Here is a 111,481-nt window from a genome sequence, read left to right as displayed (position 1 = left end):
CTATATTATTAAAAGAGGGGCTGTCGAACCTAAAATAGTAAGGCGGTGGTAGCGCACACCTCTAGCCCAAGCACTTGAGACTGATTTGAGCAAACTCTCATGTGCTTTCTGGGCCAAGTTCAGTTAATACAGACTGTGCTTTATCTGTGGCTGTGATCCCCTTTTGATAGGGGGTGCTTCTGAAGACAGCCAGTGAGGCTTTCTTCCACCCTCTCTTCCTATTCCTGTGAATTACCATAGATCACCTTTCCTGATGAGCCATCTTCTCTGGCCTGAGCTTGTTCTTGTGTGTGTGTGTGTGTGTTAGATTTATTTATTTATTATATCTAAGTACACTGTAGCTGTCTTCAGACACACAGAAGAGGGCATCAGATCCCATTACAGATGGTTGTGAGCCACCATGTGGTTGCTGGAATTTGAACTCAGGACCTCTGGAAGAGCAGTCAGTGCTCTTAACCGCTGAGTCATCTCTCCAGCCCCTGAGCTTCCGTTTTTTAGGGAAACAAGAGAATGACCCCTAGAGGTAGGGTTCTCCTTGGTTTTTATTATTATGTTTTTTTTTATTATGTTGTTTACTACTTTTAAAAGCTGAAGCCCAACTGAACAGTCAGTCCCTCACCTTTAACCCCAGCACTGGGGAAGCAGATGCAGGCATATCTCTGAGTTCGAGGACTGCCAGGGCTACACAGAGAAATCCCACCTTAAAAAACAAAACAAAACAAAAAGATGTAGCCAGGGCTTCCAGAGTGCTGGAGTTGTAGGTTTGCACTACATGTGAGCACACCCATAAGTTTCCCCAGAGATCTTAGGTGCCTCGCCTATCTAACCCTCATAGGAACTGCACACGGTGGTGCAGCCTTTAACCTGTGAATTCAACAGCATCCTGGTCTACATTATAAATTCCAGGACAGCCAAGGCTACACAATGAAGACCTGTCTCAATTCAACAGCCAGGGGATTTTATGTCAAGCAATGCAAACCAGAGTAAAGACTTCAGCCAGGAGCGACAGGTCCCTGAGTAGAGCATTCTTGGAATCATAGCCACAGATTAAGCACAATCTGTATTAATTGAACCAGGCCCAGAAGGTGCATGAGAGCCTGCTCAAATCAGTGTGCCTTCAGCAAGAAGCACTAGCCCGTGCACCGGATCACTGAAAGATTTAACAGTGCAGACAAGCTTAGAAAGTCCAGGAAATGTCGAAATTTCCTAAAAGGGCGCCTTGAGTTTTGTGATGCTGGCACTTCCCAGACTTTGGTGGCTCTGTAGCAAAGGAGAGCACTTTCTCATCCTAAAGATGAGGAAGCTGAGGCAAGGGTATATGGCCGGATCACGCCTAGATCAGAGCCTGCCCGACAAGGGTAACAGTGGGGTGTAGGCTGCCATGGAGGGGCAGAGTGGAATGCACCGGCGGGAGGCGGGAAAGCAGGAGAGCACGCCGAAGCGGCTGCGCTGCGGGAGATGCTGCTGAGTCACTGAGTCGTGAAAGCGGAGGAGCGCGCCCTCCTGCGGGGGCGGAGCTCCAGGCACGCGCACGTACATCCTGCGGCGGCGGGGCGAGAGCACGCGCATAGAGGCCGCGAGCACGCGCAGCACCTGGGCTAGCTGCGTGAAGGATGGCACGTTCGGGGGGGGGGGGCCAGGGCCGAGCGCATGTGCGCATGTGCAGACGCAGGGTCGGAGCAGGGCGAATTAGAAAACGCTTGCTTTTGCACGTCTGGGATGGTTGAAATACTCTGCAGTGCGCATGCCCCGAGTTGTGGGGCGGCGGTGCCCTCGCGCTCTCCAGAACTGACGAGTGTGGCAGGAGGGCGGGGCCTTTTTCAGCTGTGGTCTCAGGACTGGGAGGCTGAAGCAGGCGGGTTAGATGCCAGCCTGGGCTCCATAGTGAGTACTTAGTGCAGCCTGGGCAACAGTATGAGCCCACTCATTAAAAACAAATATAAAACGGTACGTAATTCCGATATGAAGATCCCAACAGTAATTCCTTAGCAGTCCCGTTAGAATTATGAACGACGCTTTAGTTCTGCGTGAGAGCCTTATCAGGTCTGATTTTTAACTCTATATTAGAATTAGCAAATCCTGGCCTCGGAGCCCCAGCTACAAGATGCCTGACAATGGTATAGGAACTGTGGCTCTAACAAGATTCAGTCTTCGCTCTCCCTGTGCCTTCTTTTGGGAGGAATAAATTGCAAACACAGGATTCCCGGGCAGGGCTGTGTAATGACAAGCAAAGGCAGAAAGAGAATTTGTTGAGACTTAAAGCACTTTTTAGAGCAGTGGTTCTCAACCTTCACGATGCTGTGACCCCCTTTTAACCACATTCCTCATGTTGTGGTGACCCATCAACAATAAATGAAATTATTTTCATTGTTATTTAATTTTGCTACTGTTATGAAATGTAACCTAAATATGTTTTCCAATGGTCTTAAGCCACCCTTGTGAAAGGGTAATTCCACCCTAAAGGGGTCACAACCCAGTTTGAGAACCACTGCCTCAGAGCAATAGGGCAAGGAGTTGGAGGGGGCAGGGTAGGGCAGTGTGGGCAAGTTTTCACGTGAGGTGGGTTGGGTGGGTAGGGAAGCCTAATGGCAGTGACTTACAGTGATATGGTGTACTTAAGGACACTCTTACTAAAGTAGCCACTTTCTAAGATGGTTGCCTGTACTCTTACCAGGGATGGGGAAAATGGGGTTGTTTCCCCTGTAGGACAAGAAAAAGAAACGCACAAGTCTTTACATGCAATTTGGCTTTAAGGCAAGAGCCTGACCCCAGGGGAAATGAGCTCAAGACAAGACCTTGTCACCTAAGCCCGCATTCCCAGCTCACTCAGTAACCAACAGAAGAACACAGACCCGCCCTTGGAGCTGGGGCTGAATTGTAAGGTCAGCTGCACGACTGAAGCCAGGACCACATCAGAGGCTTGTTCCCTGGACTCCTCAGGCATGCTGCCCATCCATGTGGCCTCTTGACAGCCCAGGTCATACTTTGTTCTAGGGCAGGCCAACTCCACGGCCTCTGAAGGACCTGAACGGATGATGTTCTCCTCCATTGCCCAAGCTGGCTGAGGCCTCCCTTCCAAGCTCTCCAGCTCAGGAAAGCTCTCTGCCACCATCCAGCCCATCCAGGACACAGCAAGGCTACCATGCACATCACCACTGATATGAACAGAAGCACTCAGTGTCTGTCTTCATGCCAGTTCTTTATTTATTGGCACTGGGGTCTTAACTCTGGGCCTTGGGCTTGCAGCCCACGTGTTCTACCACTTAACTACAACCCAGTCACCTGTAGTTTTGTTTGAGCCAGGTCCTTATGTGGTCCAGGCTGGCCTTGAATTATGTAGCCACAAGAACCTTGAACTTGTCCTCTAGTATCTATTTCCAAATTGCCAGGATTACAGGCATGTACCATTATGCCTGACTTCTTGCCTTAGCTTCCTGAGTGCTGGGATTACTGATAAGTTTGCTGGGGGGAAATGGGCAGAAAACCCCCATTCCTGGGTTTATTCCTTAGAAAGGCTGTTGGGGCAGCATCCTGATTAATAGAATGAGGGTACTAGCAGGACCAATTCCAGAAACAGCCCCCATTCTTTGGGGGGCGGGGGAGACAGTCTTCACCTGACCATGCAGAGATCTCAAGACCTTAGGCCAATAAGTTCAGGGGCTGTGCGGGCAGTGCTGCCCCTGCCTGTCTGATCAGTCCCATCCCTTGAGTGGTCCTCCCTACTGACAGACAGATCTGAGACTCAGGATAAGGTGACCTAGAAATCAGTTCCTTCCATCTCTGCTGACAGCCACTGCTTTTTTTTGGGGGGGGGGGGGTTTGGTTTTTTGAGACAGGGTTTCTCTGTATGGCCCTGACTGTCCTGGAACTTACTCTGTAGACCAGGCTGGCCTTGAACTCAGAAATCCGCCTGCCTCTGCCTCCCAGAGTGCTGGGATTACAGGCATGCGCCACCACTGCCTGGCCAGCCACTGCTTCTGACATATTCACTGTACTTAATTTTTAAAAAAGATGCAGAGTATTATTAAATGTATATTTTAATAAAGCCAAGTTATTTTACTTATAGGAGCTTTAAAAGATACAAAATGTGGAGTTCCAGTTTGGAAGGTCACAACTATTCACAGGATGTCCTGCTGATGCCAAGCAAGGCAGCCATGCTTGGCCGTGCTGAGGACACACTCACACGCATACATGCGCTTTGGCGAGACACCTCTGCCAAGCGCAGCACCTGGAATCACCAGTGTTTAGAGCAAGGTGGTGCTTCGAACAGCACCCATGTGGAGACTACACAAGCTGATTCACACGGTCACACAGCCGTGGAGACAACTATCTTCCTTAATAGAGAGACAGACCAGAGATGACAATTAGCAGTGTCGCCTGTGCTGGGGCACCGAGGAGTGACCTTGGCCCAGGGTGAGGTCTTCAGGGAGGCACTATGAGAATGAGTACTGCAGTAGACTAGAACTCGAAACACGGCACTGTGGACACATTACTGAGGGAAGTAGAAAGTTTTTACAAGTAAAACAGCCACAAGGAACTTTAACAGATTAGTGTGCACACTGTGACAGCTAACACAGACAACAGCCACGCAGGGCTGGTGCAAAGTACGTGCCTGGAAAACTCTATGTACAAAACGGTTCTCTGTAAACATGGTGAGGTGAATATTCCAAACCCACTGAGAAGGATCTCCATGACAGGCAGAAATGTCACCCCACACAGCACGAATGACAACAGCCGAGGCCTCAGGCAGCCTGGAGACACAGTACTAAAAACGCAGGTGGCTGGGCTCACCCTACAGGTCCTCTAAATGTTCTTATATGTGAATGTGTGTGTGTGTGTGTGTGTGCATGTGTGTGGTGTGTATACATAGGGATTTTTTTGGTATTTTTAAATATAAATTTATCTGTAGAAAAATGAGAACATAAATGTGTTATTACAATCTTTGTTGGAAAAGCTTACATGGAGTTAGAAAGAATAAACCATTTATTAGTAGTTAACATATATTAAAATGGTTTAATGATTTAAGAAAATATAAAAAAAATTAATACTGTCAAACTTTCATACCAGAAAATATCATGGATTTTTCTCAATTAGACATTTTCAAAGATGAAATATGAAAATTTTAAATAAGTTTTATATAAAGAACCTTCTGCAACCTCAATTAATATATAGTGGGAAATGTCTACTCTATATAGATATATTTACTATTTCTCAATTTAAGCACCATTCAATTCTGGATCCATTCTAGCTGGAAAATATCCCCAAATCTATGGAGTGTCATCTGTTTAATGGCACACATTAACTAAAAGTGAGGTGTTTTTTTGTTGGTGACTAAACAAAGATTTTGAATTCCTGTCTACATCATAATTCCTTTGTCTTTGAGCCAGCTCGAAATGTCACTGTGGTTCTGAGTGTAGGGGTCTCGGTGCAACCCCTCCCCTCCCCTCCCCTCCCACAGTTCCTCCCCTAGAGGAGCGTGGTGCTGGTGCTGTGGTGCTGACGCTGCCCTGGTCACGGTGGAGGGAAATGAGGTCAGCAGGTGTAGCTCTACTTTGCACTCAGCATGCACCAGCTGCACCCTGGGTGGCCAGAGTTTGCCTGACAGCAGTTCCCCAATCCTGCTCTTGTGATTACATGAGCCTGCACCCCTGGGTGCTTCAGAGGAGCTACTGACCCATGGGAAGTCAGGTGGTTGCTTCTCATCACTAGTATCTTACAGAAGCTTAAATGAAGACAGTGCTGAGCTAACTAACCTTCAGCCAGTGTACCTGGGATCTTAAGATAGCCACTGCATTTTACGCAGGAGACGTTTTAACCGAAAGCTTACATGAAAAATATCTATAAAATTAGTGATGGGTGTGGGTCCCACTCAGTGTGTTAAAGAGAAGAGGGTTTCAAAGAATGGTCAGTTTTGTTCTCAGCCTGCAGGCCTCGTGCCTTTCCCACATGCAGGACTGACAACCTTCAGACTGTGTTTTCCCAAGTGTGGCCTCTGGCCACCTGCACCAGGATTACCTGAGGTGCTTATTAAGCATGCAGATTGCCAGCATCCCCTGAGTGTCAGAAATCTCCATCTTCAGCTGGCTCCCAGGGGTCTGCTACCTTCAAAGTTTGAGAAACCAGGCTTTAAAGACTTGGAGCTGCCAATCACCTTTGACCCAAGGAACATTTCTGTCCCTGAGGCAAGGTGCACTGGTCCTTCTGGGGGCTAGTATCAGCTAGTTAGCCCTGGGGACAGTTGTCCCAACAGCTTTAATGGGCAGCAGGCTAGCTGTGGTCAGTACTGGGGCAAATAGGCTGGCCTACGCTCAGCCTTCCCAGGGAAGGCCTTGAAGCCCTTGGGTGCTGCCTTATGTGCTGGTGGGGGTGGGGGCTGTGGTGGTGTCTGAACATAGGTGAAGGAGGTGGTATTGCAGTCACTGGCTGCAGCCCACACAGGGGACTGCAGCATCTGCATGGTGTCGTTCCACTGGCTGCCAGGACTGGCGACTGCATAGAGTGGTGCAGCTGGGCTGGGCAGCGTGCTGGGTAGCGTGGAAGGGTGTTGCCATGGTGCTTTGGGTGGCCACGTTTTGGTTTTGTTATCCTGGGAAACAGAAGAGAGGTTTTAGTTCCATTTTGGATTGAGTTGTCATTGTGTCCCACCTCACCCAACTTCCCAAACTCCCACTCTTCTTTCTATCTAGTGGACAGGGTGAGGGCAGTAGCTGCCCACAGCTTTGTACAGTGACATTAATGTTCAATGCCTGCACAAACCACACAACGTTCTTGTAGCCCAACTGTGGAGCTGAATTTGTGTGTCTGCATGTATACACTTAGATATGTGTACAACTTTCATAGTTCAATATTTACAGGGCCTCCCACCACTCGTACATCCACAGGCCTTTAACTGATCTGAACAACAAGTGGGCTGTGTGGCTCATATTAGCATAGTCTCAGAGCTTTCTCTACAACATGGCTATATCAGCTGAGGTGATCATATCTCCCCACTTAGAGAAAAGTCATGAGAAAATAATTCACCACAGAGACAACCGTTCTGACTTTGAGACCCAAGGTCTTTCTCGTGAGCTAGGTCACAATACCTGGTTCATGTCCTCCACTGTGGTCAGGAGAGGTGGTGAGGGCAGTGTGCTGGTCTCCTGCTCTCCACTGCTATGTTTCCTGAAAGAATCAAGAGCTCAGAGCAGTGACCACTTGGCTTTATTGTATGGGTCAGAGATGAAGCGCCTGGCTCTGGTCTCTGGGTCTCCAGTATAGGCGCTGAGCCCTTGGGTCCACCAGGGTCAGTGTGACCAGGGAGGCAGCATGCCTGTGTGCGGGAGCTGCAGCAAGCCTGGAGATGGCACTGGATGTTTTCACAGCTCAGTTAACCCCCTTTAGCTTTTTATTAATGTATTCAATAGTTACTCAAAGTGTTTAACATGCACTGGGTGTGTTTGGGACTTAAAAAAAAATACTTTGTGATGGGTATGTTCAATATACATTGTATACATGTATGAAACTGTCAAAAAAATATTCTAAAAAAAGAAAAACAGCATGCTTGCTTTACACTGATGAGTAAAAGGGACAAGATACAGCAGACCTGAGCCAGAGCTCTTGTGTGCAGACACAGATCCGACAGAGGTGACTTCCTGTTCCCACTAGCCCAGCACAGATTTCGTGGTGGAAAACACCTTTTGAAGATGCCTCCAGAACAGCCTTTGTTCTGTCACAGGGCGAACAACAGGGCTTGTGGCTTCCCCATAGGCAGAGCAGTGGCTCTCCGATCGATCGATTCTTGGTTTAGCATTTTCTTACCTTCTCTGCTTGACAGCAGCAACTAGGTCAGGCCCTGAAAACATGGAGAACAGGCTGTCCCCATTGGCTGAAGAGGTCTCATCACTGGAACTGGCTGAGTCTCCCTGAGCAGCTGACCAGCCGCTGTGCAGGCTGTCCCTGAGAATACAGAGAAATCGGTCAGACCTCTCACAGCCTCTGCTGCCTCTCTCTGCCACAACTTGACATTTTCCTCCTTTCTCCTCAAAGAAAGAGTCACTACTTCCTTTTATCTCTCAGAAGCCTGTGACTGATATGAGGCTGATTTTAGAGAAAAAGTGGGGATGCTCTTTCACTATGCATACTTACTAACCAGGAGGCAATCTGAGATACAAATTCATAATTCTCTCCAAGACTTAAGTTTTTATGAATATGTGTGCTCCTGTGTGCAGGTGCCCTCAGAGACCAAAAGGGGGGGGGGGTCAACTCCCTGATGAATTAGACTGTTGTTTTGTTTTCTTTTGAGACAGGGTTACTCTGTGTAACCCTGGCTGTCCTGGAACTGGTTCTGTAGGCCAGGCTAGCCTCAAAACTCAAGAGATCTGCTTGCCTCAGTTTCCCAAGTGCTGAGATTCAAAGGAAACGCCATCACTGCCTAGCCTGAACTGGAGCTAAAGACAGTTGTGAGCTACCATGTGGGTGCTGGGAATCATTTGGGAGTAATAGTAAGGGGTCTTAGATCATTCAGTCATCTCTCCAGCCTGTGGGTTTTGGTTGGTTGGTTTGTTTTTCTGAAAGTAGGTTTCTCTACGTAGCTCAGGCTAGCCTCCAACTGTAGCCCTTACTAACCTGAACACACGACAACTATTGTGTGCCTGCCCCCCCACATGTGGAGAGTACATATGTACTGCCATGCCCTGCCCAGTTTTTCTGATACACTAGAGGTAAAGTATATGCCTTAGACTCTGCTGTACTGCGGTTTGAGCTCAGAGCCTTAAACACGCTAGGTAAATATGCTACTGCTAAGCCATGCCCCAAGCCTACTCTGCTTCTGTGGGACATAACAGTAGCATTCCGATATTTACTTGGTTTTATACCTGGGCTCTTTTTATCAGAAAGACCACACGAAACACTGTCAAATAAGATCCCTGCTCCAAGAGAAAAAGGCTCTTTTGTTTTCTCTCGTTTACTCATCAGTTAGTATTTATATTTTTAATATAAGTTAGTATACATATATGTACATAATTTTATATTATTTTAGCCTCCATATTTATAATTTTAGAGATAAAATTTTTTAAAAATCTCATTTATGTGTATTGCTTTTACAAGAGCCTGTCTTAAGTCACTCATTCATAGCAGGGGTGTGTTTATGTGAACCCACCAAGATTTAGCCACAATACACTTTCACTGCCCAGGAAACATGAATGAAGGCCAGTGAGCCTCCCTCAAACCAAGGCTATAAGATGCATCCAGATCCCAAATCTGGCTTCCTTGCTCTAGGCAGAACTCACCCTTCTGTGAAGAACTCTGGCAAAGGCCAAGTCCGATGAGCGTCTTCCATGGGCGGCCAGTGGCCCCGGGGGTTGCCTGGCCGGCGGCCATGTTGGGCTTGCCGCTTCTGCTGCATTGCCTGGCTCACTCCTGCCACGTAGCGTGCAAACTCTGGGTCTGAGCCCACTGTGTTGAGACAAAGGAAAAGAGGATTTAAGGCCAAATCGACCTCTTCCTTTCCTCCCCTCTGAAGATGAACTGGTCATGCACACAGTAAGTGGTGAGAACCTAGCAAGTAACTGTCCCATAGTTGGCTGCAGGCTATGGCTACTTCTTGAAGTGAGATTGGGTTTATAGCATACAGGTCTGAGGTGGGGCTGGCATAGGAAGGGGCTGGATGTGAAGAGAAGACAAAGAACGAAGGTCTGAACTATTCACAAGTACTTTTGCTTTTTGAGAAAAAGTCTTGCTATGTGCCTATAAACCAACTAGCATAGTAGCATAGACTGCCCTGCAACACTCAGTGAACCCCTGACTCAGTCTCCCAAAGCTCATCTGTTTTATATGTGCATTGGTGTTTTGCCTGCATGTATATCTGTGTGAGGGTATCAAATACTGGATTTATAGACAGTTGTGAGCTGCCATGTGAGTACTGGGAATTGAACCCAGGTCCTTTGGAAGAGCAGTCAGTGCTCTTAACCACTGAACCATCTCTCTAGTGCCCCAAAACTAAAATTTTAACACAAACAGGGTTCAGAGTACTTGTTGCTCTTGCATTAGGCCTCGGTTCAATTTCCAGCACCCACATGATGGCCCACAACCATCCATAACTCCTAGGCACTCATGTGGTACACATTCATATACATTAAAATCTAGGCCACACATGGTAGTGCACACCTTTAAATGCCAGCAATTAGAAGGCAGAGGCAGGTGGATTTGTGAATTCAAGGCCAGGCTAGTCCACAGTAAGTTCCAAACTAGCCACAGCTATATAGTAAAAGCCTCCTCAAAACAAAACATGAAAAATAAACAAAAATTATTTTTCACAAATTTGTATATGGGACTGAAGAAGAATTTGTGGTTAAGAGTATTTGTTGGTTTTGTAAAGGACTCAGGTTTGCTTCATAATTCCAGTTCCAGGGAATCTGAAGCCCTATTCTGACCTTCAAAGATACCAGGCATGTACATGGTACAGACAAAACATTCATACATATTAAAAAAATTGAAAAATTAAATGTGAGTTTATACACATGCCCTTGTGTATGTCTGGAAGCTAGCCAATAGCACTGGATCCTCAGGAGCTGGAGTCACACGGGTGTGTGAACTGCCAGGTTTGAGTGTTGGGAACTAAACATAGTAGATGCTCATAACCATCCAGCCATGTCTACAAACTATGTAATGTCTTGCTACTATGAATTAGCTGTATTTAAAACTTTAGAGAATCATATGATGATTTTTAGCCAATTACATCATGGAATTTACTAAAGCCAGATAGAGGTTACATATCACTGCCACTTAAGCCAAACTTGAGCAGGTAAGCCATATTTTCAGCTCACAATCCCAGACTGTGGCTACAGAATAAGTTTGAGATCAACTTGGCAAATTAATGACACTTTTTAATTAAAAAGAATGGAAGAAAGGAAAGGAAGAGAGGGAGGGAGGGAATAAGGCAGGCTGGGTATATGGCTCATTGGTGGAGTGCTTGCTTACCATGTGTGAGGAGGCCCTGGGTTCAATACTCAGTACCACAAAAAGTGAAAAAAATAAAATAAAAATAGGGGAAAAAAAGGGCACTCTAGGTGGATTAAGGTGCTCTCTTCTCAGACACTTTCCTAATCTGCTTCCCATTCTTGCTACATCTCCCTGCTGCAGACAATGAAAGAGTCCTTGTAAGGCTGTGGTAGCTAGGCCTCTAAGAATTCCTCAGTGACTGTATTGAACTTTTCAATGGGGTGAGCAGTGGGAAGGCCTCACTTACCTGCAGGATCAAAAGGCAAAATCTCTCCCAGCATTCCAAAGACTCCATCACTTTGGTCACGGTTTGGCCAGGTGTTATTCCTAGGTCCCTGGGGCTTCTGTCCCAAAACTTCTGACATCATATTGTCCATATAGCTGCTCACAAGACCCAAACTGTACAAATCAGAGCTGAGATCAGATATGCCAGGCCACTGACCAAGAGGAGACAGACCCGCTGCCATGGGCTGTGATGGGTGCTGAGATGAGCCATGTACCCATTTACCAGGTGCCCGAGGCTGTGGTGGAGTCTGCTGTGATCCAATGGGTTGCAGCAGGTGCTGGTAGTACTGAACTTGAGGCTGCTGCTGCTGCTGCTGCTGCTTTGGAGACTGCTGCTGAGGAGCCAGACCTTGCTGGGCTGCCAGAGGCGTGTGTGCTCCAGCCTGGGGTGGCCGTAGTGGAGGAGCCAATGGCAGTGATGGCTGCTGTGGTTGCATGGTTCCTGTCTTCTGTTCAGTCACCATGGCAGTGGCAGTAGAGTTACGCCTTGTCACCAGTGGGGACCCCTGGTGGGATTGGCCCATGTTAAAGCCTGAGAGAAAATCTATCACTTCCTGCATTTCCTGATCAGTGGGTAAGTTCATGCCCTTCTCATCCTTGCCATCATCCCCATGCAGGAAGTTCTCACGTCTCTCCAGGAGGAAGCCATTGACCATCGGATTACTGGAATTCTGAGATGACTGTGAAGGGTCTGTAGTCCTAGGGAAGTTACCAATGTTCAAGATGCTCTGTAACCGTGTGTCAATATTATTGCCCAGCATTTTGGCTTTCTCCTCTGAACACCCAGTCGTGAAGATGTTTTTGGAATAGTGTGTGCTGCCAGAGCTGGTGCATGATACTTTCTTTGTGAACCGGGATGTCAGTTTGGAGAAAGTCTTTTGTAGTCCGGAGGATTTGCTTCCATTTCCAGAAGGCAGGTCAGCCTGATTCCCAAAATCACAGATATCCCTTTGCAGCTGGATCTGTATACAGGGTAAAGCTTGTTCCCTATTTGAACAGCAGAGAGAGAGAGAGAGAGAGAGAGAGAGAGAGAGAGAGAGAGAGAGATACACAAATTGGAGAACAAGGACTTTTTTGTATTGATTGCTAGCTGAGGATGGATACTACTGATTACTAGACATTGATTACTGGCATGATGGTATTTTAAGTCCCAGCATTGCAGTGAGCAAGTAAGTTACAGGGAGATAGGGAGGAAAGAGTGGAGAAGGGGCAAGAACTTGCATGAGTTTGACAAAAGACCTCTCTGGGGATGCCCTGTTGGTGGTGGAAAGGTGGTTACGACCATTTCTCACTGCTGCTGTGGCATGCGTAGCTGTTCCTTCCATGGATTTCTGAGTACTCTTCTCCACCCCCCTCTTTTCTCTCTCTCCCTCCCCCCCTTCCGCCCCTCCTCTCCTCTCCCCTCCCCTCCCCTCCCCTCCCCTCCCCTCCCCTCCCCTCCCCTCCCCTCCCCTCCCCTCCCCTCTCTCTCTCTCTCTCTCTCTCTCTCTCTCTCTCTCTCTCTCTCTCTCTCTCTCCAGTTTTCTGGAACTAACCACATAAACCAGGCCTGCTGACCTTGGATTTAGAGATCAGCCCGCCTCTGAATGCTGGAATTAAGGTATTTGCCACCACACTGGGCCCTGAGTAAAGCAGGAAACCAGTCAGCTGGCTGCTGTAAACCCTGACAAGATACTGCACTGGACTCATATTAGGAGGAGAAAGCTGGGTTGTGGTGGCTTCTTGTCCCTAGGAGTTGAGACAAAATGCTTTCAAAAGTTCAAGACATTTTGGACTACACAGTAAGTTTGAGGCCAGCCTGAGGTATAAACGGACAGTCTGTCAGGAGAGGAAGGGAAAAGAAATGAGAGTATGGGTAGATGTTTAAGGTCTCTACCAGTGCTAAAACGACCAACTCACAGAGAACATTTGTAACTCAGTTATTTCTATGTACAAATAAACTTCATGAACAATACAAGAAAATGTTGTAAACACTTCTCTGTTTTTGTGTACTGGAAAGAGAACTGGGTTAAGAATTCTCTCCATGACCATATTCCATGATTAAAACAACGAAGGTCAAATGTTAAGAGGTTAAGAAATGTGGGTAATGGAGAACTTCTTGCATCTTATCTGCATGTCTGACCCATCTTGAAATAAACTTTTGCTTGCTTTGCTTACCCACATACTCTCAGAGGCACGAGCTTACATGGACTGGATTGTATGTGGCTACGCTGCTCCTGGCTATAGATCTAAAATGCAAACCATATGTATAGCTCCTTCATGTAAGTGCAGGAGACACCAACCTCCCTGTTCTCCAGCGGTTTAGGTCCAGCACAGCTGTGTAAAGCACATCCACCAGACCTAGGGTCTTCTCAGGATCCAGGCTTCTCTGCAGCAGGGACATGGTGGCAGGGTCTTCCTTCAGGCACCTAGACAGAAACCCAGTCATGTTAGTCTTGAGCAATACTTCTTTGAAAAGGTGTTCAGAAAGCACTATCAAAGACACTACAACTTAAGTACTTTTAGCACCCAAGAAGAGCTCGGGAGTGCTGGGTGTGGTGGTGCTTGTGTCTCTCAGTCCCAGGAGGCAGCTCTCTGTGAGTTTAAGGCCATCCTAGTGTACACAGGTGTACAGGACAGCCAAGGCAACAAAGAAGAAAAAAACTAGGGAGTCCAACACCAAGCAACCTAGTGAGTACACTAACAAGTCTGACACCAGCATTCCTGTGCAAAAGGAAAGGAAACAGGTACCACGGGCCTGTCAATAGGACCAAGCTCTAATAAAGAGCATACTTAGACAACATATGATGCATACAAGACAGCATGGCTGTATAAGAACATATCTAAAGTAAGCTAAACTTTCCATTGTAAAAGGAAAACACTGTATGTCAAAAACACACATGCACGCACCAACGTGTGTGTATGTGAGTGAACAAAGAGGACCCGAGCTGGAATGCCCAGAAGCCCTGAAAAAAGTCGGGCGTGGGTATAACTGCAGCTTTAGTTACGGTGGCTGAGGATGGAGGCAGCAGGGTCCCTGAAGCTCATTAGATAGTCAGTCAGTCTAGCCGATGGATAACCTGCAGCTTCAGTGAGACCCTGTCTCAAAAAGTAAGGGTAACGTGGGAAGCAGAGGCAGGTAGATCTCTGTGAGTTCAAGGTCAGCCTGGTCTACATAGTAGGATAGCCAGGGCTATTAGAGACCCTCTCAACGAACAAAATAAGGGTAAAATGCAATTTAAAAATAAAACACTGTTTCCCAGAATCCTCTCTCTTCCCCCCCAGTGTCCCACCTCCTATTTCTTGCCTCAGATCATTGGCAATTGGCTTTTTTTATTGACGGGTGATGCTTGTAAGACATTCTCTTTACAATGTGGACCCTACAATCTTATGGACCATCACATGTGCATACACATGTACCTCTCCATGGAAATCTTTTAAAACAATCATGCAGGGCAGGGAGGCTCATGCCTATATAATCCCAACGTTTCAGAGGCTGAGGTAGGTTTGCATCAAGTTCCAGGCCATTCTGAGCTTCACAGTGAGATCCTGTCAATTTTTTTTTTCCAAGGCATCTAGTACATATCTAACTAAAGAAATCCTTAGCTGAATCTGGTTTACTTTATTTTTTTGAGTGTGTACATTAGCCTAAAACTAGGAATCATGGAACAAACCTCTTATGTGGTGGTTTGAATATGCTTGGCCCAGGGAGTGGCACTATTAGGAGGTAAGGCCTTGGTGGAATAGGTGTGTCACTGCAGGTAATGGGCTTTAATAGCTAGCTGCCTGAGAGTCAGTCCTCTCCTGTATGCCTTTAGATGAAGATGTGGAACTCTCAGCTCCTCCTGCATCATGCCTGCCTGGACACTCCCATGCCCCTGGGACTGAACCTCAGGACCTATAACCCAGTGCCAATTAAATGTTGTCTTTATAAGAACTGCCTTGGCAGGCAGTGGTGGTGCATGCCTTTAATCCCAGCACTTGGGAGGCAGAGGCAGGCGGATTTCTGAGTTCAAGGCCAGCCTAGTCTACAGAGTGAGTTCCAGGACAGCCAGGGCTACACAGAGAAACCCTGTCTCAGAAACAAACAAACAAACAAACAAACAAACAAACAAACAAAACCCAAGAACTGCCTTGGTCATGGTGTCTGTTCACAGCATTAAAACCCTAAGACATCAAACAAAACCCATTTCCTGTTTCATGTAATTTCTCCCCCCAGACAGGGTTTCTCTTTGTAGGCTCTGCCTTCTGAATTCTAGGATTAGTTATCTGCCACCCATCTGTAGTTTCTTGAATGACAGTGGAAGTAGGTGTGCTCTCACAGCAGCTGAGACCATCTGCATACATCTTTGCTGCCTCCAGTTCCCAACACTCACCTTCTAAACTCTCATAGTTTCCAGAGTGACAGGGATGCTAGAGGCAGCATCCTTTTTGTTCTCCTATTAGGTCCTGGACACAGAACTTTTAAATCATTTGGGATTTCCCAGGTAACACGGGTGTTTTGGTAGAGCTGGGGATGAGGGACACAGAGAAGTACATTGGGGCTGGAGAAATGGCTTAGCAGTTAAGAACACTGACTGCTCTTCCAGAGATCCTGAGTTCAATTCCCAGCAACAACACGGTGGCTTACAAACATCTGTAATGAGATCCAATGCCCTCTTCTGGAGTGTCTGAGGACAGCTACAGTGTACTCACATATATAAATAAATCTTTAAAAAAAAAAAAAAGAGCAGGCTAGACAAACCATAATAAGCAGCACCCCCCTATGGCCTGCGCATCACCTCCTACCTCCAGGTTCCTGCCCTATTTGAGTTCTTGTCCTGATTTCCTTCCATAATAAACAGCAACATAGAAGTATAAGATGCATAAACAAACCCTTTCCTCTACAACTTGCCTTTTGGTCATGGTGTTTCACTGCAGTTATAGAAACCCTGACTAAGTCATACACCTACATGATAAAAATCACTGAGACTGGAGTACTCCAGGTTGGTAGAGGTGCTAGTAGGGGATATGCTCGGAGAGGATGTGGGCTTCATGCCCTTCCCATATAGCTTTCCCATGTAATGTATCCCCCTCCATTGACTGTCTCTATTGGGGTATCCTTTAAAATTAACCCATATTTGCATGTTTCTGAGCTCTAAGAGCCATTACAATACATTATCAGACTTGAGGAAGAAATTATTCAAACTGCAATTTACAGCTGGGCATGGTAAAAAGTGGGAAGCAATTTATAGGATTGAGTCATTAACCTACTGCATTTTGTATTAAAGTTGAATGGTTTGCATCAAATTCAAGTGTAGGGTACCAAGAGAGTTGCTTGGTGTGGGAAGCCCAACGTTTGCTAAGTGTTCTGTGAATATGGGACTCCAAAGGCCTCCATGGATTTCTCTGTCCAGTCTAACAGGAAGAAGCTAATAAGCTAATGTGGTGGTTAGTTTTTGTGGGTTTTTTTTTTCAGATTTATTTATTTTATGTGTATGATTGTTTTGTCTTCATTTCTTTGTATCATGTACCTGCCTGGTGCCATGGAGGTCAAGAGGTGTTGAAACCCTTGGAACTAGTGTTACAGACAATTGTGAAGCACTATAAGGGTGATGGGAACTGAATCCAGGGCCTCTGCAAGAGCAGCCAGTGCTTACCTGCTGAGCCATTCCTCCAGTTTCTCCCTGCCCTAACCTCCATTGTAAACTTTTGAGAAATGAGTCTTTTTAGATACCACAGGTTGTCCTCAAATCATAGTCTGTCTAGTCAGACTTCTAAGAGCTGGGATAAAAGGTGTGGCTTAGATAGCTTTTTACTAAACTCATGACAAAGCCCAAGAAAAGAAAAAGGTCTTTATCTTTTCCCATATAATTCTCCCCTCAGTATGGCCCTCAAGGGCCTCTGTCACTCGCCCCAAAGGTCTTCTCCTTTCCAGTATAGGTTTACACACCTGAGGGGCTTTGCTCTGCTCTTACCTTTGTCTGCACAGCTCTCAGAATAGCCAACTACCTCTTGCCATCTCCACTGTCCAGTATGGTATCTCCACAACAGGCCCCTTCTGGATTGGAGAACTAACTGTCTGAGAAACAGGGTTCCTGCCAGTTCCTGGGCGTTTTGCAACCACTAAAAGTGGGCGCAACTTATAGTGCTTCCCACATGACTTGGCTAGGGAAGAAGTTTAAGTATGGAGATGAGAATACCAACAAAGACAGACAGACCTCGGGGTCCTAAGAGAGCCTGCTTACACAAAGAGTCCAAAGTTTGGACACCCAATTTCCTTAGCTTTAACAACTGACCACCAGGTCACACTGCTCCGTGTCCCTTGGCCACTGCTGGTTGGGCTTGGGCTGCCACTGTGGTTTCACTAAGAGTTCATTTGTTGATCAGACAAAAGGAATTTCTATCATTCCTGGTAATTTACTTTTTTCATTTTCTGCGAAATTGACAAATTAAATTTTAGTTTATGCATTAGTCTTGAAAGATGACCAATAAAAACACTTTAAGACTGACCAGGTGTCTAGATGGCAAACTCTGAGACTTGCTTAAAACCAGTATTTCAATCAAAATCCCAGCTTCCTCAAGCCCTGGAAGTCTTGGCTGCTCCAATTCTTCACCACTATCTGTAACCATGTCAGTTTCCTCCCCAGACCTTTACAGTAGTTGTTCCTTCTTATCTGGCTTTCCAAAATGCTCTCAGCATGGCCTCTTAGATCTAATTGAGTATCACAACCCAAAGGGATGCTTTCTGACTGACCACTTCCTTCTCAGTGATACAAACCACCCTCTTGTCCTTCCCAAGTCACTTTTTGTATGTGCTTTCTTCTTTCTCCTGCACAAAGACATTAAACTGTACACAGGAAGGCTCATCTGTCTTATGATCAACTTGAAGAGGAATATTTGTTACATAGCAAATAATCTGTAAGTATATGTTCAAAGACAGAACAAAGGCTTAAATATATAAAAAGTGACAGTATGGCTTCCCCTTCACTCACTCTCTAGACAGGGTTTCTTTCTGTATTCCAGGCTGGCTTGGAACTTGCTGTGAAGACTAGACAGTCTATCACCAAATTAATAATGATCCTCCTTCAGCCTTCTTTTTTTTTTTTATTGTTGTTGTTTTGTTTTGTTGGTTTTTGGATTTGGTTTTTTCGAGACAGGGTTTCTCTGTATAGCCCTAGCTGTCCTGGAGCTCCCTTTGTATACCAGGCTGGCTTCGAACTCAGAAATCCGTCTGCCTCTGCCTCCCAGAGTGCTGGGATTACAGGCGTGCGCCACCACCACCCAGCCTCCTTCAGCCTTCTTGGTACTTGGATAACAAATGTAAACCATCATGCCTGGCTACAAGTGGCTCTTTTCTTTTTTCTTTTCTTTTCTTTCTTTCTTTTATACATCTATTTATTTTTATGCATATGAGTACACTGTAGCTGTCTTCAGATGCACTAGAAGAGGGCATCAGATCTTATTACAGATGGTTGTGAGCCACCATGTGGTTGCTGGGAATTGAACTCAGGACCTTCAGAAGAGCAGTCTGTGCTCTTAACCACTGAGCCGTCTCTCTAGCCCGGCTATATCTTTAGAAATAAAAAAATTAGCTGGCAATTAGACACTAAAAAAGCATTTGTATGTGTGTGTGTGTGTGTGTGTGTGTATAATACATAATGGATTATGTATTTTTAATAGATTTTTCTTTCTGTTTAATGTGTATTTTTTGCATAAATGAATGTACATGCACCAATGGGTATGACTGGTGTTCACAAGTGCCAAAGCGGGTGTAGCAGAAGAGGGTGTGGGCCTGCCTGGAGCCGGGCTTATGGATAGCTGTGAGCTGCCACAGAGGTCCTAGGAAACAAACCCATGTCCTCTGCAAGAGCAGCAAAAGCTCTTCATAGCTGAGGGTCTCTCAAGCTCCTGCTTTGTAGACAGGGTTTCCTTCTGTTAACATCAAACTCATGATCCTCCTCCGTCTGCTTCCTGAGTAATAGGGTAACAACCACGAGCCTAGCTCCTGGCCTATACAGAATAACACCTCACACCCACCTCCCAAGACAGGAGGGTTTCTCTGTGTAGCCATGGTTGTCCTGGAACTAACTTCAAATTCAAGAGATTTGCCAGGGGCTGGAGAGATGGCTCAGCAGGTAAGAGCACTGACTGTTCTTCCAAAGGTTATGAGTTCAAATCCCAGCATCCACATGGTGGCTCACAACCATCCATAAAGAGATCTGATGCCCTCTTCTGGTGTCTGAAGACAGCTACAGTGTACTTACATATAATAAATAAATCTTAAAAAAAAAAAAAAAAGAGAGATTTGCCTGCTTCTGCCTCCCCTCCTGAGTGCTGGGATTAAAGCTGTGCTCACTATCCCTGGCTTTATAAATTTACATCACTTACTGTGTGTATGTGAGTGTCGATGTATGGGCCCAAACAGAGGTTAGAAGGCTACTTTCAGGAGCTGGCTCTTTCCTTCTACCAGTGGGTTCCAGGAATTGAGCTGAAGCTGTCAGGATTAGAGGCCTTTATATAATGAGCTATCTTACTTGCTCTAAGTTCTTTGATCTTTTTTGTTTGTTTGTTTTTTAACATTGTATGTGTGTATGTGTGCATTCTGTATGTGTGTGTATGTGTGTGTACAGATGTATACATGAGTGCAAAAGGGCATGTGAGGATAATGTGTAGGAACTAGTTCTCTCCTTCCACAATATGGGTCCCAAGAATTATATTCAAGTTATCAGGCCCAGTGTCAAGTGTCTGTTTAGTCATCTCACAGGGCTTTTTTTTGTTCTGTTAGAAGCTCATGTAGCCCAGGCTGGCCTTAAACTTGCTATACAGGTGGTCCTCCTACGTTTAATTCCTGAGTACTGGGATTAACTTTTTTTTTTTTTTTTTTTTTTTTTTTTGGTTTTTTGGATTTGTTTTTTTCGAGACAGGGTTTCTCTGTATAGCCCTGGTTGTCCTGGAACTCAGTCTGTAGACCAGGCTGGCCTCGAACTCAGAAATCCACCTGCCTCTGCCTCCCAGAGTGCTGGGATTACAGGCGTGCGCCACCAACGCCCGGCGGGGATTAACTTTTTTTTTTTTTTTTTGGATTTGGTTTTTTTCGAGACAGGGTTTCTCTGTATAGCCCTGGCTGTCCCAGAACTCACTCTGTAGACCAGGCTGGCCTCGAACTCAGAAATCCACCTGCCTCTGCCTCCCAGAGTGCTGGGATTACAGGCGCGCGCCACCAACGCCTGGCTGGGGATTAACTTTTTAAAACCAACTTTCATATAAAACAACATAATTCTTAAGATTATTTTATTTAAATAATAAATTATTTTATTTAATAATAAAAAATTTATAATTTATTACTATTATTTGAGATAAGATCTCATTACATAGTCTTGGCTGACCTCAAACTCACAAGGTCTCCTATCACTTCTTTTGAGTCCTAAGATTAAAGACCGCACCACTACACCTGGATTTAATATTTTTAGTTATGAATGTGAGTCTAAGTCTGTACAGGTGACTGTCAGTATCTAAGAAGACCATTAGATCCCCTGGAATGGAAGAGCAGCGCACTGAGCCATCTTTCCAGCCCTACAGCCATGTTCCTTAAACAAACAAACAAAAAACAAAAGGTGTGTTCCCTGTGCTCCACATGTGTGTGTTCTCGGCCACTCTTACATGGGTTCAGGGGATGAAGCATGTCTTCACCCTCCCTTCACTGATTTCCCTTGCTGGCCCATGCTGTGCCATGACACATCACACACTCCTCCGCTGTGCTTTGCTCTCTCTATTTGCCTCTGTAACTCCCCACTCATTGTCCGAGCAGTCGGCCTCCTGCTGTTATGTCATATACTAGCATGTGTGGAGAACGTAATAAAATATCTATGTGTGTGAGACTGACAGACACAGGCGGAAAGGTGTCTTGTTGTTGTAGCCCATAATGGCATAAAGTTAGGGATCCTCTGTCAGCCTCCTACAGGACAGCAAGACAGACGTGTACCACTATAGTTAGCTGAATAAACACTTGATAAGTTTGCTGACAATTATTTTCCTAAAGATGAAGTAACAGCTCCCACTTCAGCCATCTCAGTGAGCACATACTTGTACAGGCTCCACATCTCTAACCGGAAAACACCAAATGTTCAAAATACAAACTTTCTGATGCTACAGTAACGACACAAGGAGAATTCCACAATTGATCTCAAGTGCAAGGTCACAGTGAAAATTTAGAGTACTACAAATACTATGTAATACTATGCAAAACCAGCACTGGCCTAGGGCACAGCAGTTCAAGACACAAGTGATTCTGTATTTACACTTCAGTCTCACAATACCTCATCATATTCATTGTGCAAACACTTTCAAAACAAAATCAAAACAGCTGGAATCTGAAATACTTGTGGTCTCCAGCATTTCGTGTCAGACACTTGATCTTGCTTCCAAGAGGGGGAAAAAAAAATAACATAAACCCTCAAACTAAAAACCAATTTTTATCATTACAAAAAGCAGACAGCAGAGGGAGCCTTTGCAAGCAGTAACAGTATACAAGGCCATTTCAGGAAGGTATAGTAAATTACAAAGGAAAAGAACCACACAGGCATTGAGTGCTCTGTCAGTTTTGTTCTCAGCCTGCAGGCCTCGTGCCTTTCCCACATGCAGGACTGACAACCTTCAGACTGTGTTTTCCCAAGTGTGGCCTCTGGCCACCTGCACCAGGATTACCTGAGGTGCGTATTAAGCATGCAGATTGCCAGCATCCCCTGAGTGTCAGAAATCTCCATCTTCAGCTGGCTCCCAGGGGTTTTAAAGGTACCTTCCCAGGGTACCTTCAAAAAGTTTGAGAAACCAGGCTTTAAAGACTTAGAGCTGCCAATCACCTCTGACCCAAGGTAGAAAACAAACTAGTTTAGTAGAAGATGTTTACAATCACCCAATTCTATAAAAGCTATGTCTGTTTTTCTCAAAATGAGAATCCGTGTAAAGTTTAATGTTTTCCAAAGAGCTAGGTATGATAACATACATAGGTAATCCCAGTTCAAGAGGTGGAGGCAAGAGAATCGGGAGTCCGAGGTCATTCTTATATACACAGTGAACTTTTAGGCCACCCTGTGTTATGTAAGAATCTGTCTCAACAGCAATAAAAACTTTTGAATGAGAATTTGAATTAGAAATTCAAATTGTAGAATGCTGGCCCAGAATACATGGCCCTGGGTTTGGTCCCCAGCATCCTGTAATCTGAGCTTGGTAGTGCATACCTATAATCCCAACACTTAGGAGCTGGAAGCAGGAGGATCAGAAGTTCAAAGCTGTCCTTAGCTACAAGATTGTCCTTCACTACAAAGCAAGTTCAGACAAGCCTGGAATATATGAGACACCATCCCAAGATAGATAGATACATACATACAGACAGGCAGGCAGGCAGGACAGACAAACACAGAGAGATATTAGAGGGTTAAAGAGACGGCTCAGCCAGTAAAGGCACCTGCCAGCAAATCTAATGATCCGAGTTCAATCCCCAGAACCAGAGGGAGAGAATGGACTCCTCCTGCAAGGTGTCCACTCCCCTCCACATAAATGTAAGGAAAATAAGCTCCAGTTTCAGAAGCTGTATAAACTTTTCTCCAAAAACCTTGTGTGGGTGCTTTTCAGTCCAAAATTCTCTTGGCCTGTTTCTGTAGTCTAGCTCAAACCAGTACTTACCTATATCTCTTATAAGTTATTCTAAGTGAACCTAATATTTTTGGTCAAAGTGAATCTTTTGATCTTCTCCTTCACTTGCTATGATCACTGTATGAGGTTGCACATTTTCTCATCTCCTTGTGCAATGTCTTCTTTTCTGATGTCTGGAGTCATATCCCTGGCCTGCTTCCTTGTATATAGGAGCTTTTGTCTTAGAAAACATAAACTATGAATAACTCTTTATCTTTTGAAGTGTTACAAATATAACTAAAAACAGCTTTGTTTGCCTCCAAATTTACAATGAGAATGAATATATAATGAAATAAGCTCAAGTTTATCAGGGTTGTAACTGGAACAGACTTGAAAGAGAATGTTACAGTCTCTACTCAGCTTTAGAAAAATAAAGAGTGACTGAGTGGGAACAAAAGACACTAAACCCTGTGGCTTCACTAACAAGATAACACTGTTCATTATGGTCTGTTACTTATATTCCAGTTGCCTATGGTCAAAGGAGCTCTTTCTCAGAGGTGTTAGATTCACCATCATAGACCAATAACCAAGCCAAACAGAGTCCAGCACAGCCCTGCTGCCTGAGAGGTGCAGAGGTAGCAAGCACTACTATGTCAGGTTGCAAAGTGAACGATACACAGCCTTCAGAGTTTAGGCTTCTGTTAAAAAGAGTCATGTACCATGTGGATGGGACTTGAACCACAATTCTGGAGCCTTCAAGACTGATCTGGGGTGCATAGGCTTCTTTATTTTCAATCTGTGCTGTGTCAACAACCACCTAGAAAAGAAACAAAGGCAACCACCAAGTTAAGAGAGAGCTTTCAGTATCAAACATCCAAACACGTAAGCATGTCAGACACTCAGCAACAGAACTGTCTACAGCACATCTGTACCAAGACTAGTGAGGCCCCCAGAGATAACAGCAAGCAATGATACGCAAACACACAGAAACCAAATTCTAATTGTAGGATCCACTTGACTTTGCAGGCATTTTCTACGCTGCAGTTGTTACAAATTACTCAAGATGAATGTGGTTGCATACTCCTGTTATCCCAACACACCTGTGAGGCCAGGGCAGAGAGATGCATTATGAGTTTGCAGTCAGCTTGTACAATATGCAACTCTATCTCAAAATGAAGAAATAAATTGAGTCTGGAGAGCTAGTTCACATGTTGAGAGTGCTTCCTGCTCTTTCAGAGGACTTGAGTCACAACACACATATCAGGCTGCACGCTGCCACCTGCAACTCCAGTTCCAGGAGATCCAATACTCTCTTTTGGCCTCCAAAGGTACACATGTGCATGCACACAACTTAATTTAAAAATAAAGCCCTAAGATAAATTTACACACACAATTTAAAACTAAAGCCCTCCTAAGATAAAATTTTAAATAGGAAAGGACCGAAGAAAGGAGAAAAATAAAATAAAGGATAAAAAAAGAGAGAAAGAAAAGGGAAGTAGAGATTATGCATCTTTTATTTTAGGGGTTTTTTGTGGGTTTTTTTTTTTTTTTTTTTTTTGTCTTTTTAAGACAGTGTTTCTCTGTGTAACTCTGGCTGTCCTAGACCTTGCTCAATAGACCGGGCTGGCCTCAAATTCAGGGATCTTCCTGCCTCTGCCTCTGCCTCTGCCTCCTGAATGCTGAGTTTAAAGGTATGTACCACCACACAACTATTTTAGTGTTTTTTTTTTTTTTATGTTATATATGTGAAAGAAAAAAAAATGTCAGAAGCTGAACCAAGCTAGGCCTGGTGATGCAGACCTGTCATCTAAGCTCCTTACAAGGATGAGGCAGAAAGACTACAAATTCAAGGGCCGAGGGTATGGCTCACTAGTAGAAAAACCCGTCTCCATTTTAGAAGAGGTTAAGCTGCTCATAGGTACTTCTCATAATTCCAAATACAGCTTCCAGTGCGCTCATTTCCACTGTTATAAATAAACAGGGTTCTCACAGCTGGGCCTTTGAGAAATACTTCCTGTCCAAGGAACAGCCTTTGTTGGACCTGACAGGTGTTTCCTCTCTCCTCCTACTATGACTATGGTCCTAAATGTCTTTGTCAGCTACAACAAAGGCCCTACCTTCAGTGGTAGGGAAGTGAAAAGTTCCTGGATTCTGGGTATGATTACACTTCCTCCCCCTTAGCTTAAACTGTTTTCTCACAACAGCCTTCTCCTGATGTGCTCTGCGCTCTGGAGTACACACCTCCATAGTCCCAGCTTCAGCTGACACCGTCCTGGTCACCAGGAAACTGGCTCAGTCTCTCTATTATAGGTCAGCAGAGTGACCCTTGTTTCTTGCTTTTCTTTCTATACGAATCTTCAAGGAAATGGAACCCAGCTCTGTACAAGTAGGCTGTCCCTGAAGTATTCTGCATCAAACAGGGACAAACATAATTCTAATCTGTCCTTTCATGAATAAAGTAGAAATCAGATTACATAGAGTACTTGAAACAGGGTCTCACTCTCTAAGCATGACTATGAGGCAGAATCAAGTACATACAAGCTACCTGGGTTGACATGGCAGACAATAAAAGCTAACAGTGATCACAGATGCTGAGCTATGGATCTGGCCCAACTCCACCTGAAGTTTCTTTAGTTTTTTTATTTTCCTTCCCTTCTCTCTGACAGGTAAAAGGTAGATTTTTACCCAAATCAGAAACTGCCATTTTCTCGTACAAAAGGTAATGGGACAGAGAGCTAGGAAAGGAAGTGACTGTTTTGGGGCCCTGCCTCATAAGTGGACTCTTAGGGTAAGTAAAAAGGAGGATCGATCTGGAAAGGTGAGAAGAACGAGCCACATTCAGAGAGGTCAGAGAACAGCAGAGTGCAGAGAACTGAGACAGGAGGCCACCAGCCCGGCTCACTTGAGCAACAGGAAACTCCAGTGTTGCTGCAGAGCGGTCAGGCCAGTCAAGGCCCATGCAGGCAATACTAATGTGTTTGTTTCCTTAAGATGAGGAAAGCCTACAACATCACCATTTTGCAAGTAGATTCCCAGCAAATACAGGTTATAATGGTATTAAAACAACCAACCAACCAAACGTTCAGTTCTGAGGGGAGGGCAGGGTCTTCCTATGTATCTCAAGCTAGCCTCCAACTATTCGTTTGCCTCAGCCCACAGGTGAGTGCTCTGCATATGTGCCACCCCACAAGCTCTCATCCTCTCGCACACACTCACCAGCCCTGCCTGGCCGAACAGCAGCTGCACGGCAGTCTTACAGGCGCCCCGCCACGTGGACGGGCACACCTGATTCAGGACTTCAGTCACAGGCAGATCATCCCTAGGTGTGATTCCATTGTAGCAGCCCGCTTCCTTGATGAGCTGTAACATGGTATGCTACAGATTGACAAGAGAGAGGACAGTTCACATCTCAACACTGGCAAAGCTCCAAAACTTACAGGGATGCATTTATGCAACCATCCTCAAGACAGGCGCTCTGACAGCACCCAAATCATGCCATTTGAAAAAAAAAGTTTTTGGAGGTAGGATCTCACTGTGTGTCCTTGGCTGGTTTAGAACTCTCTTTTTTTGAATTTGAGGCTGGCTTCAAATTCAGAGATTCGCCTGACTGGGCCTCCAGAGTGCTGGAATTAAAGGTCTGTGTAGTCATGCCTGGCTCAACATCAACCTTTTTTTAGATGAACATAGGCTCTGCAACATACTGAATAAGCCAGTCTCCTGGCTTATTCCAGGTCTCCTAATTTCTAGGCATATTATTTTGGGCTTCAGTTCCTTTGTCAAATTGGAATGGGGGAATACCCATATCTCAATGACACTTAGTTAAATAAAACACCTGACTATTATTACTGCACTAAGACTTCTATTACTTAATTCTCAAAATTCCACCAGTAACCATTAAGCATCAACAATAGCTCTGAACAAAATTATTAATAAAACTTTCTTAGTAAATGTCTTATTATGTTACCCCAGATGAGGTTTGACTTAGTGTTTGCTTGCATGTATGAAGCAGAGTTTAACTCCCAGCACCATACACAAAAAAAGAGACATCACAAGCCTGCATTCGGCCATCACTGTATTCAGAAAAGTTAGAGCCTCCTTCCATTATTTCTGTTTTGTTTTTTAATGTACATTCTTCAAAAGCCCTTGAGTTTCCTGTAACAGCTCTATTTCCAAGTTCATACTCAGTTAGTGGAACCCAGGGAATCCACAGAAAGATACCGTCTTCAGCTTCAGATTGTCAGCAGCCGATTCATTAAAGGAGACCCCCTTCAGGAAGTGTGATCCTATCTGCACAGGGACCGTGGGGAGCTCACACTGCATGGGCTGTGGGGGTGTCTGCCTTCGCCCCGTCTGCTGAGCTTCCGCCTCACTGCAGCAGCCCTGGAAAAGGTTTGGATAGGGGAGAAGAGATGACCCACAGCTCATGTGATAAAGCATCTGGTTCCCATAGGACTGAGTGTGTCCTCAACACACTCCCGTAAACTCCCAGAGCCGCTGCAGAGAAAAGTGTACCTGCAAACTTGCTTCAATGGCCTTCGGATTTAGGTGGAAGCCAGCTTTCATTGCATATTCACAGTGGCCTAAGCTTTCCAAAGCTATTTTATATGCCTGTAAGAATCAAGATCATGCAACAGATTAGAATATGACAAAGTCCAACAAAAATAGGAACTTAAAATTCCTACAGCTGTGGGGAATGGCTCTGGAAGGAGTTAGGTAAGGAGAATGGAGTAAATACACTGCATGCATACACGAAATTGCCAAAAAAGAAAGAAATATATTAGGTTAAAATTTTCCTACAGGTATTGAGACTTAAGACATTATTACCTTGTTGGCCTTTTTTTTTTTTTTTTTTTTTTTTGGTTTTTGGAGACAGGGTTTCTCTGTGTAGCCCTGGCTGTCCTGGAACTCACTCTGTAGACCAGGCTGGCCTTGAACTCAGAAATCCGACTGCCTCTGCCTCCCAAGTGCTGGGATTAAAGGTGTGTGCCACCACTGCCCGGCTCCTTGTTAATTTTTTGAGTGGTCCAACTTCATGACTCTAATCTTCCCCCTTGGTAGACTTGCATCTAACAGTATTGACACACTTACCTGCAAAGCACTGTCGATTTTTATGTTTAGCTCTTTTAGCTGGTGCTCAGGAATTGCTGCACTTTGAGAACAAAAGAGTTGTTGGACTTCGATTCCTGCCAGGCGTCCATCACAGCCTCTCTCTCTTAATCTAGATGTCGCCTATGACACAAATAGTAACTAGTAGGTAAAGAAGGGCAATTATAGTAAAATTCAAACAGTACCAGCAACAACAAATCCCATACCTAAAATGAACTACATAAGCTGCATATACACCAGGGTTTTGGACCAGTCACACTACAAAGTCAGAGACTGAAACTTTACAGACTTAACTTTTGGAGATGGTCTTACCATGTAACCCAGGCTGGCCTCAAACTTACCACTGGCATGTCTCAGTCTCCTACACACTAGGATTACAAGCCTGTACTGCCACCCCTGGCCAAATAACATTTTTAGGAGTTAACTCTCTGTTCTTTCAGGTCAGGATAGAAATGTTACTATTTACAAAATACACAGAGCTGCAGGAAAGAAAACTAGCAGCTTCAATGCTGTCAAGCTTAAGGTTTTCAGTTTCACAAGCCATGTGTACACACCAGCCTGTCTAACCAAGCCCTGAAACCTAATACATAGACTTAAGATTAAAACTAACTGACTTCTAAGAATCTTCCAGTGAAATGTTTAGCCCACAGGAGTTGGCTAGCTACTACCCCAACCCTAGAGCATAAAGTCTGGTCTCTGCCTTCCTGAAGATGATACCTCACCAGCCAAAGGTAAACTTAATAACTAAAACTGTAGTAGGGAGTATAGCAGGCAATGAAAGTGGCATCTAGGGACAATCTTTAGGGGTCACACCTGGACTCACCATACTCTAAAATAAAGGATTATGAGTTCTAGACCAAACTGGGCTACAAATCTCAAACCTATCTCATAAAGAGAAAATTTAGGTTGAAAGTGGAAGGTGCTCAGGGTAGATGAGTGTCAAGACACTGACAAGCTCTAACATCCACAGCACTCCCAGGAGAAGGAGCAGAACACTCTAAGGACCAAGCAACAAAGTGGCCATAGCCAAGGCAGGAGTCTGACATGGCAGGACTCAATATGTCATAGTGAGGCATCCATATTTGACCTGAACAAAATGAGAAGCAATGATATCTCACTTTAAAATCAGAATGGTGAAGCAGAGATGGGAGAATGAAGTTCAGAAAGAAGTATGACCCACCTCCAAAGCCAGGAGTGACAGTAGATGGGGACAGGTGGGGTGGGTGAGCTGGTGGAATGGGGGACAGACATGATGGGAGGACTGAAAGGTCAGTCTTGGGTCTTGAATGAATGGCCTAGTGTCAGATGGCACCACTGACTCCCATGGGGATGCCATGGAAAGAAACATACGTGAGAAGCCAAAACTGAGCCACCTGGGGAACCTAAGAGAGGAGCCACTTAATTCAGGGCCCTTGGAGCTCATGGGAAGTGGGTTGGCATATACATTTGAAGCAACCCTCCACATAGGAGTGGTCTAAGTCCCACACTGGGCCAAGATCCCCTAGGGAGAAGGGAACCCAGCACTGAACCACAAGAAACTCAACTTAGAAGCTGCTTTGAGGAGAGTCTAGCAAAGCAGATGAAGAAAGGACAGCTCAGAGAAAAGAAGGCAACTTTTTTCTTAACTTTAATTGTAAATGCTTTTATGCGTTTATTTAGTGTAGTCTGAGACTGAGCACACATGTGCCACATTCTACATGTAAAGTTTGGAAGGCAACTTTTGGGGAATCAGTTCTTTCCTTTGACCCTATTACACAGAACAAAACTCACACCATCAGGTGTCTGTGTCAACTGCTTTAGCTGCTGCAAAATCCTGCTAATACATATTTTATATGCCTACAGTACTTTGTGATTTTTTTAATAAAAGGTGAAAGATTTATTTGGCTGAGGAGAAATCAGAAATACATGGTTTTCAGAATGAATAAAAAAGATGAAGAAAAGACAGCTCCAAGAAGTTGACTGTCCAAAGAGCAGAGAAACAGGTAGACTTTTAGGTTGGAACCATATAAGTATTGAGAAAGAAAATTCTGGGTGCAATGGCAGAAGCAAGTTCTTGGAAATGGAAATAAGATAATGCCAAGGTGAGCCCTGGACCTGAGAAAAGGGCACCTCCTCTGTTGTCATAAAGGGGAAGGGACAGATGGGGTGGAGGTGAGCTAGAGAAGTGGTACTGTTCTGGCCATGCAAGAAGAGAGACTGTACCAGGAGACTCCATTTTCACAGGTAGTGTGCAGAATGGGCACCCACCGGAAGCAGTGGGCAGAAGGGCACTAGACACATGGAAGTGGGCAGGGGAGAAGATCAATGAGGTGGCACTAAAGTTTCAGAGTGTAAAGGGAATATTCTGAATGACAGAGATGTGAAGTCAAATTACAGGCAAAGGCCTGAACCCACACCAGTAGTAGAAAAGGACAGTAATAAGTCCTACCTCCAATTCAACCTCTAATTGCCATTGAGGGTCTTCCTGAGGAAAGCATTTTACATGAAAGAGAAAGCCAAACAAACAGTAACTGGAAAAAGGACAGACAGCAGGACAACAGAGTTTTTCAACATCAGAAATGGCATAGTGTGAAAACCTAAACAACTCTCTGGGAAAAGGAAAGAGATGGAAGATCAGAATTTCATTTATTTTTGTTTTGAAGCAGGGTCATATATCCTAAGATGGTCTTTTAACACACTATGTAAGCAAGGATGACCTTGACTGAGCTCCTGGTTCTCCTGCTTCACCTCCCAGGTGCTGTGATACAGGTATTTGCCTGGCTACAGGTCCATAACAAAAGGCAAAACACTGCAATTTAACTGTGGGGTAATTCCAATCATTGAATACATCAACATACATTCTGTAACCATACATGAAGACCTTGTACTCTCTATATAAAGTAAAATAGCATGTCTTAGTGAGGTCATCTTGGAAGATTTCACTTTCTCTTTTTCTCACTGGGAAAGAGGTGTTAGCAGCGGAAAGGAGTACACAGCTTTATAGAGTCTTGTCTGGGCTCCTCTGCTGGACTTCTGGCTTGTGCGGTGGTACTGAGTGCCACAGTCCAGCTTACCCTGGGTCAGACCACAACCCAGGGACCACTACCACTGTGCTGCTTCCTACAGCAATCTCTGCAGTACATGTGCTAGTCAGTGTGTCCTTCGTGGGCTGCCACGAGCCTGTGAGAAAACTTCTGCCTTATGACTTCAACTGCTATCTTCCTGTCTCTCTCACTTATCAAGGATTGTGCCCATGGTTTAAAATATTTAGAGATAAGGCACTATTGCTTTAATAAAAACTTTGAGAAGTGGATACAGAATTACTCTTTAAAAAAATAAAAACAAACAAACAAACACCCCTACCAAATGGCCCCAACCCTGGAGGTAATGTCAGATAGTTCTAAGTGCAGCAGAGTTAAGGAGCATATCTAGCATGGTCAAGGGCTGAGTCCCAACTCTTGCTATGTTAGCAATCACTGTGAGCTGTGGGTCTCATTTCAAAGCTGGCAACTGCAGCAGCTCTGAGCACCGTTCTTACTGAGGCCTGGAAACTGCCTTTGCCTCCTGCCTCAGGCAGAACACTGACAAGACTATGTAGTTGAGTCTTCTCAGCCTCTTCACCTAAGGCAACCCTCCAGGTTTCTCAACATAATACTTTCCTACCAAAAGTCCATATACATTTGTATGCATGTGTTAAATACTTACAAGACACACTCTGCAATTGATGAAGACCCTGACTAAAAAACAAACAAGGGCTGAAGAGAGGGCTTAGTGGTTAAGAGTACTTCCAGAGGACTCAAGTTCAATTCTCAGCAGCTATATGGTGGCTCATAGCTACCTGTAACGTCACTTCTAGGGGAATTGATGACCTCTTCTGGTTGTTCTTCTTCTTCTTCTTCTTTTTTTTTATTTATTTATTCTATGTAAGTACACTGTAGCTGTCTTCAGACACCATAATAGGGTGTCAGATCTCTTTACGGCTGGTTGTGAGCCACCAATGTGGATGCTGGGATTTGAACTCATGACCTTTGGAAGAGCAGTCAGTGCTCTTACCTGCTGAGCCATCTCTCCAGCCCCCTGGTTGTTCTTCTTAAAGACTGTACACATGTGGAACACTAACATATATGAAGGCAAAATATCTGCACACATTAAAAATAAATAAGTGAGGCCGGGCGGTGGTGGCGCACACCTTTAATCCCAGCACTTGGAAGGCAGAGGCAGGAGGATTTCTGAGTTCGAGGCCAGCCTGGTCTACAGAGTGAGCTCCAGAACAGCCAGGGCTATATAGAGAAACCCTGTCTCAAAAAAACCAAAATAAATTAAAAAAAAATGAACGAATGAATGAATGAATGAATGAATGGCTAGAGATGGCTCAGCAGTTAAGAACACTAACTGTTCTTCCAAAAGTCCTGAGTTCAAATCCCAGCAACCACATGGTGGCTTACAACCATCCTTAATGAGATCTAATACAATGTATTTACATATAATAAATAAATCTTTAAAAAAAAGGGAGGGGGTGCCAAGAGAGATGGCTCAGCAGTTAAGAGCACTGACTGCTCTTCCAGAGGTCCTGAGTCCAATTCCCAGCAACCACATGGTGGCTCACAACCATCTGTAATGGGATCCGATGACCTCCTCCAATGTGTCTGAAGACAGCTACAGTGTACCCATATACATAAATAAATAATTCTTTTTTAAAAAGTGACAGATATAAACAAACAAACAAATAAATAAATAAATAAGTGGGGACATAGTGATAGACACCTATAACCCTAGCACTTGGGAGGCTGAGGCAGAACCATTATGAGTTTGAGGCCTGCCTGGGCTATTCAGTGAGATCCTATCTCAAAAAATGAAAGGGGGAGGAGTTGGAAAGGAAGAGACAGACTGACTTTATAAAGAGTAATTTCTTTTTTTAACTTTTTCTGTGTGTGCCTGCATGCCTATGTGTACACTCACTGAAGTCAGAACAATCAGGTTCGACAGCAAACACCTTCACCAACTGAGCTACCTTGCCAGTTAAAAAATTATTTCTGATTTGCTTACATCCAAGTTTAAGTTCTGGGTGTAGAGAAGGACTAGTTCTCAACCTTCCCAATGCTACAGCCCTAGTCTCTCATGTTGTGGTGACCCCCCACAACAACCATAAAATTATTTTGTTGCTACTTCATAACTGTAATTTTGCAACTGTAATAAATTATAATGTAAATATCTGTGGGCTTGGATAGTCTTAGGCACCCTGTAAACATGTTGAGATCACAGTCTGAGAGCCACTGGACTCGAGGATACCGTGCTACCATGGCCAGAGGAGGACTTGTGTGTGAGGCAGGGTGCTGCATGAGAAGAGCTGGGCCCGCAGCCCACTTCCACAGCAGGGTCCTCAGCCAGGAGCTTGTATGGGAACCGGAAGTGTCCAGGGGAGAATGCTCACTGTGCGCTGGCAGCTCCCTCCCCAAGTCTGATCACTATGCCATTCTATCCCAATCAAGCTTCTCTACCCACTATAAAGCTGTGCTGGGTAGCTCCTGATCTTTTAAAAAAAAAAAAAAAAAGGCTTCATGTGTCAAATTAATAGGAAAATGGCTAAGATTACATGCAATCTTGACCTAGGATTAGGTCAAGAGGACCTAGGATTAGGCCAGCTAAGCATCTTTTTCTATTCATTGTTTTCTGAAGTTTTGGAGCTGGCATATATAGTAATGGGCTTTGTCATCGCACTTTTACAGTTTGTTCTAATCCCCTCCACTGGCCTCTCCTGCTCCCCACCCCTGCCTCCATGCCCTTGCTGCCTGCCCTTGCTTTCATGTCACATGTATTATTTGACTTTCTTCCTTCCTCCTACCCAAGATCTCTTTCTTCCTTATCACGGCCCCCTTTCTTCACAAACACACAGAGACTATATACACAACCTATAGAAATTTAAGTCTAGGCTCTGTATTCCAGAGAAAATATCCTGTGTTCATCTTTCTGAGTCTAGCTTACTTAAGACTCTTTACAAATTTTTAATTTATTTGTGTGTTTGAAATGGTGCGTGTGCATACAGCAGGCAGAGGCAGCCCCAGGTGTCACCCACTCTCACTCACTCACTGTCACTCTACAGCAGTCTCCCTGAACCTTAAGATCATCTTGCTTTTTAAGGATTTTGTTGTAGTTGTTGTTAGCTATGCTGATGAACTCCAGTTCAACCTGGGGATGCAAACTCCAGTCCTCATGGTTGCAGAGCAAAATTACAAAGATCCTGAACACTTCTAAAAGAAGACGGCTACAGAAGCAGCACAAGCTTGTGACCTAGCAGCTGGAGGACCAAAACAGAACTGCCATGAGTCAGAGGCCAGTCTGGGAGTGAGAATTTACCTCAAAAAAAAAAAAAAAAAAAAAAAAAAAAAAAAAAAAGCAATGGGATGGAGAGATGGCTCAGAGGTTAAAACTGTGTACTGCCCTGGCAGAAGACCTGAATTTAGTTTCTAGCATCCACACAAGCAGCTCACAAACACCTGTAACTCCAGCTTCAAGGGATGAGATGCTTCCTTCCCTCTGACCTCTACAGACACCTGCACTCACATGCAAAAACCACTCCCCGAATACACAACTTAAAATAAATCTTTAAAATAAAAACAACAACAGCTGGAAGATGGTGGCAAACACCTTTAATCCCAGTACTTGAGAGACTGAGGAAGGCAGCTCTCTGAGCTCAAGGGCAGTCTGAAATACAAAGTGAGCGCCAAGACATCCAGGGTTACACTACACAGAGACTGCCTTGAAAAACAAAATTAATTAAAAAAACAAAACACCCCCAAACAGGGCTGAGAATGTAGCTCAGTAGGTGGGGTGTCTACCCAGCATGCATGAAGTCCCAGGTTCCAATCCCAGCACCATAAAGACCAACCATGGTGGCAAATCCTGAAACCCGGGTATTTGTGAGGTTCATCTTGCCAAACCTTCCTTGTTACCTAGCTTTCCTGGCTACCCACTGAGCACGCACCCTCCCGGCCATCTCCACTTGTTGTGTCAGGAAATGTTTGTGGCCCTCAAAAAGGCTACCAAGGAGCCGAATGATGCAATCGCATTAGGGTCTCTTTATTTAAGCTCGAGCTTGGGCTCCCTGCCAACACTGACACAGCAGGAAGGTGGAGCCCTGAGCCTAGTTTTAGGTAAGCACTTATAGAGGCAAGAAAGGAGTTATCTTGCCTGGTGCACATCTGATGGGGTGTGTGTATAATAATTACAGCCTTTAACATAATTGGCTGGTGCTAGGCCATAAACCTCTGTGTTTTTCCTGATGATGGTTGTAACCTGGTGGTGAAGATTTGTTGGGGAATGACCTGGAAACTGGTGCTAGACACAGGTCTTATTGTAGGCAGAAAGCAGCCTGGAAACTGGTGCTAGGTACTGGCCTGTCAGTTACCTTGAGTTTAACCTTAGGTTAGGTTCTCTAAGATAAGAGTCTGAACCCAAAAGATCTGGTCTCTTGCACTGTGTCATTCCTGACTTAGGTGCCAGCCTTCTCCCTGGCTCACCTCTTTAGACTTTCCTGTACCACTCCCATTCAGAAGCAGGCCCCTTCTTCTGGGTCTGGACAACTCCTGCACCCTCTGTCCCAGTTTTTGTAAGCCTTTCTTTATAGGTAACAGTTTAATGACTGGCACAGGCCTCACATAAAATAGGTGTTCTTAAAGACATTTGCTGTCACAAGAATAAGCAAACAAGCTAGTGGTAAGTTTACAACTTAAAGTCTAAAGCAAGTGGCTCTTCTGGGAGCCAAAAGACAAAGAATCCCAGCAGCCTCTCCCAGTCAGTTACCTCAGCCGCCCCTCGCCAGGATCGCACAGCTTCCTCCAGCTCAGGTGTGTGGCCCACGCCAGACAGACTACTGCTGTTCTTTTTTTCTGGCACAACTACCTCCGCAAAGCAAGAGTGAGCCACCGGCTGGACTTTCTGCAAGGCGTGAGTCAAAAACTGGAAATGGACTTGCACCACTGTCAAGAAACACCGCCCCAACACCTGTGAAAACAAGAGAGGCAGGGGATTTTGGGTTTGGGTTGCTCATGGATTAGTGCAGTAACTCCTTAACTGTCAACAGATTGGCAATCATAAAAGCATGCAATGCTAGAAAGTGCCCTGCTTTACAGGTGCCTGCCTCTTGGGCCTTGGTACTAAAAATTTTAAAGTCAAACATTTCAAAGCAAGCAGTAAGCCTCAGGTACAAGAGGGTCTTCCGACTTCCCACCACCTGTCCTCACTTCTGTGTCTACACTCTGAGTGCCTGTGGGCCAGAGCCATTCATAATCTCAATTGTGGCACAGAGTATTCAGAACACAAAGGAAAAGTCATGGCATGTGAGTAAAACTCTGAAAGGTTGGCTTGACCTAGAAGAAAACATTCCATTGGGAATGACACCCAAAGATACTGGTTGTTTCAGTGCTGTGTTAATCTAGTTATGAATACAGTTGCCTGTTGTATTCCTACTCATTATGAAACAAAGCTGACAGACCAGTCTTCCAGGAGTCAATGAAGCACAGAAGACAATTCTATCAACAGGGCAGAAACTCACTAATCTGACACATATCAGTGGTTGGTTGGCTGGTTAATAATTCAAATAGGGTCTCACTACAAAGCCCTGGCTGTCCTGGAACTCACTCTGTAGGCCAGGCTAGTCTCAAACTCACAGCAATCTGCTAACTTCTGACTACCAAGTACTGGGATTAAATGTATGTGCCACCACTGCCTGGACAGAAAAAAAAATTTTTTTTCAAACAATAAATCTGACAGATGTGGTGATACATTCAGGTAATTTTAGCACCTGGAAGACTTAAATAGGTCATCATGAGTTCAAGACCAGCGTGGTCTACAAAGAGAGTTAGAAGCCATCCTTCCTTTGCTTCAAAAACAACAATAATAATAGACGCCAAAATCCCACTGTTAACAGACAAGTGTTCTAAATTGTTAGCCCAATGAACATTTTAAGCCATGAAAGAATATTTGCCTGGAGACCAGGACAGCTGTTCCCTTTCTTGCTTCCTAGTGACTTTATTTCCTTTTCTCCGCCTTTAGGAGACAGGGTCTCTCTGGATAGCCCTGGCTGTTCTGCAACTCAAGCTGTAAACCAGGTTGGCCTCAAATTCAGAGATCCACCTGTCTCTGCCCACCCCCACCCCCACCCCCAGTGCTAGTACTAAAGGTGTGCACCACCTCCCCCCCCACACACCTCCTCTTTGTTTTTAATGGTACTGAAGCTATCCCAGGGTCTGGAGCTGAATGAGGAAGAGCTAATGTCCTCAGTCCTTTTTATCTTTGTACTTTGTACAGGAGAGGCTCACTAAGTAGCGCAGGCTGGCTTTGGACTTGTAATCCCCCTGCCTCAGCCTCCTGAATTTCTTAGATTTCAGAAGTGTACAACTCCCAGTCTAGTTTTCTAACTTAGGCACAGCTGTAATGTTTGTTATGAGTTCCTATGTTTTTCTCTATAATGCAGAAAGAGAAATTACCAGTTAAAAAGATACTGAACTTAGCCGGGTGGTGGTGGCGCACGCCTGTAATCCCAGCACTCTGGGAGGCAGAGGCAGGCGGATTTCTGAGTTCGAGGCCAGCCTGGTCTACAGAGTGAGTTCCAGGACAGCCAGAGCTATACAGAAAAACCCTGTCTGAAACACCCCCCCCCCCAAAAAAAAAAGATACTGAACTTGGAGAATTTAGTTCAAAGCCAGCCTGGGTAATCTGGTGAGACCTCCATCTACTCCAACTGTCTGCACTGTTTTCCACATAGATCTAGCATCCAAGAGAGTCCCCATGCTCTTACCCCTTCTTGTACCTTGGAGCAGCCTAAAGACTCAGTCACATCCAAGACAGATGCTGCCCTTAACCACAAACAACTGTTTTGCTAAAGAAACTGGGACAGGCCAGTTCCTGAAGTAATACCTATTTCCTCTACATGATTTTTCCCCAGTGGAAAGCACTAGAGCAAACAAGTCAATTTAAAGTTCCATCTAAAACTAAAGCAAAAAAATCAAACAAAAAGCTAACATTAAAGTTTTCACCCTCTAAGTGAATAGCTAAATCGAAGCTGAACTCTACCTTCTGGGTTTCCACTGCCCCTTTCCTCAGAACTCCTCCCCACTAAGGTTATGGCTGTGAAGGGTAGGGTGAGGGACACGGAGGCAGCAGACCTCTGAACCCAGCTAGAGGCTCCCGACACGAATACGCACCACTGTGCAGTACCGTACACACTAGCAGTCAGCTTTAACTAAGCATTCACTCAGCATGTGCTTGCTCTACACTACAGATTTTATATGGGCTGTGTCACGATCCCAGAACACCTCTAGGAAGTCATCTCTATGTTACTGAGAAAAAGACTGAAGCTAGACAAGTTATGAAACCAGATACAAAAGTCATGTTACAAAACTAACAGGCAGAGCAGTCTCTTCATTCAGCAATCAGCTTCTACGATTTTAGCAACTATGCCCCACTGCCTTCAACACTTTCAATACCCAGGCAGAGGGTGGCAGCACTGGACCAGGCACACAACAGAAATTCAGTCTTAACTGGCACTGGCTGAGGGCACCAGGAAGCTCCCGACAGTGCTGTCAGAGGAGCCCGGCTGGCTCCTCCAGGTCACACTCTCTCCCTCTTTCTTGGCCTCTTAGCAAGCTATGGGAGAAAGGAAAGGAGAGGAAGTAAAGATGCCATGCTGCTCTGGGGTCACAGTCTCACAGCTTCTGACCAATGAAAATTACTTGCTCCTTCTAATAATAAATATATAATGCATGAATGCCTAATATGTACAAAGCTCAAAAACCCTGAGGGTACAAAGAAAAGAGGATGAGAAAGTCCCCGTGCGCATAGGGTTATATCCTAATGGGGCTAGAAGACAACAAAGCCATAAATAGACACAAGGTCAGATGTAGCTGGAGAACAAGCTGCCTGGCAGGTGGTGAGGAAAAGGCTCTCTGAGGATAAGCCACAGAAGAAAGCCTCACTTCCTACTCTGAAAGGAATAGTCTGAGAAACGGCAGTGAAGCCTGGTGTCTGGATCACAGAAGCATGGGGCTGCGGTGGGTCCTCCTGATGCACTGCTAGTGGCAGAAGTGGAACCCTGCTGCAGGACGCAGTGGGAGAAAGGGATGCTAGAGAGCTTTATGAAGGACTGTCAGACTGCTCTCCCTGCTCATTATTAGGTACCTGACCTTAGATGAGTCATTTAAGCTGCAGTTCGTCTCTGTAAGAACTGCCCTCTTCTTTCCCACGATGTGTAAAGCATCAACCCAATTAAGATTGTGACAAAATACACGTTGTAAATAATTAAAGGCCAACCCAACCAGTAGTTACCCTGGCTCTTGGAAATTGGTTTCAGTGACTATTTATAAAATGTCACCTCACGTAACAGACACATAAACATCACCTTCCGAGAGGACAGAACTCCTGTCTCTGCTCACCCTTTATCTCATCTCCCTTTCTGGCTCAGCCCTCAACTCCCATGATAGACCTTACCCTCCTTGACTCAAGAATGGGCCAGTTCTTGGGAACTGTCTTCACACAGGTTTGGAAGAGTGTGTCCCAGGGCCACAGACAGCTCTCTCAGCTCACAGACTCAGGGCATGTGAGGCTGCAGAACAGATTGAATAAGCTGGAGAATGGGTGAATAGAACAGTCAAGACCAGGCACTTAAGTGTAGCACTGATACTCTACCAACAGCCACCATCTTAACCCATGCCAGGAGCCCCACACATGGTAAAGTAACCCATTTTACAAATAACAAAACAGGCTTAAAAAGATAAATTTGCTTAATGTCAAGTAGGTTTAAGTGAGGAATGTCTGTCTCACTGCAAGACAGTTCTAACCACCAGGTTGCCCTGTCTGCCTGTGACAAGACCCAGGATGTAAGAACAACAGTGGGTAGGTACTAAAGAGAAGACATCCTGGAAAGCAGATAATCATCAGCGAGCTACTGAAACAGAACCCTGCTTACTGGGAATTCCTGATGGCCAAGAATGGTATATCATAAACCTGGTACCAGAGCATATGCCTGTAATCCTAGCACTCAGTAGACTGAGACATGAGATCCACAAATTCAAAATCCACATGGGTCCAAGTGAGACAGAGTCTCAAAGCAAAACAGTAGAGTACATGAACTGTCCTATTCTTTTATACTGTATGCACAGTATCTACCATGCTACAGACATAGGTGTATAACCAGAGTCCCTTTCTTCTTGGTGTACATGTTTGGTTGTTTAATGTTGCTGTTAATATTTAATTTTTATGTGTGTGTTTTCCTACATATGTATCTATACCCCATGTGAATGCCTATGCCTGAAAAGCCAGAAGAGGGTTTGGATCCCTGGAACTGGTATTACAAACAGTAATACCACTGCCATGTATGTGCTAGGAACCAAACTCAGATCTTCTCCAAAAGCAGCGATCTCTCCACCCCATTTGTATGTTTCTTGAGGCAACAACTCTTCTAGACTGGCCTCACTAGTACAAGAGTGACCTTGTATTGAGATTATTGGGCTACCACGTCCTCTTTCTTCTCAGTAAGTTTTATATCTTAAGCAGATTACAAAGGGTTCTAATTTAAGACCATCCTGTTTGAGAACTAAGACATCCTTTCTATACCATCATAGTTGTTGAGGGTCAACCTATACGTTCTGAAATTTTGGGGTTTTTTTCTTTGTTTTTTCAAGACAGGGTTTCTCTGTATAATCCTGGCTGTCCTGGAACTCACTCTGTAGACCAGACTAGCCTCAAACTCAGAAATCCACCAGCCTCTGCCTCCCAAGTGCTGGGATTAAAGGTGTGCACCACCACCACCACCACCACCACCACCACCACCACCACCACCACCACCATCACCATCACCATCACCATCACCACCACCACCACCACCACCACCACCACCACCACCACCATCACTACCACCACCACTACCACCACCATCACTACCACCACCACCACCACCACCACCACCACCACCACCACCACCACCACCACCACCACCATCACTCATTCTGAAATTTTGTTACAGTTATTCCTTCCTAGGATCCAGCACTACCAATTCAGCATTTTCTACCTGCTCGTGAATGGAACTGTGGATACCTAAGTCAACTTCATCTCCCAAAACAGCTTCCTTTTTTTCCATATTAACACAGATGGAAAAATCCAAAAGTTCACTGCTCTGCTTAACTCCACCCAACAATTCATCTTTCTCAGATCCCTAGCAAGGCAAGAACTAAGCCATTCTGTACCTTATATCTGATCAGATGAAAAGTCTCTAGAGTGAAAGCAAGTTGCCAGATTGGCTGCTTCCATTCGAAATTCCAAATCTATTCCATCATTTCCTTCTCTCTAGTACTCATATACCTTACACATTCCATTTGATTTTCAGTATCCACAACCTTGTTTTGGATACAGCTGATTGTCTACATGGTACACAATGACCAAACCCACAGACCAGACCTTGATATTGCTATCTAAATATGTTTTGGGAGAACACAGAATGAAGACTACTTGTAGACTATGGAAAGTATTTATGAAAACTGAAAACTGCCGGGCGGTGGTGGTACACACCTGCAATCCCAGTACTCTGGGAGGCAGAGGCAGGCGGATTTCTGAGTTTGAGGCCAGCCTGGTCTACAGGGTGAGTTCCAGGACAGCCAGGGCTACACAGAGAAACCCTGTCTCAAAAAACCAAATCCAAAAACAAAAACCAAACAAAACAACAAAACAAACAAACAAACAAAAGAAAACTGAGAACTGCACTACAGGTTAAAAATGGAAAAAAGCCAAGCTTACTGAAAATAGCATGCAAGCATTGACAAGAGGCTGCTGGTGCTGTACTGTGGCAGGATGCTTGCTGATCATGCAAAGACACATTTGCATCCCATGGGTATGGTTCCTTTTTTTTTTTATTTTGTTTTGTTTTTTTGTTTTTTGTTTTTTTTTTGTTTTTTTGGATTTGGTTTTGTTCTAGACAGGTTTTCTCTGTATAGCCCTGGCTGTCCTGGAACTCACTCTGTAGACCAGGCTGGCCTCGAACTCAGAAATCCGCCTGCCTCTGCCTCCCAGAGTGCTGGGATTACAGGCGTGTGCCATCACCGTCTGGCTTGGTTCCTTTTGATTAACAACAACAACAAAAAATCTATGAATCTTTTCGCAGCCAGAAATTTCAATCTCAGAGAAAAATCAAGCTGTATATAAGGTGGAGCAATCAGAGAATGTAATAAAGTCAGCATAAGCCTACAACACATGCTCAGTCAAAAAGTACATTCTGACCTGGACAAGCTGCTATAGTGCCAGTAAAAACAGCAGAGGTGGTTTCTGAGCTCCTGTCTGTCACATGGGCTAAGCACCATGACATGTAAGGCTTTTGATGGTGATATATCTTCACTTTTAACTGGACAGGGCTTGGGGGAGTGGGGGTTCTGTTAAAAGATAAACAGTACTAACTATTCCCAAATAAATATAACTAGCAATTGTACCATTCATTTCCTGTATATCCCAGACTTGTACTTTGGGTATTTTAGTAAAATCTAGATATTATTATATGTTGTTTTGTTGTTCATTTCTCAAAATAAATTATACCAAAAATATATTGCCAGGCTGGGATTATGGATCAATAGTAGAGCACCTGTGTTAGCATGTATAGGGTCCTGAATCCAATTTACTACCATGTTATATGTGCTAAATATATAAGAAATCTGTCTTGTTCTTATTTTTGACACAAAGTCTCACAATGTAGCCCTGGCTAGCCTAGAAATTATTATGTAGACCAGGCTGGCCTCATATTCAGACATAAGAGATCAGTTTGCCTCTGCTTTCCTAAAAGCTGAGATTAAAGGTTTGTTCCAGTACACCTAGCCACTTTTTCAAGATTTTTAAAAACTATATGCATACGTTATGTGTCCATATAAGTATAGGTACCCATAGAGTCCAAACAATCCCCTAGGGCTAGAGTTACAGGTGGCTGTAAGCCATCCAACATGGATGCAGGGAAGCCAAACTTCAGGTCCTCTGCAAGAACAATACTTGTTCTTAACCTCAGAGCCATCTCTCCAACCTCACAAAAGTCATGTTTCAGCTACACTGCTATAAGTCTTAATTTTTTTTAAAAAAAAAGATTATCCAGGGAAAGACTACAGAAGGTATGTAAATCCTCATTAATTATGGTAAATCAAAGGTAACATCTGTCCTTAAACTCTTTCCACACTTCAGATGCAAATTTTCTCCATTACCCATTTATATTGTATGTTTTTACGGGACAGAAATTAAAAATATATCCAAGTCACCATACATCATATGGCCTACAAGCCCATAAAAGTTGAGAAATTTTTGTTGTTGTTGTTGTTGTTGTTGTTGTTGAACTGAGTATATTTTTGTTAAAAAGTTGTCATTGCCCTTAAGAATGCTTCAAAACTAGGCATGGTAGTAAACACCTATAGTCTCAGCTTTTCAGGAGGCTGAGGAAATAGATCATTCAAATACATGAGTTTGAAGCCAGGCTGGGTTCAACAACATAAAAAAACCAAACCATAACCTGAACCAATGTTTCAGGAGCTGCCTCACTGACACTAGGAGCTCCTACCTCCATCTGTCAGAAACACTCGCAGCTAATTTATGGCCCCCCAGTGTTCTAAGTGGTGATTCTCTGGTGGGTCTCGGATGGTTCAGAGAAGCCCAGTCTATCTCAGCAATGTGGAGAGAGTGAGCCTCCTCCCTCCTTGGCCTTGACTGATTTCCTTTGCCTGACATCCAACATCCAAGACACTATACTGGCTTCAATCTCTCCTGGCTTTTCAGCTGATCTGGTTTCAGACTCCCTGGCTGTTTCCCAGTCATCTTGTGACCTCTACATGCTGGAGTACTCTAAGGCTTGCTGCTGTTTCAGCACCACTCACTTGATAGCTGCATCCAGTTTTCTGGCTTTAATACCATCTACTGCCAGACAGTTCCCATGCTCTGTAGCTGTGGACCTCAGCTTTCCTCTCTCACCTATCAACTGGAAACTACACCTTTAACAGGTATCCCAGACCTATTATTCTAGGTGTCTCCTCCTTCCCTACCACCTTTTTCTGTTTTTTGAGACAGGGTTTCTCTGTGTAGCCCTGGGTGTCCTGGAACTCACTCTGTAGACCAGGCTGGCCTTGAACTCAGAAATCCACCTGCTTCTGCCTCTCAAGTGCTGGGATTACAGGCGTGAGCCACCGCTGCCTGGCTTCCCTATTGCTCTTATCTCAATCAACAGCAGTATTAGGAAGAGGCCCAGGTACAGAAAGAAACTCTAGAGTCATCTTTGATTCTCTCCTTCCTCCCTCTCTCTTTCTCTCTGCCTCTGTATGTCTATCTATCTCTCTTTATCTCTGTCTGTCTGTCTCTTCCCCCCTGCCCCCAACACACACACACACACACATACACACACACACACCAGCATTACATACAATTCTAGCACTTGAAAGGCAGAAGCAGGCAAATCTTTCCAAGGCCAGCCTGATCTACTCACCCAGGAGCTACACTGAGACCCTATCTCAAAACAGACCGAAAAAGCCCATACAACTAGCTGGGTAATGGTGTTGGACACTTTTAATCCCCATACTCGGGAGGAAGAAGCAGGCAGATCTCTTTGAGTCTGGGACCAGTCTGCTCTACAGATCAAATTCTAGATCAGCCAGGACTACACAGAGAAACTTTGTCTTGAAAAAAACCAAACCAAACCAAAGTAAATCAACCAACCAAACAAAACCCTACACAACTGCTGCCCAAGTATAAAAGCCTAATCCACAGAACCCAGGAGAAAACCAGATGTGGTAACATCCCTTTGTAACCCCAGCACTCCTATGGTGAGATGAGAGGGGGAGACAGAAGTTCCAAGTCAGCTAGCCTAGAGTGTATGGGTAGTAGCAAAAACAAAAGTGGCCTTGCCTCAATACAGAAGGTGAGAGCCAACACCCAGATGATCTCCGATCCCTACATGTGTACAGCGGCATGTGCTTGCCTGCAGTCACACTCACCAACAAAACAAATAAGTACATGCAAACCACTCAACTCTAGTTTGCAGAGTTTCACAAGTAAAGTTCAAGAGTGGTGGTGGTGGCTATACACCGTGTAAATGTTTGTTACTGAACACTTGTAAACAGTTAAAACAGCAAACTCGACATTACATGTATTTTACGTTATAAAAAAATCTAGCCCTAAACTAAACATGGTGGTACACTCCTGTAATCCATACCCTGGGAAGTGGAAGCAGGATAGATTCAAAGTGATCCTCAGCTATTCTGTGAGTTTAAGGCCACCCTGGGCTATACAAGACCCTGTGTCAAAAAACAGACAACACCTTCCCAACTCCTCCCATACTGCCCCCCAAAAATAATCAAATGAAGGAAAACTAGTAACAACAATACCCACTTGTCTCCTATGTGACAGCTCCATTCCGAGCCACTACAGTCTCTGGCCTGCTTACTGTCGCGGCCTCTACCTACCTTCACTCACTAACACCAGATTCCTGTCTAGTAACAACTCCCTGAATTGTATGGGGCTTGGCCTTCATCTGTTCTGCCTGCATCCTGAACAACTTGTACAACATGGAGGAGAGGAGCTCTCTTCTTTCCCTGTAAGTAGGCCTAGTTGTCTCATCTAGTACTTCCTGTCACAAGTCCGTGGGCCAGACCTCATCAAGGACCACTGTCAGCTGTCAGGAGAGTATGAAGAGTAATCCTGAAACAACATGGCTGAGAAACAAAGAGTTTTTTAGTAAGAAAAAAGGAGACTGGACGCTAGCGAGCGAAGAGCAGCCTCTCCTGAGGGGTGGAATGTGAACGAGAGAGTATATGATGAGTGTGTGTGTCTGGGGTGGGAAAGGGATACAAGACGCCTGAGAGCCGGCCTGAAACAGCCAGGCCTGGGCCATTCTCCATTTGCATTACAGCACTTTTCACATCTAGTGCCACAGACTCTTCATCTGTCTGGTCTACCAGGCTCAGAGCACTTTCTGCCCTTACCCATCTCTGTAAGCTGGAAGCTACTTCCTGTTATTTATCAGGAGGGTGGCTGGTACAGAGAGCAAAAAACAAAGCAGGACAGCTGGCTGGGGCCTGCTCAGAACTTCTACAGTCAGGAAGTGCTCAGTTCACAGGGGTTCCTCCACATCCAGCTAACTGCACTTTCCTAAGTCTGAACATTTTACCATTAATTAGCCTGGGTGGCAGGAAGCCTAGTTCCCATACACGGATGTGCTCTGTGTATACACAGCAACGGCCTGAGGCGCTGGGGAGGAACCAGCTGCATAGGACACTTAACCCTGTGTGTTAAATCTGGTTGATTTTTGTGGTGCTAAATATAGAGCCCAGGACCCCAAGCCCCTGCCCAGAGGATTTTAGGCAACTATTATACAGATTTTAAAGAAAAGACAGGCTGCAAGAATATGTCATTAGTCAATCACATGAAATATAAACTGACCAGCAGCCATAAGCATTTATTCAGAAAAGTTAGCCCTACCTAAATTACATTCTCTGAACTCTTTTTACTTCTGATTACTTATTATTTTCCCATGAAATCTAATTTTCCCTTAGATTATTCTTTCTTCCTTCTTTCTCTTCCTCCCTCCCTCTTTCTTTCAACAGGGTCTCCCTGTGTAACCCTGGCTGGCCTGCAACTCACCTTCCTCAATTCTTAGCCTCCTGCTGGGAATGTAGGTGTTGAGCACCAGGCTTGAATTCCCTGGATTTCCTAAACTACCTACTGTGAGAAGACTAGTTCACAGATATGCTAATGTGATGGCGGCAGGGGGCACCCAAGGCCTCAAGTGAAGAACACAGTAAAACCTTATCCAATTCCAAATGATCACATGATCAGCCCTAAAAACATACATATAGGTAACATCAGATACAATAAGCAAGTTGTATGTATACTTAGGGAGAAAACATATGCATATATACACGTTTAAGAAAAACAAGCCACAGCTGGGCAGTGGTGACTCATGCCTTTAATCCCAGCACTTGAGAGGCAGAGGGAAGCAGTATTTCTGAGTTTGAAGCCAACCTGATCTATAGAGTGAGTTCCAGGTCAGCCAGGGTTATACAGAGAAACCCTGTCTCAAAAAACAAAACAAAACAAAACAAAACCAGGCTACAAATTTGAAAGAGAGCAAAGAAGATGTAAGTACAGTGTACAGGAGAGGGTTTCTCTGGGTAACCCTCCCTGGCTGTCCTGGAAGTCCCTCTGTAAACTAGACTGGCCTCCAACTCACAAGAGATCCACCTGACTCTGCCTCACAAGTGCTGGGATTAAAGGCATGTGCCATCACATCCAGCCCCATATAAGCCATAGAAGAACATTTTGTTTGGTTTGGTTTGGTTTATTTTGTTTGAGACAAGGTTTCTCTGTATAGCCCAGACTGTCCTGGGATTCACTCTATAGACCAAGTTGGCCTCAATTCAGAAACACTTGCTCTGTCTCTCAAGTGCTGGGTTAAAGGTATACGCCATCACTGCCCAGCAGAACTGCCTTTTCTCATTAACAGTAACAATCTGGATCTTCGTTTGGCGTATACAGTTAGGAAATAGTTCAGTATAATTTGCTATAAAGACCTACTAGTTAATACTAGGCATGGTGGCACACACTTTTAATCTCAGCACTCAGGGGGCAGAGTCAAGCAGATGTGTGAATTTGAAGCCAGTCTTGTCTACATAGTGAATTCTAGGCCGACCAAGGTTAGAGAAACCTTTCCTCGAAAACTTAAAAAATTAAAGATCTACTAGGCAAAACAAAGGCATACAATGGATTTTTAACTTTAGAGAGGGAAAAGCCATGCCCTGTGCACACTTAATTCCATAAGGTTAATGAAAATCACATTTTTAAACAAGGTCTAATATTTTCACTACTATTGCTGTACAGTATTTTTGGCATATATCTGACAAATGGTTACATACCCAAACTAAGGCCCTGAAGAGTGAGTGAGTACAGAAGTTTCTTCAGACACACTCGTGGGCAATCGCAGGAGTCCAAGGACCCTGTCAACGTGTCAAACTACGAGGCAAGCTTCAGGGAGGTAAAGATTGAGACTTGAGAATCCAGTAAAAAAAAATGTACAGCCCCCTCAAAACCTATGAATTCTGAGAGCCTGCAGCTATGCTGGGTTTCTGGGCTGTCTTCATAGCACCTGCCCAGGGACCTGGTGCTCAAGACATCGAGGAACCAAAGTGAAAACAGACCCCTGCAGCTGCCAGCTGGGTGATGACCAGTGGGTAAGCAGCATCAGTTCACCCCATGAAGATGCTGAGCCCATCATCCTGCTGCCCGCCCTCCCAATCCCTTTGGACACTCTCCTCACCCTGCCCCTTCTCTGGCCTCTCTAAACCAAGGCAGCATTTTCTATAACTCTCCTTAGGATTGTGGGTTGGCTGAAAAAGTAAACGTGATTGCTACCAAGCCTGACAATAAGGGTTGAGTCTCTAGATTTTGTACGGAAGAAGAGAAACAACTCTTGCAAGTTGTCTTCTGAGCTCCAAAGTGTGTACAGTGGCCTACACATGTGTAAACACACACATACACACACAATTTAAATAAATAAATAAATAAATAAATAAATACAATACAATACAATACAATACAATAGGGGCTAGAGAGATGGTTCACTGGTTAAGGGCACCAGCTGCTCTTCCAAAGAACCTAGGTTCAATTCTCAGCACCCACATGGTAACTCACAATTGTCTGTGACTCCTCTTCCAGGAGATCCAACTCCTTCACACAAACATACATGCAAACAAAACACCAATGCATGTATAATAAAAATAAATTATATATATAAAAAATAACAGTCAATTCTCCCTTCTGTCCACTCCCTGTAAGTACAGGAGGGCCTGCCCTTCAAACACTCTAGGTTGACTGTTTCAGAGGCTCTGCACCAGCTGCTCCCTCTGCCTCATTCTCTTGGGTCTGTTTCCTCATCACCTTCTACTCTTTACTCACATGTCACCTTCCCAGTGACTCTCCTTCCAACCCCCTTCCTAAGGGCACACCATCCTCTAGTACAGGAAGAAATTCCTGACTTCATTACCACATCCCCTGTGACTATGACAGCACTGGACACCAACAAAGTATGCAATTAATACATGCAGAATTGCTACATAAATCACAAGCAAATGTGATGTAATATTACATGACTTTCTAATAAATACAAACCTAAGACACAGGACTGTCTATTATGAGCTACAGGTTTAACTGTAGTTTTAAACTCAATTCAGCTAGCTGGGCATTTTTAAGAACACCTAAACTAATACATACATACATACATACATGCATATATGCATACATACATACATAGCAGACTTTCCTAAGACTCAAGAGGTCCAGTGTAGTCCCCAAGACTGAGCTGAGCCTAGGCTCCCTTGGAATCTGAACAGACACAGGAACATGGGATTGCCAGTTGAATACTGTGCCTATCTAGTTATGAACCTCAGAGAGATCAGCCATGGCCTAAAGCCATTTCAAGTACAAAAATGAATTGGACTATAGCAATATAAATTTGAATGCAGTAACTAGTCCTCTCTTGTCTGAGGGTATCTGTAAACTCAGCAGAAATGACCTGACCTCATGTCTCCTGCAGAGCTCAGTGTCATACCCTCCTCATCCTTTGCTTCCTGTCCCTTGCCTAGTCAGGAGTTCACAACTTAGTGTTCTTTCTGCTTCAGAAATGTGAAAGAAGATCTTCATGGCAGGAATCTTTTTCTTCCACAAGGACACCTGTTTCTCCCCTTGTTTAAATGTAAATGTTCCCTTATGCTTTTGAAATAAATTTCCTTTTGTAATTTTTAAAAAAGAAAATGTCCAAGTGGGATGTCAAAGCTTTTGGACAATAAGTTCAATATGGAAAAACATATTTTTCCTAAATTCACATTTTAATTTTACTATAACTTTGAGATTCTATGGGGAAGGGTCCTGCCAAATCTGTCAGTGGGCTTATCCAATGCCTCCTGGCTACTTACAGGTGTGTTCAAGGAACAAGCTGGCCCTCCACTTCTTTTTCCATGCCCCATTCTAAGTACAAGGCAAACAGAACAGTGATTACTAATACAAGAGATTTTCCTGAGATTTTATACTAAAAAAGTCCTGTTCAGGAGCCTAACCTGGTAGCACTCACCTATAATCCCAGCACTGGGGAGGCTAAGACAAAGGATCACCTGTGCCATAAAGAGACCCTGCATTTGACTGGAGAGATGGCTCGTGGTTAAGAGCACTGACTATACTCTTCCAGACATCCTGAGTTCAATTCCCTTGGTGGCTAGCAACCATCTATAAAGAGATCTGTTACCCTCTTCTGGTAAGTCTGAAAACAACTACAGTGTACTCATATACATAAAATAAATAGTTATTTGAGAGAGAGAGAGAGAGAGACAGACAGACAGACAGACAGACAGACAGACACTCTACCTCAAAAAATAAATGTCAAAGTCCCAGCAGTCCCACACCAGGCAGACATCTTTTAGACAAGTGGAAAAGCAGCACAAGACACAAAAGGGAAAGAAGGATGCTGCCTTGGGAGCCAGGTAAACAGAGGGCAGTGTTCTGGGGCAGCAACTGTTTCTGCTGCCCAGTCTTCCCATTAGAGGACATCTTGTTGGCATGTCTCTCACACAGAATGGTATTCCACACTTCAGAGGCCTCCCAGTACCTGCTATGCCATGTCAGAAACAGTAGTACTAATAAGACTATTCACAATGTAGAGTTTTTTACAAGTACTAACTGCTTCTGATCTTTAGGAGAACACTAGAAGGTGGGTGGTAATTCTATTGTATAGACAGGCAAACTGAGTCATATGGGCACTGAAAAGCAGAGCCATTTTCTAAACTCAGATCTTCTGACCTCATGTTCACAGTTTATCTGGGGTGGCATGAGTGTCATAGGGGGCTAGTCAATTAGGAACCATCACAGCCATAACTCATACCTTAACAGCAGCATTCAGAAGGGGTAAGTCACTGGAAGCCATACAAAGGACAGCCTTATGGAAATGTCAGAGTGACCACACACGTGCACACGCAGGCAGCAACTGCAGCTCCTGGAGCCAGGCATCACTGTCTTTTCAGAACATACATGGGAGAGTGGGTGCACAACACATCATACTTTGTGATAGCATTTACATACTTCTACAGGGCTTTCTTTATACAAAATCCTGCTGCTGTCATAGAGGTATCATAGCCTGCTTTCGGCTGCTGTGACTAGGAAAGGTAAGTCTAGCTGGCAAGTTTAAAGGCTAGAGGCCAACAGCAAAGTACCATCAAAGGCAATGTACCGCTGCATCTCCTGGCAGAAAGCTGGGGCAAGCAGAGAGGAACACGAGAAGCATCCCCTCTGTAACAACCCACTCTCAAGCTAACTAACCCCACCCTTCTAGAGCTACAACTCATGTAAGAAGAGCAGGGGTTGCACTGATCAGCCTAATGACCCTAAAAGCCCTATGTTCTTTTCCACTGTTCACATGTGAGAAATACATTTTGCTGGGGGCCAAGCATACCAAACTATACCAAGTTGTGACATGCAATGCCAGCCTTAGATTCCTTTCCCCAGATGAACATTAAAGCCTCTCAGGCTTTGATTATAAAACAGGGGAAGGAGGTAGGAAGCAACAAAACACCAACAGGAGAAAAAATCCAACTGCTTAGCTTTTCCATCTGAGTTTGGTTAATGTAGAGGAGAACCCTTACTGACCTAACTACCCTGGTAGTATGGTGTGATGGTTTATATATGCTTGTCCCAGGGAGTGGCACTATTAGAAGATGTGGCCTTGTTGGAGGAAGTGCGTCACTGTGGGGTTGGGCGTGGAGATCTTCCTCCTAGATGCCTGAGCATGCCCAGTCTGTTCCTCGCTTCCTTTGGATAAAGATGTAGAACCCTCAGCTCCTCCTGCACCATTCCTGCCTGGATACTACCCTGTGTCTGCCTTGATGACAATGGACTGTAAGCCAGCCCCAATTAAATGTCTTTTAGCCAAGCGGTGGTGATGCACGCCTGTAATCCCAGCACTCTGGGAGGTGGAGGCAGGCGGATTTCTGAGTTCGAGGCCAGCCTGGTCTACAGAGTGAGTTCCAGGACAGCCAGGGCTACACAGAGAAACCCTGTCTCAAAACAAAAAAACAAAAAAACAAAAAAACAAACAAACAAAAAAACGTCTTTTATAAAACTGTCATTGGTCATAGTGTCTGTTCACAGCAGTAAAACCCTGACTAAAACATATAGGAATTCTAGAAACAGCAAATACTGCTCTAGGGGAAAAGGATAATGCTGGGCTGGCAAGATGTTCAGTGGGTAAAGGCATCTGCCAAACCTAACAACCTAAGTTCAGGGAGAGCATTCTCCTCTCACCTCTACAGGTGGGAGTCATAATGAGCCAGTATGTATACACATACACACACAAATAAATGCAATAAAATCCAAGTATAAAGTTACTTCTGTGGGTTTGCTTGAGACACATTATAAAACTAATTTATAAGTCAGTTGTTCCACATAGAAGAGGTCAACGGATTCCAATTCCATCAACAGCAAGTAGTTTCTAGACTAAGACTGGAACCAGAAAGCCTGTTTAGTCTATTGCGTATAAAACCCATGGTAATAGTCCAACAACCTTAATCAGAATTTCAATGAGGAAAGCCAAGTCAAAACTGTAAACTGCAACAATCAGAAGCATTTCCAGGCCCAGTACAATAGTGCATACTAGCAATCTCAACACTTGGGAGGATTAGGCAAGTAGACTGAGTTTAAGGACAGCCTGTGTTAGTTATATTCCCTGTTATCTCACCAACCAAATCAACAACAGAACACATACCTGTCTACAGCACTCATGAGGTAGAGTCTGTCTCAAAACAAAACCAAAAATCAACACACACAGACACACAAAACAAAAAACCAAACAAATAAACAACAGCCCAGTGATTGGCTAAGCTCCTGTATATCACAGAGCTAACTGTCCCGACTAGGAAGCAAGAGCACTTGTTGCCCTCCATCATTAGAGACCAAGGCACACAGGTCTAGCTGACTTCTCAAACCCCAGGGTAAGATTTGAAGAGAACAGAAGGCAAAGGCACCTGTGAGTCAAAGACAAACCTGGTTTACATATGGAGTTACATGTCAGCCATGGCTACATAACTAAAAATCAAACAAGAGCCTACCAGCCCTTCCAGAGGACCCAGGTTTGATTCCCAGCACCCACACGGCAGTGATAACCATAACCATAGTCCCTATAACTCTCTAGGGACTGAATATACATGCAGGCAACACACACACACACACCCACACACACACACACACACTAAATGTACAAAAAACTAATGCAACAGAATCAAAGTCTAAAAACAAAAACAAAACTCATTGTAGCTGAGTGGCACAGCATTTGTGGTGAGAACATAAAGTTCTGGGTTCCATCCCTATGACTGAACAAAAAAATAACAGTAAAAAAGTATTTCCTCAATGAAGTCAAGGAGGAAAAAGCCATCTTTATTCTGAATAAAACTTGATTCTAATCTAAAGACCTGAAGAAGAGTGCTTCATTTTTACTTTAATACCCCCAAAGAAATACACTAAGATTCAAATGCATTTGAATGAAAAAAAGTTTTGAATTTAGAAATGAAAAAATAACTTATTCTATAAACACATGGGACTTTCTTATAAACCAGTGGTTCTATAGATTGAAAATTGAAAAATACAACTCATGATCATACTTAGAATTCTAAGCACCTCTGTTTGTGCAGTATTAGGGATTGAGGTTAGGACTTGTTAGACATGGGCACTGTAATGTGTCTCCAGTCCTGAACTACATACTTTTCATAGTATATTATTTGGATATTAGTTTCCAATTTGAGAAAATTAAGGGCAAACCTCAAATACAATCAGTTTAACTTGTTCTTCAGTGCGTGCTGGGATTGGACCTGAGACGGAGCACCCTGAACACTGGCTGAGCACTGAGCCCAAGTTTTCTTATCCTTCTCAGTGATGGTTTAACTTAAGTAAAATGAAAGAATCAGAACTTAGCAGGCACCAAACTTTTTATGAGAAGACTATATCAACAGAAAGAGGACAAAGGCTATTATTGCTGCAGTTTGGAGCAACTGAGGGTCCTCACTGACACTTGCTAAGGTGACGATACTTTACCTCAATGTCCTGGAGACTGAACTCCTTGTGATCTGTGAAGCTTGCAGCCCCAGCACTGAGCTCCATGAGCATCTTGGCAATCTCGGGCTTTATGGCTGAGGTCAGTCTGCTGGCGGCTTCCGTTACATGCTCCTGTACATCTCTGAGCTGCATGGCGGCCTTTGAGTAGTGTGAGTTCCTGAACACGGTGCTGAAGAGATCGGTGAGGAACGTACTAGCACGGCAAAAGACATTGAGGGCATCCAGGTACTTAGAGATGCCCTGCTGGATGTCAGCAATGGGAGTAGAGTGGGACATGGCATGGTGGCAGCTGCCTGCAGTGGTCAGACTGCCCAGTGGGGCAGAGGGAGCCGTGGATGCCAGGGGAGCGCTCAGTGCTCGGCCCAGCTCAGGCATCGGGTACTGCTGGTGCTGCTGCACCTTCTGCTTGGACCCGCCAAGCAGGAAGCGCCGCTTGTAGTCCATCTTATTGTCCTGGGCACTGCAGCAATACATGCGGGTGGGGAACTGTCCCGGGGACCACTGGCAGGTCAGGGTTCTGAGTCCTTTTTTCCCCAAAAACTGTAGCTAGGTATAAAAATAGTGGAGTTCTGCAAATCTAAGTTTTAAAAAAGGCATTTCCATGAGGCAGGTGACCGTGTGATCCAACATAAAGGTGAAAAAAATAACAGATTTATATAATTAATATTTTCAGTGTAGGTAGGAACTCTAACAGAAAAATAACAGTGTCCGAAATGCTCTGTAACTGTTCAGCATCCTACCCTCAATGAAGATATGCTTGCTGAGGAAAATGTTTATTTATAATTGCTTTGCAAGAATATTTTGATACTTACATTTACAATGGCAGAAAAATAACTTAACTTTTAAAATGTAATATAATGTATCTTTTATATACCAAAAAGGACCCTAGCTGGTCAACAGCATTTAGGCGGAAGGGGTTACTTCACAAGAAGTCCTTAAGGAAGAACACACCTCTGCAGAATTCTGACAGAGCCTGCCTGTCAAATCCATTTACCTGGAAAGCTGTTTCTCAGTGCTAAAAACTTCCAAATCTCCTGTAATGTTTCTGGGAACAAGTCTTCTTCAAACATGGCATTTGTTATTGTGTGTCTTCTCCTTTCCTTTGTTTGCTGAGGTAGCGGTTTCCTTGTAACATTAATAAAAAGTGCTTCCAGACTGGGTTGGCCTGCAGTTGCAAAGTCTGAAGCAAGAAAGCACGGATGTATTCATAAGGCCTCTAAGTCATTTCCTGTAAAAGGGAAGAAAGAAGATGAAGTCAGGGAGGCTGTAGGACAAAGCAATTCTGAACACTTCGACAATGCTGTATCCTCCACTTCGGTGAGCTTCACGTCAAGACACCATAATAAGCTTCATAAAAGCAGAACAGGGTGAAACCCAGCTTTGAGAAGAATGTTAGAAAACTCATTGGGGGCCAGGCAGTGGTGGTACACACCTTTAATCCTAGCACATGGCAGAGGCAGAGGGATCTCTGAGTTCAAGGCCAGCCAGAGCTATAAAGTGAGCTTTTGGAGAGCCAGGGTTACACAGATAGGGCACTCGGATATGGGATAGTATTCTGCATGCCATCTGTGTATACCCCCCTCCCTGTACAACTTAAATAAGCTCTATAAAACACAAGTAAAGTGCTGCACGCCTGTAATCCCAGGTCTTAGATATCTGTTTGAGTTTGAGGTCAGTTTAAAAAGTCAAGTATCAGAACAGATCAGATCAGATCAGATCAGGGCTATATGATCAAAGGAGCGAAATCACCTCTACATGATTTGGAGTATCTAGAGCAATGTGAGCACCATGTGATCAGCTGTTAATCTGTTTAATGGTAATAACAAGAAAAAAATCTGTATGTGTTTTATACAAAGACAGTTCTAAAATTTCACATTTATTTGCCTATTTATGTAGAATTCGGAAGACAACCTGTGGGAGTCTGTTCTCTCCTTGTATCATGTCAATCCTAATCAGGCTTGGCAGCAAGCACTCTTACCCACTGTACATGGGACACCATACCAGCCAGAATTAATTCTGCTAAAAAGAAGATTATGTATTTTATTTTATGTGTATGGGTGTTTTGTCTGCACACATGTCTGGGCATTGAGTGTGCCTGATGTCTGCAAAGGCCAGAAGAGGGCATCAGAGCCCCCTGGAACTGGAGTTACCAATGGTTATAAGCTGCCATGGAAGTGCTAAGATTCAAACTCAGGTCCTCTGGAAGAGCAGCCAATGCCCCTTAACTTTTGAACCATCTCTCCAGCCCCCGAAACTACTTTTTGTTTTTGGGTTTTTTTTTTCCCCCGAGACAGGGTTTCTCTGTGTAGCCCTGGCCGTCCTGGAGCTCACTCTGTAGACCAGGCTGGCCTCAAACTCAGAAATCCGCCTGCCTCTGCCTCCCAAGTGCTGGGATCAAAGGCGTGAACCACCGCCACCACGCCTGAAACTACTTAAAAAAAAAAAAAAAAACTTTACATATTAAGTGAGGTAACCCAGTCTCAAAAGATCAATCATGGTATGCACTCACTAATAAGAGGATATTAGCCTGGAAAACTGGAATACCCAAAACATAATCCACACATCAAATGAGGTACAAGAAGAACGGAGGAGTGGCCCCTGGTTCTGGAAAGACTCAGTGTAGCAGTATAAGGTAAAACCAGAACAGGGAAGTGGGAAGGGGTGGGTGAAAGAACAGGGGGGGAAGGGGGCTTCTTATGCGACTTTCGGGGAGTGGGGGGCCAGAAAAGGGGAAATCATTTGAAATGTAAATAAAAAATATATCGAATTAAAAAAAACAAAAAAAAAAAAAAAAAAAAAACAAAAAAAGTTAATGGCTCCACATTTTATTTTATTTTTATTTTTTTTAAAGAAAGCAGGTTTTTTTGGTTGGTTGGTTGATTGGTTGTTTGGTTGTTTGGTTGGTTGTTTGGTTGGTTTTTTGAGACAGGGTTTCTCTGTGTAGTCCTTGCTGTCCTGGAACTCACTTTATAGACCAGACTGGCCTTGAACTCAGAAATCCGCCTGCCTCTGCCTCCCAAGTGCTGGGATTACAGGCATGCGCCACCACACCTGGGTCTGAAACTACTTTTAAGAAAACTAAATATAGGGGGAGAGTAAACGATATAAGGACCAAAAGTATGGAAAAATTTTAATTTATTTTTAAAGCAACAACAACAAAAGTAAGAAAAAAAGAAAAAGAAAACCAAATGCAGCACTCTGGAGGTCAAGGCAGGAGGAGTTCCATGAGTCTGAGACCAGCCCAGGCTAAGTTTCAGAATAGACTGGGCTAAAAGAAAGTCCTGACTCAACAATCAAACAATCAAAAATAAATAGATACAGATTCTGGACCTAAGACATGAAGATCTCTGTAAATCCCAGCACTTGGAAAGCTGGGGCAAAATACATGCAGAGGTTTGAGGTTAGCCTATGGATAAGTACATAGTGAGTGTCAATCCAGCTTGAACCTTAGAATAAGACCCTGTCAAAGGGGACACAGCAGGACTCTGGTGTTGAAAAACAGGGACACTAACACAAGAAAGCTCTGAGAGCTCTATGGGACACTACCAAGCATACAAGTGTGACTATGCTGGGCAGTGGTGGCGCAAGTCTTTAATCCCAGCACTTGGGAGGCAGAGGCAGGCAGATTTCTGAGTTTGAGGCCAGCCTGGTCTACAAAGTGAGTTCCAGGACAGCCAGTGCTACACAGAGAAACCCTGTCTTGAAAAACCAAAAAGAGAAAAAAGGAAAACAAGTGTGACTATAACAAGGTATATTTGAAGGACTGACTGATGACTAAGAAGTCCACAAATCTGATGAAAATGAAACTATACATCCAAGTGAAATAGACTAAGAGAGCCACATTAGGATCAAAGCATCGTAAGACAACTTCAAGCTGTAAAGAATCGAGTCAGCACAGAGATGGCTCTCACTCCTCGTGGTCATTAGATAATGGCACCAGTCTCTGAACCCTGAGCCCTGTTCCTACAATAAGAAGTAGGGCTTCTTAAAGCATTAAGTCAAAACACTTCTAGAAAACAAAAACAATATGTAATCTTGTCTCATATTTCAGTTTAAAGACACCTGACCTGTGCTGGGGTATAATTTAGTGGAAGACTATGTGTTGCACAAAGCCCTGGAGTCAATTACTAGCACTAAAAAAAAAAAAAAAAAAAAAAAAAAACTCAAACTTTTATTAATATACAACTGATTTATATAAAATGCAGTAATCCTACTCAAAAGGACTTTACCTTCATGACTAATTAGTTACCTGTGTTTGCCTCTAAATGGCACTATATTGGAAATTAGTTTCAACATATAAATTTTGTGTAAAAACTAATATTCAGTTCATGACTTTTGTACTCTCGCTTTTGGACAGTTCCAACCTCATACTTATAACCTGAAGACAATGCCAACGTGGACTATTGAGCAAGAGCCCCTACCTCAACTCTTGCCTAACAGGCCCAAGGCCTTAGGCTTAATCCCCAGAACTGAAAAAAAAAAAACTTCATAAACTTCACTTTATAAATACTATGTTTCTAAATTAGCAGACAGATTTAAAAACCATAATGAGGGCTGGAGAGAAGGCTCAGCGGTTAAGAGCACTGCCTGCTCTTCTGAAGGTCCTAAGTTCAAAATCCCAGCAACCACATAGTGGCTCACAACCATCTGTAATGACATCTGATGCCCTTTTCTGGGATATCTGAAGACAGCTACAGCAAGCGGGGCTGGAGTGAGCAGGGCAGGAGGGAGAGCTGGAGATCACTAATTGCTCTTCCAGAGGTTCTGAGTTCAATTCCCAGCAACCACACGGTGGCTCACAACCATCTGTAAAGAGATCAGATTCCCTCTTCTGATGTCTGAAAAACAGCTACAGTGTACTTATATATAACAAACAAATAAATCTTTAAAAAAAAATGAAATTCTAAGTTTGTAGGTGACAAGATGTGTGAATATTATGCTAAATGTAGTCAGATTTCATGACTAACACAGTGGTGCACACACATAAAACAATAAAGTAAAAGATGCTCATTTAAAAAAATAAATGTACACATATGCACACAAACATCAGCTGTGGGTATATTACTTGAACAATTTTTAAATGTTTTAAAGATGTATTTATTTTAATTTTGTGTGTATAGGTGTTTTGCCTCATTTATGGGTGTGCACTGTGGAGATCACAAGAGGGCCCCAGATCCCCTGGAACTGGAGTTGCAGGTGTGGATGCTGGGAACTGAACCTATGTTTTCTGCAAGAGCAGCCTCTCCAACCCCTATACTTCCTTTCCTTTTTTCTTTTTCTGTTTTTCAAGACAGCATTTCTCTATGGAGCCCTGGAACTCACTCTGTAGACCAGGCTGGCCTCAAACCAGGAGATCCACCTGCCTGTTTCCCAAGTGCTGAGAGTAAAGATGTACAACACCGCTGCCTGGCTCCTCTCTTCTCCTCTCTCCCCTCTCCTACCCTCTCCCCTCTCCCTCTCTTTCTTTCTTTTTCTTTTTTCTTTCTTTTTTTTTTTTTGTTTTGTTTTGTTTTGTTTTTTCAAGACAGGGTTTCTCTGTGTAGCCCTGGCTGTCCTGGAACTCATTCTGTAGACCAGGCTGGCCTCAAACTCAGAAATCTTCCTGCCTCAGCCTCAAGTGCTGGGATTAAAGGCATGCACCACCACCGCCCGGCTCTCCCTCTCTTTCTTTTTCTTTTTTTTTTAAAGAAAGAATTTAGAAATTTAAAGAAAAATTTAAAGAATTTTAAAGAAAATTCTCCCTGATGCTGTCTTTCAAATGCATTTGATCCACATTTATCTTCCTAAGGACTAAACTATTAAAAAAATATTTCTCTTTCATATCCTCTTAATAAAATCAGCAGCAGGAAAACATTCAAAATATAGGAAGCTGTACACAGTAGATAAATACTCACTGTGAAAGGCTGCACAAGTTAGTGCAACCATCCAGTAATGTCTTCATAAATTCTAATGCTACTAACAATTCTCAAGCACATCAGAAAATTACACTTCAGTAGGTTAAATGGTACCTTTCAACACCACATAACTTGCAAAGGTTCTCAATAGATTTAAATACAGACCAATTACATTCATTCCTTCTAACTATTTCAAACAACAGAAAACATTCTTGAAACTAGATGGAGAACCAGTGTAAGAGCAACCTTGGGCCCCCAGCAAGAAAATGCAAAGTGCTTGCTATTCACTAAGGAAAGTGATGGGAAGCACACCTCCCTCTAAGACAGGCTGGGTGAGGTCCTGGTTCTGCACTGACCAGTAATGTGACCTTGAGTAAGTTCTTTAGCCTCTCAGCAAAGGTGTCATCATCTATATATAAACAGACATAATAAAAGTACTATGAGACAAATGAGCCCATACATATTAAAAAACAGAATAAAGTCACACAGGACAAGAGACAGTAAGCAGGTCTCATTATCTTTGTTTGTCTGGAAAAACACTACTGATAAACAAAAAAGGTTTTGTTGAGTTACCTAATCCCTAAACCAAACAGAAACCTACCTACTTACCCTCGGATGGGAGGTAGCACATGCCTCATGAACCCTAATGTCTACTTCAATACACTAAGGAAAGAGAAATGGATTCCTGAATGAATTCATTAGAAGTTCCTGTTTGACTAAAATCTGATTGCTATGATTTATAAATATAGAGCGTGTGTGTGTGTGTGTGTGTGTGTGTGTGTGTGTGTGTGTGCGCGCGCGCCCGGGGCCAAATCTAAGACCTCACCTTGGTAGGGAAGTGCTCTTCCTGATCTAGCCATTACAGCCTTAGCTTCTGCCAGAAAACAACTGTCAGTCCATTTCATTCATTCAGGCAAGAGAGAACACAGAGCAGCAAGCAGCTCTGCTGTCAGCAATTAAAGGGCACAAGGAGAGTCACTGAAGGACGGCAAGAGCTTACCTTGGCATTCTCCCCAATCCAGGTAGCCTAATGATAAAGCTCTACAAGAGAATCACAGCCTAACAGGAAGGTTTGAGCCACTGCTGAGAAGGCAGAGCACTCGGAAAATGTGTTGTATTCTAAGATAGAGCACAGCAGAGCTGACCACTTCCTAGATCCCACAGAGCCAAAGGAGCACAATGAGGTAAGCAGTGCTTCCTGGAGAAGCTGGGTAAGTGCCCAGCTCTAAATAGGCAGCTACAAAAATCAGGAGTGGGAAACAATCTAATCAGCTTCATCTCTCCCATACTTCCCATCTGATCACCAAGTTAGCCAGCTCCCACAAAGGAGATGGGATTGCCAGAAAGAGGAACCCCTGCCAATTCCCTGCTCAGGTTTGGTTCTTTGGTTAGTTGATTTAGGAGATGGCACTAAGGGCTAAGCTTATGATAGAACTAAGTAAATGTTCTACCACTGAGCTACATTTTTTTTTTTTTTTTTTTTTTTTTTTTTTTTTTGGTTTTGGGTTTTCGAGACAGGGTTTCTCTGTGTAGCCCTGGCTGCCCTGGAACTCGCTCTGTAGAGCAGGTTGGCCTCGAACTCAGAAATCCGCCTGTCTCTGCCTCCCAAGTACTGGGATTAAAGGAGTGAGCCACCACTGCCTGGTATAAACAAGTTCATTTTTTTAAATTACATTACATTTCTTGTGTGTGTGTGTGTGTGTGTGTGTGAGACATGTGTGGAGGTCAGCTGACTTGGAGGAGTTGTTTCTCTTCTTCCACCATGTGGTGAATGACTCTTTTGCCTGCTAAGTCATTTTGCCAGCCCTGAGTTCTTCATTAACAATCACTCACTAATGAAGACAAACTGGAATGTCTTCAAAGGACACTAAACTAGGTGTGGCGCATGGACTCAGGAAGGCAGAGGCCAGAGGATCTATGTGAATTCGAGGCCTGACTAGGCTTCATAGTGAGACTCTATTAAAAAAGAGAGAGAGAGAGAGAGAGAGAGAGAGAGAAAGAGATTAACCAAGATGAAAAGATCAGTTCCCCCAAAATAAACTTATTTTACAGACAAGGTCTTATTATGTACCCCAGGCTGACTTTAAACTCAAACAGCTGAGGATTATCTTAAACTTACCTCTCTAATGCTGAGATCAGAGGCTGCATTATAACCCTGTGATACTAGGCCTGGTTTTAAGTGGTCTTGAGGCTCAAACCCAGAACTTCAAGCAAACACTCCTCCCTAGCCAAGAAATAGGCATTTTAGACCCTACAAAAAGACCTGTAAAAGCCATGCTTGTGGCTTTTACACACACTTGTAACCTAGGTGACTGAGGCAGAAGGATCCTGAGTACAATTAAGACCTCAGCTACATAGTGAGTTTGAGGCTAGTGTGAGCTGCACAGAAAGACACTAACTCAAACGATACAGAAATAAATAAATACAGAAATGCATAAATAAATGAAAAAGGCAAGAGAAGAGGAAAAACACCTGAAAACTGTCTGAATGGTATCTTGTGACACTTGAGAACGAGGGAAAAAGAACTATGATTACATGATGAAAGACACCGGAAGAACTGAAACAGAAATAAGGTACAAAGACATATACACGTGTGCTGAGTGTAGTGTCAGTGTTGTATGCTTGTCCTGCTCCATCACTCTCTGCCTTATTCCTCTGGCACAAAGTCTCCCTAAACCTGGAGCTAGGCTGGCAGCCAACAAGCCTCAAATCTTCCTGTCTCCACCCTCAAAACGCTGGGGTTATGGGCACACATGCATCCACATTCAGCTTTTCACATATATTCTGGGATCTGAACTCAGGTCCCTATGCTTGCACAGGAAGTGATCCTGCCCACTGAGCCATCTCTGTACATGTAACATACACACACTTTTAAAAAGTGTTGAGGCTGGGCATGAGAAAAGAAAAAAAAAATCCAAAACCAATAAAAATGTTTTGTGTAAGGTACACAGAAAAGCAAAGGCAAAAATACAAGCCACATTTCTTTCACCCCATAATGTGTTTTAGTCTTGCCAGTATAGAAAGATGTAACTCCTCACTGAACCTGGAGCCCACTGACAGCCAGACTAGCAAGCCCTCGAGGTTTCCTACCTCTGCCCTCAGCAGTCAGATTCCAGGTGCACAGTGCCTTGCCTGGCTTTTGGGGTTTTTTTTTTGTTTTGTTTTGTTTTTCTTTTTGGTTTTTTTTTTTTTTTTTTTTTTTTTTTTTTGAGATAGGGTTTCTCTGTATAGCCCTGGCTGTCCTGAACTCACTCTGTAGACCAGGCTGGCCTCAAACTCAGAAATCCACCTGCCTCTGCCTCCCAGAGTGCTGGGATTACAGGCGTGTGCCACCACCACCCAGTCTTGCCTGGCTTTTATGTGGGTGCTGGAGATCCAAATTCAAGTCCTCACATTTACACAGCAAGTACTTTATCCACTAAGCTTTCTCCCCAGCTCTGTAATTTAAAAAATATTCAATGTTTTTAATCCCTAAAATTTAAGCAGACAAATGACTCAATTAATTATGCCATGTTTTCTTTGTTTGTTTCTTTTTTTCCCCAAGCCAGGGTCTCTCTCTCTCTCTAGTGACTCCAGGCTGACTTCATATTTATAGTGACCCTCTAGCCTTGGCCTCCTAAATGCTGGGATTAAAAGAGTGAGCCATCATGCCCAGCTGTTTGTTTTTGAGATAGCTTCTCACTATGTAGACCAGACTAGCCTAGAACTCACTATGTGTAGCCCAGGCTCATCTCAAACTCCCGTCAATCTCATCCTCATCCTCCCAAGGGCTAGGACTGTGACAGCTTTAGTTACCTCATGTTTGACCTTTCTACTGTTATATTTTGACAATAAAAAAAAAAATCCTTTCATCCACCTGAATTGAAAATATCAGTCTTAAGCTAGGCATGATGGCGCTTGCTTTTAATCTAAGCACTCAAGAGGCAGAGAAGCAGGCGGATATCTGAGTTCAAGGCCAGCCTGGTCTCTGAAGCGAAGTAGACCTGTCTCCAAAAACCAAAAAGGAAAAATGAAAGGGGGTCAGGAAAGAGAAAATCAGTCTGATTTATCTTTTCCTTTGCCAAAAATCTTTCCTAGCTCTCCTTAAAAGAAAGAATTCCCAATCCAGTTGCAATGTATGCTCCTAATACCATTTACCAAAATGAATCAGAGCTTATAAGAATGGCTGGTTCTAGGGCTAGGGTTGGCTCAGGTGGCAGAAGTATTTGCCTTGCAAGTATGAGGACCTGAGTTCATTTCATAGAGCCCTTGTAAAAGTCCTGGGCATAGCAGCTCAAGCACGTAACAGAAAAATCCTTAGCTATGGCTTGCTGGTCCAGAAATTCTAGACTAACTGGTGAGCCAGCCCAGAGACATGCACACCCACCTATATCCATAGAGGCACACACATATTTAAAAAAAGAAGAGGGCCAAGCACATGGCTTTTATCATTCTGTCAGATAGAAAGAGGCAGGAGGATCTCCCTGGATCCCATAGTGGAAGAGAACTAACACCCAAAGACTGTTCCCTAACCTCTACACGAGCTGAGGCATTTGTGCACACACTCACCATATATACATACGATATTTTTCTTTTTTTTCCTTTCCTTTTTCCTTTCCTGACTGTCCTGGACTTTATAGACCAGGCTGGCCTTGAATTTACAGAGATCCACCTGCCTCTGTCTTCCAAGTGCTGACCAATAATAAAAATTTTAAAGTTTATAAATAACAAATCTAGCCAGTATGTATAAAATACTAAGAAAGCTAACATTTTGCAACTGTAATGAAACAATGGTTCTATCCAATGATTATTAGTCACTGTCTACATGACAAAATGATAATTTAAGGAGGAAGTTTATGATGGACTTAAGCCTGATTATATCTGAACCCAATAATTAATTCTAGCCTCATAAAAAAATGGGAAGGACTGGAGAGATAGCTCACCTTAAAGAGCACTGGCTCTCTTTCAGAAGACCTGGGTTTGGTTCCCAGCAACCACATGGCAGATTACAACTACCCACAACTCCAGTTTTAGGGAACACCCTCTTCTGGCCTCTGCAGCCACCAGGCATGCATATGGTGCAAAGACATACATGTAGGGAAAACATTCATATACAAAAAAAAAAAAAACTAAAAAATTTTTAAGTGGAAAGTGTTTCTATCAAAACCTAATTAAACCTATCTATATGGCAAGGATTCGTGAAAGAAAAACTGCAAACTAAGTATTTTCTGTGGCCAACCAACTTTCTTTTCTTTCCTTCCTTCCTCTCCTCCCAGCCCCCCTCCCCCCCCAGACAGGGTATCTCTGTGCAGCCCTGGCTATCCTAGAACTCACTCCATAGACCAGGTTGGCCTTGAACTCAAGAGATCTGCCTGCCTCTGCCTCCCAGGTTAAAGGCTAGAGCCAACACTGCCAGGTTCAACCTTATTTTTCATTAAGGACCACTAACCTTACAGCTTGGCTAAGTTATTCTAACAGTGTGTGTGATGTTATTCTAATAGATGTGTGATGCACTCCAGGAATACAGCTCAGTGGAAACACTTCCCTAGTTGTTAGAACAATTATACCAGCTCAGTCCTTAGTCTCCTTTCTTTATTCTTTTCTACCAACTTTTTAAAAAATCTCTTTCCTGTATGTAATTTTCTTAGAATTTACATACACTCATGTCCACTCACACATACCATACAGTAAAAGCACACTCCACACATGACCCAATCACAGCTGGCCACTCTGCAGCCTCATTAGCCTGCACCTTCACTCAGCATCAGCATTCTCTAGCCACGTGCCCAGTTCTTTCAGAGCACCTAGCGCTCTGTACAGTTGGAGTCTCTTCTAGGAAGCTGGTACCCCTTCCAGCCTCCTATTCTCATCCTGTTTCCCTGCTCTAGTAATTCCTGAAATGAGTGTCATTCCTTCTCTGATCAACTGCAGAAACAAGGGTCACTCGACCACAATGAGGTCTTTTCTTACTGACACCAATTATCTGGCCATCTCATTCGCTTCATACACCTCAGGACAGTACTGCTTTGTGACTGCCAGGTCCCTACAGTCAACAAGTTTGCTGGCAAACTATCTGGAAACCTGACATCAGTGAGTTACTGATTATTTACATTGTGTTAGTTTTGTAAATCCAAGAAACCGACCCTTATGTCAAGTTACTTCTACCTGAAATGTGTCAGGTCTGAAGACTTGGCATTGGCACAGGATGTGTACCTGTGACTTTAAGATGTGTGATGCACTCCAAGGATACAGATCACTGGAAACACTTCCCTAGTTGTCCAAGGCCCTAGGATCTGTCACCACCGTCACCACCACCACCACCACCACCACCACCACCACCACCACCACACGAATGTGGAGAAGGCAGACATTATGGTTTCCATTTCTAAAGCCAGATTTCAGGATCATTAGGGACCTCCACAACCAAGCCCAGGCTTAATGTGGCTAGAAAACTCTGGTGTTTCTCTGGGAGGCCTGTTCTCTACCATCTACAAATCTGCTTATGGCATCTTTCTTTTTATAAACAAAAATATGCATGCACACTTATAATTTCCTCCATTATTTCTGTAGTCAGATATATATTCCTGTTTCTTTACCATTCCCAAACTGATGCTCAAACAAAAATGAACTTTCCAGAGATGTGCATAAAGCATATGAAAGGATGCTTAGAATCATTCACTATGAGAAAAACACAAATCAAAACCACAAGACACCACTTCATAATCACTAGCCTGGCAATAATGAAGAGCAAATGTTGTGAAGGACATAAAGAGACTGTAATCTTCATACATTGCTCACAGGTAAGGAAAATGGTGCAGATGCTTTAGAAAACCAGCTGTCACGTCCCTAAATGGTTAAATATAGAACTGCCACATGAGCCAGGCAGTGGTGGTGCACGCCTGTAATCCTAGCCCTTGGGAGGCAGAGGCAGGCGGATTTCTGAGTTCGAGACTAGCCTGGTCTACAGAGTGAGGACAGCCAGGGCTATACAGAGAAACCCTGTCTCAAAAACAAAAACAAAAAAAACAAAACAAAACAAAACAAAAACATAGAATTGCCAAATGGCCAAGCCACTTTACTCCTATGTACATACCAAAAGAAATGAAAAGCAAGTTTACACCAAGAACAGCACATAAATGTTCCAAGTATTATTTCTAACAACCAAAAATTGCAACGTGAACCATCTTATCAACTGACAAATGGCATAATCAAACAGTAGAAAATTATTCAGCCTTTTAAAAAAGTGGAAAGAGAACAGAGGAAATGACTTAGTAGTTAATGCTCACTGTACTTGCAAAGGAGCCAGGATTGAATCCTCGCACCCACACAGTGGCTCACAAGCCTCAGTAACTCCAGGCCTGATACGTGACACCCTCTTCTGACCTCTTTGGACACAGGTCACATAATTGGCACATAATTCACGTATATACATGCAGGCAAAATATCAACAAAAAAAAACCTTTTTAAAAAGACAGATATGGTAGAGTATGCTTTTTAATCCCAGTACTCAGGAGACAGAGGTAAGCAGATCTCTCAGAGTTCAAGACCAGTCAGGTCCACATAAGTTCCAAGACACCCAGGGCTATGTACATAGACTTTGTCTCAAAGAAAAAACAATAAAATAAAATAAAATAAGATAAAATAAAACAAAAATAAAATAAAATAAAACAAAACAAAAATAAAACAGATACAACAGAAGATATAATAACAGCAGAGATGGGGAGAAGAGACAAGAGGATTCTTGGGATTTACTGGCCAAATACTCTGGCTGAATCAGTAGGCTCCAGGTTCAAGTGAAAGATTCTGCTTTAAAAATATGAATAATCAGTTGAGAAAGATATTCAACATTACACACACACTTACACACACACACACAGTTTGTGATCACAAACTGCTCAAGTTAGTTAATTTACTGAACAATAGGTTGGTAAGTGTGTAATGCTCAAGGGAAGGATGAGAGGATAAAATCTTTTCAGAGATAGTGTCTTGTGTAGTCCAGACTGGCTACAGATTCATGATCTTCCTCTCTCAGTCTCCCAGGTACTGGGAATACAGGTATACTCTGTCACACCTGGCTTCAAAAATACTCGAAAATTAGTATAGTTAATGACTACATGACCTGTAAATAGCCTTGAATCCACTGAATTATAGATGACGAGTGAACTATATAGCATGAGAGTTATATTTCAATAAAGTTATAAATAGTAAAATAATGAGGCCATACAGCAGTGGTTACTAACCTTCCTAATGCAATTTCTCTTTAATAGTCCCTTTAATACAGTTCCTCATGTGTGGTGACCCCAACAAAAAAACTATTTTGTTGCTACTTCATAACTGTTACTTTGCTATCACTGTGAATGGTAATGAAAACATCTGATATGCAGAATATCTGATATGCAACCCCCCAAGGGGTCACCACCCACAGGTTGAGAACTGCTGTCGCAGACAACTCCTTCTTCTAAAAGAGGGAAAATAACTTTGTAAGCACACCACAGTGTTCTCTACTGTCCAACCCCGCAGGAGCAAAACCCAAACATCTCCCCTGGCTAATACAGAGACACTTCAGGAAATTCCTTAGGCAGATTAGTTAAGTCATTGTCTATGAAGTTCAAAGCCCAACCACTTCCATGTTTTTAGTTCAGACTGACATAAACCATATTTAGAAATGAGCTCCAGAAAAATGCTTTGAAAAATTTCACTCTGAACAATCATAAATTTAAAATATCCATCTAGGCAAGAGGAGAAACCTTAAAAGACCCAGTACTTAGTCTGTCCCTCTTTAATCCCAGCTTTCTTTTGGTTCCTCTTATCTGTGACCAATCTAAAAGTGAAGCTCTCTGGCAGACATGTCCTCCTAGCTCTCCGACTCCCAGCCATCTGCAAGTGCTATGGCTCCCCAGAGCCTGTGGGGCACCCTGCTGTTTCTGACATCTCCAACCATATCCTCCCTGGGAAGACTGCACCACTTCCCAGGCATCCATGCCTCCTTCCTCATCCTAATACCACCTACTTCTCTCACGACACATCTTCCCTGTCACAACCAGTCTACATGCTTCCTCCTAGCATCTGGCAGGCTCTCTGGGCCTCTTGGGACGTCTCAGAAATAGTTTTGATAAAGACTGAGTTAAGGTTCACATTGTATTCTGTCAGACTCTGTTTCTACATTAGCATTACTGTCCTAAAACACAATTTACCATCTCCCCTGTACATTCCTGCTATCTCCAAGGCACAAGATCACTGACTTCATTCAAAACATTCAAGAATCAAGGGCTGAGGCCATACCTCAGTAGCTAAAGTGCTTGCCATGAAAGCAAAGACCAGAGTTTGATTTCCCAATACCCATGTGAAAAGGCTGGGTACAGGGTAAATATATGCTTACAATGTACTGGATACAGTGCAATGTAAGAATGAGAGGATAAAATCTTTTCAGAGATGGTATCTTGTGTAGTCCAGACTGGCTACGGATTTCATGATCTTCCTCTCTCAGCCTCCCAGGTACTGGGAATACAGGTATGTTCTGCCACACCTGGCTTCAAAAATACTCAAAAATTAGTATAGTTAATGGCTACATGACCTGTAAATAGCCTTGAATCTACTGAATTATAAATGATGAGTGAACAATCATTGCTGGGAAAGAGAGACAACCGAGTTCCTGGGGCTTACTGGCTATGAGAACCAAGTCCCAGAGAAAGACTCTGGCTCAAAAACCAAAACAGGTCCAGGGTAAATAACTCAAAAAGAAATATCCAAGGTTGACCGCTGGTCCCCACACACATATACACAATGCACACGAGCACCTGCACATGCCATGGCCAATGTATACTCATAGTCACCCATTCATGTATACACATATACAGAAGATATGCAAGAATCACTTGGGAGGTAGTAGCAGAAGGATGGTGAGTTCAAGGGCAACCTGGGCTGTACAGCAAGATCAAAGAGGAAATGGGAGAGAGAAAACGAGGAGGGAAGTCAGAGAGGAGGGAGGACCTCATCATGCGATCTCTGAGCTGTGTCCCAACCCAAGGCACATCCACCACAAGAAAACCTTCTGTGAACATCAGAAACAGGATGTTAGTGCTCAGGCTCCTTTGCACCCATGAAAGCATACAGAAAAGGCTGTGTGGCATGCCTTCAATGCCACTAGTCCAGAGGCAGAGGCAGGATGACCACTTTGAATTTAAAGCTAGCCTAGTCTATATAGAGAGTTAAAGGCCATCCAAAGCTACAATGTGAGGTTCAGTCTCAAAAAATAAACAAGAGTAGAAAGCCACAGAGTTAAGCATTGTACTTTACTCCATCTTACAAGATTAGTAACTCAGAATTCAATCCTTTAACATAGTAGTTCTCACCATGGCTGGCCTGCCTATAAGGCATTAGGGAAAGTGATTTTCTTTTCTGGCCCCTCAAACTCATTTGGGTTGTCATAACTAAGGAAATGCCAGTAGCATCTGGTGGGCAGAAACCAGAGACCCTGCTAAACATCCTCTAAAATACACAGCAGCCCTCACAACTGGGATCTTCCACCCCAACATGCCAACAGTGCTAGCACTGAGAAACCCTGATCACAATGTTTTGAACACTTTCAAGTTACCTAATATATTATGAAATTATTTCTTAGCTGCATATGGAAGTACATAGTATCTGTTTTCTCAATACTTCAAAAGCTAAGGCAAGGAGACCACAAGAACTCAAGGGTAATTTGAGCTAAAAAGCACAGTCTTGTCTCAAAATAAGATCAATAAAGTTACTTTTTCTGGCCAAGCAGTGGTGATGCATGCCTTTACAATCTTGGCATTCAGGAACCAGAGGTAGGTAGATGTCTGAGCTCCGTTAAAGGCCAGCTTGGCCAATGGAGTTCCAGGACAGCTGGGCTATGCAAAAAAACAGTCTCAAAAACAAACAACAACAACAAAAATCTTACCTTTTCTGGAGATATGTTACAGACTTCTCCTATGAATTAAGACACAAGTTCCCAAGACAACAAGAGGTATCATTATTGAAGAGATGATGAGTAAATGCTACCTTAGTGGTTTAGAAAACAAATCAAAAGGGAAGTCCCAGAGATCAAGGCTCTAGACCGACCAGGTTTCTGCAGTCTACTTCCTACCTGCCTGCAAGGCCACCAAGAACCTATAATCACATTCCCAGATTTGGGGCTTGTGTGTGCTTGCATAGGCCAGGTCAACAATGGGTGTCTTCTTGAACTGATGGCCACCTTATCTTTAGAGGCGATCACTGAGCCCTGCACTCGCTAGACTGGTGAGCCGGTGAGCACAGGGTCTATAGGCTCCCTGCCCACAGATGTTTTTTCACACAGGTGCCAGGGATCCTAACTCCAGTCTTCATGCTTTACTCACTGAGCCACCTTCCCTACCCCATTCCCATCCTTTCCTGAAACTGCAGCAGACCCATCCCTTCAAACTGACCCTTGCTGCCATGCCAGGACACCCAGCCATGCTGTTCAGGCTGAATAAAGCCTCACCTCAGAGGTCTGAGTAGCAATCTTCCCCAACCCCCAGGCCTGAGGAGGACATGACATCACCTCAACCCTATCACAAAATGTTCCTGTGTCTCCCAGAGGAAGAGGGCACAAAGGTGGAAAGTGCGGCATGTCTCAGACCTAAGGCCTCATCATCGGCCACCTCAAATCAGTGCTCAACAGTAGCCAGTCAGGAGCCGCCTCATTTCCTGTGTAAGGCCAGTAAAAATAGGAAATGGGGGAGGAAGTTCACAAAGCAGAAACAAAAGTAATCACGGCCCAGCTTCCTGAACACAAATCACTGAGCTAAGAGAAGTATCATTAAACAGAAGGCAGGCAGGGAGAGCCAAGGCCAGAGGAAAGGAAATGACTCTTCCGTGTCCACCAAACCCATACCATTTTCTGTGCACAAGAGGCTGTCTTAACAGAAAAACTGAACAAAGCCAGATGCCAGCTATTATGTGGAAATGAATGCTAAAGCTTAATTCAAAGACTAATTCAGACTGCTGAAATGTGAATCCTATCAGCACACACACAGTCCATGAAAAGTCTAGAGAGGTCAAGATTAAGTTACTGTTTTTCTAGCCAAGACATGACAGAAGGGCTGGAGAAATGGTTAAAAGCACCTGATGCTCTTCTAAAGGACCAGAGTTCTGTTCCCAGCATCATGTGAGGCAGCTTCACAACCTCCTGTAATTCCAGGGGATTTCACACTTCAGAGCACCCACACACAGGTGGCACACATACACTCATAAATAAAAATAAAATATTTAAAAAGTAGTAGTAGCAGCAGCAGCAGCAGCAGCAGCAGCAGCAATAGCAACATTGGCAGAAGCTGGGGCCATAGCTTGGCAGTAGAGCACTTGCCCAGCACACGTGAGGTCTCAGATTCCATCACCATCACCATCACCATCAAGTAGGTAGATGATCAAGCCTCACCTGCCTAGAAAGTCTGCCCACTCACCCAGACATAAACAAAAGAGACACAGCTCCTGCTTTCAAGCAGCTATCATCCTACAGTAGAAGGGGACATAGGGTGCGGACTGCCTCTGTGCTGACATTTGCCCTATAAGGCTTTACCACAAAATATGACATTTCTCCACAAAATCAAAGTAGGTTATCATTAGTGGTTCTAAGACATTTTATATCTAGTGATCTACAAACAACTTATCATTTCATTTAAGAAGAAGAAAAACTGTTCTAACCACAAAGTCAACACAGTTGAGATTTACTCTAAAATAACGGGGCTTTAGGAAAAAAAATACATCAAATGTGTTAAACAGTAATTTTTAGGGACAGGCTTAATTCTGTTTAAATTGAAGGTTAGTGCAGCTGAAGAAATGGATGAGTAGTTAAGAGTGACTGGTCAACCTGTCTCAAAAAGAGTGACTGGTCTTACAGATGACCCAGGTTTGGGCCCCAGCACTCAAATCAGGCAGCTTTACTGCCAGCAGCTCTAGTTTTAGGGGATCTGACACCCTCTGGCCTTCAAGGGCACCTGCATACACATGGTGTACATAAACAAACACACACACAAATAAAAAAAATCTTTAAAAAGTAAATAAATTGAGGGCTGGAGAGATGGCTCAGTGGATAAGTGTGCCGACTGCTCTTCCAGAGGTCCTGAGTTCCATTCCCAGTAACCACATGGTGGCTCACAACCATCTGTAATGGGATCCAGTGTGTCCGAAGACAGCTACAGTTTACTCATATACATAAAATAAACAAATAAATCTTTTAAAAAATTGAGGATTCATTATGTTTTAGTTTTGTTTGTACTTTCTGGTGGGAGGAAACTCAAAGCCTGGCTTGTTTTATTTATTTATTTATTTATTTATTTATTTATTTATTTATTTATTTATTTTGGTTTTTTGAGACAAGGTTTCTCTGTGTAGCCTGGCTGTCCAGGAACTCACTCTGTGGACCAGGCTGGCCTTGAACTCAGAAATCCACCTGCCTCTGCCTCTCAAGTGCTGGGATTAAAGGCGTCCGCCACCACTGCCTGGCCTGGCTTGTTTTTAAACAGTCACTACCATCAGTCATAGAAAAGTAAATGAAACACAGGATAGTCAGCACACACTCAGTTCCACACAAAGAATGCCTATTTATTAAGTTATTTTTTTTTAAAAAGTATTACTTGGTCTTGTGCAGACAGACCTAGTCATCACTCTGATGACTGAAGGACTTACATTACTCTGCATTTAAAATGAGCATTTACTCTTTTCTCAGAGTTATAAACTCTCAGAACTTGCTGCTATTGGGCAAAGTGCTGGAACTTTACCACAGAAACAGAGCAAGCCAAACATCACAACACAAATCTGCCTAACAGAGATCTTCAAAAGGAGAAAAGGAGAGCTGGGCATGATGGCAAAGCCTGACATCACATCACTTGGGAAGTAGGTGCTAGGAACAGGAGTTCAAGGCCAGCCTGGGACCCACAAAAAGACTCTATCTCAGAATCTTGAGGAGAGTTTTGTCCACAAACATCAACCTATAACATCAGCAAAGATGGACAATGCTGGGTTTTGGGGTTAAGAACAATCTTACTATGTAGCCGAGGCTGAACTTAATAATCATGATCCTCCTGCCTTAGCATCCAGCGTGCAGGATCAAAGGTATGTACTACTGCATCTGGCAAAATTGGCTCTTAAACTTCTGGAACATTTCCTCAGATAAAGTTTCTATTTATAAACTAAGATGGTCTTCACTGGGGCTAAAGAAATGGCTCTAATTATCTATCTGGAGGTGGGGATTGACCCCATAGGAAGATTCTGTCCCAAAAGAATGTCGTCTTCTACCAAAAGTCCAGGTTCCTTTATATAACTGGTCTTGAACTCATGATTTTCCTCCTTCACCCTACCCCCCAAGTGTTGAGATCCAGGCCTGTGCTGTCACTGTTGGGGTTTTAGGAGACTTTTAGTTCAATTAACTTGCTATCGTACCACATAGAACTTACAGAACTGATTTACTCACATTTACTAGTTTATTGTAAAGGGTATCACCAACAACACAGATGAAGAGATGCACAGAGCAGAGCACTTAGGAAGGGGCACAAAGCGTCCAAGCCCTGTCCAGGTGCACCACCTTCTAGACACTTCTTGAAGCATATATGGAGGCCTCATTACATTATCAGGCAGGAGGACATGAAACCCCAGCCACTAATGACCAGTTCACTCAGTTCCCTTCTATCCTACTGGCCTGGGTGAAACTCTAAGTCCTAGTACTCAAAATTCACTTAAGTTTTTTCAGGTGATCAGCACCCAGACTGAAGCTCTCCAGGGGCTTCCAGCCCAGTAATCTCATTAGTATACAAAAACATATTAGTTCAGAGGTTCCCTAAATTTCAGAGGTTGTATGCCAAAATGGAAGAAAATCAAACAAGTATTTCACAACTATCACATCAAAACATCTTTCAAGTCTGACATGGGGATATATACATGCAACCCAGCACTCAGAAAACTTAGTCTAGGGTATGGAGTTCTAGGCCAACCTGAGCACAGGAAGACACTGTCTGAAAAAGAAAAAATAGTTTGAAAACTTGCAAAACAAGCTGAACTGGTAGAAACTTATTTTTGCATCCTTCAGAGAACTATTCTAAGAGGCTAGAGAGACGGCTCAGTCACTAAGCTGCTCTTCCATCCCAGCACCCACAAGATAGCTTACAATCATTTATAACTCTAGTTCCAGGAGAGCCAGCACCTTCTCTTTTTTGTTTTGTTTTGCTTGGTTTGGTTTGATTTGGTTTTTCAAACAAGGTTTCTCTGTGTAGCCTTGGCTGTCCTAGAACTCAACTCTGTAGACCAGGCTTCCCTTGAACTCAGAGATCCACCTGCCTCTGCCTCCTGAGGATTAAAGGTGTGCACCACCACTCAGCTCCCAACACCTTCTTCTGACCTCCACAGGTACCAGGCATGCGAATGGTATACATACATACATACATACATACATACAGGCAAAACACATACATGTACAATGGTGTACATACCTTAAATAAAAATCTTTTAAAAAATTATTCAAGAAAACTTAAAATTCTTCACTACTTAGATGTCAAAAAATAACTTAAAAATTAATTTTCTTAATATGAAGTATTATATAAATTTAGACACTTTCAAAAATTTAATATAATTTGTGACCAAACCTGGTACTTGCAGAAGAAAATCATATTTGGGCTTGGCACAACTTAATCTGAGCACTCTCTAAGTTTGAGGCCAGCTTGATTTACATATTGAGTTCCAGGACAGACTGGAACTACATAGAGACCCTGTCTCAAGGGGGTGGGGAGTGGAGGAGGCAGAGAAAGACAGAGAGAAAATTTAAGAGCAACCTGGGCGGGATGAAGAGATGGCTCTGCGGTTAAGAGCACTCGCTGCTCTTCCAGAAGTCCTGAGTTCAATTCCCAGCAACCACATGGTGGCTCACAACCATCTGTAATGGGATATGATGCCCTCTTCTGTTGTCCAAAGATAGCAATAGTATACTCATACATAAATAAATCGTTTTTTTTTTTTTTTAAAATAGAGCAACCTGGGCTACACAGTGAGGCTCTTATATAAGGCACATGTAAGGAACAATTTCACTAATGGGTAATTATGGTGTCTCTCTCCTCCAAGCTATGCACAATGACTCTAAGTTTATATCCCCTGCAAGCCCGGTCATCAGTCAAGAAGACCAGCAAGTCAGAAACAAAGTTAGGAGTCTATTCTCCCCATAAACATTTCAGCAGGTCACACAATCAGAAATTCAGGAGAGGAAAAGGGAAAGAGGGAGAGTGTGTGTTGTGTGTGTGCGCGCCCGCCTGCCAGTCTGTCTGTGTATGATGGGTATCGAACCCAGGGCGCTAAGCAAGCATTCCTGTATTGAGCCAAGGCCAGAAATGCAGAAATTCTATGGCATCTGTTCACATGGGTTCCCTAGGCAGGAAAGGCTTATTATGCTGGCTTTGTACTCTGTCACTTTCCCAGACCATGAGTTTTCACATACTCAATTACTGAGATCCAAATGTATGCACAGCCCTTCTCCAGACATCAGGGATACAGAAGTACTGCCTAGTTCGATGGGCTAGTAAGATCTTTCCTTACTTGCCTGCTGCTAGGTGAAAGATGCTCCAATACAAAAAAACTTCATGAAAGGCAGGTCCTGCCAAAATGCAGTGTCCATTGCTATGGCTTGGGCAGTCCTGTTCATCTAGATGTGAATTTCTGCTCTCAGTAAAAATCAGAAGAGCACTTAGTAATTTGATGACCTTAAACAAGTCAGCTGAAATCTTGTGCGTCAGTCTCCTAAGTAGAATGGAGTGGCTAAACTCTATAGATCATGGGACTGGGCACATCTCCAGACTCAGGAAATGGAAATAGCCACTCTTCAAGAAGCCTTGGGCTAGCTTAGTTATCTTTGGCAAGACCTCATTCTGGTCCACTAGACAGATCCACCCCAATCCCACAGAAGTAACAACTCACAGAAATTGAACCTACCTTCCTGCAGTTGTGGCCCCAATTCTCAAAAATCCAGGCAACAAACTAAATGTGCCACTAGGCGTGCTCCAGAAGAAAAGGAGGCCATGGCTCTTTCCCTTTTCTCAGCCCATCACTACTCTCCTACTCAAGCCCCAAGCGAAAAGGAAGTGGTGGACACAGCTGAGGAAGGGGCCCCATCACCTAAACAAAGCACAGGACGAAGTTACTTAAGCACAGCATCCTCCCCTCCCTGGAAATTCAGGGGCAACACAGTCCTTGGAAGCTGCTGAGATGGCCCAATTTCACCTCTGCTTGCCTAGATCTCTGAAGCCTAGGGCACCCAAGTCTGGGAGCCAGGAGCCAGGTTTCTTCTGCCTCTGGGACCAGGGTGATGGAGTAGGGAAGATTGAGCTCTCCCAGTTTCCTTAACCATAACTGAATCTCATTAGTATTTAACTCCCAAGTCATTTTTAGTAAGAAAATGTGATTTGTTTTTCTAGCAGTATCTAGGTCTAACTCTATATTCAAACCTTCCCATTGCTGAGAGTTCCAGGTCAGCCTAGTCTAAACAGCAAGGTCCAGGCCTGCCAGATTGCTCCTGTCCCAAGAGAAGGGGAGGGGGTAGACAGAGAGACAGAGAGATTTAACAGAAAAGTAGGGCCAATAAGATGGTTCAATGGGTCAGTGGGTCAAGCTGCTTGTTCCTAAGCCTGATGATCAGATTTGCATCCCAAAACCCACAAATGTAGAAGCCAAATCCAATTCCTACAAATTGTCCTGACACCTACTATATGCTATGTTACTCATGCCCACAAATAAATTTTCAAATATAATTTAAAAAATGTTTAAAGGAATGCCATATCAAGGGATGAATCTTAAAACTTCCAGTAGCCGGGCAGTGGTGGTGCACGCCTGTAATCCCAGCACTCTGGGAGGCAGAGGCAGGCGGATTTCTGAGTTCGAGGCCAGCTTGGTCTACAGAGTGAGTTACAGGACAGCCAGGGCTATACAGAGAAATCCTGTCTTGAAAAAACCAAATCCAAAAAAAAAAAAAAAGAAAGAAAAAAAAAGAAAAAGAAAACAAATGACACCAGTCAGGGCTATACAGTGAAACCCTGTCCTAAAAAGAGAAAAAAGAGAAGAGAAGAGAAGAGAAGAGAAGAGAAGAGAAGAGAAGAGAAGAGAAGAGAAGAGAAGAGAAGAGAAGAGAACCAATGCACCATGAACTACAAGAATCATCTTGAAAGTGACCCACATATATTGGCATTAAGAGGTTCATTACCTAAACTAGACATGAGTTCAAAGACAAAAGAGAGTAACAGGTATAATTTTATAAATGGTGCCATCAGCACATAGATGCCAAGGGAAGCTGCCACACACCAATGACATGCCATCACTAACGTAACCCGATTTCAGACCCCTCTAAGACCTTTCCTGTTCTCAATCCTTTGTGTCTGGTTGTCTGGGAGACACATCACATCACCCTTGGAACAAGACCTGTGGTGAGCAGGAGGCAGGAGAGGGGGGCATATATGCTCGTAAGCCCAGCACTCAGGAAGCAGAGGGGAAATAGTTCTTGGTTAGCCAAGCTACATAGCCAGATCTTGTCTCAAAAAAAGACCCTAGCCCTCTTTTTATTTTTTCTAAAAAGCTTGCTATGTTTAAGATCCATTAGTTTGGCTATGAATGGTAGTGCTAGTATATGCTGTCATCCCATCATCTGGGATGCTAAGACACAGAATTACTGTGTTCAAGGCCATCCTGGTCTACACAATGAGTACCTGGTCAGTTTGGACTACATAGTAAAACCCTGCCTAAAAGTAAACTTTCACTATCTCAATAAAGCCATGTTGGCTGGACCACCTTAACTCCCATGAAGCCTTTCCTGAGCTCTGGCTGCCTTTGTTGTCGCTGCCTCTTATGCCTGTCTCACCAAATGAACGGCAAATGCCATGATGGATGAGCTACAGGCTCACTTTACTGTACTGCACTGTGGAAAGTAACAAAAAACACAGAAAAAAAAAAGGACGCCATTCAAAATGGTACCCAAGACAGAGTGAAGCCAGATAGAGCATGCTGGCATACACTAGTATGAGAGACTAAAGCGAAAGATCTTGAATTTGAGGCTAGCTTGGGCTACTTAGCAAGACCTTGTCTCAAAATTAGTATTAATGTTAGACTAGTTAAAAATTTACTGTTTGCGCCAGGCGGTGGTGGCGCATGCCTTTAATCCCAGCACTTGGGAGGCAGAGGCAGGCGGATTTCTGAGTTGGGGGTGGGGGGCCAGCCTGGTCTACAGAGTGAGTTCCAGGATAGCCAGGGCTACACAGAGAAACCCTGTCTCGGAAAAAAAAAAAAAATTACTGTTTGCATTAAAAAATGCTTTGAGAAAATTAAAGCATGTACACGATACCTTTAGACTGTAAAGCAGTATGCAGGTTAACTGAATTCAACAGAAGTTGAACATGCCAGTTCTGAACGTATCACAAGGCTGCGAGGACTACACATAGGAAGGAACATGCAGACAACACTTTGCAGTAAACCTGATGAGCACAGTGAGCTTTCAGTAATGCAGATATCACTATTAACTATATACCCCAGGCTTGCTCACCTCTGCAGCTTCATTCATGTCATCATCTGTCTAAGCACCCTCTGCTCTTATAGGAGCTCGAGTCACTAACTCCCCCACGCTATCAGCTAAGCTCAACCTTCTTCAGAAAGTTTCTCTTGACAAGCTCAGGTTGGCTTTCCTGCCTGAGTTGTTTGGGAAGAGCCTGTCTGTCATCACTTCCCACTGTCTGGTTAACAGCTTTGTCACTGAGCCCAGGAGCAGTTTCAGGGGAACACGTTAGGCTCAAGGATGACTGATGAATTAACCAGAAGGCCAATAACTCCATCTATACCAAAAGAGTTAGCCCTTAGTTAGCTGGAACTTTACCAAGCTCAAAGTTCTCATGACAACACTAAAAGAAAGGTACAATGCTGTCCCCATGCTACAGCTAGACTAGACAACAGTATCCCGAGACCAGACTCTCCTACAGCACTTTGGATAGAGCTTGGACCACCTCTTTGGCAGAAACTTTCAGATGAAACTATGAAGGGTATAAGGAAGGCGGCCCCTCCCTTTGATACTGCAAGGACTATTCACCACCACTCCTGGTCAGGACTCACACAGAGAAACCCTTTCCTGCACCCGCCACCCCAACTTCTACAGACATCATCCCAAACCTCTCCCAGAAACACAAGTCTTTCTTGGGGTATACAAAATTAGGTTTAAGCTTTCTGGCCACAAACACATTCCAAACATGCCTCCCTTAGGGTTATAGCTGGGTCAGTTTGGCTTGAAATTTGTCAAACTCTACAAAATGTCTCTTGGCTTAAGTCTGCATCTCTTCTATAGATAGCAAATTTGTATTATTTTTTATTTTATTGTCTGATGGTTATTTATTCAACAAACTCTCAATTGTTTCCAGAACACTATGTTCTAGACCTAATGATAAACGCAGTGAACAAAACAGGGAAGATTCCTGAAACCTTGCACAACTTTTTTGGTGTCTCTCTCTAGGTATTTTAGACCCTTCAGAGGCTGTGTCTCTTAGCTAATAATGGCCTGTGCCATAGGTTTCTTTGAGTTACTAAATTCACTGGGTTACTTTCTTCCTAACCAGAGTAAGACTAGAGCTGTCCCTAAGAAAAAAGATGTAAAATCTAAATCAGGGTATAGGGGAGGCTAAGTGTGGTGGTGTCTCACACCTTTAACCCCAGCACTCAGAGGTAGAGGCAGGTGGATCTCTCTAAGTCTAAGGTTAGTTTGGTCTACAGAGTGAGCTCCAGGACAACCAGGGCTACATAGAAAAACCCTGTCTCAAAATTAAAAAATAAATAAATAAATAAAAAACCAAGGATGTAGAGAAGAATACAAATGACAAGAGTAATCAAAGTCAAAAAGGAAAATGAGATTGTGAGATGTTAGCTAGTAAAAACTTTAGATTCACCAGGCATAGTGGCGCACGCCTGTAATCCCAGTACTTGGGAGGCAGAGGTAGGCGGATTTCTGAGTTCGAGGCCAGCCTGGTCTACAGCTTGAGTTCCAGGACAGCCAAGACCACACAGAGAAACCCTGTCTCAAAAAAACAAAAACAAAACAAAACAAAAAACCTTTAGATTCGCCGGGCGGTGGTGGCTCACGCCTTTAATCCATGCACTTGGGAGGCAGAGGCAGGGGGATTTCTGAGTTTGAGGCCAGCCTGGTCTACAGAGTGAGTTCCAGGCTACACAGAGAAACCCTGTCTCGGAAAAACAAAAAACAAAAAACAAAACAAAAAAACCCAACCCTTTATATTCATCAGACAGGCCACCCTGAGAAGTGATGAAAGATTAAAAGATTTGTGACTAGGAGTCATTTAGAAGGAAATAAAGAATTGACAGAGAGAAACTATATGTTATCATATGCCTATAGTCCCAACACTTGGGAAGTTGCTGGAGGAAAACCTCAAGTTGGAGGCCAGCTTGGATACATAAAAGACTCAAAAACAAACAAGCACACAAGAGAAAATGCAAAGCTGAAGTTAGGATGGAGATGTCACTCCAAGGACCCAAGGGCAGGGAAAGGAAGTGGTGCCTACCTCCAAGTCTACTCTGAATGTGAAGGGAAAAGCATGGATCAAGGGTTGGGGAGGAAGGATGAGGCTAGGACTCAGAAATTAGCACTAGAGAGACAAGGCAAAGTGGAGCAAGAGACAAGGTAAGCAAATAGTCACTACTGCTCTAAGGTAAGCAGCCAAGAGCAAGGCTGGTTTGTAACAAGAATGGCTGCCCTCACCAAGTATTTACAAAGTCGCAGCATCCGGGGAGGTAGCTCAGTGGTACAGTACGCACCTAGCATGCTCAAACTTGTAAGTTCAGGGCCTGAAGAGATGGTTCAGAGGTTAAGAGCACTGGCTGCTCTTGCAAAGGACCTGGGTTTCTTCTCATCACCTACATGGCAGCTGACAAGCATCTGTAACTTCAGACTCAGAGGGTCAGAAGCCCTCTTCTGGTTTCAGTGGCTCTGTATGCTCTGGGTACAGCCTTCAGACAAAACAGCCATACATATAAAACAAAAACAAAAATAAGGGCTGGAGACATGGCTCAGCAATTAAGAACACCGACTGCTCTTCTGAAGCTCCTGAGATCAAATCCCAGCAACCATGTGGTGGCTCACAACCATCTATAATGAGATCTGATACCCTCCTCTGGGGTGTCTGAAGACAGCTACAGTGTACTTACATATAATAAATAAATAAATCTTTAAAAAAAAAATCTCAAAGTCCTGAGTTGTATCATAAAGAATGGCAAAGAGGAAATAATACAACTAAACAAAATGAAAAGGAAACAGAAAAAAGCCTCCAGCGACCACTAGATCAACCAACTAGGGGACTCATTGGACAATATCTGTAGAGAAAACATTTACAGCACAACTCACCACTTCGGGCGGTCTCTTTCTGAATTAATACTGAGAGAACCCAGCAATGGGCTCTTCTCACTCCAAACAAAGCAATTCCTTGTTCTAACCAACATTCTTTGTCCATCTAGGAAGGTCATTATTTTCCACTGAGGAAAGTCTCACAGGAGAAGGGACAGAGTGGACACACAAAACCCATGGGATGTTTGAGCCTGCTAGTGACTTCCCTGGAATGCAGAAGATCTAGGAGCCGCACAACTCTTGGTGTAAGCTTCAAGTTCTCAACTGAGTAAGTATTTAGTAAAGTATTTTGTATTTGTTTTTTTTTTAAGGATGCTTAAAGCACGCTGTCTTCCAAAAATCCAGAGATAATTTTAGATTGAAAAAAATCTAGGCTTGCCAAGGGAATCTGAGAACTTTTCTATCTTGGTCTCCAATGCTAACCTACGTATTCATGTGCAAAAATAGAGGAAGATTAGAATCTCAAATGCCAGACTGAAAAGTTGCCACAACAAACTTGCACTCTTCATATGGAGTCTGTTATCTTGTCAGCAAGAAAGCAAATAAAACAGCAATAAAACCTTGTTTAATATGTATATTTTATGTATATGTATTACACACATAAATATCAAATATAAAGAAAGTATTCTCTGAACTTGTAAAGGTAATGATCTTTTTATAGATTACAAAAAAGAAAACCTTACTATTTTTAAGGTACATAAAAGCATGCAAACACGCACCAAATCAAGCTTGTAAGTAGCCCTTTACAAATACATTCTTAGAACATTAAGCCTAAAATAAATAAGATAATAAGACAACAATGATTACCTGGATGACCATCGTGCCACTTGGGAAATATGTCATAAAAATAAAAACAAATCCTCTTAGCCTATGTCTTTAATTCCAGCACTTGAGAAACTGAAGCAGAGAGATCTTTGTGAGCTTAAAGCCAATCTGGTCTACACAGTGTGAGTATGTTTCAAAATAAGTATGAGTAAATAAACAAATAAAAAAAAACCCAAAAAAGGGTTAAAAATGTTAAAGCAATTATGAGAAGCAAACACAGATAGAATTTTCTACAACATCGGGTTTGAGGTTTCCACGCATGACCACAAGGAGAAAAACGGAATGTTACCTTTGACCCCCATTTGTAAATTTAGCCTAAGACAATAATCAAATAAATCCTTTTTGCCACCAGTGTTGTATCTTGTAACAGAGAGAAACAATCAAATATTCATTAAGGTTTGGATAAATTATGGTACCCAATGCTCTACTACAAAACCTCTACGAGTGACAGTATATATATCTGCACTTACTGATGTCACCAAAATGTTAGCGGTGGTTGTCACCGAGTCGCCGTGGTCATTTTCCCTCCTGACACTTTGTATACTGTGGCAAGTGTTTTTTACAAGGACAGAAGAATGAATCGCTTTCATAATGGCAATGGGTGGGGAAGGGCACGGACAATCTATTTTCAAATTAGGGGCTCCCCAGGCTGAGCGTTTCCCAGGTAATTTTGGTTAAAGTATAAACAAAATTCTTATCATGCCAAACAGGCGTGCTCTTTTTCCCCTGCTCCACGCGGAGCAGGAAGACACACCCCTGACCCCTGCGCTCGCCCTCCGGGTGTGGGTCCTTCCTCGGTCCTAGCCCAGCCTCGGCCCTCCTCTGACCCCCGCCGCGCCCACGGGCTCAGTGAGAGCCAGGAAGGGGCGCGCGGCGGGCCGGGCAGCCGCGGGGCGGCCTGAGGGCAGCGGCGCCCGCCTGTGCCCGTGGACCCAGGTCGCCCGCAGGCCGCCAGCCCTTGGCGCAGGGCGCCGCGAGCTTCCGGGAGCGGATCCCCCGCGGCGGCCCCAGGCGGCCGCGTCCTTCAGCGCCGACGCGCCCCTGAGGGTCTCAGTCCCGGGCGCGCGCCGAGAGGCCCCTCCGGGCTTCCGTCCGCCCGGCCAGCGCCCGCCGAGCCCGGCGTCCTCCACAGCAGGCGGGCGAGGGACGGCTCCGAGGAAAGCGACGCCCCGCGAGCTCGCCTCGATGCCAGTCGCTCTTGCGACCCACCGCCCGACACCCCCAGCCAGTCCCCGCCGACCCGGGCCCGCCGGCGCCCGTACCTCACCTGCGACGCGCCCCGGCTCCCGGCGCACCGCCCGGACCGGCTGTGTACACCGGAAGTGACGTCTGCGGCCGGCCCCGCCCCCGCCCCAGGCGGCCGCTGCGGTTTCCCCGGACGGAGCCCACCCTCCCCTCGTGCTGGATGGGCGGCGGCGAAGCTCCGCGTTTCCTCCACGCTTCAAAACCCAGCCGGCACCCTGCTGGAGAGCTCGGTTGCGTCCTGCGGATTTACCATTGAAATTAATGACTGAAACATTGATCGCTAGACATCATACCTGACAGACGGCGTAGGAGCGGGATGGTACTAGCACCCTCAGGGATTGCTTCGCGAGCGATGCCGACGGAATACTACTGTCACAAATCCCTGTAATGATGTAGTGCCATTTGTAGCCGATGGTAGGAGGGGAAAGTAGGAGAGGGAAGGAGAGAGTACCCTGACCCAGTGGAAGTGGGTGTCCACGTAGTTACCCTCAGGGTTAGATCAAGAGCTGGGAATTTAAAAAGGAATTTTAAAACAAACACCCGAGGACTACATGACAGCACACAGCAAAACACGAACAGGTGAAAGGGACCCGAGGTACGTGTAGCTCCGGGGATAGAGTACTACCCAACTTGTCGGGGACACGTATTAAAGCCCCGGGGTTTTACCTATAGAGTTTGGGAGATAAAGAAATAAATGTTAACCGGGCGGTGGTGGCGCACGCCTGTAATCCCAGCACTCTGGGAGGCAGAGGCAGGTGGATTTCTGAGTTCGAGGCCAGCCTGGTCTACAGAGTGAGTTTCAGGACAGCCAGGGCTACACAGAGAAACCCTGTCTCGAAAAACCAAAAGAAAAAAAAAGGAAAAAGAAAAAAAAAAAAGAAACAAATGTTTGTTTTAGACTGGGTCTTGGAAGACAGAAGCAGGCATATCTCTATGAATTTGAGCCCTGCCTGGTCTACATAGCCAAGGCTACATAGTGAGAACCTATCTCAAAAAAAAAAAAAAAAAAAAAAGGTTAATTATCAAATGCTTCATTGTTAGAAAATCAGAGAAGATAGGATTTATCTGAGAACATTCCAAACCCCCTGGTTTAAGCAAGGGATGATTATTTGAGCATACTTGGAAAGCTGTCAGAATTGCTCCGGATGTATCATGGAGGTCTGAAACCGAGAGGCAAGAATGGATTTATGGGGCTGAGGTCCAGTTTAGTAGAAGAGCGCTTACTTAGCACAGGAGAGGCTTTGGGTTGGCTCTCAGCATTAGGGGAAAGTATGGATGTAGATTTTGATGCAGTATTTGAAAACAGCCAAATCTTTCAGGACTGTGTTGTGCTTGGCCCCAGGTCTTAGGGTGCTAGAGACTCAAGGTTCACCCAGGTCAGGAGTTACAAAGTTGACTTTCTCACACTGATAAAGATTAAAGACATAAATGCTTGGAGGAGTAACTGAAATGAAAGCAAACTTTATTAAAGAGAAATAAAGAAAAGTTAAAAATGGGTGGCAGCAGTAGTAGTTAGTATACACAGAAAAGAAAATACCACTGGGCAGTGGTGGCGCACGCCTGTAATCTCAGCACTCTGGGAGGCAGAGGCAGGCGGATTTCTGAGGCCAGCCTAGTCTACAGAGTGAGTTCCAGGACAGCTAGGGCTATACAGAGAAACCCTGTCTCAACAAAAACCAAATCTAGAAAAGAAAAAAGAAAGAAAGAAAGAAAGAAAGAAAGAAAGAAAGAAAGAAAGAAAGAAAGAAAAAGAAAATACCATATTTATCATATTCTGGGGCCTGGGCAATGGCTCAGTGGTTAAGAGCACCGGTACACCTGCAAAGGACTTGGATTTGTTTCTGGCAACCACATGGTGGTTCACAACCATCTATTACTCCAATTCCAGGTGGTTTGACATCCTCAGGCACCAGACACCCATGTAGCTAGCATATATACAGTCAAGTAAAAGTACTCATGCACATAAAAGAAAATATATCCATTCAACAAAATAAGGCCATATTCTATTCAGAGGTAAGTTCTAAGACAGTCAGGGCTACTCAGAGAAACCCTGTCTCAAAAAAAAAAAAACAAAAACAAAAACAAAAAAAAAAAAAAAAAAAAAACAGGGCTGGAGAGATGGCTCAGTGGTTAAGAGCGCTGACTGACAGCTCTTCCAGAGGACCTGAGTTCAATTCCCAGCATGCCATAGCTGCCTGTCACTCCAATATCAGGGGATCTATCCCCTTCCTTTTCCCTCCAAGGGCCCTGCACACACATGGTACACATATATAATATATACAGGCAGAACATCCCTACACATAAATGGCTATATGGCAATTTGCAGCCAGCCATGAAACCCTATGTCAAGAAACCAAACATGAGTAAATATAAAGACTGGAGCAGAGTCTCTAAAATGTGTGGTAATGACTCAGATTGTAAAGGCACTAAAGCAGAAAGGTGAACAGACAGGAGAAACGGAGCAAGGGCCCTGAGATCCCAGGGCAGGCTGCAGGCCAGTGCTTCAGAATGAAACCTTCCTCCTTGGTGACTTACTTACCCCAAGTTTTCTGGGTGAGGCAGGAGGAAACTAGGATTCTTTGGGGGTAGGGGTGAATGTGTGTAGAACCTGAGCAAGCAGGCAGCTGCTTACTGGACACTGATGTCATCTTGCTGGTCAAGGGCTTTGGTTGGCCACTTTTGACTCCTACAGTCTCAGAACAACAATCTCCGTCTCTGTGTCTCTGTCTCTGTGTGTGCATGTGCATGCCTGTTGGTACTGGGGGCTTCTTCCACATGTTAAGCAAGCCTGTACTACTGACCTATTTCCGTCTAAGTTGTCCAGGAAGGACTTGAGCTTATGATCCTCACGCCTCAGCTTCCTAAATAGTTGAGATTATAGACTCATACCTCCAGCCTGGCTAAAGCTGCCTCTTACTCATAGACGCTCTTAGCTATTGCTATTGGCCCCAGGGGACTATTAGACCATGACACAGAATCCTCCAGGGAGCACGCTTGATAAATACCAGTTAGAACTTTTACTCTTCCCCCAGCTACTGGAGATTGAGCCCAGGACCTCACGCATACAGTCAAGCTCTCGCTACTGGGCTATACCCCCAGTGGTCTATTTTAATTTTTGGTGCTGAGGAAACCAAAACACAGTCAGCACACTTTATATCATCAAGCCATACCCCCATGTGCTGTTTTGAATATGCTTGACCCCTGGAAACTATTAGGAGGTGTACCCTTGTTGGAGAAAGTGTGACTGTGGGGATGAGCTTTGAAGTCCTATGCTGAGGCTCCACCCAGTGCGGAAGAGAGGGCCTCCCCCAGAAAACATCTGCCTGCACACTGCCGCGTTTCCCACCATGATGATAATGGACTGAACCTCTGAACCTGTAAGGCAGCCCCAACTAAATGCTTTCCTTTATAAGAGTTGCCTTGGTCATGGTATCTCTTCACAGCAGTAAAACCCTATGACACCCCATGACCCTGGTTGAAAAGTAGCTCTTTTCCCTTGTAGTCCACTTCAAGCTATCTTTGAAACTACAGCCACTTAAGCTTTACGCCAAGCAATAGTCACAGAGAAATGTGCTGGAAACTGATTCCGTACAGGGCTTGGAAGTCAACTTAAAGCCATGCATGCCAACATTTTCGTTTTGTTCTCCGAGACAGTCTAGCCACATAGTCTAGGCTAGCCCTGAACTCATGATCCTCCTGTCTACTAGGCATGTATTACCATAGATGGCTCAACTCACCCCTCACCTCCTTATTATTTATTCCAAGCTCCAGTGCACCAAGATACTAAGTGAAAAGATGGAGGACCGTAGCTTTGACGCTCCAGCTCTGCAGGTCTGTGAACTAGAGCCTCAACATATGTGTGTGCACATGCACACCTGTGTGCACACGCAAGTACACTGAGACACACATGCACACACAGAGGAATGAGTCTCACAGCCTAGCATCTCAATGCTCTCACTTTAACATTCAGACATTTTGAAGCAAACCTATCACCACACATTTAGAGACACTTTTAGCCTTTACTTTTATTTATTTGCTTTTTGTTTCTTGACCAAAGGTCTTATGAAACCTAGGCTGGCCTCAATTGCTGTAAAGCCAAGAATAACCTTGAATTTATCATCCTGCCTCTGTCTCTGCAGTACAGAGATTACAAGCATGTAACATTCCCTATGTATTTTTAAGAAAAAGCTAGTCAATTAATATCTATTGTCTTACTGTGTCATCCAAGCTGCCCACTGTGCGTCTAAACGAACGAAGACAGTTCTAGCTGGATGTGGTGACGGGCTGACCATCTCTGAGGTTGTTACCGCCTATGAGAAGTGAACAGAAGTGCATCTACACTGAACGAACCAGGCAGGCCTAGAACCTACCATAGTGAGATAGACCACAAACAAGCATCTTGGTCTTGGCTGGAGCTACCGAGAGAAAAGGCAGGTTTGCTGGCTTTGATAAGGGCTTCACATTCCTCGTGTCAGAAAAGCCAAAAACTGAGAACATCTCACATCCAGGGGCTCCTGCGGGATTACAGAGCTGATTTTCCTAAGCAGTTGAGGCTATTACTGTTGGCTGAGCTTGTTCAAGACAGTGGGAGCCAGGCTTCTAGGCTGGCCTCTTCCATGTTAGTTTTAGTGGGAACATCTGAAAGAAAAACCTTCAGGGAAGGGGTTTCCACAGCCAAGTCTTCTTGGTGGGCTGGGGAACAGTGGAGTGAATCTGATGGAGGAAGTATTGGGGTGGGGGCTCCCTTGGGCAGGATGTGAATACTGCAGGATGGGCTGCAAGCTCCCTCCCGGGTGGGTTGCTGCATTCCAGAGACCACAGGATTTGGGAGCTGGTCTGGAGGAGGGAGCTGGCCAGACATTCTGGGCACAGAGCAACTGGCTGCATCTGCTGAGTGTGGATGGAGGTTGGGACCAGGCCAAGGTAATAGCTCAGGCAGCATGACAGGCAGCAATGGAGCCGAGGGCAGCGTGAGCTGTGTGCAGATGGGGAAACCTCTCCCCTAGTCTCCAGATTGCTCCCCATAAGGAAGGCTCTCTGTCACTGCCTTTCCCTGTGCATAACTATCTGAGCTGCCAATACTCCCTAACCCTGACCACCTCCGCAGGTTGCTACTGAGGCCAAGAGGCTCAAACCAAGCAGCAATTTGTGTGCAGTTGTTTATGTTTGTGGTGGTAGGGATTGAACTCAGAGTCTGGTCCATGAAAGATGAAGTGCTCTACCACTGAGCCACGCCATCCCAGAGCTTGGCAGCTGCTTCTCCTCTTCTTCTTTTTCCTCCTCCTCCTCCTCCTCTTTTTACCTCCTCTCTTGTTGTTGTTGTTGTTGTTGTTGTTGTTGTTCTTCTTCTTCTTCTTCTTCTTCTTCTTCTTCTTCTTCTTCTTCTTCTTCTTCTTCTTCTTCTTCTTCTTTCTCTTCGTCTCCTCCTCCTCCCTCTTCTTTTTCTTCTTCCTCCTTCTCCTCTCCCCTTTCCTCCTCCTCCTCCTCCTTCTTTTTCCAAGACTGGGTTTCTCTATGTAGCTCTGGCTGTCCTAGAACAATGCTCTGTAGACCAGACTGTCCTTTTACTCAAAGATCTGCCTGCCTCTGCCTCCTAAGTGCTCAGATTAAAGGTGTGTGCCACCACTGCCTGGGAGAACTTGGCTTCTTTAAAATAACGATTTACTTATTAATGTGTATAGGTGTTTTGCCTGTATGTATGTATGTGTGTATATGTATACTTTGTGCATACCTAGTGGCTGTAGCAAAGGGCACCAGATCCCATAGAACTGGAGTTACAGATGGGTGTGAGCTACCATGTTGGTGCTGGGAACTGAACCTAAGATCTCTGCAAGAGCAGACAGCACTCGTAACCACCGAGCCATCTCTCCAGCCTCAGATCTCATCTTTCCCTGGGGCACCCTCACTGTATAAGTCACTGCCCTTGAACTCCAGACTCTTTCGCCTCAGCTTCCTGACTGAGTTTTGGGATCACATGCATCTCACCACATCCAGCGGAATGTCTGGCTGCTGTCTCCTTCTCTTTTTAACATCCTGGATGCCTTTATCGTTGTAGGGATTTGGAGCTGGCCAAGAGCCTGGGAAATTCCTAACGTCTAGGCTGGCCTCAAGATTCCAAGCTTCTCTGACTGAAGCTGAGACAAAAGGCCTGACCAATCTAAAGGAAAATCTGCTCTGAGATTGATGCTTTATGTCTATAACCAGCTACTCTGGATGCTAAGCACAAGTTCAAAGTCAACTTGGACTGCCGAGTGAGTTCAAGATGTGAAGAGATGGCTGGGGGTGGGGCAAACAATTATAAACAAGCAGCAATGGCATGTTTGTTTAGCATATGCCAGGCCGAGGGCTGGAGACCCTGTCCCACAAGATAAAGAAAAGCCATGTGTAGTGACATGTGCCTTTAATCCATGAAGCAGATCTCTGGGAGTTCAAGGCTAGCCCTGTCTATATAGAAAGTTCCAGGACAGCCAAGGGGACACAGTGAGGAAAAAAAAAAGTCCCACCCAATTTATCTCCCTCCAAAGATGCACAGTGGGCAAAGGGATACTTTTACAGAAGCCTGCAAACTGCCAGGAGTCCAGGAAGAGGAATGAGGTTTGAGGCTGTGGCCTTGAGTGAGGGTCTCCAGAAAGCCAAGGATGACCCCAGTTTGTCTACTTCACAGCCAACAGAGCTCAGATCCTGTGATGTGTGCACCTGGTCAGTAAGACCACCAAGAACTGGAAAGGGCACTCCATGCCTTTGGTCCTAGGAGATACAGCCTTCAGGGTGGAACCAAGCGGTGGTGGTGCTTATTTATGCTGTGGTGTAGGGATCGAACTCAGAGCCTGGTCCGTGTTAGATGAAATGCTCTACCACTGAGCCACACCCTCCCCGATCTGGGCATCACTCCTCCTTTCCCTCCTCTTCCTCCTCCTTCCTCTCCTCTTCCTCTTCCTCCTCCTCTTCTTCTTCCTCCTCCTCCTCTTCTTCCTCCTCCTTCTCCTCTTCCTCTTCGTCTTCCTTCCCTTTCTCCTCTTCCTCCTTCTCATCCTTCTATAGTACCAGAACAGCCAGAGCTATACACATACACACACACACACAACCCCTGTCAAAAAAAGAAACGAAAAGAAAAAAAGGAAAAAAGGGAAAGAAGAAAGAAAGAAGAGTTGAGGGTGGAAGTTGAGTGTGGAGACGTTCCCTTACAGTGACCTGGAGTGGAGAGGCGAGGAGGGCCTTACGTCCAAGGCCAGCCCAAGCCACAGACCTTATCTCAAACAAAACAGAATGAAAAATAGTTCTTGGTCAAACACGTTCTGGAGCTTCCCACCCAGGGGGCCAAGGATGAGGGATACAAGATCCATCTGGTTGTATAGCTAGAACCCTGTCCCCGCCCGCCTGCCAGCCCGCCTGCCTTCCTCAGCCTGCGTGGGTGGACTTTCTTTTTGGTTGTCAAAATGTAATAACCCCCACCTCCTTGTCACTGGAACAACAGGGGATTCATTAGCTCAAACAAAAAGACACTGTGGCCACCGGAACAACTGTCCTTGGCAACAGTCCTGATGCCTGGGGGTAAACTTGCATGCAGGCTCCCCCACAGCCTGTCAGTTCCCTCTGGGCAGAGCAGGAAGGGGACCTCAAGGGGTCAGTCTTCATCCTTCCACATACAAACATCCAAAGGAACTCAGAGGATACTCCATGGCTCTAGTCAGTCAGTGTGTGTGTGTGTGTGTGTGTGTGTGTGTGTGTGTGTGTGTGTGTTGTTAAGCATGGAACCCAGAGTCTTGGGTGTGCTAGGAACATGTTTTTACCTCTGAGCTACCCACCCCAGGAACATCCATTAGCCCTTAGCACAGCCAGTCCACACTTGGGAGCTGTGCAAACGAGGGATAGGAAAGTTGCCACTGGCGGAGCTGCTGGTGGCAATGTGACACTAGCTGTAACTTGGGTGCTGGTTACAAAGCCTGGACCTGAATCTTCAACTCCTTCCCAAGTTGGCCTGGCATACCCAAACCAAGCCCTATTCCCTCTTTTGAGATGGAGTATTATGTAGCCCAAGCTGACCTTGAATGTAGGTGAGGATAGCCTTGAACTCCTGACTCTCTCGCATTTACTTTGTAAGTTCTGGAGTTACAGGTGACCACATAGCCCTTCCTCAACAGGACCTCATGCATGCTTGGCAAGCACCCCACCCGCGGAGCCACATGTCCTAACTCTCTCCAGCTCAGCTCAGCTTTGAAGCAGGTACTGGAGGGCAGGATTGTGCAACTGCGGATGCCCTGCACTGGGCAGCTGGCTGTCTCCCACGTGGTACTGGAGGCAGGTCCTGCAGTCCTCGTGGCAGCCCAGAGAGTGGGAAGGGGGAAGGGCGTGCTCCGCCCTGTCCTCCCGTGCTTTGCAGAGATCCATCTGGGGCCTGAACCTCTGGCTCCTCACACTGCCTGGCAAGGCTTGGCCTAACCTTAACTCTAACCTACATGGCTACCAGGGGAGCGTGTTACGCTTTAGGGGCACAGCTGGGCATGGCCCAGTATTTACAGCCAAGTTATGAGAAATAGCTGGGGAAAGGCTAAGTTTGTAAACAAAAAAGTGACTCTTAACCTTCGATGGTTGGATTTTGTTGATAGAGTACAAAATAGTTAACTACAGTCAGTCTCTACACTGTAAGAAAAGAGTCTGCGGGGGACACCATTTGGCTCCATGAAGGGCTCCCAGTGACCTAGTGAAGCTTAAAGCCACCTTAAAATCACTGTGGCAGGCAGTGGTGGCACATGCTTTTAATCTCAGCACTTGGGAGGCAGAGGCAGGTGGATTTCTGAGTTTGAGGCCAGCCTGGTCTACAGAGTGAGTTCCAGAACAGCCAGGGCTACACAGAGAAACCCTGTCTCGAAAATGAAAGAAAAAAAAAAAATCACTGTGGCTCTGAGCTTCCTTCCAGCTAATGTTTATAAATAAGGAGGGCCAGTGGGTAAAGGCACTTGTCACAGAGTCTGAAGACCTGAGTCAGATCCCTGGGTCTCATATAACAAGGGAACTAACTCCTGCAAGTTGTCCTTTGATTGACATACATGTGGTATGTGTACATACCACACACACACACACACGTACACACACCATGTAATAAAACAGAGAGAGAGCCGAGTCTAAAAAGTTTGCATAGTTTGCTTGCCCCTACAAACAGGTCTCTAGCCATGACGCTCTTTGAAAGCGTTCACTCAAGGGTGCTCCCGTTGTAAAAGGGCTTCCCCAAGTCTCCCACTCACAGCATTTATCTTAGAGAACTGTAGTAGAATGGCCCCTGTGCCCCATGAGAATAGGTAACATTCATTTCATGTCCCACTGGGTCTCTAGTATCTGCGGCACCCAGCAAGCCACAGGGTTTCACCAAGTGATGCATGCAGTCATTAAATACATTTCTGAGCACCCCAGTACTATGTTAGGTATTAGGGAAAGAAAAAGTTAAGGGTTGGTGAGATGACTCAGGAGGTAAGGCACTTGCTGTGGAAAGAGGAGGCTGACTCCACAGGTTGACCTCTGACCTTCACACATGTGCTATGGTGAGAACATGCCTGCACTTACACACTCACATGATAATAATAAAGTTGGTGGTTGTTGTTTTTAAGAAAAAAGGTTGTCTTTTTGGTGTTATTTGTTTGTTTGTTGAGACAGAATCTCCTCATGTAGCCCTGGAACCTACTCTGTAAGGTTTATTCATTTTATGCATGTGAGTACACTGTCACTATCTTCAGACACAGCTGGAAATTGAACTCAGGACTTCTGGAAGAGCAGTCAGTGCTCTTAACCACTGAGCCGTCTCTCCAGCCCCTTTCCTGTCTTTTTGTTTTGTTTGGGGACAAGGCTTACTATTTAGTCTTGACTGGCTTAGAATTTGCTTTGTAGACAAGGCTGGCTGCTGCTGCTGCTTCTTCTTCTTCTTCTTCTTCTTCTTCTTCTTCTTCTTCTTCTTCTTCTTCTTCTTCTTCGAATTATTTATTTGTTTTATGTGTATGTGTACACTGTAACTGTCTTCAGACACACCAGAAGAGGGCATCAGATCTCATTACAGATGGTTATGAGGCACCAAGCGGTTTCTGGAAATTGAACTCAGGACCTCTAGAAGAGCAGTCAGTGCTCTTAACCACTGAGCCATCTCTCCAGCCCACAAGGCTGGCTTCTAAGTCTGCTTCCTGAATGCTGGTTGCCTTGGTAGGATCTTGATTTTAGCTCAGGGTAGCCTTGAACTATTAACTCTCCTGCATCAGCCTCCTGAGTGCCAGGGACTCTGTGGTTGTCATCATGCCTGGTAAAGTTGGTACTTACACGCAGAGTGAAGAAAAGAGACTTGAACACAAATATGCAGCCTAAATTTGTAAGTACAATTAAGACAAGATGCTATGAAGAGCTGTGGTGTGCTGGAAGTCTATTGCAAGCACACCATAATGCCTTCTGCTTCCATGTTCTGCAGGTAGGCTGTAAGTGCAATGTTTAAATTGTCATTGAAAAAAACAAGAAGAAATTGGCTGAGGGGGAGGAGCAATCTTCCAGGCAGGGCTGCCTGTAGGAAGCATCTGAAGCAAGGAATTTGGCTCCTGTTGGGATGTGAGGAGAGGCCCTGGGAGTTCTCCTGGGACCGGATCGTACTTGGCAGGCTGGGAAGAACAGTTTGAAGAGAAACAAGAATTCCACGGAGAGTCAGATAGAGCAGAGAGCTTGGGGGCCCTGGGGAATTAGCAGGGCACTCGGGACCCTGTTATCAGAGGGCAGAACATTGGAGAGAAGGCAAGGTCACTAAATTCACGGGTCAATATACTACTGCTTTAAAAAATTGTTTTTGCTTTTATTTTTAATATTTACTTGGTGTGTATGGGTGTTTGCCTGCATGGATATACGGGCATCACGTGCATGCAGTGCCTGAAGGGGGCGTCAGAACCCTTGAAACTGGAGTGGCAGACAGTTGTGAGTTGTGGTGTGAGTACTGGGAACTGAACCCCGGTCCTCTGGGAAAGTAGCCCGTGCGTTTAAGCCCTGAGCCATCTCTCCAGCCCCAGTTCATTTATTTTGTGTGTGCATTTGTGGCAGTCAGAGGAAAGCTTCTAACAGCTAGTTCTCGCCTCTCACCATCGGGTTCTCCAGATTGAATTGGGGGGTCAGGGTTGTGAGCACCTATCTTAACTTCATGAGCTATCTCACAGGCTCAGCGACTATTATTTCTTTTCTTTTCTTTTTCTAAAAATGTATTATATGTAAATACACTGTAGGTGTCTTCAGACACCAGAAGAGGGCGTCAGATCTCATTACAGATGGTTGGAAGCCACCATGTGGTTGCTGGGATTTGAACTCAGAACCTTTGGAAGAACAGTCAGTGCTCTTAACCCCTGAGCCATCTGCCCAGCCCAATTATTATTTCAATCATTACTACTACAGATGAGTTTTTCTTGTTTTGAATTTCATGTGAATGGAATTACATAGCATGTGTTTTATGTGTATGTGTTGTTTGCTTGCTTGCTTTGAGATAGGGTTTCTCTGTGTGGCCTTGGCTGTTCTGGAACTCACCCCATAGACCAGGTTGGCCTTGAACTCAGAGAGATCAGCCTGCCTCCACTTCCTGAGTGCTGGAATCAAGGGTGTATGTCAATCAACACTGCCTGACTTCCAGGTTTGGGTTTTGTACTCAATTAAGCATTCTTTCCCAAACTGGCTTTGATTCTCCTGCCTCTCCCTCTGAAGTGGTAAGACCACAGACACCACATCCAGCTTCCTCACCCCTATCTTTTTCTGTTGTACTAAAGATTGTAAGATTGTAAGGTCTATTTCTCATGCCCAACATGTAGCAGTAGACAGCTACCAGTACAGCATGGAACTGAAGCCAGGAGGGTTGATGTGTCTGGCATGTTTCCAGTGTCAAGGTCAAAGGATTCTATGTATCATCAATGCATAAGATGTCCTAAGCTTTCAGCTGGCTTGTTTATGAAACAAGGTCTCTTTGGTAGCCCAGGTTAGTCTTGAACTTGAAGTCTCTTGCCTGACCCTCCCCAAGTGCTAGAACTATACACTTGATGACTATACCTGGATCTAAAATTCTTTCTCTTTTCTTTCTTTCTTTCTTTCTTTCTTTCTTTCTTTCTTTCTTTCTTTCTTTCTTTCTTTCTTTCTTTTCTTTCTTTTCTTTCCTTCCTTCCTTCTTTCTTTCTTTCTTTCTTTCTTTCTTTCTTTCTTTCTTTCTTTCTTTCTTTCTTCCTTCCTTCCTTCCTTCCTTCCTTCCTTCCTTCCTTCCTTCCTCCCTATCTTTCTTTCTTCCTTTCTTTTGTTATTTTTCCTTCTCTTTTTTTCTAGAAAACACTTAGTCGGGAACTTCTTACAGCTTCAGAGTGTAAGTCCCCGACCCCTGCAGTGGGGAGTGTGGCACTGGAGCAGTGGCTGTGAGCTTACTCATCCACTGGCAGAAGAGAGGGGCCTGGAGGTTCTGAGAGCTGCCATCCTCCACCTGGTTCGTGCGTGGGAGAATGAGGTGGATCTGCCAGCCTGCTGGGGCTCAGGCTCGCCACTGGTAGCATACTGCCAGATGTAATCCCAGCAGCCTGTCTGGTCCTGCCAGCCCTTGGGCTGGCTGTCCTTCCCAGCAGTTGGCCGAGGCAGACCTTAGTTGTACCCATCAATATTTACTTCTGAATTCCCATCCCTCCTTCAGTTAGGTGAGCACCAGGCAAGCTCACATTGGGATAAGTCAGCAGCCGGTGTGTCTGGGAGGTACTTCCTTTCCTGGCAGGAGCGAGAGGGACAGCAGCTCTCTGACTGGGCTGGAGACAGACGCCATGGGCTCGGTGACCCACCTCAACGCAGCTGATGAAGAGTCCAGTTTCCAGGTTGAAAGCAGGTCATAGCTGGAAGAGGAAATAAACTGGTCTAGACACCAGGGATGGTTTGAATGATTCGTCTGTTTTGGTCTACAACAGATTCTTTTTTTATATACTTATATATTTATTTACTTACTTATTTTGAGACAAAAATCTTTCCACATAGCCTTAGGCGTCCTGGACCATTACTATTAGATTGGCCTCAAACTCACAGAGATCCAGCTACCTCTGCTGCCCCTCACGCTGGGATTAAAGGTGTGTGCCACCCTATGTGTTCCAAGTCCCATCAAGTTTGAGGCTGGCTTCAAACTTGCAATCTTCCTACCTCAGCCTCCCCAGCTATGGTATTAGAGGATTACAGGCACGTACCACTGTGCATGTCTTAAGCACAAGTCATCCTCTGGGTTGACAAAAGCCACAGAACAGGTCCTGTGACAGTCTAGAAGGCAAAGGGGGAGAGGCACTGACCCAGAGAGAGAGAGAGAGAGAGAGAGAGAGAGAGGCTTATGTACAGGCTGCTCTCATTGCTGTGCTGTCTGTCAGGAAGGCACTGAGGCCAGATGTGGCTGCACATCTGGAATCCCAACATTTCAGAGGTTGAGGCAGTGTTCCCCTTGCCCCCCATCCTCGCCAGCATGTGCTGTCACTTGAGTTCTTGAGCAAACTGGAGGGCTCGAGGACACCATAAGAAGATCTACAGAGTCAACTAACCTAGGCTCACCCATGGAAGTTCACAGAAACTGAACCACCAACCAAAGAGCATGCAGGGGCTGGACTTGGGCCCCCTGCACATGAGTGGCAGATGTGCAGCTTGGCCTTCTTGTGGATCTCCTAACAAGTGGAATGGAGGCTGTCTCTGACTCTGTGGTCTGCCATTGGACCCCCCTTCCCCTAGCTGGGCTGCTTGACCCAGGTTCAGTGGGAAAGGAAACACTTGGTTCTATTACGACTGGTGGGGTGGTACCCAAGGGGACTCCCCCTTCTCTGAGGAGGAGGAGGTAGGGAGTAATGGGCTTTGTAAGGATGGGACTGGGAGCAGCTGAGGGACAGGGTGGGGGTGTTCAGGATGTAAAATGAATAAGTAACTAAATTAATTAAAAAAAAAAGATTGAGTCAGAAAGATGCTAAATTCTAGGCCAGCCTGGCCTACACAGTGAGACTCATCCCAGTAATGGATGACTGAACGAAAGAGCTGGGTTTGGTAATGCATGTCTATAATGTCCAAACTCCAGAGGCTGAGGCAGGAGGAGGATGAGTGTTGATTTCATAGACAATTGTAAGCCAACCTGGATGAGATTCTATCTCAAAATTTAATGAAAGGGGGCTGTGGAAGTGGCTCAGTGGTCAAGATCACTGGGGATCTTCCATAGGACCTACAATTGATTCCCATTTGATAGACACATCTCCTGTCTCAGGGGATCTGATGCTCTTTTCTGGCCTCCACAGGCACCAGGGCACGCATGTGGTACATATGCATGCATGCAGGCAAAACACTCACGCACATTAATTAATTAGTTAATTAATTAAAATAAAAATGAATGAAAGCAAAGAAATACTCAGAGCAAGAGGCAGCAGCAGTACTGGTGTGGGCTCCCTTACTACTGACCACAGGCTAGCCCCAGACCCAGAGGAGAGCAGTAATGCAGTTTAGGTCACAGCCCTGTAGTGTATTTTTAGATCTGTGACTCAAAGGCTCGGACCAGCAGAGACACTCATGCCTGGGAACTGGTTTTGCCTGTTTGTTTTCTTCGTTTTAAGGAAGGGTTTTACCCTGCAGCCCTGGCTTTCCTGGAATTTACAGTGTGACCAAGCTGGCCTTAGACTCGCTGAAGTCTACCTGCTCTGCCTCCGGAGCATTAGGACGGCCATTTTGCCTGGCTAAGAACTGGTTCTTATGGCACCACGGACTTCCGTGCAACAATCAGATTCATAGGACCAAGGGGGCAGTTGCAGCAACAGAATAGCTCTTTCTTTTTGAGACAGTCTCACTGTATAGCTCAGGCTAGCTTGGAACTTCCTAGGTAGCCCAGGCTGGCCTTTGGGATTCTCCTGTTATATATCCTCTCAGGTATGTGCATGTATGTGAGCAGACACCCCCCCACTTCCTATTTATTTATTTGTTTGTTTGTTTGTTTGTTTATTTAAATTATCGACTTTACATCCCACTCACTGGCCCCCTCCTGGTCGCCCCCTCCCATCACAATCCTTCCCCCCCATCATTCCTTCCTTCACTTCTCCTCTGAGCAGGTGGGGGCCCCTCTGGGTAGCCTTAAAGTCTCTGCGAGGCTAGCTACTTCCTCTCCCAGTGAGGCCAGACAAGGCAGCCCAGCTAGAATAAGATATCCCACAGACAGGCAACAGCTTTTGGGGTAGCTCCCACTCCAGTTGTTCAGGACCCACATGAAGACCAAGCTGCACATCTGCGACATGCATGTGGGGAGGCCTAGGCCCAGCCTGTGTGTGTGCTCTTTGGTTGGTGGTTCAGACGCTGAGAGCCCCAGGAGTCCAGGTTAGCTGACTCTGTTGGGCTTCAGGTGCAGTTCCTATTCCCTTCAGGAACCCCAGTCCTTCTTCCTAACCTGGAAAGGACTTCTTAACTACAGACTTTCTAGACTGACAAAGCCCTTGGAAGGATGCTGCCCAGGTAGGGCATGGATGCCTGAACTATAACCAGGATTGCAGACAGCGCGGGAGGAACCACTTGCTGGCATCTGGGGGGCATGGCACAGGCAGGCAGGAATTCTCAAGAAGGGGGCTTGTAAAGAGGAAAAGCACCCTTCCTGGGCGAGCTGTTGCCTCTCCATCTTCGGAGTACCGAGGCCGAGGCAGGAAAGCCAGACCAGCAATAACACTGAGCTGACAGCCGCGCAATAGTGAAAAGTCCCTTCTCCTGCTGTGGCTGGTTACCTGTAATCAGGTACAAACAAACACGAGGGTTGTTTTCTGCAGAGATACTGACAGCCCTAGAACTGAGCCTTTGGTGATCCTGGGACCTCACCACTGCTGCAAGGATGCTAACATGACAGTTGACAAATACTAGTCAGCATAGAGCCCTGAAGTTTCTGCACCCTAAAACGTATGTGTGTATATGCCATAGACGTATGGGTGCCTGCAGAAGCCAAAATAAGGCATCGGGTGTGGCAAGGGAGTTGGCCCAGTGATTACGGGTCTGTACTGTACCTGAGTTTGATTCCCAGCTCCCATGTCAGGTGGCTCACAACTACCGATAGCTCCCACTCTAGGGCATCCTAGATATTCCTCTATATCTTCCTCTATATACCTTCCTCTATATTCCAGGGACACCTGCACTCATAAGTGCACACACACACACACACACACACACTTAAATGATAGAAAAATATTCTCTCTAACTCCCACCCCAGTTGGAGATACAGACTGTGAGACAACACCCAATGTAGATGTGGGGAACTGAACTCAGGTCCTCCATCTTTTCCACAGAGACATCTCTCCAGCTCACCACCACCCCCGAAAATATGTATTACAAGGCTTTTTTTTTTCCTTTACAGTCTGGTGGTGGAGATGCACACCTTTAACCCCAGTCATCTATAATGCAAAAGAAACAGACTTGTCTTAGATGTATCTTCACTGTGAGCCAGCCCCAAGGGAGACTGTTTTTCACACATTATCAATAACTCAAATCAAGCTGTGACGGAGACCTTACTATCCGTTCCTTCGCATAGACCCGGATGCCTGCCACGGTGCTCGTGTTTCAGTGTGCTTGCACGAGGAAGTCAGAGGCCAGCTCTGTGGTGAGTTCTCTTCTTCCACCGTGTGGATTTGGGGATGGACTCCAGGCTTCGTGGCCAGAGCTTTTACCCGCTGAGACATTTCAGTACCCTGCTTTCTTTACTTTTTGACAGGGTCTCACACTGTAGTCCAGGTTGCCCAGAACCCATTATGCAGTGCAGGCTGATCTCAAACTCCTGGCAATCCTCTTGTCTCAGCTTCTGAAGTGCTGGGTTTGCAAATGTGAGCGGACACACCCTGACTATGAGGACTTTCTTAGAAAGCTGTCCCGGAAGCAGTGACTGAACCAAAGGGGCAATAATCAGACGCCTAGTCCAGTCTGCTGAAGACCTGGAGAACAACATGTTTGGACCTTAACAGAATGCGGAAGGTTCTGGAACAGCCATTTCTACACTAGCTGGAACCTCTGGAAGAGCAAGGGCTCCTTGCGTTTAGATAGCAGTTGGTAAACAAATGGGGAAAAAGAGTGTATTCAGGTTCTTCCTAATAATGCAATATAAATGGGGATTAGCATTATAGTTTCTGATGGGAAAGGCGCTTGCCACCAAGCCGTACGGCCTAAGTTGGATCCCTGGAACCAGAATCGTGGAGGGGAGACTCAAGTCCAGCGAGTCATCCTCTCTCCTGACGTGAGCACCATGGCAAAGTGCATGCAGATGCTCCCTGGTAGACGTAACAATAAACAAATCGTCTAAAATACTAAAGGCATACACCACCACCACCTGCCTAAAATAAATATTTAAAACCAGCTGTGCTTGCAGAGGCAGGTGGGCCTTTGTGAGTTTGAGGCCAAACTGGTCTACATAGTGAGTTCCAGGGACACATAATGAGATATTCTCTCAAAAAATATTTTTTTTCATTTTTTTGTTTTGTTTTGTTTTTTGTTTTGCTATGTTTTTTGTTTTTGTTTTTTGGATTTAGTTTTTTTCAAGACAGGGTTTCTCTGTATAGCTCTGGCTGCCCTGGAACTCACTCTGTAGACCAGGCTGGCCTCGAACTCAGAAATCCGCCTGCCTCTGCCTCCCAAGTGCTGGGATTACAGGCGTGCGCCACCGCCCGGCTCTCAAAAAATATTTTTAAAGAGGAAAATTGGGGTTTACGCACGCATACACACACACACACACACACACACACACACACGCATGCATGCACGCACGCACTCCACGCACGGGCATGTGCACACGCACTCACACACTTACACATGGGCACATGAGACTCAATTTGGAGAGAGATGGTTTCTGGAAGAACGCACGGAGGTCAAACAGCAAATAGCATTTGCCTTGAAAGAAGGAGCGAGGTCTCTTGAGTCCTGAGCTCCTGAGCTCTGGTGTGGATCCAAGGCTCCTTCCCCCTCTTCCCACAGCGGCTGTGTCTTGTCCTTGATGACTCTTCTAAAGGAATGTCCCCTCACTGGGGACATTGGCCTTTGGACTTGGCCTGCACTTAGAAATGAAGACACGAATTCCCCCTGAGACTAATGATAACTCCCCTTTGAGACCTTTCCCACTGCCCGACAGCCGCGCTCACCAGTTCAAGGGCCTGGCGGCTCAGTCCCGCTCCCCGGAGGTGCAGGTGCACTGCACTTCCGCCTGCGACAGCGAGTTCACGGCCTCCCTCGAGCTCCTTTACCTCCGAGCTAAATGCAGTCGTTGATAATGAATTAAAAAAAAATCAGTGAGTCCGAAAGACAAAGGAAACTAGATGTACTCTGAGCTCTTTTTCTTTGACCCTCTCATCCCAGCAGGAATGCCCCCCACGCACAAAACAAAAACAAAAACAAACCCTCCTCCAAATGGAATGTCCCTCCCTTCTACTTCCTGTGTGTCTCTCTATCCATCCTCTTGACTCCCTCTTTGGTGCTGGATTTTTTTGTATGTTTTTTGTTTTTGTTTTTTGAGACAGGGTTTCTCTGTGTAGCCCTGGCTGTCCTGGAACTCACTCTGTAGACCAGGCTGGCCTCGAACTCAGAAATACGCCTGCCTCTGCCTCCTAATATATATATGTATATATATATATATATGTATATATACATATACATATATATATATATACATATATATATATATATATATATATATATATAGAGAGAGAGAGAGAGAGAGAATGCCTTGGAACTTGAACTCAGAGATCTGCCTGCCTCTGCTTCCTAGGTGCTGGGATTAAAGGTGTGCACCGCCATGACCCAGCCGAGCATTTTCCAAAGCTGCTTCACACAGTACTGCTGATCATGTGGTTCGTGTGATCATGTGGTAAAATAAAAGAATTATGACCATCCCCATTTACCTTCAAGTAAATGAGACTCACGCTGTGATTTATTTATTACCGGGGGATGGCCTCTAATCTAATTCTCTAACCCTAGACTAGCTACGTCCCACACTCTGCTTCCCAATACCTGCTGTTTGAATCTTCCTGGGTTATTTGTGCTCCAGCAGTCTGGGGTCCTGGAAGGCATTTCACTGGGCATGGGCATGCATGTAGGTTCACCAAGACTAATGGAGACCTCCACTTCTCTGTCTTCTCCTCTGTGCCTTGCCTCTTTCTCCTCCTGGTCCCTACCTGTACCCTCCCCCAACTTGGTAACTCAAACCTGCCAACCTCTATTCCCCCCTACCCCGCCCCCATAATTGGCTGTTGCCAGTTTTATTTAACCAATAGCTTTAAACTGGGGAGTAAGGTTTGCACAACAAAAGCTAGTGTAGGTGGAAATCTGCTTCTCTTGGGGGTCACCACCAAGTCTTGGGGTACAGAATTTAGCATTTAGATATACAGCAGCACCAGACCAACCCACAACACAACCCCACCCCATTGCTACGATGCCTCCTGAGGATGACAGAGCAGGTATTTATTACAATTACAAAGCCATGCTGTTTCCAAGAATTTCCACTTCTTAGAACTTCTCTTCCAGATGAACCCACATGAGAAACGATAATGAAGGTCTTTTACTACAGTGTTCCCTGGACTACAAAAACACTGGGAACAACGCAGCTTCCTGTAACCACAGGCCCGGCACAGTAAGGGCTCTGATTCTGAGCCCTGTTCCTGCAGTCCAACTGGGTGAATCATACATTGAAGAAGGAGGGACAATTGACTAAGGGTGTCACACGGGCCTCTGCTCCCCCACTCTGTGACAGAGGCCATTGGAACGTAGATTGAGGGCTCAAGATTCAAGCCATGTGTTCCAGCTACCAGGGAGCAGGGGAACCTGAGGTAATAATGGGGCCTCTGTGCTTCTTGGCCTGATAGCTTTTTCTTGACCGAGTTCAGCCTACCTGCAAGTACTGGGGTGGATGGAGTGCTCAGCTTCCTCTCCGATGCCTTCCTACAGCTCCATCCCTACTTTCTTTTTTTTGGGGGGGGGAGGGGGTTGGATTTGGTTTTTCGAGACAGGGTTTCTCTGTGTAGCCCTGGCTATCCTGGAACTCACTCTGTAGACCAGGCTGGCCTCAAACTCAGAAATCCACCTGCCTCTGCCTCCCAAGTGCTGGAATTAAAGGCATGTGCCACCATTGCCCAGTCTCCCTTAAGTATTAAAAGAAAAAAATTGGGCTGGAGACATGGCTCAGCAATTAAGAGCACTGACTGCTCTTCCGAAGCTCCTGAGTTCAAATCCCAGCAACCACATGGTGGCTCCCAACCGTCTGTAACAAGATCTGACTCCCTTTTCTGGAGTGTCTGAAGACAGCTACAGTGTAGTGACATATAATAAATAAAGACATCTTTTTTAAAAAAAGTATGCCAAAAAAAAGGAAAAAGAAAAAATTATTTATTAATTTTATTTATTTATTTATTTATTTATTTATTTATTTTGTTTTTCGAGACAGGGTTTCTCGGTGTAGCCCTGGCTGGCCTGGAACTTACTCTGTAGACCAGGCTGGCCGCAAACTCAGAAATCCGCCTGCCTCTGCCTCCCAAGTGCTGGGATTACAGGCGTGCGCCACCACTGCCGGACAGAAAAAAATGATATGTATGGGTGTTTTGTCTGCATGTATGTCTGAGCACCATGTGTGTGCAGTGTGAGACTCCAGAAAGGGCCTCAGATGCCCTGGGACAAGAGTTAGCTTGCTCTGTGGATGCTGCTGCCCTGTGGATGCTGCGAGTCTAACCCAAGTCCTCTGGAAGAGCAGCCAGTGCACTTAACTGCTGAGCCCTCTCTCCAGCCCTTGGGGTCAACCCCACGCGCCTCTTAACAGGGTCACTACATAGCTCTGGCCATCCTGGAACTAAGTAGACCAGGGTGGCCTCAAACTCAAGAGCTTCACCTGGCCCTGCCTCCAAGGGCTGGGATCAAGGTGTGCGTCGCCATGCAATCACTTCTTACACGTATGCATCCCTCACCTACTTGAGACTGGAGGCTGGGACTCCTTCCTGGCACAGTTCTCTTTCTTTTCCACTTCCTGCTTTCTCTTAAGCCTCTTACATAGTAAGTGCTCATTTAGTCTCCTCCTTGCAGAAAGCAAGTGCCAGCCAGCGCTGGCTTGGTTCTATTTGTTGCTGTGTCCTCTGCAATGAGAGCTAGAGCTGCTATACAGTGGCTCGGTGGTTAAGACGCTGGCTGCCCTTCCAGAAGTGCAGAGTTCAAGTCCCAGAAACCACATGGTGGCGCATAACCATTTACAATGAGATTTGGTGCCCTCTTCTGGCACGCAGGCGTACATGCTGGCAGAATGCTATATACATAAATACATCTTAAAAACCTTAAAAAAAAAAGTAAAAAAGAATTTAATGTTTGCTGAATAAAAAGATTTCCCTCTTTTATACAAAGTCAGTTCCAGACCAAAAATAGAATCTAAAGGCAGGTGTGGGTAGGGTGAGGCCAGTTTCCCCAGTGCTGCATCTCCTCCCTTCCCCGTGCCCTGCCTCACATGTTTACTATAGGATCTTGCTATAGCCCAGGCCTGCTCTAGCCTCCCAAGTGATAGTACAAGGCCTTCTAAGGCGTGTAAATTAGACATGCAGCATACCTACCTTTCCTATAAAAATAACCTAAAACTCCCTCTCTGTCTGTTTCGTTCGTTTTTTGAGACAGAGTCCCATTATTTAATTGTGGCTGGCCTGGAACTTTCTATGCAGAACAGAACAAGCTGGCTTCTAGCTCACAGATATCCACCTGCCTCTGCTTCCTCATTCAAAGCACGTACCACGAGCCGGGTGGTGGTGGAGCACGCCTGTAATCCCAGCACTCTGGTAGGCAGACGCAGGCGGATTTCTGAGTTCTAGGCCAACCTGGTCTACAGAGTGAGTTCCAGGACAGCCAGGGCTACCCTGTCTCAAAAAAAAAAAAAAAAAAAAAACCAAACCCCAAAATCCAACAAACAAACAAACAAACAAAGCAGGTACCACCACGCCCAGTTTAAAGAAAATACAATTTTTAAAGACTTATTTTTATTTTGGGAACTAAAGAGGTGGTTCTGTGGTTAAAAGCACTTCCAAAGGATTCAGAGTCCATTCCCAGCACCCACATGGCAGTTCACAACCACCGTGTGTAACTCCAGGTCCCAGGGCTCCGACATTGTTCTCAGCTCCATGGGCACCAAGCATGCATATAATGCACGCACATACATGCAGATAAAAATTCTCACACACAAAATAAATCTTAAAAAATTCTTTTCTGCCAGAGAGTGGTGGCGCACGCCTTTAATCCCAGCACTTGGGAGGCAGAGGCGGGCGGATTTCTGAGTTCGAGGCCAGCCTGGTCTACAGAGAGAGTTCTAGGACAGCCGGGGCTACACAGAGAAGCCCTGTCTTGAAAAACCAAAATAAAATAAAATAAAAAGAATTCTTTTTTTTTATTTGTGTGTGTGTGTGTTGTGCAAGCACGTGTGCTCCACATGCCTGAGTGCCTGCCAAGGCCAGAAGAGAGCACCAGACCTCTGAAGCTGTAGTTACAGAGAGTTGTGAGCTACCCCACTCAGGAGGTGGAGGCAGGCAGACCTCTAAGTTTAAAGTCAGCTAAGGCTACATAATGGGACCCTTTCTAAAACAGTCTGGGAGTGAAACTCAGTGCTTAAGAGTCTGACTGCTAAATACAAGGTTGGGCTGAAATCCTAATGCCCCACAAAAAACACAAAGCCAAATATGCCGTGTATCTACTACAGTATAAAAGTAATTCTGTATACAACATAAAATAGTATGCTAGCACAGTAATTAACTAATAATGGAAAGGCATCTCCTGAAAGTCTGTAATTTAAGGCTGGGAGATGGGTAGTGTGCCAGGGCACAGGCAAAACTGTTGACAGGTCATTTTAAAGTAGGGTCCCCAGGGAAGGCCAGAGGCAGACAAGGGTGGTTTAGACTGTGGGGGCAGTCTCTGTCCGACAGCTTCTAGTTCGCTTTGAAGTAGCTGGTCAGACCACTTGCTGTCTGCAGAGAGGTGATTACACAAATATGATTTGCTGGCCCTGTGCAGGGCCTAGGAAAGGAAGACTCACATTACAGCAGTATTCATTTCCCAACTATTTGTTGCTGGGAGCTGACACAGGGGGAGGGTCATATGCACACTAGGCAGGTGTTCTAGCATTAAGCTGCATCCTCCCACACTTCAACTGCGATTCTCACGAGAGGAACTGGGGACTTCAGGGTATCTGCAATATAAATGATGGATTATGGTGTCTAAGCTGGCTGGAGATCGGCAGGGAGGAACAGAAAGGAAGCCGATCATAAAGCCAAGGAAGAAAAATCCCAGACCTGGAGTTACATTCCCAGTGCCTCACCATCCACCAACCAGCTGAAGACCAAAGCAGGCGACAGCCAAGACTCAGAGCTACAGCAGTTGGGGTGGGTGTGTCCACGGGGTGGTGTAGGAGGAGGAGGGGGTGAGAGAAAGACAAGGGGCGGAGTCGTGATGTGCTGAGGTATCTCAGCAGGCAGGGCTGCAGTGGCTTTAAAAGGACTGTCACGAGTCTGCCTCTTGCCTAGTATCTGGAAGTGTGTGCTGCCAGATAGCCCCTCCCACACCCCAGTTCCAGACCGGCTAAGAACGGCTCACTGTTTCTGCACTGTCTGCACAAACAATGTGGTTTGCTTGTGGTTACTGTTGGAAGTGTGGCGTCTGGGTGTAAGGCAGGCGAGGGTGCTTGCAGAGCTGGTCCTCCCCACCCCACTGTGGGCACTGAGTCTTAGGCTTTGGCAGACAGCATTGCTTACACTATTTATACTTTATGCTGGAGAACTGGGCACCCTGAGAGGCTCTACTTCCTAAATCCTTCAACACTTGGGCCTGGTGTCTTATGCTCTGCTCCTGCGCCTCTCCCCTCTGCTTTGAATTCTGAGGAACACACCATGGCCACAAGGATGATGATCTCGTGGACTCCCAGCCAGAAGCCAAAGACATCCCAAAGGCAGAAAGGAGCTCAGTCTGGTAGTTCACCTGTGAACTCTGCACTTAGAAGGGGGAGGCCAGCTTCTTAATTTCAATGCCAACCTGGATCTATCCCTAAAATAAAAATAAACATATACCTAATATAAAAAATAAGGGATTAGAGGGCACTGGATTTCACAAGATGAGGGTGGTCATGGGTGGGTAGTCATGACCCAAAGTAAAAAAGATCATGTCACTCATTAGCTTCTTTTTTGAGATGATCTTACTATATACCCCTGGGTTGTCCTAGAACTCACCATGTAGACCAGGCTAGCCTCAAACTCACAGAGATCTGCCTACCTCTGCCTCCTGAGCATTGGGATTAAAGATACATTTCACCATGCCTCTCCCAAAAGCTTTTGTTTTGTATTTTGAAGCAGGAGAGGACACAAGAATACCATACTACTGACTGAATGTTGTTTCCAGGCCAAGACGTAGCTCACTGCTACCATGGGGACAGATGACAGGTGAAGTGATATTATATAGGAGAAGGTCAGACAGAGTTAATCCTGGACCTGCATTCTCAGGGTGTTCTGGCTCTTCAGGGTTAGAAACCAACGACTGAAGGTAGATAACATGGTATACATACAGTTGAGGACTCTCAAGTCCTCAAGGGCTCTGTGGAGGTCAGGTCTCTCTTCCCATCTAACCTTCTCTAGTTTAGGAACGGACTGCATCACCAACATTTTAATTACTAGAAGCTAGACATTACCAATGTAGCACTGTCTGTGGCGCAGGTGGACTGATCTGTTCACACATCTAATGCCGTACAATGAGAATCAAGCGCTTGTGAGCCAGTGAGTGATACAGGGGAGCCCCACACTTTGTAACCTCAGCACTCAATAGGCAGATGGATCTCTGTCTCAGGTTTGAGGTCACTATTGCTTGTCTACAGAGTGAGTTCTAGGCCAGCCAGGGCTACACAGTGAGAAGAGGTGTCAGAGAGGGAGTGGGAGACAGAGACACATACATATACTATCTGTGAGGCTGGCAAAATGGCTCAGTGGATAAAGGTATTTGTTGCCTCCAAGCCTGATGACCTGAGTTTGACCCCTAGGATTGACACCATGAAAGCAGAACAGTGAATCCATGAAGCTGTCCTCTGGCTCTAGGCACAGGAAAACAAACACCACCACATACTCCTATTTATATAGATAGAAACAAGTAAGAAACCTGTATTGGGAAGGGTTAGGAGTGAGCCTTGAAAGGTAAGGCTCTTGGGGAGTGGGACGGATGGGCTGAGAATCTGCCAATGCAGACTGTCGTCTTCTGACCCGTGATAAGGCCACTTCTGCTGACCCAAAGCTGCAGGATCTCCATGACACAGGGCAACAACAGGCTAACCAGGAGCAGACGCAGTGAAGATCCAGTATTGATGGTGTCACAGAAGCCAGAGATCTTGAAGCAGACCAATGACTCATTGCAATGAGCACTGGCAAGTGCAGAAAAAGTGAAAGTGAGCTTCAGGGAGCTCACACAGCTCTAGGGAATGGCGTAGCATGTCGTTTCTTTGTCCTCTCCTTTCTAGAAGTCTGTCTTCTAGCTAGGTGTGGTGGCACATGCGTACAGTCCCAGCAACGCTGGAAGCAGAGGCAGAGCAACTGCCGCAAGCTCAAAGTCAGCCTCTCTGAGTCCCAGGCCAGCCACGTCCACACAGTGACAACCTGTCTCAAAATACTGAAACCAGTACAGTTGGGGCAAACCCTTAATTCTAGGAGTTAGGAGGTAGAGGCAGCTTTGGCTACACAGTACAAATGCCTTCCAGTATTTGGGATGCTAAGGCAGGAAGGTGGCACATTTAAGGCCAGTCTGAACTTCATGAGGAGATCTTGTCTCTTAAACAAAATCCCCACAACTTCTATAGCATGTGCATCCTTTTTACATGTGATGCCTTCAAGGAAAGAGAAACTTATTTATTCCATGTTATAAACCACAACATCCTGTACTTAACAGGGGGACAAGAAAATTTATTAAATCTAGAGGAGTGGAGTAAGGGGACCCACTGTCCAGCTAACCCATTTTCCTGCACCCTGGCTGGAATCTGTACTTTAAATGACAGCCCGGGGAGCCTGGCATCTGAGGATTACCTGGATTAGGGGAGCACCCGGATTATAGAGGTGCCCTTCAGGCACCTAGTAAACATGCTCCTATTCTTGGTTCTAGGGTGGCTATGAAAGCCAGCAGCTGGAACTCATTATATCCTGCTGGGGCCCAGGCTCCACACCACCTTGGCACTGCTCAGTCCCAGACTGCCAGTTTTAAGAGAAGTAACTTCTGGGCTGAGTGGCTCTAGGCAGAGTTATGCCCCTAAAGCGCCAGTGGCCGTGAGTCACTCCAAGAAAGCCTCATTCCTGCCTCAAAAATAAGTTCCTACCCACCCCTCCCCCCAGACGTTCTGTTTCCCTGAAAGCCTAGGACTTAAAAGCCATAACACGGCATCAGCACATTTTAAGGCATTTCCTCAAAAATCAACCTCATCCTGACCTGGATTTGGATCTATTAGCGATAGGTTTATGACTTAATCTGGTAGAGGGCCACTTCTGCAGGAGCTTGTTTTGTTTCCCAGCGAGCAGCACATCAATAGCTGTCCACTCAGAACTGTGACTTCCTTTGTTGCCATCTCTTTGAATACCTCCCCCAGGAAGTTGTCACCATAAGTCTATGTGGCAAGCCCCCACTTCCAACCCTGATTCAAGGGTAATAGTGTTAATTCCATGAGTTTGATTCCTCCTTGTTTTGCAGTGCTGGGATCAAACCCACAGCTTTGTAGGTATTAGTCAAGTGTTCTGCCACTTAAGTACACACTGCCAGCTCTTTTCCAAAACAGGATCCCTCTGTGTAGCCCTGGCTGTACTGGAACTTGCTCTGTAGAGTAGGCTGGCTCCTAACTCAGAGTCCTCCTGCTTCTGCCTCCCAAACGCTGGGATTAAAGGTATGTGCCATGATTTATGGCTTTAAAGTTCACTGTAACCAGTAAACCGATGCTTTTCATTCTCTTCCTATGAGAGAACTTTGAGAAAGAGTTTTCATTGAAGAGTTTTTCTGTTTTAGGATAGAAGCCTTGCTATTGGAAGATGCACAGTGGACTCACCATGCG

General features: G+C 44.8%; 1 protein-coding gene across 4 annotated transcripts; it reads right to left on the bottom strand.

Moving 5' to 3' along the window:
- Nucleotides 1–4,019: 4,019 nt before the first annotated feature.
- On the bottom strand, nt 4,020–84,507 carry Garre1 (granule associated Rac and RHOG effector 1). Of its 4 annotated transcripts, XM_052165685.1 has the most exons (15): nt 84,449–84,506; nt 55,079–55,312; nt 54,064–54,661; nt 35,740–35,940; nt 27,943–28,083; nt 27,367–27,462; nt 27,073–27,234; nt 26,071–26,229; nt 23,574–23,671; nt 13,545–13,670; nt 11,225–12,249; nt 9,267–9,432; nt 7,798–7,935; nt 7,083–7,161; nt 4,020–6,586 (listed from the first exon to the last, which is right to left on the bottom strand). In XM_052165685.1, the coding sequence occupies exons 3-15, from the start codon at nt 54,556–54,558 to the stop codon at nt 6,278–6,280; spliced, it is 3,195 nt and encodes a 1,064-aa protein (XP_052021645.1). In that variant the 5' UTR covers nt 54,559–54,661; nt 55,079–55,312; nt 84,449–84,506; the 3' UTR covers nt 4,020–6,277. The 4 variants fall into 4 exon arrangements, with proteins under 4 accessions (XP_052021645.1, XP_052021629.1, XP_052021639.1 ...); XM_052165669.1 differs by having other exon boundaries at nt 54,064–55,312; nt 84,444–84,504; XM_052165679.1 differs by lacking the exon at nt 84,449–84,506 and adding an exon at nt 83,652–83,887 and having other exon boundaries at nt 54,064–55,312.
- Between the last annotated feature and the right edge of the window lie 26,974 nt (nt 84,508–111,481).

Source organism: Apodemus sylvaticus, chromosome 1, assembly GCF_947179515.1.
Source record: "Apodemus sylvaticus chromosome 1, mApoSyl1.1, whole genome shotgun sequence".
Lineage (NCBI taxonomy): Eukaryota > Metazoa > Chordata > Mammalia > Rodentia > Muridae > Apodemus > Apodemus sylvaticus.
Note: the sequence above shows the minus strand (reverse complement) of the source record. Positions and strands in the feature narration are given on the sequence as shown.

Coding starts and splice junctions, on each gene's coding strand:
- Garre1 (XM_052165685.1), bottom strand. CDS start 54,558: ATGTATTGCTGCAGTGCCCAGGACAATAAGATGGACTACAAGCGGCGC. Junction 28,084..35,739: donor CCTGGCGAGGGGCGGCTGAG/GTAACTGACTGG, acceptor TTTGTGTCATAG/GCGACATCTAGATTAAGAGA. Junction 27,463..27,942: donor AAATCGACAGTGCTTTGCAG/GTAAGTGTGTCA, acceptor TGATTCTTACAG/GCATATAAAATAGCTTTGGA.